This window comes from Pseudochaenichthys georgianus, chromosome 5 (genome assembly GCF_902827115.2).
Source record: "Pseudochaenichthys georgianus chromosome 5, fPseGeo1.2, whole genome shotgun sequence".
Lineage (NCBI taxonomy): Eukaryota > Metazoa > Chordata > Actinopteri > Perciformes > Channichthyidae > Pseudochaenichthys > Pseudochaenichthys georgianus.
The window spans coordinates 15999360-16130443 of NC_047507.1; the positions used below are offsets into that span (position 1 = coordinate 15999360).

The following is a 131084-nucleotide window of genomic DNA, read 5'->3' on the forward strand; positions in this document are numbered from 1 at the left end:
ACAAATGGTTGTTTGGTGGGTTCCTAGATAACACTATGCGAATGTTCAAAAGAAAATATTTTTGCTGTAATAATTTTTTTTAAACATTGCTCTATTTTAGGAAAAGGAGCAACTCCTATAACAGAAGACTCTCAGCTTTTGAAGAAGACTTCTTTGACTTCTCTGATACAGGTGTGTTATCAGTAATCCGGTTTTTTTTTTTTTAAAGAGCTTACAATTTCTCAGAAAGGACACTTACATTTGCAATTTAAAATATTATCCTGTTTCTTTACTCCAGGAAATCACAACTTGGGACTTGCAGGTACTTACACACCAGAGGAATTTAGGCCACAACTAAAAAGTGATCACAACTGATTACAGGTGTTCTTGTTTACTATTTTGTTTTTACATACAGTACCTATTGAAGAACTGATAAATGTAAGATTGTAGTTTAATTGTTGATATTAATGTCATAATTTGTGTGTCTATCCAGGTCAGAACAAAACGTCCAGAGGTTTTTGAACATCAACCCCAGATTATGGCTACAGAACGCAACATTTTGTGTCAACAACAATGGTTTTCCATGGTAGTAGTGAGGAACATTACAAATTGTATGAGCTACCAACTTTACATTGCACATAATGTATTTGAATTGTAATTTGTTATGATATTAATGACTTTGTTTATAATATTTGTAATTTAATGTAGCCTCTTGTGCCCTATCTTAAAATAAACATGTCAAATCATACATCAGTGAATTCAAATTACACTAACAATTTGTCTTTTCAATGACACTGTTGCTCTGCTCTTATATGCAAGGTAATATACAGCTCTGGAAGAAATAATAATTAAGAGACCACTGCACCATTATCACTTTCTCTGGTTTTACTTTTTACATGCAGTAAGATTAACCTTTTTTATATTTTATCATATAAACTACGGACAAAATGTCTCTGTTTGGAATTCAACAGACACTGGAATGGCTGCCATACATGTAGAGATTGAGATTTAAGATACATTTTGAGTGGTCCCTTAATTTTTTCAAAGCTGTATGTAACATGTGAAAATATTGGATTCTGTCCCTTCTTGAACTCTTGTCCGGAGGGAATGTTGGCTTCAGCTTAGAAGTCAGTGTCTAGGGTTTCTGAATGTGTATTAAATCATCTAAGAAAGTACATTGTATTGATGACGTTCCCTAAATTCAGTACAATGTCCTGTCACTAGATGGCATACACACACACACACACACACATTTTAATGGTGTGCCTTTTCAATATGGGAATAATTAAGCGCAGAGAGAAAGCGAGTTTTAAACAAATATTATTGTTCCTATCTATCTTAATCGTTTGTGGTATTTTTATTTTATTTGCAACTATACCTCAAAATACTAGTGCAAATACCTGCTGCTGGTCCTCAACAGCACTACATTTCTGTTTTTCTATCCGACCACATTGTTGGCTATTTGAGTCCACCTAGTGGTAGACTCACCTGATCATTACTTTATCTTTGCTTGATGTACCACACTGTCTTTACAAGAACTCTTACCTAAGTAACATTTGACCAGCAACACTTAATTCTAAGTTAAATATTTACAACTCTGTCCCCTTTACTAACCAAGACCAGTTACAAGACCAGAGGATGTCAATGTGCACAACAGTATTGATTAGAAATTGGCCATATTCATTTTGTCTCTTATGACAGATTGCAGATATGCATTTTCTTGCTATATTCACAAGTGTAAATAGTATTATCTATTTATTTATATATATATAACATACAAGCAAGCATACCAAGCAATCATTCTCCACATTTTGTGTATAAATCTTATTATTATTCCCAATGTCATTTTTCCCACTTTATTTTTGATTATACATTTTGAGGTGTATCTTTACAATGTTGATCTCTACAACCATGTTAAGATCCAGTCACAGAAACCAGAAATTGCTCTATTGCTTTTAGACAACTGCAGACTAACCAGCAGAGGCTGTATAGCAATTATTTCATTTCATTTCATTTCAAACCTTTATTTATACAGATAAAATCCCATTGAGATCATTGATCTCTTTTCCAAGGGAGACCTGTTCAAGTAGTTCCACATGAAACATAAAAGCATAAACAGAAGTAGTTATCATAATTGCTGTAATAATTATTATCATTAAAATATATCGATCAGCAGTGTTAGCTAGAACTCCTATATTCTTTACTTAGTCCAAAGATATGTTTGATGTCATTGAGCTGCTTCAACTTAAGTCTGACATACTCAATTTAAGAATTACACCCACGTAAGAGGTCAAACTCTAATTGCATGAGTAGAAATGTATTAGCGTTGCCAAAATAAAGCTCCCTCAGAAAACAATGTTTAGTAAGATAGTATCAGCTTAAGAAACTATTTTGGCTAAATAGGATTAAAAATAATAATTAAAAAGTAAAAATCTATAAGAAAGTGTCATGTCTGAGTTTGGGCATAGAGCACATCCAAAGTGCCACAGCAGTGCAATGTGTTTAACTCAGAAAGTGATCACAAACCAAACACTTTGTAATTTCATCTGGCACCTGATCTTTAATTAAAACGAGCAGCCTGTTTTCAGTTGCCATAGTCAACATCCATGCTGTCGCCTAGCAGCTCACAGGTAAAAGGTTATGCTCCATTAAAACATTAATGCTAAATCGATTGCAATTTAACAACAAAAACGTAAAGCTACAGAAATGTTCAGCTGAGGTGTTTAATGTAAATGCAGCTTAACTGAAGATAGTTTGGTAATTATTTAACCAGTTATACACTGTGTGGCTTATTGTGGTTGTGACTCCATGCCTAACCACATGGAGTAAGTCAAGAGTACAACACTTGCAACATTGTTAAGCACTTGAAACAAAAAAAACGTGGGCGCAGAGCTGGCTGCCACAGAGTATCTAAGCTGTCATGCAGGAGGAGACCGTGCTCTAACCAGGAAGAGGAAGGCAGTACACTGTACACCTGTCAGTCGACCATTGTAAGTCACTCTACTTTCTCTGGAAAGAGGCCAGTCACAACAAGGCACAGCATGAGGGTGTGTGGGTGATAAAACAGGCCAAACAGCTGAGTTGAGAGTTCAGGCTTGACAGATTGAAGAAACAAAATGAAGCAGTTTCATAAATAAGTCATTTTATTTAAACTTTCTTTTCAAAGACTATATGCTTTTCAACTATTCATAAAAACAAATGGAATTGTTAAATACTGTACACAGCATACTGTACTCTCCCAGTGCATGTCTTCACCACAGCAGAGAAGGTATGTCTTAATAAACTAGTCTTCATTCAGTTTTATTATTTCTAATAAGACATATGAATACCTTAAGATTAAATAGTATCAGTGTATGTAAACATTTTCTTCAGAAATTTAACTCAAATGCAACATTGTGTTGGCAATGTTTTGTGAGCAGGAGGGAGAAAAAAAAAAAAGTATATTTTAATGACCGTTTGACCTTAGCAGTTATCCGTTTCCCAAACTGACCACCATGTTCGATACCAAGGGTTACTTCAATACATTTAGCTACATTTATTATATCATCCTGATGCTTCTTGAGCAATCTACAACAATACAATTCATATATGTTCTAGGCTGCCAGCAGCCAAAGTCTCTCAGACCACACCCACTGCAATCATGTAAGGCAGGAATGCATGAGCAGAACAGGAAAGTCTGTGTCAGGTAGGTAAACCCTGCACTGTCTTTGTAATGCGTCTGTATTAACAGGTTAGCCAAACATCTGTGATCTAAGCTCTGCGTGATCTAAAATCAATTTTTAAAGATATCCGGTTAGAATTGACTTTATGTTACTCTTAACTGAAGTGTAACTGAATTAAAACTGTGTCAGGTCCCACAATGAGTTGGTTACCTCATCTATATAAATTATAATTTCTGATTTTACCTTTGTAGAAAGGGGATTATGTGAAATATAGGAATAATATTAAAAATGGAGGTAGTATATGAGGAAAATTAGTTCAAAGCAATGACTCACAGCTTGACCAACAATAAGCTCCTCCAAGTGTTTGGTGGAATTTCAGTAAGTATAGCATACATTCACTTAATGTTCAACAAGCCCATTTCTGTGCAACAAAACAGACCTGGACACTGAAAGCAAGCAATCTCTTTTAGAGGGCTGTACTAAAAAGCAGGCACTGCAAAAAAGCAGTGCACTGTAACAAGTATTGTTGATAGTTTTCTACCAAAATTCTCGCCAGAACACTTTTTCAACTGCTGTTCGCATGCCCGTATGTACAAACACATACAAGCACTAACAAACACATTCATCAACTACACCATATAAGCTGCACTAGACTTTCCAATGGAAACATGCGTAGCTACCAGTAATGTACCCACCTCTTAGTACAAAATGTACCATGTGGAAAACATCAATTTACACAGATATAGAGGCCTGATTAAGACTGCAACTTCATCAAGGCAGGGAAATCATATCAGTGTTGATATATAATAGCAAACAAAATAGAGATTTGTGTGCTAGCATCCTTCATTTTGTTAAAAATAATAATAATTAATAGGCCTTGTAGTTCGACTTCATATATTGATGATACACGTTTACATTACTGACCTTTTGTCCCTTGTAAGATACAAAAGCAGTGTCAATGCACCTCACAAAACATCCTCAACCTTCCAGACACTGAAAATACTGAACACACGAGGTTCAAGGCCCGCTTGTACCACATCATGAAATAAAAAAAAAAAATCATATAAAAAAAAAATAAGCTCTACATTGTTGAATTTTGCCCACCATCTATAGTCAGAGATACAGTTCGTACATAAAGCATCTCAGTTGTGATAGCTATTTCAACAGTAACAGTAACTGAATACAGTGCACACATACCCTGTGTGTTGAGAATACATAGGGGTAAAAAAATATATAAAATAAGTAAAAGCAGCAGTTTGAGGGTTGTTAGCGTCCAGTTTCACAATTTTTTCAAGTGGTTTTTGCTCATGTACAGTAGAGTCCTCTGCTACTTCTAAAACTTTTCAAACTAAATCCACCTGTGCTTTCCTTCTGGTGTGACAGTCCCAGTTTGAGTCTGATACATCTGTATTGCGAGCTGCAGGGCTATCCTTGACCCGGAGAAATCTATCTACACAAGGCGAGTCCACCAAAGCAGTCCGCTGAGGCATGAGATAGTAATGTGTGGTGCTGGCCTTCTTGCCGTTCTCCATAACAGGGAAGATGCAGGGGGAGCCTTCACTGTTCTGTCTCTGTAAACCCCGATAGCTCACGTAACGAGGGTTGGGTGCAAAGCTTTGGGTTGGGGGCATCACCCCATTAAAGTATGTTGGGAGGCTCTTGGGGCTGGGTGTGCGGGAGCTGCTTCTGGACAAAGGTTCCCTTGGAGGCACCTTTGGTGGTTTGTCCTCATCGCTATAAGCCCCAGACGAGACATCTGCTGACCAGCGGCGGTTGTCTCCTGTCTTGATTGTTCGTGGAGGGATAGGAGGTGGCACCCCGGGCTTATCCATACTTTGAGTTTGGCGCTTGTGGCACGTGAGGCGCAGCGAAGGCTTGTTGAAGGATCCAGCTGGGCCAGAGTGCGAGCGTCGGAGCCTCCTCTGAGCCTTGTCCTGCTGTCTCTGACAGACCACAGGCTCAGGTGGTTCCTGAGGTCGCTGCTGCTCAAACTGTTCTCGCACTTCCTGAGGAGGATATGCCTGATGCTGCTGTGGGGGTTGCCTCGGGCTTTGCGGCCCTAATGGACCATCGTAGTAAGCGTAGTTAATCTGGCCACAGCTCCTTCGACTGGGGACTCCATAACGAAAAGGAGACGATTTGGAACACTGATCAGATACCAGGCAGCGGCTTTCGTCGGGGCTAGTGAAAAACTCTACTTCATTGTCCATCGCCTGCTCCTGGGAGATATCTGTGTGCGGGGGGATGGGGGGCAGAGGTTTGGAGCATCTGCCTGGCGTCTGAGGAGGACTGCTGCACACCGAGAGCCTCTGGAACGAGGGGACCACCTGGTCGTCATCTGCAGGACTTGGGGTGGAGGGTTCAACGCTGCAAGACAGGGAGAGATGGGAGGGCCGGGACTGTTTTGGAGGTAATCTCTGTGAGCCTGGACTGTGTTTATGTCCTGTCAGAGCAGACAAATGGAGGGGAAAAAATGACATTAATTTTATGGCACAGTATTAATTTATCTGAATGACATTCATCATTTCCTTCTACAACTTTAGTAAACGCTATAAAAAGATGGACTACTAGCTTTCTCTGTAATTCTGGATAACCACTTACTACTTGCAGTATGGGGCAGATGATTTTTACAAACAATTATGTATTTCAGAAGAGCTGCACTATGCAGATGAGAGATTATGCACTTACGTTCATAACTTAAAGACGGTGGAGGTGGCACTTTATGCTGGGTGCGATAGCTGTGATCTGAGTGTGCAGTGTCCATACTGAAGTAGAAGCTGTTAAAGAAAATGAATAGATTAGTACTGGTTTAGATTAATCATATACCATTCCATCATAACTAATAAGACTGACCTGAATAATAAAAGTGCGGCATGTCATGCAGATTTTAAAAAACTTCCCCTAATAAACTCCTAGTCGTGGCATTTGAACACTTACTTGTCCAGCTCATTGGGATGGGTCCAGGAGGGTTGGGATCCAGCCATGCTGTGACAGTAGCTGCCCCTCAGGAAGGGGTTTTCTATGGGAAAAGAGATCTCCTGGGCAGTCAGGCCCACTGTGGACATGCTCCAGGCACACTCGGGTCGCATCAAAGTCAGGAAACACTCAGATCACCCGGCTGGCTACCCCTGCTTCTGGTGCACCTGTAACACAGCCAAGACACAAGCCGTGAATGACGGTGAAAGGAGGCTGACGGAAAACGCAGATGAGATGAAACAGAACATGTGGTAGCACATTGAAAAATACTCTCTAACGCAAGGCACACATACTCCATGGGAAGAAAGAAGTAAAGCAAGTCCAGATATTAGAATCAGTCTTGTGCTTGTGACTCCTTTTCTGTTAAGTACTAGACAGACAAGAAAACAATCTCCTATGACAGAGGAATGACAAGTAGTGTAGGTCCTCATGAGGACAGAGCGCACTGTCAGTCAGAACGTTCTAGTCAGAGTATTTGAATATAAAGAAAGCAGAAAAGCAGTGTTTATGAGAAAATGTAGCCATAATGAGCAGATTATTTTGTGCCCGTTTTTGCAGTCTATTTTATTCAACAGTTGGCCTTAAGTAGATACAAGTTATGTAAAGTTGAAACAGCAATAGCAAGTTGTGCTTCAATTTATTTATTTGACAGTACATCTAAAACAATTCAGTTGTTAATTTTACCAGATCGATTTCTAAATTGTCTTTACATTTCAACTATAGCAAGAATTTAGGCTTATTAAAAATAAGACTAAATTCAACATTTTAGGTGTGAAATCATTAACAATCGGTCTGGTCTCATTCCAACGGACTGTTCCTACACTACAGTTTATTTTAAACTTGACTGTGCTGTGCTTCAATGCTGCAATCTTGCTTGTCCTGAACAGCAGAGGAAGGGGCTCCTCCAGTTACGACAGATATACCTGATGTTGCAAGAACTCCTCCAGTCAAATGACCTGAATGTCCATGTCATGTCAAGTATGTGTCAGGGCTGAGTAAACAATGTGTACACTATTCAGAGAAAAAAAAAAAAAAAATTAAAAAATATAAATCCAGCAGCAAGTTTATATTTATGAAGACGAGAAGCAAAATCTGATCAGATGTTTAGGCCCCACACTGGATTAACCTGTTCAATATGTCAGATCTCTTGAGATTTAAAAAGTGTTAAATTAAAATATGCAAAGCCTTTATGTTTTAAAGCACAGTGTATCATATTTGTGTATTGTTCTACGCCTTGTCTCAGGTAACTGACATCAGCTTTGGATTGTTGCATAACATTTTCGAATGACTTCCGCGCCCTATCAGAAGTCCTATTTTTGAGAATGCAGCATAACAGGTGCATCCATCAGCCTGGTGGTCATCTCTTCTGCAGACCACATGAGACATGCTGTCCTTCTTATAATGTTGGAGTGATGACTGAGAGGAACACGGCCCCCTCGTTCCTGATCTCCTATGAGCCATATTTATGTGCTGCCCTGACAGCTGGTGAGAAACAAAGCTCTAAAACAACAGGAAGCTTGTGGCATCAGCATGAGCCAAACTGCCCAACAAGGCATGCACCCCCCTTGCCCAGGGCCGTCAATTCGGTTCGGCGGGGATGGGACGCAACATGATCCTCGATAATGAACCCCGGGGCTTGTGCTTCCTCTTGCAACAGGTGCAAAGACAGTTCATCCTGGCAGTTAACCATAGGAGCATGTACAGGCAACATGATTAAACAAATGATGTGTAGTCATGCAGAGTATTAACCCTCTTAATGGGGAATTCGAGTCACTTAATTCAGATAATATGGTCAAAGAATGTGAGTCTTTATAAGGTCAAGTCTGGCCTTTCTGTGCATACAATAGGCTACGTGAGTGAGGGCCCATGTATGCCGGTGTTGTGTCAAATTATGCACCCCGTCGTGAAATGCACCCCCTAGCCTGCCGTAAAAAGCACCCCCCCCAAAAAAGATGCTTCTATTAATCCCACCCTCAAGCACTTTGGAGGGTATAGTTGTAGGACTATTACCAATAAATGAAGCAAGTTTCATGTATGTGACACGTTTATTGTCAGAGATAGCAAGGGGTGCATATCGTGGCAACCAGGCTGTTCATAAAAAGCACCACCCAAATGAAATATATATATATATATATATATATATATTAATCCCACCCTCAAGCACTTGATGTAGAAATAAACAATACATTGTAAAGCACAAGTATACAGACAGGACGTCACAATTAAATAAAAACATATATTAAATAAAAAATTAACTGAAAAATAAGTGACGAATGAATGTAAAAATCCAGGATTTGACAACCCAACCGTCAAAAAGACAACATAGATTAGCGGACTATACATTCAAATGCGCGTTCCCGTGTCAAGGGGTGCATTTCACGACGGGGGTGCATAATTTGACACAACACCGGGAAGGAGGAGGTCTGATGGGGTTAGCAGTGATGCAAAACATAGCAGATAGCTTGCCTTTTATTTCAGCATTGTAGTAGTCACACACAGACCTTGAAAGAAGGAGTTCACACCCCGCTCATGACACCCCTGCAGCGGTTTCCGAGCAACCATACTCGCTCTACCTGTGCGGCAAGCAAACAGCGCGCACACCCCCTCACTTTACCGGATCGACATAATAATGGTTAAAAGCCCTCTAGCAGGCAAGTGACTCACGCCACAACACACAAGTCAGCTATTTGGCAAGGACAGCTAGTGGTGATACAGAATGGATTATTTCCTTTGAGCTTAAACGGAAATGACACACATCTAATTGTCGACTAATTAAATAAATGATGACATACAAATAAAACAAGGTTATAGATTTGCAATCTGCCAAAAGTTTAGAAAGAGATCAAACATTTTATATTTACCATGACAAAAAGACGTGTCGTTTTAGTAAAGGTTTACAAATGTGTTGCCAATTTCTAGTTTACTTTAAAGAGGACTTTTCAAATCATCGTAATGTCAGCGAAAAGACAGGGTAGGCTACTCCTCTGAATGCCTTCAAGAATAACACACACAAACATACAAATATTCTCAATAGCTGAAGTTGCACATCAATCAGTAGTGTCTGTCGTGCTGGCACCAACATACAAAACAATGGACACGATATGGGCTTGAACAGCAATCCCTTTCTGAACTCACCTAAATAACTTCACAGATCTCCTCTGTTGACTCCCTCCTACAGACTCCTCTTTGGTGAATTATAACTCCTTGTTTTCTTTGGTTTGATTTGAGTCTTTAGTGTTCTGATTGCATCAGAGACAAGACGCCAGCGTATTGGCAGCGCTCCGGTTAAACTGTGACACTTTTTAAGATAAGTCTAGTATTGTACTGAGCTGTTTTATAAGCTTCCACCACACGAGAGACGCACTGGCTCCCCCTTGCACACTTGCCCTTAAAGGCGCAGTCTCCTTTTGCACCATGTCTCTGTACAGTGTACGTGCAGCAGGACCATGGATGTATCGAGCAGGACAGGCTGAGTGAGTACATTAGGGATTGCAGAATCACCCTTGAGCATACACGGGGCAGATTTAAACATTAAGTTAACTTGATGTGATCAAAGTCTGCTGTTAAACTTAAAGGAAGGAGCAGGTGTAGACATAAGGATACAGTCAGCTGATAAACTGTGTCCCTGTAGGATACAGTAAACACCTGAACACATGCTGCTCTGTTATCAAAATACAGCTAAATGGGGATTGGTTGATGCAGTGAGGTGATGTTTATTCATAATTGTATTATTATTTGCAGCAGTAAAGTTATTCTGATAAGGTGAAAAGTCCTCCTGTGAGTTTTGCATTTAAACAGTTTCCGTCACATATCATGTACCTCTTCTGTGTTGTTTCATAAACAGCATGCATTCAAGCTGCAGTCAAAAGTAAATTGCACAGATCTGCAGGACGTCAGAGGCAGTAATGGGGATGGCTCCAGGGCAGATAACAAAGACAACAGCTAAAGAAACACAGGCAGAGACACTCTTATCTGCACAGCTGCTAGCTGAATGCAGCTCAGATTGTTTCACTGCTTGCTAATCAGATCACCCTCTGCATTGTCTTTTAGCTGGACCTGTTCTGTGTTGACCTGAGATATTTTTCACTAAAACACAGAGCAACATGGATGATACAAATATTTGTCTTTGTTTAAGTTTAGGGTAAATGCTATTCTTAACATCATCTATTTCCAGTAACTAAGCCTACTTAGATCGTAAGTGGTGTTGTATTAGCTATGTCACCTTACCTAACTGGGCTATACAAACCCAACACTGACATGCACACTGACCAAACACAGTGATACAATGGCTACAAACAACTCGTGTGTTGAATCAATAGTGGCATAAAGCTGAGGTGTGTGCGGGAGAGCGAGAAAGAGAGAACAGAGTGTTCTTGTGTCTATGTTCATAAATCCTTTACAGCTTGTGCACGGGGCCCCCCCCCCCCAAACCCAACAGGCTTATCATTACATATTTGGTCACTTCATGGAAAAGCTATTGCTAATCCCCCTTTATAATTTCAGGCACATTTTTGGGATTCCCTGGGCCAGTTGTGACCAGCAGAGGAAAGGGGCTTACTTGGTGTGATTTACAATTGATGTATGTGAATGAAATGAGCATCAGAGTTTGGATTACTAATAATGTGAGGGATGGTACTGGAAATGCTCACCTATGACAATAAAGGTACAGTTTCAAAAGTGAGAACAAATAAATGTATTTCCCTTTAATAAAACATGTGTTTGTGTTAACGGAAACCTTTATCCATGAACATTCATTGGAATAAATATGCTTTAAGTTGATACTGTCTCTCCTCCCACTTCAGCCCACCTCCCCTCCTTGCTTGTGTGCCACATCGTGATGCCATCACTCACAGGAAGTTCCTTATAAAGTTAGTCAGTCAGAGGGAAAAAAAGTCAGGGAAGGAGATAAGCAGCCGCAGCCAGAGGCAGCTCTGATGACAGTTTAAGATGGCACATGAAAGACATTTCAAAATAAGTAATCATTCTCAGGAAAAATTTCCAATTCTCTGGTTGTGCTTCATGACTCACGCTGAGATTTATCCACCACATCAAAAAAGTGAAACCTTCAGTTAATTTTCCTTTCAGCGTCATTTGGAGCAGAGAGGAATTTCCCTTTGTGGTTCACACTACAACACAATGGTATATTTATGAATTGACGCTTCAGTCTCTTAGCCTATTAAGAATCCCTCACCAACAGGAAGGGTGGAGTTCTGTTGGAAATATAAAAAAAAAACCTGATGTAAATGATTTATTCACTATGGAGGTCAAAGCAGTGATTGCTGCCTGCCTGCTGAGGTAATTAAATTACGTGCATATTAAGCCTGCGTCCAAAGTTCATACTGATATAAACACAGCAGCAGAAGTCTCAGTACTTTACAAAGGTGACGTCAAGCTTTATTTCATCGAATAGGTGTTCTGTGCTCTTCCAAAAAAAAAAATCTCAATACAGGACTTATTTAGACCCTGGTTTTCTGGCGATCCCTCTTTGATATTGTAAGGCTTTTTTAAGTATTTGTGGCCAGCAAAGTCTGCAACTTTCTCCCTTGAGAAATATAAAAAATGTGTCTACTATAGTTTTTAATATGATCAAAATATTTCCCAAAATGTTCAAACACATTTGTATCAAGTAGACGGTCCTTTCAATATGCACGTTTATGTCACATTTTCACATGACATGTTTTAGATCTTCCTAATTTTTTACTTTGTATTACAACTGGATGGAGGATTTCAGTAATGAGATGAATATTAGGTTATCAGAGAAACACACTTCCCAAACGTTAGCCTTCAGCTACTAGCCCACCTGCCACAGAGATGCCAACATGTCATCCTTTTTTTTGTATTTTTTGTTTTAACATCATACTTTGAAGAAATTAACTTCCATAGGATTGTGGGATACATGATATCTCAAAACCATGACACATGAAGTAAAAACAATTGTGCATGGCTAAGCAAGTTAAAAAATATGGATTTGTGATATTTGGTCGAACTTACCTTGTCCTGACTTTTTTAATGTGTTAACTGTGATGTTATTGGTGACTCTGAAAACATTATGTGTTTAATTTATTGGGCAGCAATGCTATTCTCCTGGATTAATAAAGATGAAATAAAAAACACAGAAATAATTTACATTTCAAAAAGACTGTATGCTGCCTACATGGTTCACACTGCAGATGAGCTGTGGGTCCAGCCTTTGCAGCTGTGAGCTCCATAGCCGAGCCTCAGGCTGACACATCGCCGTGTATTATTGCTGGATCGTGGTTTTGTCTGGCAGACCCACACACACTTGGCTCGCGCCGTGGAAACAAAACACAAATCCCCAGGCAACGGGCTGTCATCTCTCACTACAATGTAAATACGACCATATTAAAGCACTTCTTCTTGTTAACCAAACTCCTGAGAATCCTCCAGATGCTTCACTTATTAATCACTTCCTATATTGATACAAATACTTCTCGGAAATGAAGGGGTTTTAGAGTAAATTACCTCACACACAGTTATTTTCTGTTTTAGAGTTCAATATAATCAAAAGCAGCAATAACGAGTCATCGTTGTATCATTCTTCTACATTGTTATGTTGAGTAGTTCAAGTGTAGCCACAGCCTGCTGTTAGTTGTGGGTGGAGCGAGCCACACCGCCTGCTTGATGATGACAGGGTGTGTTTAGTCTTCACGACCCAAATATCACCTTAGACATAGACTGGGGGAGTTATTGGCGAGCTCATCCAATGACTGAGACTGAACTCATGTTAGTTATTAAGATGGATGATTATTCCTGAAGCTATACCAAACTGTAATAATTCTTCCTTTTAAGGTTTTGGGAAGTTGTAAAAAGAATGGGAACATCCACTGTCACACATAATCACCCACATAAATGCTTTCATGTGTGTCTGGTGTTTTGGGAGAAGCTGTGAAAACGACAGCTGTGGTGTGATGGAGAACGTCACGCTGGTTCAACTTTCTCCAGCCGCTGGTTCAGAGCCAACTCTGCTCACAGGCTGCACCACTGGAATTCCACGGGATTGACTGACACAGATGAAAACCTGTTCCTAATATGACTTGTTTCCGGCCTTGCAACTAATATTCAGTTTACAGAACATCAGTTTTCTTTTGCCTACACTTTTCTGTTCTGGCTGCATTACAGAATCCTATAGGGCCTCATGAAGAGCTACATCGCCTGTTTCTGCAATGTAATGCCTGTATCTTTATTTCAAACGTCCAAAACAGGAGTTTCTGCCCTTTGGCCGATGAGTATTGCAGGTTTCCGGTGTTTTTAACGTCAGTCTATACATGAGAAGGTTTAGGTTTTGCGTAATGTAGCAATCTATTCATCTTTACTGATTGTTGGGGGAATTTGCTCTTCCCCTGTTTTCCTGGTTCACTCTCACTCATTGATGGGGGAAATAAGAAACCAAGCTCACAGCAAACATCCGGACCCAAGGCCCCTAGCTCTGCTGATAAAGATTTCAGATGTTGTGCAGCAAAAAGATCAGCAGGCTTGCATTCAAAGGAGGCAGTCCTAATAGAGTGAGGTATAAATCAGTTGCTTCAGAGTTAAAAGAAGAATTGCACTTTAGGTGCACTAAGAAGACACATGTGTAATGAAGGATGCAGTCCACGGATGAGCTACAGGCAGTGAGCTGAACAAGTCCTGTTTTTCTGTGTGTTGATGAAGTGCATGTGGCAGGGTCTGGTGATCGACAGAGACTGAGTGTGTGCTTTGTCAGAGGGCCTTTTGTTCCATTCACACATGCATTTAGGGGCCCTAATGAAGTCAGCCAGACTACCTGACCTGGCGCTGGGCAGCAGCCACATTAATTCTTCACAACAGAAATGCTCTGGATCACCGCTCACACAAGCCTTTTAATGACAGGCCTGCGAGTTCAGGAGAATGCAGATGAGAGGTCCAGCTCTCATTTTCCACCCCCAACAAGCAGGTTGGCTGTGCAAACGCATATGTTTAAGGCAAAATGTGTTGCTCCAGGCAGAGAACCCTGTGTGGGTGTAAATACAGTCATGGTACAGGGACTATAACGGCCTTGGTCCTACACGTTGAAAGCTAAACTAGATGAATAATTAAACTGCCATTTAATCTGCACCACAACAACATTCGTGCTTTTTCTCAAGAGCGTATGCAAAGTCACACTAAGCCATGGTGTTATATTGGAGTTATATAGTACACAGTTAACAAAGGCAATGCTTATAGTTACAGCAGGTGGGTGGGCTGTACAATTATTGTCTGAAAGTTGTGTGCTTTGAAAGTTGTTTGTTTTCTCAAAAATCAGTCATCAGTCAAAATCAGTCATACACATTAGGCCTATAATCTCAAGCAATCAGATGTGCACATATCAACCAAGGATTCGCAACATTTGTGGTAAATGTATTTCATCCATTCGTAGGATGAGAAATACACATAAGTGTATAATATGACAAAGATAATTGAAGCTGCTGTGGATGCTCACATAGGCCCTACACTTCACTCTAGATATTTTTATTTTGTTATTCTTTTAAATATAAACATCTTCACATTTTAAAATATACAGCATATATAGAATGTGACATGTGTTACACTGTGATACTGCCAGGGCAAAACAGAAGACAAAATAGAGGATTCATAGGAGGCACCTTCACCACTTTGTAAATGTAGCTCTGGGTGGAAAGAACATTCAAAGTCAAGTTTAAATAAGGACTATAATTATCTTAGAGCCAGCAGATTATTCTCAGCTCTGCAAAAAATAATGAGTTACCACTGCTGTACACGGCTATTTTTAAAACAAGGGCAGGTGATCTCTCTGAACGTATGAAAACTTGGGGAAAACAGTGCCAGCTTAAAAATAGTCTACTAATAGGTCTACTGTACTGAACTAAGAGTAGGGTCACTAAGGCGCACAGCTTCTGTTTGAAGTGGTGACGAAAAGAAGAATTAACAGCCTTGTAAATCAACCATAAATCTCAGTTTATCCTGGCCTCCTTTTTGCCTTCTGGCAAACCCTGCAGATACTCTCCTCCCCACACCACTGTGGTCCCTGGCAGGAAGTAAATCAGCCGGGGAGCCACCCCAGACCAAACACTGCAAGGGCCTCTGGAGCCTGAAGGTGTGTGGGAGGTGTGCACCGAGCTCACAGGGCACAATGTGCTTGTACTTCCTCGAATCGTCAAGTAAAAAAAAAGACTCTGCTGTATACACAGACATGCACATAAACTCTTGTTGACTCATGAAAAAGTTGTGCACACATAGACGCCTGCACATACTTCCGTTTACACATAGGACAGACAGTACAGACACTTAAGTCCAACATCTTTATTTTCAGATTGTTTTCCACACTCCAAACAACCCTTTGAGTGCAGTAGTCTATACTTATCACCATCTACCCACAAATCTCCCTCTAAAACTATAGTTACTGTAAAGCTCCTGACATAATTACTCCATCATTTGGAGCCTTCCTTGAATCCCCCCTCCTGAAAAGCGTTGTGGGATATCTTCACACTACACAGGAAAAGAGTGTCCTTTTACACTTCCCTAAGAGATATCACACTCACATACGTGTTTCTCTGACCTTAGACTGCCTTTGTTGAAGGACTGGCTTTAAATAGGGGCTCATTTTGAAGTGGTTAAGACACTGTGACACTCGTGGCGTTAAAGAGCCTTGCATGTTATCTCTTGTGACCCGAACTGGACCCTGAACGTGTCTGTCTTTGGAGTACATTATCAAAAGAATAAATATACAAGCACTTTTTAAACATTGAATTGAATTACCTTGTGCTTTTAACCAAAGTGACAATACCCACGTTCAAGCACAGTGTTGTGCAAGTACATCAGCTTCATAAAAAATGCTGATTCACAGTGTTAGAGACATAAGAGATAGAGAAACATTTATATTGCATGTAAAGCATTGTAAAGCATGTTTAATTTCTTTCCTAGAAAGAGATTATTGTTGTGAAAATATCCTAGTGCATGTAAAATAACCTCAAATGGCCCTAAGCAATTTCTCTCTCTAATTTTCTCTGGCCTGATAATTAGCCTTGCTTAATTCAAATGCTGCCTTTAGACCATCGGATTACTAAGCACAGAATACACTTGAGCACAAAGCTTCTGTTTAAAGTGTGGGTAATTTTCCATGTGCATGTGCATACGTGTGTCCTTCGTTTGTAGGCGACAATAGCCAGCCATTCAATTACCAATCTTGTTTTTTGACAAGGATAAGCTCGGCTTTCCTGACTACCGATGATAGCCTTGAATTATCTACACATCCCTTCATTATGTAATGATATCCGTATCCGGAACTCTAATCTGCAGACAGGATGAGGAGCCTAATGTTTACAATAGTTCAAACACAAACACTCGTGATTTCATTTTCCCAAAGATTGAGCACCACAGGCCACCATTGTGTCACAAACCATAGAGAGGACACACAAAGCGACAGACAGAGCAGACAGACAGACAGGGAGGTGGCCTGTCTTTGAATGTTTACTCAGATTACAGTATAAACTGAAGCATCTTGAGATGTAGCAGAAGTCGCCAGGAGAACAAGATGTCATGTTGAAATGCTTTACAGAAATAATAAAGTTATGTGTCAAAAGTAATCACACCTACTTTTCTATTAAGAGAGAAAGAGTTTAGAGTTAACATTTCTCAAAAAAACAGTTTTAAACAGATGGCACATCCACATGAGGGACTTCTGTTTATATAAAATAGCATAATGCTGCACAATAAGTGCTTTGAGCTTATTCCGCATTGCTGCTATGTTCTTTTGAAGTAAGCTTGCAAAAGCGTTTCCACCAGGACCCTCGAATTAAAGTGAATGCTTATTAAAGCGCTACTTTGTAATGATGTCTCTGGAATGCTGCAAACTCCAAACAAATCCCTAGGATAGATGATAGAAGTCTTCTTAGATAATAAAGAAACATTCAAAGGCAGAAATGATTGTCTATTATCAGTATGGTGAGAAAGCATGATTAAAGGCAGCTATTAACTCTCTTCAGCTCTTCAAATTGTTTACTATTTCTAACTGAGAAGGGGAGAAGGAAGGCTGGAATACATTCTCTCAAACTGTGCCCAGCTCTAACTAGTGGATGCATACCAAACCCCGGCCAGATAAGATTGTAAGTCATTGAAAGGGGTCCAAAACACCCCTCCCCTGTTCCAACAGCTCCTTTCAGGGATATCTCTACGTGCCCCTCTATCAGGACAGGAAGCACCCAGTTGAGAGAGACAACAACAGCTCTGCTTCCTCTGGCTTTTCCCTTGTGCTGGGAAACTGTGCTAATAGGAAGTAGATAACGTAACCTGGAAAATGTAATGTGTTGAGTTTATGTTTATGAGCGTTCACATGCAGGTACGGTATGTCCACTTGCTCTTGTGTCATTTGCAAGCGTAAGTGTGGGACAGCGTCAGCACGGGATGAGCAGCAGAGCCCAGAGCACAGGGAGCACTTCATGGGAGTATGTCAGCATGTTGTTGGCACACTGTATGAGTAGAAGCAGACGCAACCCTGGAAATGTTTTCTTAGTACGCAGTTGCCTGTTCAGAACAACACCAGACACACAGGAGGAAAACGTAATCTATAATGGGACTGACTTAAGGTTAATGGACATGCTGGCCTGCGGAAAACACCTTACTTGTACAAGAGCACAAACACCACTCCCTGCTGTCTTCTGGTCTTTTGTGTTTGCATAGGCTCGTGTCCATGTGACGTAATGCAGATCTCTCATGTGACACGACTATAACTCACTCGGCAAACATAGCTGTGTCATGTTGTTCCAAAGCCAGTGTAGTATTATTAATATTTACAACTACAGTCAAATTATGGTCAGGATATGAAGTGATATTTCTTGGTATAAACATTCTTCACCTTGAGCCGGCTTGATGATTCACACGGAAAAATGGGAATTAGAGAGGAAGAGTGTGAGGGAGTTTGAGCAAGATGGGTCAGGGAGTAGTCACAGGAGAGAAGCCACCCACACTTACCGCGAGGGGTTGACTCATGCGGTTTGGTTGGCACAGGGCTGTGGGACGGGGACATAACACTGGGTCTCTTCTCCAGGATGTGCTGCCTTCCCCCAAAGCAGAGCAGAACTTCCAAATCATTGACAGCAGCTTAAATGACTGGAGCCACAGTGACTGTGGACTGATTAGAGTAGACACACAATTATCTAAATCATGACATACGACCCTGCAGAGAACACATAATGTCAGAGCTTGAATTATGCATATTATCATAAGTGTCACTCCTTCTTTAGTGAGAGTGTGTAGCGTGCTTCAGCTGTGAATAACTGAACTCTGCAACACTTTGTTATTCTGCTGGTCAGATCGTTTCATTTCCCACATTTAAAGGATTTACTTAACTTTGGCCTTTACACACTAGGGGCCTGACAATAAATAACGCAGACATATAAATACTGTGCATATAATATGGCTAGAGTTTTAATGATGAAAAGTAAGAACGGAAGCCTGAAACCTTTATTGTTTGTTTATAATGGTCAAAAATACATAGAGGAAAGTACTTATGACAAAAACAACAGTTTAAAAAATGTATTGAAGTACAAATGAATGTGTAACGGCCTTTAATGTGAATGGATGTATGACTGTATGTTAAATTTAGGAACATTACCTTTGGAGCAATCTCCATTCTAAGAGTATCTATTGTTCCTGTCCCAAGCTGGCTGAGTGGTTATGAACGTATGCAACACCTGATGTTTTGTTTCTTTTGGCACCTGGTTTCTCTTTCCTGTTTTCATGTCACTGTGTCCCTGGTCGCGTTGTGCACACTATGTTTCTCTCTGGCTTGTATAGCCATACTGATAAAACCCTCCCTCCTATGGACATTAAGATAAGAGCCTGTGATTACGACATCATGAATAGTTAGCGTGCACTGTTCCCAGGACATGACACACATGTGGTGTGTATAAATCTGTTCTTACCAACTCTCCCAGGCCTTGAGGGTGTTTCCTGATTGGCTATTTTGAAATCTCCTCTGCCTACTGAAGCCACACAGTAAGACAATGCTAAAACCTTTCTAGAGTGCACGCTGTGTTTAACCTGATTACTCAACATCCCAGGGGCCAGGTTGAGTTTATCACCTCTATACTGAATTAGGAGCCGGTACTTGCTATAGTCATTAATCATCTAGGCCAGATGCAAAAATCTTTAGTCAGATGGACAAGAACTTACAGTATTGGAGGTATTACGTGTTTAGATTTTAATCACCTGTGCAGAAAGTTTCCAAGACTAGCCATTTTAGACGGATTACAGAATTGGCGTCTCAAAGTTATTGTAACCCGTCATTTTTCCAAGCCACAATGTTACCAAAAGCCTGGGAAAAGTTAAACAGTTGGGAGCCAGCTCATCCAGGAGTCAGATCAGATCCGAGAATGGCGGCTATAGTCGGAATAACGTTGTGGCAAACCCTTGTGTTTACATTGCTCCCATCATGGTAAACATGGATTAAATAAAACTGTCTGATCCACCACCCACACTGTCTCATAAAGGCAGGAAGTTAAGCTTGAACAGGGCGCAGACCTCCTTCTGTTCCCACTTGCTGCATTCTGTGCAGCTGACTGATTTGAGTCTAGTGTTTCATACACATACAAAACCTACGCATTGTTTGTTTGTCTTGTTGCCGTAGTGATAGTGGCATCTCTCAATAGTTGACCTGAATAGATGTCGTGCGGGTAGCGCAGGGCACAACTTGATTCACTTTGCTTTAGCTGAACTTATGAGAATAGAAATGGATCAGACACACTGTAATATATTATAGTTGGATTCAATGCCTGCAAACAAATTATACTGGGCTTGTTTGCTCTTGGTAGCATTAAGTTAACAATGTCTTCTTTGTTAAGATTCAGTATAAACTGACATATACTAACAGTGCAACAAAAAAGATTTGTCATATATGACATTTTTCCACTAGGTTCAAATTTAGATTGTCACTTGCTGAGTGTACGATTGGTAGCTGTACCCAGAAGGCCGGGGTGTCTGAATGTGGCATTGGGAGTGACAATGACAAAGTGACTCTAAAGCAGATCATCCAGGGCCTGATTGGGAGGGATGGGGGCTGTATGCTGTTTGTTTCAGTCTGTCCGTTCCTGCTCTGTTAGCTATTTGATAGGCAGAGGGGTATATTACCGCCGCCTGATTGCTTTACAACCCGTTGGCACCAGAACGTCTGCCTCAGGTATAGAATCTGCACCTGTATGCTCAGCAAGACTGATAAAACACAAACTACACACACCTCTGGATACAGCCTCCTTAGGCTTTTAAAACTGACTGTCTTCTGAGTCAGAGAAGTCAGCTAGTTTATGAGGAAGTGTTAAGGAGGGAATCAGAAGAACCTTTACAATACTGTTACACACTGGAGCAGTGCATTTGATGCCAGTGTGCTGACTATATGAACATAATAATGCGTAGTTACAGTCCTTACTTATAAGTTTCCAATTGTTAAGTTGTGTGCAGGAAGCAGGACCCAAATGCAGATTAAAGTGTCAAAAATATCTCCTTTATTTCAAGGCTATACTATAACAAAGACAGAACATAACACTCACCGAAGACCAGGTCATGACACAAGACGAACCGACAAAGACAGACAGAAAAACCAGAACTTAAATACACACAAGACTAATTATACAAACAAGACACAGGTGAGGAGGGAGGAGAAAACACAGGGACACACAATCGGGTAATAAGACACACCAGGGAAACTAACGACAGGGAACCACAGACAGATCTAAAGACAAAACACAACGCAGACAGAAAACCAAAGACAGATCTAGACAAGACAAAACACAATACAGACAGAAACAGGCAAGACAGGAGGTGAAGACCATTCAAAATAAAACATGAAACAAAAGACAGAAAAAGACAAGACAAAATACAACACAGACAGATCTTGACAGTACCCCCCCTCAAGGGACGGATCCCAGACGGGCAAGACAGGAGATGGCGGAGCCTCCAACTGGACTGGACATAGAGCTGGCAGGATCCCCAGCGGAACCTCCAAAGGCACGGGACATAGAGTTGGCAGGACCCCCGATAGAAGAGTAGTCGGCGGGACCTCCAACGGAACAGGACAAGGGATTGTCAGGACCCCCGGCAGAAGAGTAGTCGGCGGGGCCTCCAACGGGACAGGACACAGGGTTGGCAGGACCCCCGGCAGGAAAGTAGTCGGCGGGGCCTCCAACGGCACAGGACTTAGGGTTGGCAGGACCCCCGGCAGAAGAGTAGTCGGCGGGACCCCCAACGGGACAGGACATAGGGTTGGCAGGACCCCCGGCACGAGATTAGTCGGCGGGACCTCCAACGGGACAAGACACAGGGTTGGCAGGACCCCCGGCAGGAGAGTAGTCGGCGGGGCCTCCAACGGCACAGGACTTAGGGTTGGCAGGACCCCCGGCAGAAGAGTAGTCGGCGGGGCCTCCAACGGGACAGGACAAAGGGTTGGCAGGACCCCCAGCGGAACCGCCAATGGTACAGGAAATAGGGTTGGCAGGACCCCTGGCAGAAGAGCAGTCTGCGGGACCTCCAACGGGACAGGACATAGGGTTGGCAGAACCCCCGGCAGGAGAGTAGTCGGCGGGACCCCCAACGGGACAGGACATAGGGTTGGCAGGACCCCCAGCGGAACCTGCAACGGTACAGGACATAGGGTTGGCAGGACCCCCGGCAGAAGAGCAGTCTGCAGGACCTCCAACGGCTCAGGACATGGGGTTAGCAGGACCCCCGGCAGAAGAGTAGTCTGCAGGACCTCCAACGGCACATGAGTAGGGACTTGAGTGGGAACTTGAGAGTTGACTTGAGAGGTGACTTGAAAGGAATCTCGAGAGGGAACTTGAACGGAGACTCAAGAGGTGACTTGAGAGGGGATTCGAGAGGAAACTTGAGAGTTGACTTGAGAAATTTCGAGAGGGAACTCAAGAGGAGACTCGAGAGGGAACTTGAGAGGGGACTCGAGAGGGGGGACTCGAGAGGGGACTTGAGAAGGAACTGGAGAGGAGACTTGTGAGGGAACTCGAGAGCGGACTCGAGAGATGACCCGAGAGGGAACCCGAGAGGGAACTCGAGAGGGGCCTCGGGTAGGAACTTGAGAGGGGACTAGAGAGGGAACTTGTGTCGGTCGGTACGCCGACAGGACACGGGGAGCTGGCGTTGGCTGGAGAGCCAACAAGAGACGAGGTACTGGAGTCGGCCGGTACACCGACAGGACACGGGGAGCTGGCGTCGGCTGGAGAGCCAGCAGGAGACGAGATGCTGGAGTCGGCCGGTATGCCGACAGGACTCGGGGATCTGGCGCAGTCCGATGAGTCAACATGTGACGAGGAGCTGGAGTCCATGGCTACTGGGGCCAGAACAGGGGCCGGAACCATGGCTGCTGGGGCTAGAACTGGGTCTGGAACCATGGCTGCTGGGGCCAGAAGAGGGGCTGGAACCATAGCTGCTGGGGCCAGAACTGGGGCTGAAACCATGGCTGCTGGAGCCAGAACTGGGGCCGGAACCATGGCTGCCGGGGCCAGAACTGGGGCAGGAACCATGGCTGCCGGGGCCAGAACTGGGGCCGGAACCATGGCTGCTGGGGCCAGAACTGGGGCCCGAACCATGGCTGCTGGGGCCAGAACTGGGGCCGGAACCATGGCTTCTGGGGCCAGAACTGGGGCCGGAACCATGGCTGCTGGGGCCAGAACTGGGGCTGGAACCATGGCACTTTGGGCTCGTGCTGCTAACCTGGCCTCGCGACTCCTTCTTTTAGGAGCCGTTTGGAGGCTCCGTGGACCTCCAAAAGCCAGACGAGTACCAGCGAATGGCTCCTGGACAGGAGTAGGAACTGGGGAAGAAGCAGAGGCCGACTCCAGACGGAACACACCGAGGCGTACGGCGCCAGGTTGGGAGTTGGGAGGCAAGGTGCTAGCATGCCCGGGGCTAGCAGGCCGGGCATGGGCGGCGCCAGGATTTTTTTGCTGCAGTAGCTTAGCAGTTGCTATATGACAGCACGGCATTGCTAGTTAATTTTCAAAATAAACAAACAATACCAGTGGGCCAAGCACGAGCCTGTTCATATTGTAGCGTTCACCGCTATTCAAGATCACTCAAGCCTTCAATGTCGAAAACGTTCTCTTTATTTACAGAACCAATCAATAGTGTAACACTCATGACTTTCACGTAACACACACCGGAAAACGCACACACATACACACCTGGAAGGGGCGGTCTCTCCCTAACTCCCACCAACAACATTGCCTAAATAACGAACTTTTCCACCTCTCTGGCCTCATTCTGTGACTCACCTCCTCCTCCTCCTCCATCTACTGAGAATTAGCCAAGTAACAGTTCACGCAGTAAATTACAACGACCCACCCCTGATAGATCCCGCGAAAATGTATCATATTTATACACATTCTCGCGGGCTGCGAGAATGTGTATAAATATGATACATATTCATATCAAAACAATGGGGTTGCTAAGCCGTTGCTAGGCCAATTGTTGGAGTTGCTATAGCAACTCCTAGATACCCCCTGACGCCGCCCCTGAGGCCGGGAATCACACACCGAGAGGAAGTCCAAAATCCAGCCAGGTAAGAACTTCACTACCCCTGGCTTCTCCATAGCCATCTGGTGTGCCTCAGCCATAGCAGCTTCTCGCTGCTGAACCCTGACCGCTCCTATCTATCGATGAGCGCAGACAGACAAAGAAAAGGTAAAATCCAATAGTTCCTGCTCAAACGGATCTGCTGGGCCCATATCTGAGGTCGGTTCGTAATGTTACGGTGTGTGCAGGAAGCAGGACCCAAATGCAGATTAAAGTGTCAAAAAGATCTCCTTTATTTCAAGGCTATACTATAACAAAGACAGAACAGAACACTCACCGAAGACCAGGTCATAACACAAGACAAACCGACAAAGACAGACAGAAAAACCAGAACTTAAATACACACAAGACTAATTATACAAACAAGACACAGGTGAGGAGGGAGGAGAAAACACAGGGACACCAGGTGCACACAATCGGGTAATAAGACACACCAGGGCTGAAGTCGAATAGTCCATTTAGCTTAGGAACCTTCCTAAAGGAGTGAAATGACCCGGAGGTCCCTCAGTGGCAGCCATGATAAGTGCCGTTCGAATTCTCTAGAATGATGAGAATGATAGGAAAGGAGGTTTCAAACTTCCTTTATAACCTCCTTTAGCTTAGGAACCACTGGACCTCCCTAACCGACAGGAGAAGCGGACATGCTGCCCCACAATGCCTTGCAGCCGCAGCATTAGCCGTCACTCAACAGTCGGCCGTTTACGGAAACAACCGATTAGGACCGAGAAATTATATCATGAAAGTTACGGTGCTTATTAAGCATTTTAAAACATAGGTGGTAAGTTGCCAAAGTGCTTTGTTTTGAACGTTCATCAGTATTATAATCAAAAAGAGAAATATGAACGTTAGTTTTTACTGAAATTATCAAATAAAGTCAACATTTCACAGTCTTTACTGAGCTGTGTGGGGTTTGTTCAACTTTTAAAAGATGTTTGAATGGTGATATACACAGTGATAGATGTTAAGGACTAACGTTTATAATAAATACATTTGTATTGATTTTAAGATCTTTAGTTCATACAATCATACGTATTGGGATCATTGGTATTAATGTGGACCGGAGGGAGAGGGTGACGAGCATAAATTTCACTTTCCTTTTTTATTTCAATTCCAACTTTGGTCATGAAGAATATGTTTCTCTGTTGTCCCCGTTCATAAAGCAAAGCAACAGCATCAGAGCACGGTGCAGAGTCTCTAGATGAGTTTACAGTAGTCCCTCGTTCTTATTAAACATCCATGTTGTAGTCCGCTGTATAGAAAACTGTAGTTTCCATAGTTCCCCCACAGCAGCAGACGCACATTCATGACGTCCGCTGGCGCATCATAAACACGTCGGATAGTGAAAGTGCATTCGGATTCTCTAAAGTACCGCAGTCTCTTCTCCTAAGTCCTTTTGAATTCTCCTATCCACTATCCCTTAACCCCGTGACGTTTCACTCAGAGGTCAAGGAATAGACGATAGGGTTAGAATTTAGGAGCTGATCTTTGGATTATTTGACTGCAGCCCAGGGAAACTAACGACAGGGAACCACAGACAGATCTAAAGACAAAACACAACGCAGACAGAAAACCAAAGACAGATCTAGACAAGACACAACGCAGACAGAAACCCAAAAACAGATCTAGACAAGGCAAAACACAACACAGACAGAGACAGGCAAGACAGGAGGTGAAGACCTTTCAAAATAAAACATGAAACAAAAGACAGAAAAAGACAAGACAAAATACAACACAGACAGATCTTGACACCAATGCCTTTACCAATGAATTAAATCTAACTAATTTGAAAGAAAATTATGCAGGACACTCAAGCAAGTTTATTGTGTTAACAATGTGTGTTGTAAAACCAAAAATGAATTGGAAAGTGGTGAATTGTTGTGTATACTGTATTGCACAATTTGTCTGGTATTGCTGTTTTTTTATGCAATCTCTAATTAGCTATATTCAGGTTGTAAAACAGAGTCAATTATTTCAGTAACAGAGCCTCCCACTAGTTTAACATGACTTGTACAATAACATCTAATTACTCTTAATTGCAAAATAAGCAGGGAAATTAAAATGAATCTTCAAAGAAAGACTTTTGCAGAGGGCTCAAGTATTTGTCAGATAATCGTGAGGTAACACTGAAGGTTTGTCATCTGTGACTGGTTGAACCTGATTTGTCACTTGTATCTCTGTCCTCTCTCCAAATACAGAGGGTGGGGTTTACCCCTGGCCTGTCTGTGTACAAGATATAAAAAAAGATTTACAATGAATGTCTTCAGCCATATAGTTCAGCATTTGACCTGTTTTGAAGAGCATAGCATATTTTACTTTAAGTAAAAGAGTAAACAAATAAAGCTTTTTTTAATTAAATATGTTAGATCTAGTTGAATTGTGGAACCTGTAAAGTAATATTCTTAACACTATGACTTACTTTCAACAGGCTTCTGAGAAAGCAAAGCTGTCTGTAGCTCTGACAATATATTGGTAGTTTATAAAAAGTGTCACATATGTTTCCAGCAGCTGTGGTACACTTCTATCTGCACCATCTTTGAAGCATGACTTGGATCCACACTACATGCACTCTCTGACGGAAGAAAAAAAACAGGTCAGCATATTGTGCAACTACTTGGCACTGAGAACATCAGGCCATGGAAGTCATGTGTGCAGAAAGATGTGCAACAATTGCATATTGCATTCTAAACATGCATACATGTGCATTGCTGAGTCATTGTCCACTCACAGGATTATTTTCTTTTACTGGAAAACTTGTTTTGTAGCATCACATTTTGCAGGTTAAAGTAGCACTGAGTAAGTCAAACTTGGCCTCTCTCCCTACTAACATGTATTTAAATAAAAAGAAAAAACTTGAAATGTCAAACAGGAAAGTCAGGATTTATGAAAGAAGAAAAATGTGTTGCTGCAAGGTTAACCCAGTGCTGTACATGAGAGATGTTCGTAATGATCTCAAAGCTAGCACCCTCCTTTAATGTTACCCATCCTAGCTTGCCTCCTCACCTCTGTACATAAGTAAACATGTGTTTCCATCACCTGTGGGTCTGTGAATATACATGTGCACTTCAGGCTCTGAGTGTGTCCTATGGCTACAGTTTACAAACAGAGTCTGTCTCCCGTTACCGGACACCGGAGCTATTCTGGCCTCCTCTTCCGATGCACACCATCCTAGTGTCCGGTCTCCATGTGGAAGTCTGCAAGCCAAGGTCAGAAGGTCACATTCCTCCAGCGCTTTGGCATTCTGCCCCAGGGTTCAAGTAGTGTGTGTGTGTGTGTGTGTGTGTGTGTGTGTGTGTGTGTGTGTGTGTGTGTGTGTGTGTGTGTGTGTGTGTGTGTGTGTGTGTGTGTGTGTGTGTGTGTGTGTGTGTGTGTGTGTGTGTGTGTGTGTGTGTGTGTGTGTGTGTGTGTGTGTGTGTGTGTGTGTGTGTGTGTGTGTGTGTGTGTGTGTGTGTGTGTGTGTGTGTGTGTGTGGTTGGTTTGTCTTTCATGCCACAAACTTCATTCTGTTAGGAAGGAGAGACATTGCAAGAAAGTTCTGCTCTGGTGACAATTAGAGGTGCACACACATACACACACAAAGCTTGTATTTGAAATATAGAGCTTTAAAAGGACATGTTATACAGAAGTGTGATTAATGTGGCTGTCTCTGCACATACTTTCAACGGTCCTGGTTGGCTGGGAGGTAAGTGCTATGAGAAACTGCTGTTTGCTCGGGGGTGGACACTGATCCTTCAGGATCAATTGCAGATAGACATAGTTTAAGTTCTATCTGGTTGATTTAGACTCTGTGCGCTTGACACTTGAGCACACCAGCGGAAGTGAAGGGAATCAGTGCAGTTAGTGTGAGAAATTCAACACAGTTTAGCAGCAAAGAAATCCAGTCAGAGGATCCACCAGAGTCACAGACTAAAGAAACATGTTTTAAAATGAGTATAATCATATTATGTACAATTATTGTAATTATTATATATTTGTATTAATACAAAAATAAATCAGAAGGAAAGGTATAATAATAATAAATGTTATTTAAGGGCACCTTTCATGACATCCAAGGGCACCGTACAATTGATGTATGTAACAGCTGTTGTTAAATTCATACTGAATTAAAATACAAAAAAGCAGACAATGAAAATACTCCCTTAAAAGTGTACTTCAATACAATAATTGCGTACAAGTTTAAATCTTTGTATTCATGTCCAGAAACCATTCGTTCTAAATGACATGCAAATTGCAGCAACACTTTGACGAGATACACAAACAATACCAACAATGAGTCTCCTCTGAACTGACATGTTTGTTTTGATACAAACCAGTGAGGGAGGGGAGGCCCAGGTAATACATACCCAAATGACAGACACCCTGTTCGGGTCTTGTTTTCTTCCCTGGCCAGCATCTGGAAAGGGAGGAGCCATATGATGAGCTCAAAGAGGACAACACACACACACATATGCACACACACAGACACACAGACACACACACACACACACACACACACACACACACACACACACACAGGCACAGAGATCTCTGTCTGTCTGGAGAGGGTGGGACAAGACGAAGCCTTTCTTCCCGCAACAACTGTGATTACATGACAACACCAGTCAATCGCTAACATGAGACAGCCGGATTGTTACAGACAGAACAAAAACAAACAGTGCCGTGGGAGGTTTTTGCTGAATGACCAACTGATTTTAGTAGAAACATATGCAATGTATTAGGATATTGGTCATTGTGAAGCTGTGGCTTGGTTGGTTTATACTTTTATTATTCTACATGTTTAATACGACCAATGTATGAAATTGCTATTGAATGGATCAGAATATGTTCAAACCTAGCATGCTAGCATTTTGGCTTGTGTAATAAATATTGTTACACATTTGGCATTTAAACAGTTAGCAGGTCAACATTTTGCGTGTAATTGTATCATGTTACTAACTTTCCCATAGTTACCATTCATTTTAAAGTAAAGATGAGGCTTGGAGCAATTTAGTCATTAGGCTCAACATCTTGTAATAAACTAAAGAGTAACGGCTTTTTCCAATAGAGTTGTGGACAGGCTGCTGATCACAATGGTATTATAAAATCATAGGGCAAGTTCTAGTACTACTACTATAATACAGTGAAGCCTGAACCCAAACATGGCCATATCCCACAACTTCCTGGAAGTCTATTCCCTGAAATTCCAATAGTCCTGCCGGAAATCCAACATGAGGCAACAGGCTGCCCCCCTGAAAGGGTCGCAGAGTGTGAATAAGTCCACAGAGCGAACATGGTCGGGGCTGACAGACAGACTGAGTCAGCGCCGCATTCCAGTGGAGTCAACCATCCACTTTACCCTCAGCACACGCACCCCTCTGCACGCACACACACACACACACTCAGACACACACACACACACACACACACACACACACACACACACACACACACACACACACACACACCACCTCGCTCTATACACTGTTATTCTCTTGCACACACACACACAAACATACTGTACACTCTACAGGTGGACCAGGTTCATACCATCCACTTTACCCTGACAAAACCTTTCTCTTTTGTACTAATCCAAACCATACATCACTCAGCCTGTCTCATATGCCCAATGCACACCATTCTTTTTTCAACATAGCTGCTGCCAACCAAATGTAAACACATGAACATTGAGACCTTTTAGATTTAGCGCCTCCCTTCTTCTGGATGTCCCACTCAGCTTGAACTCTCTCTTTGTATCTCTCTCTCTCCCTCTCTCTCTCACACACAAACAAACACACACACACACACACACACGCACACACACACACACACACACACACACACACAAACACACACACACACAGCATTCACTTTTTATGTTAGAGCCTAGCTGTGGTAGTTTGTTATAGTTCAGCCACAGGGGATTTAGGGACATCAGGTACACATCTTGATGGAAAAGGCCTGGTATGTATTTATATGTGTGCTCTTATTCATCTCAAAGTTGTTGGATGGAGTTTAACAACAGGCCTCTGAGAAGGGCATTCAATGTATACGTTATAATACATTAGAGACTTATAAACTTATACAGCATCATAATATCATAACTTTATAATACAGTTATGAGCTCTCAATGATATTCATTATGCATTATAACAAAAATCACATTATATTATGAAGTATTTTATGATGAATTTTAGGGCTAAGTACTACAACGCTACTTTACTCGTCACAAAAAAGGACATTTTTAGGACAAGTTGTAAGGATCATAGTTTGTTATAATAACTAAAACATGTATAATATTAATGCATTATACACATATTAAATCACTATGGGACACAATATTCTTGAATAAATAAGTCAGTGAGGCACCAGCAATTATGAAGTATTGTATGTTAGTAGTATGCGTGTGAATGTTAATCTCCTGATGAGCAGGTGGCTTCCTCTGCCACACTGTAGAGTAGAGTGTGTGTGTTTGTTGTAAGAGCACTTGGGTTGATTGCAAAGACAAGGTGCTATTTAAATGCAGCTACCATAAAATACTTCTTAATTTATTATCGTTATTGCTAAAAAGCATTATGAATATCTGAGTGCTTTCATTTATAATAGCAGTGCTGATTAGCAAATTATCGTAAATTATACGTTTGTTTTTAATGTACACATGAGTTTCCTATTGAGAGTAACTTACATTTCTGACTTTAATTTTACAGTAAGCAGGTGAGAATTGCCTAACTGGAACTAAAAAGGGCTTTACCCATGTCATGGACAGGGGTGCCCATATCATTTTGGGCAGAAAATTACTTTATTGATCACTATCTGATACAGTAAATAAGACGAAATGCTGTATAAATATTGGCATGTGTAAATGAAAAACACAAAGAAAAGTGAATAAGATCTTAACTGCAATAGTTATTTTTAAAATTGTTAAGAAATGCTCTGGTAAAACTTAATTGGAAAAAACTGTGGAAAAAAAGAAAAACTAATATAATAATAATAATAATAATAATAATAATAATAATATTTATGTATGAATGATCAAATAAATGATGTCTTTAAAATACAGGCCTTATATCAAACAGATCAGTTGGAGTTTCATTATTTCCCTCTCTTATACTCTGGTGTAAGAGAGGGAGTGTTTTGCAGTGTTTTGCAATTTGAGGAAGGCCTGTAACACCTCCCCCTTCCCCAGGTTTTTTAGGTTTGTAGTTGTGAGGCAGCCTGCATCTTCACACGCAAGCCTGCTGTCAGTCCGGAGGAGCAGAGGTTATCATTCATCTCACTGGAGACAGTCGAAGGGTCTGCAGCTGGGGTGTCTGTGCGTATGTTGACAGATTTAGACAATGCTTAGATAAAACTGAACTTTCTCTTGGGAGGCAAGTGATAGCAGACAATTCATACCTAAACAAATGCACACTTACTATGGTTTAGGATGATGAGCACTAATACAAGTTAGATATAACTTTATGATATATAACAATAGAGGTGTATAGAGTTACATCTGGATGTTCAGATTTTGTAAACGCCAGGATCTAAAAAGATAAAGGGACTTTCTTCCTAATTTAGGTTAAAAGCTTTTGAACAGAATGAGGTCTTCAGCCCAATGTAGAGCCCTGTCCTATATCACAAGGTTAGCCTGTCATCATGAGGGCTATTACCAATGTATAATAATGGTGATGACTGGTATTGTCACTTGCCTGGAGTAATGCAATGTGGATTTTCCTGTAAGGTCACCAGAGTGACGCAAATCCGTGTCTCAAGAGCACAAACTGAGTCATCTTCCCAAATTAAATGCAATAGGCTGGTGAGAGCACATCACTTTTATACGTCTATCACGTTGTTTTTGAAACACTTTGTGCAAAATCTTGTATAAAGTGAGCATAAAAACAGCAGCCATTTCTCCAGGTTATACACTTTTGTAGATGACCTGAAATCATTGTGACTGAGGGGTTAGCAACTTGCCCAGGTTAGACTGTATCTCTGTGTAGATTGACCTGATTTCTCAATATGGGTTTCCCCTTTCCAACTAAGATGAACTAATGCTGATCTGTTTCATTCTCATAAGAAAGTGTAATGTATGAAGTTAATAATCAACCCTAGACTCTTTGCCAATTAACCTGTCATGACCCTGCTTATACCATGGTCACTTGCCAAAGAAGCAACATTAATAGCATTTAATTCATATTTGCATCCATTTTGCAATCAACATTTTAAAGGGGCCCTTTCAACATTTAATGTTCACAAAGTGCTTTATTTTTCTCATACTGCCTGTGCTGCAGCACCTCTTTTCACCCTCTGTCTGAAACCAGAGCCAAGACTGCTTAGCTGGCCAGCTCTGTTGTGATTGGACAACCGCTTAGAGATATTCCGCCCCTTAGCCTACTAGTACAATGTGTTGGCGTGAGTGAGTGTTACATAGTGATGTCGCTATGCTACATAAGTTAACATAGGGGTTCAATGGAGGTGTGTGTGTGTGTGTGTGTGTGCGTGCGTGCGTGCGTGTGTGTGTGTGTGTGTGTGTGTGTGTGTGTGTGTGTGTGTGTGTGTGTGTGTGTGTGTGTGTGTGTGTGTGTGTGTGTGTGTGTGTGTGTGTGTGTGTGTGTGTGTGTGTGTGTGTGTGTGTGTGTGTGTGTGTGTGTGTGTGTGTGTGTGTGTGTGTGTGTGTGTGTGTGTGTGTGTGTGTGTGTGTGTGTGAGAGAAACTCCCTCTGACATGTACTTGGGGTTTTAGCCTTTGCAGACCATTAACATGCACATAAACCTATAACACACTACAGGAAAGGAAGAAAAAAACAAAAGCATGATAGGGCCTCTTTAAGTTTCACAAGCCACATGTATCTTTCAATGTAACACCAGAGGGGTTGACTTGTAAAGAAAAACAATCATTTCAATCCCACAAAGTTCATATGCAATGGAAATGTGTATCCCTACTCCAGTAAGTAGTACCAACCTTATTTACGACTTTGCAACTTGACAAATATCTAGCCCGCTCAGCTAATAGATCTGTTTGGCTCAGATAGAAACACAACTCCATATGAAGCTTATATGTCTCTGTATTTGATTGATGTTGAATAGGCGACTGTTTGCTTACAACTTGAGGTGACAATGTGTCAGTTTCTTGTTCACACTTTCCAGCGTATCTACTGTTAAATTGTGAGAGAATAATTTAGAGTATACATTACTGTAAACACACCTTCTGAACACCTTCTGTTTTCCTGAAACAATTCTTCATCCCAATCTCTGTCTCTCGTCTCTCCCTCCTTCTACCCACCCACACGGCTGGCCTTGGGCTGACGGCACTAAAAATAATTGAAATAGTGATACACTATCAAGAGGCCTTAATGAGCAGCTGTAAACTGCAGAGGTACTAACTCCATCTGCTACTCATCAGTGATCCCTGGAAAAGTGGGCTGTGATGGAGGGTCAACAATAATGTGAAGTCTCCTCTGGTAAAATAATGTTCAGGGTGATAGTCTTGTTGGATAATGAGGCTGAAAGTAACAGCCAAACTCTTCATTTGGATAAAAACATTCAATATTAAAAACTTACATTTTCTTCCAATTGTTAAGCATTAAAAGGCAATATATAAACATATAATACATAATTGAAAAAAACAATATGACATGTTTTTTTTTTGTCCTAGCTTTTTTCCTTATATAAAATATCAGCCTATAAAACACATTTTCTATTTTGTTTTATAGTCCTTATAAATGACACATACAACTGGAATGGAGTCATTTACAGAGAAAACACAACTGGAAGTACACTTACTCACTGAGCAGTGATCAAACATTTGTGTGTGAAGCATGAAAAGGACTATGACTGGAGACAGAGTCAGGCTCTCTGACTGGGCTTGTGGCTGTGGGCAGCTCCTAACCTGTGCCGAGGACGACAGACACCCCTCGGGGCGGACCGCGGCAGCTGGTATGTTTCTAAAAACAGGCAACCTACCCTCCCTCATATCCTCCTCCTCCTCTATTCTTCACAGCAGATGCTGATCTCTGTCTGTCTTCAGAAGGAAGCAATTATTGAGTCAGAGGGAAAGACGCGCCTCCTTTTAATAAACCCACATCAAATCATCTGATGACTGACAACTTCGGATCATGACTCACGTGTTGGACGGAAGTGGAAAGGGTTCAACAATGACAAGAGAGAAAACTGAATTAGAGGTCTTAAAAGAGGCAAAGTGCTGCCTTCAGGACTGTGCTTCAGGCATCAGACATCCCACCCTTTCATCCCCTCATTTCTCTCCTCATAAACAGCTCCTCCCGTCTGTCTGAATATGACTCTTATCCTCTGTCTTATGTCAGCTCAGTATCTTACATAAGGTCTTACTGGTAAAATTCCACTGTGGCTGTCTCCTCGAACTAGCGACAATCATGTCTTACTCTTTGGATTTAGTCGCCCACTCATGTTTTTCCAGCTGCTCACAAACAGGCTACCTAACTTTAAATGAGGCCTGAATGGAGGGGTGGCTTCACCTTGTGATAGTTTCTGACAACACCAAGTGTAGTTGTGAGTGGTCTTGCCCCCCACTATGTTTCTGGAGATACTCATGTGAACTTGGGTTGCTTCGGTCTCCACTAATCTGAAGCACATACAAATTAAATGTTTTAGGGAATCCAAATAGCAAGCATCTGATGCTGTATTTGATGTGGCAGTAATGCTATTTTCACATGTGTTCCTTCTTTAAGATAAAGTTTGGGTTGTACAAACCTTTTTTTATGTGTGCAGCTGTTGTTTGAATACAAATAAAACCCGCAACACAGTGGGAAAAGGCTGTGAATGCAAGACATTGACAAATCATTTAGCATCTGTATGTTCATTCAATCATTTGGAGTCGTGTTTGTGGGCCAACATTTTCTCTCTTTAGTTCTATTTTTGGTCTCCACCAACTCCTGAGAAGAATATCTGGATCCGTAGCTGCTAAATGCTCTACTGTGTTCACAAGCTTGTTGCTAACTCAGTCTGTTGGTGCAAAGCACGTAGCCTACAACAGGTTTTTAGAGCTTTTACACTTAAAAACAACACCAAGCAAAAAGCTGAAACTTGAAGGGATCTGCAGATTGTGCAGGCCTGATGGGTAAAAGACCGGAGGATGACAGATGAGTCCTATCAGTTCACCTTGGGTTGTAACGCGACTCCAACACAGTCGAGCACACACACACACAAAACAACCCCCCCCCCCCCCCACACACACACACACACACACACACACACACACACACACACACACACACACACACACACACTTGAGAGACATGTTAGAGCTTTCTGCTGCATTACTCAGATCCATTTAAAAACCATGAGTGCACAGACTAAAACATCAATAAACTGGTTCAGTTACACATTTCCTGGCTGATGCAATTCATAAACAATAAACAAATGTCATCTCTTTCTAAGCAATGATATCTGAAAAAAATACATCTAATTATGTTGCATAACTTGATCACAGTAATGTTACGTTTGTTATGGCCACGATCAAAACTGAGCTTATCTTACTTTTCTATTTATCACATACATTGTGCAGTGAGTGGATATATTCAACTTTGTTCAGGTCTTGCATTGGTTATACAAGACAAAGTGTACTTTTCCCAAGTTCATTGGCCCATAATGTCACCAGACTTTACACAGCTGTGACAACCTGAATCTGTAAACACTGAACATTTGCACAAACTAAAAGATAACCAAATCAATCGTTACATTGATGTCAAAAACTCAAGGCCCAGTCATTATTTTTCGTTCGCTTCTCCTCCCACATCCAACTTTTTGCCCTCACAGTCTGAATTAATCTTGCAACATTTCCAACATTTCAAAAATGAACTGGAGTTTTCGCATGACGAATGTGCAAGTCAGCTGTTTGCCAATCCCTTTTTGTGTCATTTCATAACACAGTTTGAGCCTCCAGAACAAGGCAAAACACTTTTCTCTTCCTCACTCCTATTATAAAACCAGCTTATAACCATCGTACTGCTTAAAGCCCATGATCTGCTGTTATTCACTGCTGTGGAAGACTAACGGAATGAAGCCAAACACTATTGCCCCTGCTATGAACTGTAAATGGTTTTCAGAGCCGAACACCAAAGAGTTGTTTTAACCTCCAGGTTAGTCAACCCAGAGTGCAAACATCATTGTTCCAGTCCTTGGGCAGTGCGAACACAGTTCTCAGAAATGGGTTAATTTGTGTGCACTTGTTGAAGTTTAGTTGAGTGTTTGTCACTGCTGTGTGCAGTAACACGTTGTAGCCAAGGATAAACCTCACAGAGAAGTAAGAGAAGTTTAATTATTGGTAAGAGAAGTTTAATTATTGGTTGATGTAAAACAAAGCAAAGATCTGAACTGCATAGACTGTAAGTACGATAAAACAAATGCACAACAATGTATCCTATTGTTTATAAACCCCTGCACATGTGAATGTATGTGCAAACACAAGTTGCAACACACACACACACACACACACACACACACACACACACACACACACACAGGCTGAAGACGAAGAAGAACAAGTTTTACTGCTAGAAGGGGGGAGGAAGAATCCTTAATATTAACCCCTTCACGTTGTGGTTGAAACACCTCCATAATACACATGTTCAGGATGTCATAACATGCTTAGGCTTCTCCTCATGATGTTGTAAACTGTTGCCCCACCACAGCTGGTTCAACCTGGACCAGCCACCCCCACCGGACCAGGCACCCCCGCCGCCATGCAACAGGATCTCGTCATTCCCACATTTTCTCCAGCATCATTGCCACAGAGCTGATCAAGACAGATGTCCAGCAGCACATTTTAGTATGCTAGTGCCTGGCTGCACAGTCACGCTGGCTGGCTGTCCTCACTCTGCACAGAGAGGCTGGCTAATAATTTGTCAGCCCCTGTGGGGTACGAGGCCAGCATGTCAACAACGGGCCCAGTGTTTCTCTGTCCAGCGATGGAGATTAGAGAGCAAGGCTGATTCGGTCACTGTGCAGGCAGAGGGGGGAGTAGTGGGACGGAAGGAGGGTAAAAGGAAGCAAGGGAGCGAGGGTGGTATTCCTTGGTCTCTCGGGAGGGAATGTAGCTCAGATAGTGTTTTGCAAAAGTTACCGACTTCTTGGACTAAAACACGGGCAACTGGTGGCACATTATGTTAGCCATCCATGGTACAATAACACTCTCACAAAAGCACTAAGCACCCGAATGTGCAAGAGTATGTCTTCAGATCACATATGGACGTCTTCTCTTGATGCAAAGAACGTCTATGATTTCTCAATCTGACAAGTGTTGTGCAACAATGTTCCAATGTCCAGAAGAAGACCATTTCAGTATGCATGCAGGGTCACTCCCCTCTGTTATCAGTTGTTCAAACAGCGCTGTGCTACACAATGTACCTGCAGCAGCCCACACAGCTGCAATAGGCTTCACCTTCACCTCCATCACCAGCAACACAATACTTCTGGTTCACTTTGAGTTTTCTCACCTGGGGCCTACAGCTCCTCATTACATAAATATTCCCCATCTGTAAGTACAATGCCAGATTTCAATAGCCCTCCAGGCAAGGCAGACTGTGTGAGTTCAATAGGTGGAGATATACAATACGCACATCTGACATCTAGTGGTTAAGCAATGTAAATGTCCACACTGAGGATTGTTTAATTTATGTTAAATGTACACTGTACAGCCAGCTGGAGTAGAGGACTAAATGTTTACAAATTAATCTCTTTTAAGAGGGTCATTTCACACAGTTATGGAAAAATGCATTTTCTCATTTACCTCAGCTGCTTAATTTATTCAACTCATTTACAAATACCGTTGTGACTGACTTATTATTTTCATCATTATTCAAGCAAAAATGCCACACATTTCATGGCTACATGTTCCTATAATGTGAGACTTTGCTGCTTATTCAGACCGATTTATAATAAATAAAATAAGACTTAACTATAACACCTTGCCCTTCTCTACTGTTTCCAGATGTTTTATGGGTCAAATTATTAACAGGCTTTTAGATTTTGGAGAGTATTAATGTATACATGGAAATAGTGCTATGTCAGACTCTTATGGCTCCAGATAGAGCTGATAACATGGTAACTTGAGTCAGCATCAGTGGAGGGCTGAAAAAAACGACAAGTTTGAAAAGAAAAAAGTTCAAATTAAACAAAAGTGAGCAAGCCTGTTTATTCAATTTCCTCATCTCAGGCAAGCTGTTTGTGGTCGAGTTGCATTGTAGACAAAGTAGGTGCTATGTTTTGACAAGGTAGAGAAATGTGTGGAATAAAATGTTATTTTTGTTGTGTGCTCTTTTAACTATGTAGGTTCAGAAGACACCAGAGGTAGGTGACTTTAATGAGCCTCAAGTAGGAACAATTATGCTATTTTCTGTTAAATGTGTGTCAGGCCACTGAGTTAGTATCAAATTGCTGAAAACAAAACAGACAGAAGTGATTGCATGTGCAGATCCTCAATGGAATTCTTCCATAGCTACAAAACACGGCCAAAGGTGAATTCATGCTTGAGAAAAAAAGCTGCTGAAATATAAACAAGATTTTAATCTGATTACACTATCTGCAAACAAGAACACAGATGGAAAACTGAGCCAACACAAGATCCAGTCAGAGATGTGTAAGCAATTTTAAATCTTTGTGCAAACAAGAAGGGATTCTAATTATCCTAATATAATGAAACAATGAATGCAGGCTTGTTGTACAAGAACGATCTGTAAGTGGAACAAGAAGAAAAGCTGTAATAAAAAAAACATTGAGTGTCATCACCTCTCTTCTAACGTCAAGATGACTAACAAGATAGGCAACAGGATACCTCCTTTATGTCCCGAAACAAACCCTTCCTGTAACTGAGAAATCAATCTTGTTCACCTCAGAAGATAAATAATGTACATTAGGAAAATTATAATGCATTCATTTAAAAGTTGCTATCTACTATAATTACAAACCTGAAGCAGTGCAAACGAAAAGTTTGTGAAGATGAATGCGTATTGTTAAATTATCAGGGAGACACTGACATTCTGTTTACTAATATACCAACTATAATTACTAAAACTGTGTGTGTTGGAATATTTAAGTGAAACTGTAAGGTGTGCATGGCAATTGCTTTGCATCGTGGCTTTCTCTGCCCGGTTTAGCAACTTATTCTAGACCTATTAATAAAAGGAGAATCCCTTGTTCAGTGATTCAGACTAATACTTTTGCCCATGTGAGGGAAATGAAAACCACTTCCTCCATTAACAGTTTGAGACTTTGTATGAAAGTGAGAATGCAGAGATGAAAGGGAAATGCCCAAAATCTCCCCTGACATTACATTACATTGCATTTAGCGACTTACAGTAAGTACATTCGACCAGGAAGATACAACCTTGAAGAAAACAGAATCATAGAAGTACATCAGGATTCATAGAGCCAAACATTTCAAGTGCTACTCAACTGGCTATAGATAAGCCAGTCCTTTATTAGTATATAAGTGCTTTGTTAGCAGTTCTTTGTTAGTAATTCTATCGCTCGAGGTGGAGTCGAAAGAGATGAGTTTTCAGTCTGCGCCGGAAGATGTGCAAGCTATCTGCTGTCCTGATTTCAATGGGGAGCTCATTCCACCATTTTGGAGCCCACGTGTTTTTGCTGACAAAACCAATCTCTTCCTTGTAGGATATAACTATGAAGCCATCTTTCTTTTGTTTGTTTCTATTTGCCTCATCTAGTTCCGTGTTGCAATAAGTTATGTAACATGTCTAGTTTATATCCTCAAGCCTGTGACACGTCATTACCCTCATTTTTCTTCCTTATTGAAGTCTAATTTAGTGATGTGACTATTACTATTACTGGTTACTATTTCGCTAAACTGTTACTGGTACAGGATGTGTATTTTGTAAATTGGGTAATTTCTAGTTTTATCTTTCATATTTGTATGCATGCTTCTTGATTGATATTAAGCTCTCTTTGGCTCTTTACTTGCTGTAACAAATGTCGGTTCCCCTCTGTGGGACCAATAAAGGTATTCTGATTCTGATTTTGATAGCAGGCAAGATACGTTTCAGATGTAGCCTGTCATCGTGCAGATCTAAAACATTCTTAGAAGAGGACTTAATAATCTTATTTCATATTTGTCCTTATGATATATATTTGTTTAAATACACAACAACATTACATTACATTTAATTTAGCTGACGCTTTTATCCAAAGCGACTTACAATAAGTGCATTCCACCAAGAAGATAACAGGAATCAACCAATTAATTTAGTGACAGACAGAGAAGTGTTAAGTTAATGTTGAATGTGGCGCAAATAAAGATGTAGCTTCTAATATAAAATAGCAATAAGGGCTTACAGTGCAAACATTTTAGATGTGTTGTGTACCCGCCTATGGGCAAGACATGTTATAATTTAACATGTCACCTATTATGCAAAATCGCTCTCTTTCTGTCCTGATCCATTTATATAAAAACCTGTCTGAAAATGATTTGGCCTCTTTATGATGTCATAACGATTTTTTGGCTCGTGTAACCATTTGCCAAAAAACCAACCAAGGTAACTGCCGCCCACCTCATCACCTGCATCTCCTCCTAGAGCACCATTGTGTTCTTTTTAACCAAATATCTTGCAGAGGGGCGTGGGGAGTGGCTCCTTATTTTCATCTACAGTAACAGACAGAGAATCAGCACTTTTGAAACAGGGCTGAAACAGAGGGGATTATGGGATGCTGCAATGGGTGATCTGTTTGGTATTTGGAGCCAAACACTTCAGAGACATGTTTTGTATATATCTGAGACCTATATTATATTGATGAAAAACTGTATAATAGGGGACCTGTAAATGACTAAAACAGATACAAGCTGGGTGGGTTTTAATGATGATAGTTAAACTTGGTATTCATTCAGATACATTTTTTTAAACAATTTACACACTCATCTTTCCAGTTCCAATTAAATGTTCAGCACTGTTAAATATGAATAGTTGTTTTGCAGGATAATAAAGCATTTAAATAAAGTAGCTATATGGTTTCAAAGCATCCTTGACATATAACAATAAGATAACAATGAAAGTTATAAAATAACATATTCTATGTAACATAATGAAACAATTTAAAAAGAGAATATACATTACATTGCATTTAGCTGACGGTTTTATCCAAAGCGACTTACAATAAGTACATTCGACCAGGAAGACACAACCTTGAAGAAAACAGAATCATAGAAGTAGATCAGGTTTCATAGAGCCAAACATTTCAAGTGCTACTCAACTGGCTATAGATAAGCCAGTCCTTTATTAGTATATAAGTGCTCTGTTAGCAGTTATTTGTTAGTAATTCTATCGCTTGAAGTAGAGTCGAAAGAGTTCAGTTTTCAGTCTGCGCCGGAAGATGTGCAGGCTTTCTGCTGTCCTGATGTCAATGGGGAGCTCATTCCACCATTTTGGAGCCAGGATAGCAAACCCACGTGTTTTTGCTGATGGGAACTTGGGTCCCCCTCGCAGTGCGGGTGCAGCGAGCTGTTTGGCTGATGCAGAGCGGAGTGCACGTGCTGGGGTGTACAGTTTAACCATGTCCTGGATGTAGGTAGGGGCAGATCCATTCGCAGCATGGTACGCAAGTACCAGTGTCTTGAAGTGGATTCTAGCAGTTACTGGAAGCCAGTGGAGGGAGCGGAGGAGCGGAGTGGTGTGGGAACATTTAGGAAAGTTGAAGACCAGACGAGCCGCTGCATTCTGGATGAGCTGCAGAGGTCGGATGGCACATGCAGGTAGACCAGCCAGGAGGGAGTTGCAGTAGTCTAGGCGTGAGGTGACGAAAGCCTGGACCAGAACCTGCGTGGCTTTCTGGGTCAGCTGGGGACGTATCTTCCTGATGTTGTAAAGCGTGTATCTGCAGCAGCGGGTTGTAGCAGCGATGTTTGCAGTGAAGGACAGGTTGTTATCTAGGGTCACACCCAGATTCCTTGCAGTCTGAGTCGGGGAAACAACAGAGGTGCCGATGTTGATTGTCTGGTCAAGAGTGGGACAATCTTTTCCCGGAAGGAAAAGCAGTTCAGTCTTGTCAAGGTTGAGCTTGAGGTGATGAGCAGACATCCACTGAGAGATGTCAGCTAGACAAGCAGAGATGCGTGCGACGACCTGGGTCTCTGAGCGGGGAAAGGACAGAATTAATTGGGTGTCGTCAGCGTAGCAGTGGTATGAAAAACCATGCGGGCTAATGACTGATCCGAGCGAGTTTGTGTACAGGGAGAAGAGGAGGGGACCAAGAACAGAGCCCTAAGGGACCCCTGTAGTTAATTGACAAGGGTCGGACTCGGACCCTCTCCAAGTTACCCTGTAGGTACGGTCTTTGAGGTATGAGGTGAGGAGGGAAAGTGCAGAGCCTGAAACTCCAAGTTCTTGGAGAGTGTGAAGGAGGATCTGACGATTCACCGTGTCGAATGCAGCAGACAGGTCCAACAGGATGATGACAGAGGAGAGGGAGGCTGCTTTGGCAGTCTGCAGTTCCTCAGTGACAGCAATGAGAGCAGTTTCTGTGGAGTAACCTGCCTTGAAACCAGACTGGTGCGGATCCAGAAGGTTGTTCTGATGGAGATAACAGGAGAGTTGTTTAAAGACAGCGCGTTCAAGCGTTTTCGACAGGAACGGGAGGAGAGAGACAGGCCTGTAGTTCATAACATCAGACGGGTTGAGAGTGGGTTTCTTTAGGAGAGGGTTTACTCTTGCCTCCTTGAGACTGTTTGGAAAGTGACCAGAAGTTAGAGAAGTGTTGATGAAATGGGTGAGAAACGGTAGAATATCAGGAGCGATAGTCTGAAGGAGGTTTGAAGGGATAGGGTCCAGAGGACAGGTGGTAGGGCGGGCAGAGGTAATGAGGGTAAGAACCTCACGTGGAGAGAGAGGTTAGTGTGTGGGTGAAAGGAGGGTCTGGTGACCCAGCGGTGGGTAAAGGTGAGTCAGAAAAAGAAGAGCGAATATCATCAACCTTTTTTTCAAAGTGGTTAACAAAGTCGCTTGACAGAAGGGAGGAGGGGGGAGGGGATTTGGGAGGGTCCAAGAGGGTGGAGAAGATGGAAAATAGTTTTTTGGGATTGGAATAGGAAGATTGGATCTTATCTTGAAAGAAGGTGCTTTTTGCCTGAGAGATCGAAGCAGAGAAAGAGGAGAGGAGAGCCTGATAGGTTAGGAGGTCGTCATGGTGTTTGGATTTCCACCGTTTCCGCTCTGCTGCCCGAAGGATGGTTCTATTAGCACGCAGTGCGTCATTTAGCCAGGGAGCAGGAGGGGACTGACGAGCCTGCCGAGATGTGAGAGGACAGAGAGAGTCCAGAGAGGATGAGAGAGTAGAGAGGAGAGTTTCTGCAGCAGAGTTTGGAGGCAGGAGTTGGAACGAGTCAGAGGAAGGGAGGGCTGAGAGCACCGATGAGGCAAAGGTAGAGGGGGAGAGGGAACGGAGGTTACGGCGGACAGGTGCAGGATGAGAAGAGATTAGTTTGTTATGTTTGGAAAGGGGTAGAGAGAATGAAATGAAGAAGTGATCGGATGTGTGGAGTGGGTTTACAGAGAGGTTAGAAGTAGTGCAGTTCCTTGAGAATATGAGATCAAGGACATTGCCAGCTTTATGGGTTGGTGGGGACGGAGACAGTGAGAAAGAAAAGGTGGTTAACAGAGATGTTAGTTCGTCTATCTTCCCTGTCTGGAGGTTGAAGTCTCTCCGAGAAGTACAGCGGGAGGACCAGTTTCAGGGATGTGTGAGAGGAGATTATCTAATTCCTCCAAGAAGTCTCCCACGGCGCCTGGTGGACGGTAGAGAACAACAATGGTTAATTGTATAGGATGGGTTACTGTGACGGCATGGAATTCAAAGGTGGAAGGAGTGAAGTTAGGTAGCTTGAAGAGGGAAAAGCTCCATTTGGGAGAGAGCAGGAGACCAGTGCCACCTCCTCTGCCAGTGGGTCTGGGTGTATGGGAGTAAGAATGTGCTGTGGAGAGAGCTGCTGGGGTGGATGTGTTGAATGGAGTAATCCAGGTCTCAGTGAGAGCAAGGAAATCCAGGGTCTGCAGGGAGGCGTAGCCAGAGATGAAGTCAGCCTTAGGAACAGCTGACTGGCAGTTCCACAGGCCGCCTGAAACTAGATGTCGGATCTCAGTGGAGCATGTGGGATAGACGAGAGCAGGCCGGTTATAGCGATTAGGAGATACACGGGGCCAGTGATAATTGCGAGAAGACACATGAACAGGAATGGAGAACATACACATGATTATAGCATGAGGGGCTAGAAAACTAAATAAAATCAAATAAAACACCAGCGGTAATTAGCTTAATCAGAAGAGGATTTGCCTCCTCTTTGCCACCCTCGTGACTCCCGCAGGACTCTAATGTCTTTGTCAGTCTTTGTCTGTCTGACGCTCCAGGAAAGAGCTACCTAAAATGGAAGCCTGATTGCTGAGTTCTCACAGCTGTGGGGCGACGCCCCTCTAATTAGTTAACTCTCTACAGGCTTGAGTGCCCCACTGAGACCTGTGTAACAGGTTCACTTGAGCAGATCTGAGATTTAAAATCTCTCAAAAGCGCCGTTTTAGCTACAATAACTACAGAATCAATCAATCAATCAATGTTTATTTATATAGCCCAATATCACAAATGTTACATTTGTCTCAGTGGTCTTCACAGTGTGTACAGAATATCAGTATGACAATACGACACCCTCTGTCCTTAGACCCTCACATCGTACAAGGAAAAACTTCTGAAGAAAACCCAGTTTAAAGGGGGAAATGGGAGAAACCTCAGGGAGAGCAACGGAGGAGGGATCCCTCTCCCAGGACGGACAGACGTGCAATAGATGCCGTGTGTAAATTGAAAAGATAATACATTTGCAACATAGGTAGTCCAAATGTTTGGAAATGCATGTGTGTATAATAGGAAGATGAATCCACGAGGATATCCATCCAGGACCGATGATCCAGGACCACAGCCACGACTCAAGATCCAGCGCTCGCGATCCAGGACACAGGACCGCAGGATCATCCATGACTCCGGATCCCAGCGTATATAGACACCAAAAAGAAAGACATTTGGGGAAGCTGAGTTAATCGGAACATGAGAGTACACAGGTATAGACAGAGAGAAGGAAGAAGTAAGATGTCCCCCGACAAACTAAGCCTATATCAGCAAAACTAGGGGCTGAATCTAATCAGCCCTAGCTATAAGCTTTATCAAAAAGGAAGGTCTTAAGCGCACTCTTAAAAACGGATAGGGTGTCTGCCGCCCGAACACAAACTGGAAGCTGATTCCACAAATGTGGAGCTTGATAAGAAAAGGCTCTGGCTCCCATTGTACTTTTAGAGATTCTAGGAACAACCAACAACCCTGCATTCTTGGAACACAATGCCCTAGTAGGACAGTAGGGTATAATGAGTTATTTAAGGTAAGATGGCGCCTGCCCATTAAGGGCTTTGTAGGCGAGAAGAAGAATTTTAAATTCTATCCTGTGTTCTATAGGGAGCCAGTGTAAGGCAGCCAGAACAGGAGTAATGTGGTCCCTTTTCCTAACTCTGGTTAGTACACGAGCCGCAGCATTTTGAATCAGCTGAAGCGACTTGACTGACTTCTTGGTACTCCCTGATAATAAAGAGTTACAATAATCCAGCCTAGAAGTAACAAATGCATGGACTAGTTTCTCTGCATCGTTTTGAGGCAAGATATGCCTGATTTTTGCAATGTTACGTAGATGGAAGTAGGCGGTCCTTGAAATTAATTTTATGTGGGCGTTAAAGGATAAATCCTGATCAAATATAACACCAAGATTCCTTACAGTCTCACTGGAGGCCAAATTAATGCCATCCATAGTTAGTATATCTTTAGATAATTTGTTTCGTAGATTCTTCGGGCCAAGTAAAATAACTTCAGTTTTGGTCGTGTTTAACATCAAAAAGTTTAAGGTCATCTACGTTTTTAAGTCCTTAAGGCAGTCTTGAATTTTATTTAGATGATTAATTTCATCAGGCTTGATTGATAAATATAGTTGAGTATCATCCGCATAACAATGAAAGTTTACAGAATGATTCCTTATAATATTGCCTAACGGAAGCATATATAATGTGAACAAAATAGGTCCGAGCACTGAGCCCTGTGGCACTCCATGGCTAACTTTGGTTTGCGTGGAAGATTCATCATTAACACGTACAAACTGAGAGCGTTCAGATAGATAGGACCTAAACCAGCCTAAAGCAGTTCCCTGTATGCCAACTAAGTGCTCTAGTCTTTGCAATAGGATATCATGGTCGATAGTATCAAATGCAGCACTGAGATCGAGCAAAACAAGAATAGAGACAAGTCCCTTGTCTGAGGCTATTAGAATGTCATTTGTGTCTTTAACCAGAGCTGTCTCTGTGCTATGATGTGTTCTAAAGCCAGACTGAAAATCTTCAAATAAATCATTGTTTTTTAAGTAATCACACAACTGTTTTGCGACCGCTTTCTCAAGAATATTTGAGAGGAACGGAAGATTAGAAATAGGTCTATAGTTGGTTTCCGGGAGCTGTTGATAACACTATACTGGTCAAAGGCAAGAGGTCATTAATTTTGTTTCTAAGAGTAACAATTTTATCGTTAAAAAAGCACATAAAATCATTACTACTGAGTGCTATGGGAATAGAAGGCTCAATGGAGCTGTGGCTCTCTGTCAGCCTGGCTACAGTGCTGAAAAGAAATCTTGCATTATTCTTATTCTCATCTATTAATGAAGAGTAGTAGGCTGCTCTCGCTTTACGCAGTGCTTTCTTATATTCATTGAGAGTAATATGCCAAATTAAACGAGATTCTTCAAGTTTAGTGGAACGCCATATCCTTTCAAGTTGTCTAGACTTTTGCTTTATTTTGCGGGTTTCGGCATTATGCCATGGAGCTAATCTATGTTGTTTTATTTTCTTCTTTTTCAAAGGCGCAACAGAGTCTAATTTTATTCGCAGCGCATCTATAGCACTATCAACAACATGATCAATTTGGGGTGGTGTACATTTTATATAAGTTTCCTCCCCTACATGCAGACATGCTATCGAGTTAAGTATTGGTGGAATCTCTTCCTTAAATGTGGCTATAGCACTAACAGATAGGTTTCTGCTGCAAGAGCTTTTGACTAATGCTTTGTAGTCTCGTAATAGTACTAAAAAAGTTACTAAGAAATGGTCGGATAAAGCAGGATTATGCGGTTCGACTAATAGTTGCTCAATTTCAATACCATAAGTCAGAACAAGGTCGAGAGTGTGATTATAGCAGTGGGTTGGTTTATTTACACTCTGACAGAAACCAACAGAATCTAATATAGAGTTAAATGCAACAGTAAGGCTATTTTTATCATCGTCAACATGAATATTAAAGTCACCTACGATAATTACTTTGTCTGTTTTAAGAACCAAAGTTGATAAAAACTCAGAGAATTCTGATAAGAATTCTGAATAAGGACCTGGTGCACGATACACTGTAACAAATAAGATTGGCTACAATTATACAGAATAGAATAAATGAAACAAGAATATAACTTACAGTGGTTGCTGCGTCAATAGGTAGTGTCGTCACCCGGTCTAGATGCACACTGTAGGTAGGTTTATTCAAATATCTTGGAAGGATGTATATCAATCTCCTTATTTGGATGACCAACTTCCAGTGTTGCATGCAAATGTATGCATGCAAAAGCAAAACTGAGGTGAATGCAAAACATGAAAACAACGAAACTAATTTTCAACTTGTGGTTGTAGGCCTTCTTCAACCAGTGAAGTGGCAGTTTACGTCCATGCCTGCCTAGACTCAGATTATATATAGTAGAGATTATGAAGGAATTTGACAAAATGTATTATGCTGTTGAATTGAAATTAGAGTTATCCCTATTGTAATGTTTGGCTCCTGTAAAAACAATTTCAGTCATGACTATGTTGACTTCACTTAGAGATTATTTTTACACAAGGACTACAAAGGATTGATAGAGGGCTCTGTAAAAAGGTGCCACGATATTCACCTGCAGCTCAATATTAGCAGAACAAATGAGCTATCAGAGAAACAGGTAGTCCTAGTTTTGAACCGAGAGGAAGAGATAGGGTGGACTCATACAACCCATATAACTACCAAATCAATACAAAAAAACAGACCTAGACTCACTGAATCTGGCCAAATGTAAGATATGGTGTCCATCTCTCCCTTCTTTTCCGTTGTTGTGGGCAATATTTTGTTCCAAAACCTTTTATTTCACATTGGATTTTTACCTTGGACTTGGATATAAACTATTATTACTTCATAATTTTATCCTTTAAGACATTTGTGTTCAATTGTGTAATAATGAGCCTATTAATTATTGAGGAATGGCCCAATGCGTGTTTTGTGAAGTCACAGTGACTTTGATCTTTGACCTCTGATGTCATCTGTTCACCGAGTACAACTGGACTTAAAGGAGTTCCTGAGATATTTTCTTCAAGAGCATGAAGAGGGCAACCCAAAAACATAAGCTCTCAAAACCATTAAAACAATAATAATGAATTACAATCAATCTTATATATAATTGTATATATTGCTATTGTATATCAAGTGTTCCCATCAAGCAGGTTGGTACTTATTAGTGGTTTTCATAATGGCACATGTTGTATACCTTTTCCTTAATGACATTATAAGCCACCCACAACAAGTAACATTTGCAAAGTGATCCAATGTGAGGTGTGCTGTAATAACAACTCAGGATGCAAAAGGTGTGCTCCCCTCCTGCCAGATGAGCTAGACCAAAGAGAGTCAAATAGCAAACCACATACAAATATCAGTCAAATACCCCGGAACACACCTTGCATGACATGCATAAGCATAAACACATGGGGCAAAGTGAGTTTTCACATGCCGTGCTTTACAAATGAGACAACCAAAATGCAAAATAAATTAATGACTGTGTGTTACATTTTTATTTTATGTCCACTTGTCCACTGATGGAAATAAAGGTCAATATTGTAAGGACCATTTAAAATAATTAGCAGTTACTTGGTATTACACCAGGTGGCCAAGGTGGGGCGGGGCCAATTGTACCTATTTTGCTTTGGGTGTTTCAGGTGAGTTTGCACACAACAACTGATGATCAGTCTCTTTTCAGGCTCTGGCTTAACTGCATCATGACAGCACATTGGACCTTTCTGGTTTTGTGCTGTGCGATCAGACTGAGCTACAGTGAGGATCCACCCGAATGGTTTCAGAACATTTCAACCAGTCTCTTCAACTTGCCAGGGGACATCATGCTCGGAGGGCTCTTTCAGATTAACCTGCTCTCAAGCGACCTCAGCCAGAGGACGGAGCCTGACAATATCAGCTGTGAAAAGTAAGACAATTCAATTTTAGGAAATTAATAAGCCAGTTATTTTGTGATATTGCACCAATATGTATCATTAACTTGAATAATAAAGCTTATTTTTGTTTTTTCTGCCTGTGGTCCCACAGTTTAAATGAGGCTGGCCTGGGACTTGCTCTAGTAATGAAATATGCAGTGGACGAAATCAACGCAAACCAAATTCTTCTCCCAGGAATGAAGTTGGGTTATGAAATCTATGATACGTGCAGGGAATCTGCCGTCATCGTGAAAGCCACCATCTCATTCCTCACTGCAAAATTCAACAAAGCGCTATCTGTGGAGTGTAATTACACGGACTATGAGACCAGCATCTCAGCTGTGATTGGTCCTATAAGCTCGGAAATGGTGTCGGTCATAGGAAAGCTCCTGGGATTCTTTATGATGCCACAGGTTTGGTTACAAATATGTCTTGTCATTTGTCCACAGACATCAACGCCACAGGCCATATTTGCTGTTCTTCAAACAAGCAGTGTCACAGAAAAAACGATTATTTGTTCATTGGCAAATATCAATTGTTACAAAATGCATCAACATTGGAGCATTGCTGGGTAACTTCAGTGTGGTACAAATAAGTGGTATAATATGACTTTTCTCCCTCCAGGTTAGCTTTGGTGCCACCAGTGACAAATTCAGTGACAAACTTCTCTACCCGTCATTCTTCCGCACCGTGCCCAGTGACAAATGGCAAGTGAAGGTCATGGCGCTTCTGCTGAAAGAGTTTGGGTGGAACTGGGTGGCGGTGGTGGGCAGCGACGAGGAGTATGGACAGCGAGGTGTGCAAGAATTCTCCAAAATAACAGAGAATATGTCGGTCTGTGTGGCCTATCAGGGGCTGATTCCAGTGTACACCGACCCTGGACCAGCAATCACTACCATCATCGACAACATCAATGCAACTAAGGTCGGAGTGGTCGTGGTGTTTGCTCTCGCAGAGCCAGCTGCTATATTTTTTAAAGAGGTTGGTGAATAACTTTTGAAAAGTATTGCATGTTAGTGGTTGATAGTTTATATGTATTTCAGTACAAATGATCCATTCCAATTTACCCCAGGTCATCAGGAGAAATGTACGGGCTGTATGGATTGCAAGCACAAGTTGGTCCATCAATAATCAACTGACTTCCCTGCCCAATATCCAAAAAATTGGCACCATCATTGGATTCATTGACCAGACACAGACTCTGGATGAGCTCACTGCCTACACACAGGTGCTCTTAACCAAACTGAGTGATGAGAGGGCAAATATGTCACCTCCAGCACCAAAGTCTAAAGTCAACTCTAAAAATCCCTGCCCACAATGTTGGAATTTGTCACCTGCTAACATTAGCTTGGTGACTGAACCTGTAGTGCAGCGCACAGCTTTCAGTGTGTATGCTGCCATCTACTTTGTGGCTGAGGCACTGCACAACCTGCTGGGATGCAATTCAACTGGCTGCTTGAAGGAAACCAAAGTCTATCCCTGGAAGGTGATTTCTTTTGAGTGATTTGTAAAATAGACACATTTTTAAGTTCGTGTGTGTTGGAGGAGGGGCTCTCTAAGGAAGTGGCAGATTTTCTCCGGTTGTGTATTTTCAAATTCTAGCGATCTCGAGCCGGTTTCTTAAACTTACCTACCCCACCTTTAACAACATTAAAATTAATTGAGGAACAATATCTTTCTTTTGCAGCTGTTGGAGGTTTTAAGGAATACATCTATAGACATAAATGGCACACATTTACAGTTTGACATTAACGGCAACCCAAACCGAGGGTACGATATTATTGAATGGGTTTGGAATGATTCGAATTTAGACTTCGTAGTTGTTGGAAGCTGTAAAGAAAAACTGTTCATCAACAAAACCCTCTTGAAATGGCACACTCCAAACTCTGAGGTAATACAACACATGTTTTAAATGTATGTTCATTCGGGAATATGCATACTTTTAATTTGTGGTTGAATCCAAGATGATAATAAACTGGTTCTGGTTTCTGTAACTATAATGCAACAACTTTTGCAGGTTCCTCAGTCCAAATGCTCAGCAGAATGTGGGCAAGGCCAGGTCCGCAGAGTCAAAGGCTTCCACTCCTGCTGTTTTGATTGTATTGACTGCTTGGAAGGCACTTACCGGGAGAATGAGGGTAATGTGTTACCTGTCAAATACCTGATCCTTGTATGAAGGAATAGGAAATAATTATTTGGATTAGCGTTATTGGCTTCGCTGAGAGCTAGAGCTTTTTATTTTAGCTCAGCATGACTGCAAACATGAAAAAAGAGATTGGCTTATGCGAACGTAAAAAAAATGCCCAAGAAGCTAATTTACATTTTCACACATGTTCACACATACAGATTTTATTACCTTGGGGTAGACCAGGTTAAAGGTTATCCCCTGTCTCCCCTGTTCACTGCTAAGCTTACCCAGTCAGCTGCTTAGTGTTATTTCTTTAATGATGACGAAATCAAAACATACATCAGAGACCATAAGGGTTTTATTTAATTTGTTGATGGAATTCTAATTAATCAAACCAATGTTCTTGTTGTGCTTTCTGACTTATAGAGGACACCCAGTGCACTCAGTGCCCTGATCGTCAATGGTCTTCAAACAACAGCACTTCCTGCATTGATCCCAGTTTTGAATATTTGTCCTGGAATACACCTGAGGCTCTGCAGTTGACGCTGGCTGGGGTGCTGCTCCTCATTTGTCAGGTGTCAGTTGGCGTGGTTTTCCTGAAACACCGGGGATCCTTTATAGTAGCTGCCTCAGGGGGAACCCTGAGTTTTGTAGCTCTGATAAGCCTGATGGGAGCTTGCCTTAGTCTGGTGCTCTTCCTGGGGCAGCCGAGGGACATGGTGTGTCATCTTCAGCTGCCCCTCACCTCCATTTTCAAGACAGTGGCCATCTCCATTATCACTTTCATCTCATTACAGGTGGGTAATAACGTGTGACGTACATTACTTTCCTGTAGAACAAATACATAGCACACTTGTAATGATGCTGCAAACCCTTCTTTTTGTACAGATACTCTACGTGACAGAGTTCCCAAAAATGGCCGCCTCTCACCTGCATATACTAAGAGGCCCTGGAATCTGGCTGTTTGTGCTTGTCTGCTTTGCTGTGCAGGGGGCTCTCTGTGGCTGGTTTTTGGTGGAAGGGAGCACACTGTCTGAATATGTGGCAAACCTGAAAATAGACTTTGTGAGATCGTTTCTGACATGTCCAATATCCCCCTTGATTGGATTTGCCCTAATACAGGGTTTCAATGGTGCCATGGCTCTTATATCATTCATGTCTACCTTCATGTCAGCAAAGCCTCTTCATCAGTACAACCTTGCCAGGGACATCACCTTTGCCTCCCTAATCTACTGTGTGATTTGGGTGAACTTTATTCCAATCTACATAGGGTTGAGTCACAAGGACAGATCTATTGTCCATGTTTCTTTCAACCTGGCAAGCAACTTCGGGTTAGTGGCAGGTTACTACTTTCCAAAATGCTACTTGCTGTTAAGAAAACCTGAGCTCAATACAGCAGAGCACTTCTGTACCTTCCTTGAGGGCGCCCCGCTAACTCAAGCTCAGGAGGAACCACAGCAAGAGCCAGGGAAATAAACTGAAGTTGTAATTACAAAATCTCAAAGACATGTAACACATATACTCAAATGTACACTTATTTGCTTTATATGTTAAAGAAGGAGTGAGTAACATATAATAGGGTGATTTGGGCTTAGATATAGGCTATGAAGCATGATGTACACTAGGCTATAATAATAACGTGATATGAATATTATTTACCCAATACAAATGTGTTTAAAAAAAGGTGTGTCTTATTTTTCCAAGAAAGAAATGCAGAATTTTTCCAATAATATTCATAAAAATGGAAGGTGTATTGTTGTCCTACTGATTAACTGTATTTATAAACTACTACGTCGATTTGGTGTTACTGTGTCCCATGACAAGGAAGCTATTGAAAAAAAGCTAAAATCATTGTTCAATAAAATATGTTTGATAAATCCACTCATGACACATTAGTCAGCCTCAGATTTATCATAATGTTATAGTAGTAGGCCATTTTCAATTATATGGCACAGAGGTATTGAGCATTAGTTTTGTGTCACTCAAACGGTAATTTATTGTTGGTCTCTAAGTAAAACCAATGTGGTTAAGATGGTCATTTCACTTTCCAAACTACTACATTTTAAAAGGTGTTGAGAAGAGACTTGTTCTCCAGCACTCAACTTGGCTGTAACCTCAGGGACTGCTGCTCCCAGGGCACCTATAGCAACAGTTGCTAACAACTCAGGCTGCTGTGAGCCTGTTTTGTGTCCTGGGACGTGACACTCTTACTTTAACTGGTAAGATTCCATTTAATTTTTCCATAACAGCAGAACGTTTTTGTATGCTTTTCATATATCAGTTCACTTTAAGATAGCTAAATATATAAAGTCTTGCAGCTTTTTTGTTGTTTAGTTTAGCTATCGGATCCCTATGTTCAAGGGCTATTTTCAAAGCAAGAAGAACCAAGGGGGGTGGATGTCTGAAATGCAGTTTCAATGGTTCTGTTGAGCCACTGTGGGAGACAAAAAATGTCGACAGTCAAGATATCTGCATTGCAAAATTGGCATTTGAGGTTATGTGATTTCAACAAATTAATCCAGGGAAACATAGATTGAACACTTGATTACACACATTGTGGAGGAATAGACCATTTGTTTCCTTGTGATATGAACTGGATGAGCTCAGAAACATTAAAGCCATACATATGTATTGTTCAATGTTATTGTTTGATGATGCAATACAATCAAAATATGCATCAACCAAGTACCAAAACAACATATTTCAAATGTATGTTACATGTAGATAATAAAGACAAATAAATAATTGTAGACATTTCTCACATAAACTACCTACTTAAAGCCAATGTGACAGACAAAGTTGATTTCATTTTTACCTACTATTAAGACTTACTCTAGAGATTTATTATGCAAACAATATCAATCAAATGCTACTTCCAGGCAATCCAGAAAACATTTCAAACGTATTTATTTAAACTCATATTTGAGGCGCTATATGAGACTAAGATTGATCAAAGTTAATGATCAGATGACAATGACAGTTCCAGTTTGCTGTAAATAGCCTCAATTCACTTTTTATTTGTATCCAAAAAGCCCAGTGTAACCATGCCTCGAGGAAGATTGGCAACAAGTGCCCGCTCAGATGGCAGTGATGTGGATATTGATGGTACAGGTAATGTTGGTTATATCGCTGTCATTTACTAGTAGATGCTTATACTCTCCAAGTAATGTTAGTATGTCAGTATGGTTGACACAGTTGTAACATGCATGATTTAATTTTTCTTTAAAGCAGAATCAGAGATAGCCAAACTACAGAGACAGTTCAGGATAATGGAAGGAGATCGGCAGGCCTACACCATTCAGGCCCGGGAGCAGATCCGCAAACAACAGTGAATAAGCACTACACATACATCACATTGTTAACAGTGAATGTCTGGTGTTTTTTCTTATATTTGTCTGATTGCTTGTTAATGTGATGTGGATGAAGGCAGGAGATGGAGAACCTGCTGAAGGAGCAGGAGGAGCTGAATCGAAACCTTGGTGCTTGTAAGAGCTTGTCCCGCCAACAGCAGGACAGCGAGGACACCCAGAGTCTTCGTGCTCTGCTGGGGCAGAGAGACATGCTAGAGGAGGAGCTGTTGAAAGAGAAGCAGTGTCAAAAAGAAGTAGAGAAAGAGGTGAATTAGGTGTAAGTCATATGATATTTTACATTTAAAGTTTGCTGTTATTTTTAGTCAAAGGTCACCTATTGTGCAAAATCCACTTTTTCATATATTTTATACATAAACATGTGTCCCCTCTGTGTAAATACATTCTGAAAGTTTCAGAAAAAAAGATTCGGTCACTTTTTGTCCTGATCCATTTCTATAAAAACCTGTCTTAAAATGAGCTGATCAGATTTTGCCCATTTTATGATGTCATAACGATTTTTTGGCTTGTGTAACCATTAGCCAATAACCAACCAAGGTAACACCCGCCCCACCTTATCCGCTGAATCTCCTCCTAGAGCACCAATAGGCGCTTTCACACCAAGTACTTTGCCGTAGTTCATGAGAACTTAGTTCATCAGAACTTAGTTAATCAGAACTCTTTAGTTCTCAGCAGATCAGATCGCAGATCATGTTCACACCGGAATAAGTCCCTGATATGAGGGAGGATTAGGCAAATGAAGCCGCTGACGGCTAATGCTAATAATGCTATTGCAAGCAAATAAAATGGCGGCTTCACAAAACTTTTTGGGAGTTTTACGGGGCGTGGTTTGCAATTCGCCCAGCCAATCAGAAATGGGAACCTTTTTCTCACATGAAAGTACCTGCTCTCTAGCAAGGACTGAAAAGGGGGTGGAAAGGTTCTCATGAACTAAGTTCTAGTTCCGAATTTTTTTGGTGTGAACTGTCAACGCAAATTATCGGAACTATACTGGGAAAAGTACTCCGGTGTGAAAGCGCCTATTGTGTTCTTTTTAACCAAATATCTCTCAGAGGGCCGTGGGGAGTGGAACCTTATTTGCATCTAAAGTAACAGACAGAGAATCAGCACTTTTGAAACAGGGCTGAAACAGAGGGGATTATGGGATGCTACAATGCATGATCTGTTTGGTATTTTGAGCCAAACACTTCAGAGATGTTTTGTATATAACTGAGAGCTATAATATATTGATAAAAAACAGTATAATAGGGGACCTTTAACAAACACAGTTTATATCGTGCATCTGTAATGTGGGCAGGTTGCAAACATGGAGTTAAAGCTGGCAGAGCTGAGAAAAAGTGATGTTAGTGGTGGTGATACACAAAGGTCTGAGCTACGGCGGACTCAGAAGGCCATACGCACTTTGGAATACAAACTGGACAGAGTGAGTAAAGAAAAATCATTAAATCCAAATACCTAGAAAACAGATAGATTCCTGCATAGTATAATTTAAAAGTTATGTTGTTTTTACCCATGTTCTACGTCCTGTCCAGTCTTTGACTAGCTTCAATGAGCAGCTGACCAAAAACTGCCACCTGAGAGAGGAGCTGCAGACTCTTCATATTGAGCGCATTCGTTTCCAGCAACTACACAACAGGCTAGACAAGGTGAGAGGTCACATAACAGATGATCCATAAACAAGTTTTCTTACAGTTTTTAAACACGTCTCTGCACTGATTCTTGTGTATTGTAGGAACTTTACGATGTCCGCAAGAAGATAGGGGAAACTGTCAACCTGTCCACTGCTGCCTACGATGCAAGGTCAGATTTGAGACTGTTGTTTGTGCATAAATCAGCAAGATATCACGTCATGATCTTGGTGGTTGAATGTCTCATTTGGAATCCTTTCCACTTTAGGGTTGAGGCTCAGTCCAAGATGACCATGATGAGGGAGAAGGCAGTGAAGGACCTGGCGCAGTACAACGCTGAGATGAAGGAACTGGAGAGGGTCATTGCACATGAGTGCATCTTGAAAGAGTTCATGTCCACCAAGTGCAGTGAGAGGAGCGGGCAGGACGAGGGCCATGAGCTGGGACACAGACAACGTGAGAAACAGACACTGTTTATGACAAAGATGTATAATTATGATAATGGGAAAGTGTAAATGATAATAAATGCTGGTGGAAGTGATACAATTATGTTTACTCAGTAGAGAATATCACCAATTATCATCTTCTGCCTGGAAGTGTTAATGTCTTAGTCCTTGTAGCTACTGGCTCTATAGCATTACTTAATTTCCGTTTATTCTCACAAAAACTGGGTTTGATACCTAATATTTGTCCTCATGTCTATCAGTAACATTTATTATATGTTTTGATGTTTATATGATTCTTTTTCAGTGAGAAAATATATAAACAAAACTTCTTTAGAGTACCACAACTGCCCTATAATGCAACATAATTGACACACTAGCAAACAATTATTTAGGATTTTACTGTCGAAGCAATTAGATGGATGCCAGAGTTAGTGTTGTATTACAACAGAAAAAGATTATAAAAAAATTTGAGAGAAAACTTCCTGTTGGCTTGGAAACCAACATGTTGTGAAACAGTACACAACGTAATTGTTACGATTATTGTGTTATGTCACGTTTTCGATGTCTTGGTTTGGGTGTTTTGCTGTTCTCCCTGTCATGTTTTCCTCTGGGTATATTGTCTGGTCCTTTTCCCTGTGTTTTTCCTCCCGTCGTTAGTTTCCCTGGTGTGTCTAGTTGTCTGATTGTTTTCACCTGTGGCCCTTGTGTTTCTCCTCCCCTGCCCGGCTGTGTCTCGTCTTGTGATTACCCCTCCCTGTATTTAGTCTTGTCTCTTCCTGTGTTCAGTGTCGGTTCGTCTTGTGTATTGACGTGGTCTGCGGTGAGTGTTCTGTGTTTGTTAATAGTTAGCCTTGTAATAAAGGAGCTATTTTTTGTCACCTTAATCTGCATTTGGGTCCTGCTTCCTGCACACACCGTAACAGTAATAGAAACAAAATGATCCTTTTCACAGCGATTGTGAACTTTCAGCCATTGGCAGTAAAGATACGAATAGAAAATCTACAAAAAATAATACGATACAAGACTTTGATGAACAGATGCATAAATAAGGACAGTCATAGTAGTAATAGAAGATAATAATGAAAGGTTTTATTTAGGATTTCAAGCTTCATTCATTACTCTGACAGTAAACTTGATTATACGTTCTCATCTAACAAAATATTCTTTTTTGATCCGTATATTTTTACAACACCTCCGCTTCTCCGTCCCGCGGGCCCGCCACCTACGGGAAACAGCGATGGGGTCGGGTGCGCTGCCAGAAGGGTGGCAGTGAAAGCGGAGGGTCTCGACGGACCAGACCCGGGCGACAGAAGCTGGCTTTGAGGACGTGGAACATCACCTCTCTGGGGGGGAAGGAGCCGGAGCTTGTGCGGGAGGTGGAGCGTTACCAGTTGGATCTGGTTGGGCTCACCTCTACGCACAGCGTCGGCTCTGGAACCTTACTTCTGGATAGGGGTTGGACTCTATTCTTCTCCGGAGTTGCTCAAGGTGTGAGGCGCCGAGCGGGTGTGGGGATACTCACAAGTCCACGGTTGGGTGCTTCGTTGTTGGAGTTTACCCCAGTGGACGAGAGGGTCGCCTCCCTACACCTGCGGGTTATGGGGGGGAACACTCTGACTGTTGTGTGTGCTTATGCACCCAACAGCTGTTCAGAGTATACAGCCTTCTTGGAGACCCTGGAAAGAGTCCTGTATGGGGCTCCTGAAGGGGACTCTTTAGTCTTGCTGGGAGACTTCAACGCACATGTGGGCAATGATGGAGACACTTGGAGGGGCGTGATTGGGAGGAACGGCCCCCCTGATCTGAACCGGAGTGGTGGTTTGTTACTGGACTTCTGTGCTAGTCATGGATTGGCCATAACAAACACCATGTTTGAACATAAGGATGCTCATAAGTGTACGTGGTACCAGAGCACCCTAGGCAGAAGGTCCATGATCGATTTCGTTATCGTATCATCGGACCTGAGGCTGTATGTTTTGGACACTCGGGTAAAGAGAGGGGCGGAGTTGTCAACTGATCACCATCTGGTGGTGAGTTGGGTCGAGTGGCGGGGGAAGCCTCTGGACAGACCTGGTAAGCCCAAACGTGTAGTTCGGGTGAACTGGGAACGTCTGGAGGAGGCCCAAGTTCAGGAGACCTTCAACTCACACCTCCGGCGGAGCTTTTCAGGCATTCCTGTGGAGGTTGGGGACATTGAACCAGAGTGGTCGGTGTTCAAAGCCTCTATTGCCGAAGCCGCGGCGGGGAGCTGTGGTCTCAAGGTCCTAGGTGCCTCAAGGGGCGGTAACCCTCGAACCTCCTGGTGGACACCGGTGGTCAGGGAAGCCGTCCGACTGAAGAAGGAGGACTTCAGGGATTTGTTATCCCGGGGGACTCCCGAAGCAGTTGCAAGGTACCGACAGGCCCAAAGGGCAGCAGCCTCATCCGTGGCCAAGGCAAAGCAGCGGGTGTGGGAGAAGTTCGGAGAATACATGGAGAAGGACTTTCGGGCGGCACCAAAGTTGTTCTGGAAAACTGTCCGACACCTCAGGAGGGGGAAGCAGGGGACCATCCAAGCTGTGTACAGTAAGGATGGGACATTGTTGACCTCAACTGATGGAGTGTTAGGGCGTTGGAAGGAAAACTTTGAGGAACTCCTGAACCCGACAGCTCCGCCCTCTATGGTAGAGGCAGAGCTGGAGTATGACGGGGGATCAACAACAATCTCCCGGGGGGAGGTCACTGAGGTCGTTAAACAACTCCACAGTGGCAAAGCCCCGGGGGTGGATGAGATCCGCCCAGAAATGCTGAAGGCTCTGGGTGTTGAGGGACTGTCATGGTTGACACGTCTTGTCAACATTGCGTGGAAGTCGGAAACAGTACGGAAGGAGTGGCAGACCAGGGTGGTGGTTCCCCTTTTTAAAAAGGGGGATCAGAGGGTGTGTGCCAATTACAGAGGCATCACACTACTCAGCCTCCCCGGGAAAGTTTACTCTAAGGTACTCGAAAGGAGGGTCAGGCCAATTGTCGAACCTCAGATTGAGGAGGAACAATGCGGATTCCGTCCTGGTCGTGGAACGACGGATCAGCTTTTTAATCTCGCAAGGATCCTGGAGAGGGCCTGGGAGTACGCTTATCCGGTCTACATGTGTTTTGTAGACTTGGAGAAGGCGTATGACCGGGTTCCCAGGGAGTTACTGTGGGAGGTGCTGCGGGAGTATGGGGTGAGGGGGTCTCTACTCAGGGCCATCCAATCTCTGTACTCCCAAAGCGAGAGCTGTGTCCGGGTCCTCGGCAGTAAGTCGGACCCATTTCCGGTGAGGGTTGGCCTCCGCCAGGGCTGCGCTTTGTCACCAATCCTGTTTGTAATATACATGGATCGGATTTCGAGGCGTAGTCGTGGGGGAGGGGGTCTGCAGTTCGGTGGACTAAGGATTGCACCACTGCTTTTTGCAGATGATGTGGTTCTGATGGCTTCATCGGTCTGCGACCTTCAGCACTCACTGGATCGGTTCGCAACCGAGTGTGAAGCGGCTGGGATGAGGATCAGCACCTCCAAATCTGAGGCCATGGTTCTCAGCAGGAAACCGATGGACTGTCCACTCCAAGTAGGGAATGAGTCCTTACCCCAAGTGAAGGAGTTCAAGTATCTCAGGGTCTTGTTCTCGAGTGAGGGAGCAATGGAGCGTGAGATGGGCCGGAGAATCGGAGCAGCGGGAGCGGTACTGCAGTCGCTTTACCGCACCGTTGTGACGAAAAGGGAGCTGAGCCAGAAGGCAAAGCTCTCTGTCTACCGGGCCATTTTCGTTCCTACCCTCACCTATGGTCATGAAGGATGGGTCATGACCGAAAGAACGAGATCGCGGATACAAGCGGCCGAGATGGGTTTTCTCCGCAGGGTGGCTGGTGTCTCCCTTAGGGATAAGTTGAGAAGTTCGGTCATCCGGGAGGGACTCGGAGTTGAGCCACTCCTCCTTGGCGTCGAAAGGAGCCAGTTGAGGTGGTTCGGGCACCTAGTTAGGATGCCACCTGGGCGCCTCCCTAGGGAGGTGTTCCAGGCACGTCCAGCTGGGAAGAGACCAAGGGATAGACCATAGGACCAGGTGGAGGGATTATATCTCTTCGCTGGCCTGGGAGCGCCTTGGGATCCCCCAGTCAGAGCTGGTTGATGTCACCAGGGAAAAGGAAGTTTGGGGCTCTCTGCTGGAACTGCTACCCCCGCGACCCGACCACGCATAAGCGGGAGAAGATGGATGGATGGATGGATGGATATTTATACATTAAAAACATTTGAAAAAATAATCTTCTTTTTTTTCCTTTGACCGATGTCATCATAGAATATGACAACAGATATTCAAAGCTTTTTTTTGGAACCCTTATTAAAAGATTCAGACATATAGAACCGCCTAATAATAATGATAGTATTGTTGACAGTGGTGTTTATACAGCACCCACGAAATTGTGCTAATGCTGATGTTTGTCCCAGTGTCAGAGCTGAAGGAGCAGAGAAGGGTGGACTCAGGGGAAGAGTCGCTGGATGCTTTAGATGAGGTGTTCCAGAGAATAGAAACAGTGACGGGGGAGGACAACCTGGACATGCTGGTTACCAGGTTCATCCAGGGTAAGTCTGACCAACACAACCTGAATACTTCACTCTGATGTATACACAAACACAGCAGTGGGCCCTGAAACCCATCATTATTACTCAAAAACCTATTGCTTATCTATAGACAATAAAACCATAATGATCATATTTGAATTTCATTACATTAAATAATTGCTCTGTCTGATAATTCTTCTAAAACAGTCTCAGTTTAGAAGTAAAAGTATCTAATTTTTTAATTGCTGTTTTGCTGTGTAGTTGAAGACCAGAACTTTGCACTCTTTAACTTTGTAAATGAGCAAAACAATGAGGCTGAGGCACTGAGGGATCGGATCAACCAGGTAGGTTGTCTCTATTTACTAATTTCTTACATTTTTACCTTAAAAACGGACTTCAAAGGAAAGTTTTCTCAATTATTAAAATGTAGGTAAAGGGGAAATAGTAACCTGTAGTATTCAGTGTGGATACATTGTGTAGGTTTATATCATTACTATATATTTAAATGTCTGTCTCTTACTGTGTGAATGTGCAGACACAAGAAGAGATAGAGAAGTTTGGAGTGGCAAGTTTGCAACAGGAGCAAGATCATCGCTCTCTGCTGAGAGACATTGATGAGCAACAAAAAGAAACGGAGTCTCAAGCTGAGGACTATGAGAACCAAGCCAGCATCATGAGCAAAATCCTGGAGCAGATAAAAACAGGTTTGACAATCATTTATTTGACAGGTCTGTATGATTCCAGTTACTTTCAATAAATAGGTAGGGTGCAGAATGTCAGCTGGATGCAAAAATGTGTCTGCAGGCAGGCAAACAGTTCAATGTGTTTTTTTTCATGGGTTTTATTTGTGCAGTCATTTTAAGCAAAACATATTTTCCCTAAATTCTGTATCAAGTTATATAATTTTTCCAGGCAAGGTCCCAGATTTTGATGATAAAATCAGTGTCATTTGAATAAACTGAACTTTCTTTTAAAATGAGTCATCTGTTTACATGCGTCACAGTTGTAAACATCAGTCTTTTTTCATGCTCACTCAGTAAACAACATTTGGTTAAAGCATGCAATATCATTTTCATGGATCGGAAGCATCTGTATCGTTTTGTTCTTAAACAGCTTGTAATGGGCAAGGATTAAAAAAATCACTTTGATCCTCAGAAGTTTCAAATGTCATCGTATCTAAACATCCTATAACGAGGCTGTGTTGGGGGGAATATGGCAGTTACTGCTGCAGAGAGCAACTTCCTCTATACAAAAGAGAACTTCAGAGTGGGGAACTTATTTTAAGAAAGATATTTTGACTTGCAGTGAAACAATTAACAAAGGGGATTTCTATATTTAGGTTTTAAAGGTCATACTCGTGCCATCGTACCTCTTTTAACCCCTTGCTGTAGGGATGATATAGATGTTATGAATAAAGTATTGGGTTTTTATTTACAGAAACAAAGATTTTAACAATGGCCAATGGTCCTTTGTCAGTATTGAAACCAAAAGTATACTGTGTTTCATTGGAGTCTTAGAAAAATAGTGTAATAGAGTAACTGGAAATTATGAGTAAATTACAGACTCGTAAAATTCAGTTTTTTCTGAACTACACAAAATGCGGCATGTTAAGCTGGATATTTATCACACAACTGGTTTCTCCCATCTCCCAGGGGTGAACGGCATCTTCTCTGAAATAGAGTGCGATCGCTCAGTGATAGAGGATATGCTGGGCTCCTCTACAGGGATCAGTGAGAACAACATCATGTCTTACCTGGGCCTTGTGGAACAGAAGACTAACGAGCTGCTCACCATACAAGCATACCTCACTTCTAAAGTAACGTGTCAGCCTGGGGTTCTGTTCTACCTCTTCTTACATGTTGTTTTTCTACCCTGGAGTATAATGTGCCTCTGTATTTGTGTCTCTTAAAGGATCTGGAAAAGGACTACAATCCAAAAGACTTAGCCAAATTTCTTCTGGGTCAAAATCCTGAACTTCTTCAGCAGAGTGTTAACATAAATCCTGCACTTAACAGGTCAGCCTTTGTGCTAATATTCATTGTGTTTATAATGAGTAATGAATTCAAACACTTTGAACATTCGGCTGATGATTGTCTGTGTTTGTTGGACTCAGTGTGGAGTATGATGCCGAAGAGTCTCCTGTAACTGATGAGGAAGAACGACCACTTTCACAGGGGGAACTACGCAGAAAAATAATAAAAGGGGTCGGTGCCAATCCTACACTTAAGTGATTATTTATTCTTTGGATTTAACTTTTTCAAAGGACCTCCTTCATTTGTCTTGATGTAACCCACAGGTCCTGCAGAAGGAGAGTTCGGCCCGCCAGGCAGTAACCAAAGCCTCAAAGATAAGTCAGCAGTTTGATGGCAGACGACGCTCGCTGGAAGACCCACTAATCTGACACAGTGAACTCATCAGTGTAGTTAATATTCACATTTAAAAAAATTAGATCCTTATAATCATTAAGGCCTGCTTTCATTGTTTAACGTAAGATAGATCAGTGGAGGCAATGACCGCTGATGGAACAAGCCTGATTGGCCATGTTGCAGCTTGCAGATGTAAACATTTAGAGCTTAATTATGTTATGTGTATGTCACCTTGTATGATGAATCATTGGCATGGCCTGTTCATGGCCTGTATCTTGTTGGGATTTGTTAAGTTGGTACTAATTAGGTTTGGAGCTATAAAGATGTCTCTTCAGATTCTGGTAACCAGCTGTCCTTTTGACGTGTGACTTGCCATCTGGCTTTCACTATACAATCTGGTCTCAGTAAAGCCCTCCTGCACTAGCAGCGCTTCATTACATGAAACTGCTGCGATGCTCAAACGAAAAGGTTGGGGGCAGCAGAACCTTTTGTAATTCTAATTGGCATGCTGAGACTGTTTCCAAAAGGAGGCGAGGAGCTTCTAGTGCTTCATTGAACAGTGAACACACTTATTTTGAACACATTGGGTGGAATACTGATAATAATGATTGTTTCTCTCTCATTTATGTTTGGAAGATTAAAATAATGTATTCAGATTTTGATGATAAAATCAGTGTCATTTGAATAAACTGAACTTTCTTTTAAAATGAGTCATCTGTTTACATGCGTCACAGTTGTAAACATCAGTCTTTTTTCATGCTCACTCAGTAAACAACATTTGGTTCAGGCATGCAATATCATTGTCATGGATCAGAAGCATCTGTATCGTTTTGTTCTTAAACAGCTTGTAATGGGCAAGGATTAAAAAAATCACTTTGATCCTCAGAAGTTTCAAATGTCATCGTATCTAAACATCCTATAACGAGGCTGTGTTGGGGGGAATATGGCAGTTACTGCTGCAGAGAGCAACTTCCTCTGTACAAAAGAAAACGTCAGAGTTCTTATTTTAAGAAAGATATTTTGACTTGCAGTGAAACAATTAACAAAGGAGATTTCTATATTTAGGTTTTAAAGGTCATACTCGTGCCATCGCACCTCTTTTAACCCCTTGCTGTAGGGATGATATAGATGTTATGAATAAAGTATTGGGTTTTTATTTACAGAAACAAAGATTTTAACAATGGCCAATGGTCCTTTGTCAGTATTGAAACCAAAAGTATACTATGTTTCATTGGAGTCTTAGAAACATCTAAAAGAAGAGAAAGTGATTTGACAGAAGTATACCTGTATAAACAAGAAAGAGATATGAGTCATCATTATGTTCACTATCTAGCTTGAGTCGTGTAGTTTTAATTAGCTATTCTGTTAATGGTGTTTTTTCCTGGGGGGGTGAGACGTCAGCAATTTTGGGAAGTAAGACTGCTACTCTGTAAACATTTATGACTGATCGACCGATGACTTGGTTTGCTCTGGATAATCCCCCTTGCAGTCTGAACTGTGTGGGTATGAAAACAGATTATCAGAGATAAAAGGGCGCTGTGGAAAAGCAGAGGGGCGGCGGTGGTGGGAGATGAGATGGAAGAGGCTGCCTCCTTTGAAATACTACTCTCACTTAGCCCCCTCCACTCCCAACAAATTCACTGTGCACACGGCTCTCTGCATTGCCATAGAAACCTTCCTTTTAATCACAACAGAAACCTCATTTCCTACTCCTGACAAAGAGTGCTCATTGCCTGTAGAGACCGCCTTCATCAGCCATTTCCAAGGCCCACCTCCTGCAGCAGCCTCATTTACCCTTCCCTCTCCATATAAGCACATTTTGAAAATGTTCACTTCCTTTAGTTTTCTCTTCCATTTTTTTTATTGCACCATTGGCTTTGCACTGTAATCCCATGTCATTTAAGTCTTCATTTGTTTGTATACGCTGCAGGCTGTTGACATATCTGCCTTTAATTCAACTCGTCCTTATTACAAAAAAGTAATAAGCCAAAACGTTCATGCAGACACTTCCACACCCAACTGTACAAACAAAAACGTGCATGTACAAGTAGCATTTCTCCACACTAACATGAGAACTGAGATTGTTTGTGGTCTGATCCTCATCAAACTGTTACACCTTATCAACTGCAACTCCTTGTCCTGTTACTCACAGCAATCTTCCAGTTACCCTCTCATCAAACTAAAGCTCTAACTTACTTATTTTTTCTCAAGATTTTTTTGTCAACTATCACACTATAGGCAAAGTTTCTAGTTGAACACTCTCCACTTCCTGTCCCCGGTCTGGTTCTGCTTTGGGACTAAGTGTGGTAGCACGTATTAAATGCATTGTTCCTTTTATCTCAGACAGGACTGTTATCTGGATGTAGAAAGTACCCTGTCCTCTGTCTCTCTCTGTTTGTTTATTTGGGACCTTTGCCAGGTATTTCCCCAGCCAGTCTGCCTGCACCCACAAGGCTCCCTCCCCTAGACGCACGCCCCACCCCCCCTCCTTCTCAACTCTCACACCCTCCCACCCTGCCATAAATGTTGCTTAGCAACATTAGAGCTGTACATTTTCCAGCCAATCAAATTAATGAACACATTTTCGAACAGAGGTTGACGAAGGAAGAGCACTTTTTTAATGTTTTTTCCTTCATTCATTTCTTCTTCAATTATGGGTTGCAGGTGGCGTCTTTCTGCACATACACGCTTTAGTGAGAGAAGTGAGCCTTTGATTATTTTCAGTGTCAGTTCATCCCCAGCATACTAGCAGTGCACCACTGGGTGGCAGCAGGATCAGTTTCTCTGTTTCAACACTGGCTGTAAGATTTTTCTTACTGCTGTTGCTAAGCAATCCGGACTCCCATACCTTACCTGTGAAACATTTGTGATTTTTCTAGATGTCCCTGACACCATTTTGTCTTTGTTTTCACCATTTTGAAATAGACTCTATTTGAAAAGAAAACACATTTTTGTTGCACTTCCAAAATATATCATTACAATTCAGATCACTGCAGAGACAAAGACTGTGCAGACAGAATGAATGAAATACCCACTACAGCTGACTACAGCTCATCAAGCAGGAGGCAGGAAATGTGCTCTTGAGTGATTAGGCCGACGGATCTTCTCTTCCACTTTACCAGCAGAGGAGAGATCCATTTACTCTCTGTGCTGATATGTTGTGCAGCTTCCTGTTTTCTCAGTGAACAAATCTATTGATACGCGCCGTCTGCTGTGATGTTTCAGACATAATCCAGCTGATCAAGTCACATTAAGATGTTTCTTTATGTCTGATTAGTTTTTCTTTTTTTACACTCTCCAGGTCCCTGTGTCCCTCCCCCTCCTTGATCCCCCTGTGTGTGAGTCCCTCATCTGAGCTTTGGTTGCTGTGCAGATGGCTCTTTGTTGGTGCTTGACAATGGGTCTAAGGTCAGTGTGCTTCATGCCATCAACACACTCAAACTTCTTCACTCAAGCTGTCTGGTCGCTTTATATTTTTGTTTATCTAAAATTATTCTCCAGAAAACAACAGGGTTCACGGTTATATTGTGGTCTAAAATTAAGAGGAAGTTATAAAACCGCAGATGTAGCATAGAGGTAGCCAGGACCTCTCAGGCTGTAAACCGGTTACCAGTGTCAGCATGTTTTCACTAATCTGCACTACATCTAGGTCCTTTCTTGTTAAAGTTTTTATATCCTAAACAGGCCTTTGTCAGTTGAAGACAAGCTTTGAAGCATTTCTGAACCAACCACACAACAGAATATCAGATCAGCCAGAGAAATAGAAATGCAAATCTACCATCTGTTCTATGATCCCAAACCAAACCTTGTTCATCATTCAAAAGCTAATGCAATACTAACACATAGCTTAACCCTTAATAGTAATTCACTGGAAGACTAAATACTATGTACATTCAAAATAGAAGACAATAAAACTGTTAGGAAAGCTCTCTCCAAAAGATAAGTGCAAATTACACATATAATAAAACATCTCTTTTTAATGGATAATGCAGCTGTCATTCAGAAAACATAGAGATTTAACACTCCAATCTTTACCATCCTCAAGGATCACATGTATTTGCCAATATACATACAATTATAAACCATGCCAGAAACATGATGTTATGTTTAATCTTTGTTAGAATATGTTTTCTCATAGCAGGCCTTCAAAGTAGAGGGCAGTGAGGTCTTCAAGCCAGTTTACAGCAGGAAGGAGCAGGTAGACTAAAAGGCGGGAAACAAGGAGAAGGAGGAGGAGCAGCAAAAGGAATTACTGGAAATTTCCACTTCTCGGGAAGAGGGGTGGAGCTGTAAAATGTGAAGTAAATAAGGTAGTACTGTTGAGGAGCGCAAAGGGAAGACCTGCTTCTCGTGAAAAAGAGTGCAAGCAAGGCATGCGAGATCTATGCAAATCATTGTAATTTAAGGTGATAAAAACAAGATAAAACTTTAAAAATCCCTGATGCCATGATAATTTAGCACCAGCAATAAAAAGTAGTTCAGTTTAAGGTCATATAACAGTATAAATAGATGCACATTGTTATAAAAGGATTTATTTTTCGTGTTTTTATTTTTGAAACTGAAATGTATTATGAATGTGTGGAATTGGTTTCAATGTATGATGTAATATTTCTCCATTAGGAAGGGCAAAGTGCGCACTGACAGATGATTTGTTATGAATGACATTAAATATAAACGCACACTCTATACATCTGCCTCATTTGATAAAATGTCAACAATCATCATGAACTTAAAGCAAGTCTACGATACATGCTTTGACATTTCAGCCTACATATTGCATATACAATTTACAGAACATGTGCAATATTGGCTTCTGTAATGTGAGTACATGATGCATTTACACTTCATATTTGTCATCTTTTTGTCCATCTGTTCATCCATTTTTTAGAAGCTCTTCTGAGTCAAGGTCGCTGTGGCAACACAGTCAGTATCAACCAGGTGACCTATTCCCATGAGTTTCTTCCAACACCTCCATCAAGCGCTCCGATGCCAGCTGGGAGATGTAGTCAGAATTATCCGAGTCTGTTCTGGGTCCTATTTTTCATTTAATTCCAAATATAGGTATGGGACAGTATTTAGGAAGTCACTTTAAAAGTAAGCTGGAAAAAGCTGAACTACAGCAAAGCTAGTTTGAAAAAAAGGAGAAACCGTGTTTTGTGAAACAAAGCTTAAACACAGCAGTTTAAAATACTTTGGTAAAAATATTATCGATCTGACAATATACATGTGATACACAATTATAATAAAACATATATCATAGGTACCATAACAGCAAGAAATGCCACTTCATTGAGTTCATTCAAAAAGGGCCCAGGTCACAGGTCATGCATTAAATGAAATACAATAAAATATACCCCTACAAATGTGTTCACTTGTAGGACATTGAGACTGACTTGATCACTAACAAACCCATTGAATAAAAAAGGGTAAGTGATTTGTCAAAGGGGGTATATTACAGTAGAGAAGCTTTCCTGTCAGGGCCAACAATGGATGTAGTGCCAGTGATTTAGCACAGAGAAATTGCAATTGTAACTACTCCAATACATATGCTAAAATTAATGTTAAACTAGTTAATTTCATGTACTTCACAACTTTCCAACACTGTGAGGGTCAGATTTTTAATGATAAACAGCCAAGAAGGATGCCTTCATTTTAATCTCTAGCTTCAGCACCATGGTCCAGCACTCGAAAATATTTCAGTATGAGAAGTGAAACACGAGGATTAACAGAGCTAAAAGTTTGGTTGAGATTGAGTTTGCAATAGGGCTGTATTCGAGCCACGAGCCACAAATTGAAAAGGCCCACTTGGCTCAATTGAAGCAAAAATGGAGCCAGACAAAGCAGAGTTCATAACCCAATGTTAATAGAAAAACATTCTTCAGACTTTACCTGCACCATAATATCCTGCCCATGATTATCTTAAGCCAGGAAGCAAGAAACGCACGTCCTTAAATAACACCCATTTGGAATGAATTTGAGGTTGTGACAAACAGTGCTTTAAATCTGAGTGTAAAGACCAAAAGTCTTTGTCAACGGTCAACAATAGATTTAGCATTTTTCTAATTCTTAAAGCACCTTCAGACTCATCCATGCAACATTGAAGGGGCATGTCAACCCCAAAAGCCCAACAATCCAGAGCCGCAGGATTTCAGGATGTCGTGGCAGCGTGCCTCTGCGGAGTTTTTTGTTTATTTTGTGATTCTACTCTAATACAGTTTTTCATATTTAATGCATCAAATAAATGTATTTTTTTAGTTTTCTTTACTTAACTTGTGTTCTAAATTTTGCCTTTTTTAATGATTTTTTTTTATACTGCTTTAAAAGGTTAAATTCACACCCATAGCGAGACTGTTTTTGTTGCCTACTTTTATACTCTTTATTGTCTTATTTCTATGAAATAAATTCCATTGACTGGTACATTAACATCCCAATAAAACAAATTATTTTAGAAATTGTATTGTTTTGTGATGTCAATGCGTGTATTTATGATATGCAACCAGGGAACCATCAAACATGAGACCTCGGTCTCATAGGTTCTCCTTGGCAAAGTAAAGGTTAAATGTGTTTGTTTATCCGACTTTTAAGTGGAAACTTTATTGAGCCATGTAAACGTATTTACTTTATTTTCATATATCCATCCATATTTGTGTTCATATTTATTTATTTGTGTATAGTTTTTATATTATTGCTGTGTTGTATTTCGTCTTCTTTTCCTCTTCTGTCTTTTTACTGGTATCATTGTTATACAGAATGAGCCTCGGGGGGTCTTGTAGCGGCACTTTCATTATTGTCAAAAATGACTCGGCCTAATTGTGTTAATTATAGATCCATGACTTTCTTCTTTACAGTGCATGCGACTGAACATTGCCACTGAGAAGCCAACTTTATGTTGTCCCTGTACTCTGCAGGGCTTGCCTGAAAACCAGAGAAAGCCAGCCAGACCGGGCAGGACACTGCTGTTCAAAACAAAAGAGCTAATTTTGCCCCCACCAATCCTCCCAATTATGGGGACCCTTCCCCCGCCTAATCCTGACCTCTGCTCTGGGATGGGCCCCACTTTGCTGCCCTAAGCAATGGCATTCCACAGGTCAGGTCAGTTCTTTGTCCTGAGGAAATTAAGGTGAAATTAAGGTGCTTTACTTCCTATCCTATATCCTCTGACCTGTTTAACATGCAATGTTTCCACAGGCTATGGGCCCTGATGCCAAACATTTAATTTACTTTCAAACTAGTGTCATTTATTTTGAAAACAAAGAAGCTTTACTTAATACAGTTTTACTTTCTGTGGTCCCATAACTTCGACTGGCCTTAAAAAGGTTTTCCAGTTCCTACTTGTGGAAAGTGTGGCAAACACATTACAGTTGTTGGCAAAAAAGAGGTTTGCAAAAATCAACACATAAATTGCAGCTCTTTTCCATCTTGTCCTTGACTACCCTACTTGCTGCAACAGTTTGGTTACCTCTTTACCTGCATACTGAAACAGGCTGCCCATAGATGGACTTTTTTTTCTTTGTAACAGATTGGTGGTGCATGGAAACATGTTGAGGTAGGCAAATAAGAAAAAAAAAAGACAGGAAATGATCTCACAAACACACCCCCTCACTCTCTCTCTGATTGCTCCCATTTTCCAGTCACACAGTGAGTAATTCCTTCTGGTGCTTTTTAGTTTGCTGTGTTCCTCTTGTGGATGTCCCGAAAACTATATGGATAACGGCTTGAATGCTGTGCAGTATCCACACTCTATTCATTTCTCAAATAAAATCAATGCTGATTCTCTATTGATCATTGTTCCTGATGACATTTTACTTGATACATCAGAAGCTTTGGCAATATTTTAATATATCCTTACTAGAACAATACCCAGCACAAGTGAGAAAACCTCCTCCAATCCGACAGAAGATAAATCTCAAAGTAACCAGCTGGCACACTAACCCATACCTCTTTGATCTCTGAATGTAATTAAAGACTTTATAATTATATTTTTGCTGAATGTGAGATGAATGACTATACAGGGCCTGGAGGCGTCTTTAAAACCAGTGGCTTGAGAACTGCCATGGCATGGTGAAGATAAGTGAGGTGGAGTAGGATAAGGAAGGCACTAACGTTGTAGAAAGAAAAACGCACTTGTGGTAGATATCCTTCTTGTGGGCATTGGGGCAAGTTAAGGACACAAACATTAGTGAGAATGACAATAATTGTAATCCATATTATTTGGAGAACACTCCAGGTGTTTTGTCGACCATTGTTAAGCGAGTGAAAAATACACTGTTGCCCTGACAACTATCTGATAACTGCAGGTAAATGTTTTATGAAATTCGATGATAGTTGTGTGTGGGCGGAAAACAAGGTAAGGCGTGGCAAATAAGGTTTTTCAGGGTCAAATCATTTTGTTGAAACTTGTAAAAATTCCATTGTGGTCCAGTGTGGCGCATACAAGATGTGTTGCCTTCTTTTAACTGTATGCTCAACCGTATAACTAATTACTGAGTTCCAAACGCAAAAGTTGTGTGTTGCCATTTCCTTTGGTTTAACAGTTGGATGAGCAAGTGCAGTGACAGCAAAGCCAGTTAATCTAGTTTCTGGAAGAGCAAAAGAAACAGCCAGGGATATCAGGCAACACTAAAAACAAGACATTATGTTTCTTTATAATCATGAAAAGGCACACATAACTGGGAATCTACGATATAGAAAGTTGAAATTGTGTTTTCATCAACAATACTTGAAATATTAATATCAAACAATAACATGATTCATGAAATACCCCCACACATAATACAGTATAATGCATGTTATACTTGTTTATTATTTGCATGTGCATGTGAAAGTGCTTTTAGCAAGCTCACTTTCTCAGATGAAAGAAAAACCCTTTTAGTAGTATTGCGGCAATAAACTATAATCTGATGTATGTTGCAGGCTTTCACACTTTATTATAAAATGACTGTACAGTGTACCACACACCACACCCCACTGTCTGGGAGACAAATCACAAAGCAATAAATGTATTGCTATCACCAGCCAGTGTGTGGCTTATTGATTTGTTACCTATTTTTCCTAACATATTTCGCCTCAAACTGTTGAATGTATGTTTCCAATGGCTTTACAAACACTTTAGAAGGAAATATAATAATCAAATTAAAGTACAATGTACATTTATCAATTGAGCTACACATTGCCAATTGTAATGTTTGAACAAAATGTTTCTTACGTCTTTAGCTTAAAGTGTTGTTAAAATAATAAATTGCTTGATTATTCTTATGTAATGCACAAATGTTTCTTTTGAATTCATTTGCTAGGTTTGCAAATAAGTAAAAGTGTAAGCACACTTAATAAGCAGGAACACATTTCGTTTCAAGTGTTAAATATAGAAAGAGGGAGTGGCCTCAAGGTTTTCAAATCCTCACATTATTTCTATTTGCTTGAAATTTGACACCCCATGCCATGTATCTGCTGAGAAAGAGCGGTAAGACAATAGATGGCGTTTGAGGGCACAGGATTAGAAACGTTTACACTGTCATTTTAATACAATGTCCAGTCGTCAATAGACCTTCGTTGGTGAGTTTTACTTAAAAAACGAACCAATTACATCCAATGATACAAGTTTTGTAACGAAAATCAAATCCAAACGGATGGATAGAACAAGTAAAAAGAAGTCTGGTACCTTAGTGCAGCGCTTTAAAAAAATAACGACCAATCAGCGATGAGACACAAACGTAGGCGGGACGGACTGTTTGATTGACTTGATATCCCTCCAATCAAACTCTCCAGTCAGTGACATTGTCCAATCATGTGCGGGATCGACCCGCTGTAGCCAACGAGAGAGGATTTTCAACAAGCTCAGAGAAAAGCGGAGACAGACAGACATCATTTCTCTCCCAGCTTCTTTGGACTATCACACGACGCCAAAGAATCAAGAAATAAAGCATCTTTCTCTGAACAGGATTATAACGGTCTAAATTAATACCCAAACATTTACCATGGCCGACACAGCTGTAGAGAAGACCATAACTGCAGAGGTTACTTCCAAGGTACGTTTAATTCAGTTTGTTTTCGGTTGAACTGTCGTGTTAAAAAGATTTTTGAACTTTTGTTTTAAGTTGTTTTATTAGCTGTACGTATATTAATAATGTGGTTTAGCTACTCCCGTTAAACAACCGTTGTCGGTGGAATTACACGTTCATTTTACTTCATGTTAAGTTTAAACAATAATTTGGGGGAAATAAATTACCTCAATGACTTATCTTAACATTTCACAAGGTGACTTATTTTCAATTTATCAGCGTGGACGGCTAAATATTGTGTGTGAAAATGCAAACGTATTTGATGTGGTTAGGTTAGCTAAAGTGTCTTGTTGAGCAGACAAAGCGGCAGATACGGTGCGTCTGGTTTTAGCTGCTGCTGTGGGCGGGAAGCCTCAGCAGCCTTACATTACTAGTTTGGAAAAAACGTTCACCATTGCAACTAATTATGTCAAACAATGTCTTCCTTTAATTATTATGTATCCCACATATGGCAAACGAGTTTTCTTTAATTAAAACCAGACGTAGTAGGAGCGTCTGCCCCCTTCAGAATAAACTCGTTGCTTTATTAATCAAGAGACGTGCTTTTATTTTGTAGGAGCTGAAAGAGAAGAAAGAAGTAGAAGCGAAGGAGGTGGAGAAGGAGAAGAAGACCGACACCGGGGACGCACCTGCCAATGGCACAGTGAGTAAAGGACCAGCCTCATGGCCTTTTGTCTTTGCACCCCTCATCATGCAGGTGTCGCTGCACCCGCCCCCCATCCTGTTCAGCTGCTCTCCCTCCACACAGTGCTTTGTTTGGGTTGTGAAATGGGACAGATGTTAGTTAGCAAGTCCTTAGACGTTTTCCATTGGTGTCTCTAGGGTAGCGTGGTAGCTTATGCCCAGGGGGGGTAATTGAGAGCTCCACACACATGCCTTTTTTAAGTGTCCCCAGAGGAGTGTGTACATGTAAGACTCTGGGGGGATAAGTGGAAATATATGTTAGGGATTAAATGTAAATACATGTATCTTATATTTAAAAATCCCAATCATGATGTGTTACTGAACTCACTTTTCCCTGTTTTCATTCAGAATGGTGCTGACCACAGTGACAAAGCAGAGGACAAAGCAGAAGACAAAGCTGAAAACAAAGCAGAAGACAAAGCAGAGGAAAAACACAAGAATGGAAATGGTATGTTCATAAAGCAGTGTTATGGTAAAATAATATTCTTTTAAGAAGAAACTATTTTAAAAGAGGCTTTACAACTCTAACTTTGTTGCTTCTGATTTGACTCATTAACACTGTCAACGTGTGTGGCCCTGAGTTCCACTTTGACAAGATTGTATTTATTTTCTTCCCATGAATCTTGTCTTAATTACTCATGTGAAGGATGTATTTTCTGATGTGACTAACTGCTTACAGGAGAAGCAAAGAAGGCGCCCCCTACTGAGGAGACTGATGCACCGCCCGTGAAGCGTGCAGCTGAAGAGGAGGAGGAGGAGGTGGGTTGTCACCTGACTGAATTATACCATTTTAATCCGGTTTGTTTAGTAATCTGGTGAAGTTCAGTCTTTGCTAATGCATCAAATATTTTCCTTATTTTTTAAATAGGAAAAGGTGGAGACAAAAAAGCAGAAGACAGAGGAAAATGGAGCTTCAAAAGAGGCAGAAGTGAAGGCTTAGGTCTCTGCCCTGCTACCTGTTTGCAGCACTGTCTTGGTCAACATCGTGTTGTAGAGCTTGTGCTTTCTGTACCTTTTTTGAGAAATATTTCTTTTTATTTGCTCCTCTGTTATCACATTGCACTGGAGTCCTGAAACCTAGTGGCCCTGCATCCTTTTTTATGAAATGTTATTTATTGGTCTTTAAAATGAGCTTTTTTTTACTTGTACAAATTGGGCCACACCATGAGATCAGTTTTTTCATTTCTTGAGGTTTTATATCAGTATGTTAGAAGCACAATCTCTCATGTCAGTGCTGACCAGATGATTCATACAATTCAGGCAGCTGCTCACTTCCTCCTAGTTCTCATGTTGACCTCTCAGATTCACTTAAAGGACCAAAGATAAGTTTTAAGCAGGGGCTAATGGACAGTTGTTCGCATTATTAGTTGAGGCATACTTTTTTTGTGTTGGGCTGCTATTTAATCCTTGGCTGCCCTGTTAACATAACAGATGGTGCAAATGAATAAAGGCGATCTGTCTTGCACCTCCATGATAAGATTGCTTGACCTTGTTTTATGGAGGTAAAACGTTACAATGTTAATTAACCCCTCTTAAATCTTAAAGCTTTGGTCATTTGTTCTGTATGCATTCCACGCAAGTTTTTACCATTTATACTTTGTTTTTCTTACAGTTTTATGTTATGGCTGGGTAGCCCAGTTTTGTATCGAAGTCTGCCTTTTCAGAACCAGAATGACATTCGGTTACTTCAGCCACTGCTTTGTATATTCTGATTAAAAAAATAAATTGTCTTTTTACTTAATTATATCTATTTTGTGTTTTTTACCTTATCCTTAGTGCTTATTAATAACATGGCTTTTTAAGTAGATGATGTCACTTGACCCAATTTCTCTAAACATGGAAAATGGCTGGCATAGATGCAGGAATCATCTTATCCACTTGGTAATGGAAACGGGTGCAAAGATTCAATATTGCAGTTTCTTGTCTCATGGCTCCCTCGTGTGGTGTATCCGCAGATTGCGGATAATTATTTCTAACAACTGGTACTGTATGGTCATCAGTGAATAACAATAATTGACACAGGAGTCCAAGATGCCAAAAATTATGATTTTTAGTTTGAACTGAAACCTGAATAAAAGTAGCTTTTACAGTAACACTGCTAATATTGAGCAATAGGTGGTTCCATATAACACGAAAACTCAGTATTTGTTTTTTCTCAAGCAAGCTGCAACAGCATGATCCAGAAATGTTAGCATGGCGGGAATCCAGTCAGTCCAGGAAACCAAAAAATAGGCAATTGACATTTTGCTTTGGCAGCCATTAAGACTTGCACCAGTCTTAAACTGTATATGTAACTGATGTCAATGAAACCATCAGTATGGTAGGCTTTAAAAGGTTTTATAGTCAAATTAACCTTTTGTTAAAGTCCTGAAGTCAGTCGTGGTGCCTGTGTTGAGGCTGAACAGACAAAAGCATACTGCCGTTTCTCATGGCACAGACGGATTTAAAACACAACTATTATGTACCATTTTGTTTATGCAGATGGCTTCTTAAGGATGGACAAAGGAATAAAGTTGGAGATTTCCTGTTAAGGAAGGGGCTAACAAGTAGGTAATACTGAGTTGATGGGCCGCCATGGTGGAGCAGAAGCCTACTACCTTAAGCATGCGCCCTAATGATGACAATAAGCACTTGATGCTGGCTCTATGAACCCCCATTGTCTTTTCCTTTTTTACGTTGTCCACCTTCAGGGTTACCCATATGAGTCTTCTCCCTGTTTGCTGATCTTCTGTTTTGTTCGGTTTCCGACTGAATGCTGATTCACACCCCAGTTTCAACTTCTCCTCTTCCTGATAATGACAAGAATCACTGCCATTATTACAATGACATGGCCCGGAGTAGGGTGACAGCTCACGGCTGTACCATGGCTTAGTGAGGGCCCAGACAGAATTTGCCACCAGCAGACATTTCTCTGTGTCTTTGAAAGTTTATGTGCGAGTGTGTGTATGTGTGTCATCCTATTAGCTATGGCTCTATGCTGACTAAGCATTAATTATCATTTTGCTAGTCGCCTAGCACCAAAGTGTGAAATGTAAGGATGGTGAGTTTCATTATGAATAGCTTGTGTAAAGAGTGGTGTTTTTATTTGCTGTAAAAATGTAAAGCCCTTCAAGACTGTAACTGTGATTAATTGTGTTCAGCTTCAAGTGAGTATGTGTTTGCTAAATTAAAAAAGCTCTTGATTCAATGAAGGAGCCTCAATTGGTGAATGTCAGTGGACACTGGCAACACAATCATTTAGTCAGAATGATCCTGCCTAAGGCGTGATGCTAATATGCTAACTCAGAGAAACAGGCAGGTAGACATTCCTTTGGCCGTAAAACAAAACATTAACACAGGCATTGAGAGATTACATTGCAGCTCATGCAGACGTTAGGCAACTGATAAAAGGAAGAAAAAGAGGGGGAAAGCTGTGGTTAGCCTGAACGTGGTGATCAACATTTATATACTAAACACCAACAAGCAAGAAAAGATGATGCAATATTGTACAGCAAAGAATCAGACAGAAGGGGCTAAGCTATCTTCAAAGAGTTCACTCACACTCTGTCACACACAGTCCCACACTTCATTCAAAAAGGTCACACATTCAGTAGCAACAGTAAGGAAAAGATGCATGGGCACACACACTGTATGAACATACTGGTCATGTTAACACAAATAAGAGCAGTGGCCAATGTCTGTCTGTCTGTCTGTCTGTCTGTCTGTCTGTCTGTCTGTGTCTGTCTGTCTGTCTGTCTGTCTGTCTGTCTGTCTAGCTCTGAGAAGAGCAGTGCTGAATACTGTGAAACTATGGAACTGTGCAACTACAGGATGTGCAATGTGTCAGTGCTGTGAAAGTCAACTCACTCAGACACCAAGTGTGTGTGTGTGTGTGTGTGTGTGTGTGTGTGTGTGTGTGTGTGTGTGTGTGTGTGTGTGTGTGTGTGTGTGTGTGTGTGTGTGTGTGTGTGTGTGTGTGTGTGTGTGTGTGTGTGTGTGTGTGTGTGTGTGAGTGTAAGGCTGTGTTTGAAGTAAAGTAAATCAAGTGCTAAATGTGCACCAATAGTGGCTGGGTCTCGCTATCGGGGGGCTCACCCTCAGGGGGGGGCAGCTGGTACACCATGCAGAGAGAGGAGTACAGGCAGCCCACGAATGACATCAGGCTTGCAAAGTACATCACTCCCTGGGCCCCACCCACCAGTGAGGTCAGAGGTCCCATGGCCACTGAGACCAGGATCTGAGCCAGGAAGTACTGGCAGCTGAGCAGAGAGATGTCCACCCCCATCCCGCGTTTGGTCCCCTCCTCTGATGAGCCACAGAACTGAGGGACAAAATGTTTAGATAAGATCAATCTATGAAGTGCATCACAAAACACTACTTGACTGAAGGAGCGTTTCAATCTTTTGGTAAATGTGCTTTGTCACTGTCTTGCTGAGAGTTAAATGAGAGGAATAGGCCTCCTTCACCAACCGTTCTTAAGAAATGAGAAAGAACATAAATATTCTGACAATCATCAATGTTTATCTTATTTTGGATTTGCTCACACTTACACCCATTTGAGTGCTTACATTATTGTGTTAAATAATTGGTTATTGTGTTTTCTTAAAATCAACTATACAACAAAACAGTTGCATAACATTACATTTAAGTTACAATACAAAAATATATATATTTATAATGTTATGTTATTCTTGTGCTCATTATTTTACAAAGCATTCTTGTATATTTTAAATAAATAAACACTCATAAACACCTAATGAGTAAAAGTATCCCATGTTTCTTTTTTGTGACATTTTACATGTACTACTCGTGCTAAATATGAAGCTTGCTTGGTGTTGCTGGAGTACCTTGACAATTATTGTTTTTTTCAGTCCCAAATCCTTTTATGGTGATTGGCTGGGCATAGATGCTAATTAGTATCAGCTGTGACACGCTTTCAATTGACCTTCATTATAAGAACAGAGGTGATAACATTAAGCTGTCTGTGGCTCTGCTGTAACTATGTGAATTTCCCCTTTGTGGGACTAATAAAGGTATTCTGATTATATTTGTTGAACAAAATGAGAGTAGTTTAAATCTTCTCATCTGATTTGATCATGGTAAAATATCACTAAGCATTTACAAGTTACATATTTAGACACTGACCTGAGGGTCCTGGTAGTATTCACACAGCAGAGAGTAAGGCAGCGTGCATAGAGAAGAGAAGAGCACCCCATAGGTGACGCAGAGAGAAAGTACCACGTAGAGGTTGTTGGACAGTGTGGCCAGGCCCGTGCCCAAACCAAACGCCAGATAGGCAAAAAAATAAAGAGTGCGAACAGAGAAACGCTCCTCCAGTTTCTCCAATATGGCTTTAACCCAAAGAGAACACAGAGGGAAACATGTTAGGCTTGCCAAGGAAAAGGAGACACATCATTTGTGAAATTATTCTTTCCTGCAAAGATGTGATAGCGAGCGGAGCTTACCTGAGTAGAAAGCAGCACTGAATGCATAGATGCACATGCCCCAGCAGCCCATGTTCACTCCGGCATTGTACCGTTGGTAAGCCTCAGAGTCGTGGGGTGCCTTGGGGTCTCCTTCAAACACAACCTCACCCATGAAGTCAGTGTAGAAGAGCAGCATGCCTTCAAAAGACAGCCAGCCTACAGAGAACGAACAAGAATCAGCTCAGGGGAAATTAAGTACAACTCAGATGTGTTTTTGCAGTGTTTTAAGTGCAACAACATTTAATAGTGATAATGCTCACCCAGGAAATGATTAGTGCATAAACTCCGCATCGAGGGAGGCATCCTGTAGATGGCTATACACAGCAGCTTAATTGACATCTGTGATTCTCCTGTCTCCGCATTCTCAGTCAGATCACTCTCATAGTGCACCCCATTCAGCAAAATGTTTGCAACCTTCATCAGAGACAAAAGACAGACACTGTGTTGAAAATGCTTTGATGGTAACTGACTAAACTGCTTTTGTAATTTTAAAATATGTGCCGACCTGCTGACTGAAGGTCACCGTTCTCCTGCGTCCGTTCTCCATCCCAACAATCTGTGTTGACATGGGCTCCTCAATTAGTGCAAGACTCTGGGGTCGCTTCAGGATACCAGCAGAAGAGCGCCGATGTGACCCAGCACCAGGCTGGGTCCCAGCTGTGACCTGAGTTTGTGCATCTCCCTCAGGCTGTGGCGCTTCCGCATCCTGATGAGACGCCACATCAGCCTGGGTCTGTCCTGTAGGACGGCTTCCTGCTCCCTGTGTGAAGTCCTCAGGGTGAGGGGGGTCCCCTGGAGGCAGGGCCTCCGAGGTGGAGTTGGGGGCCAGGGCCTGTGGAGTCTGCTGGCCTGTGTAGCAGTTTATGAGCACACTGTCTATATAGGAGTTTCCTAATGAAGAGGCAAAGTCATTTATGCCTGTGAGCGAGCTGTCCCTGCTGATAAAGCTGCCATATTTTGGAGTGAGGGGGCTCATGGGCGATATGGGGCTTGTGAGACCAGCACAGAGGCGTGCATTGGCACTGCAAGAATGTGCAAGGGGGTCCGAGTTATATGGGTGAGACTTTGAGTAATGGTAGCTGTAAAGAGCATCTTCGTCTTCCTCATCCAGTCCCAAAGCTGATCCTGGAGGGACAGGGGGAGAGGGAGGAAGAGGGAGGCTGGGGCTTTTTAGATGAGCTTTGCTGGAGTTTTTGTTCTTTGGTAGCGGGCGTTCAGGGATACTAAACAGAGTCATAGCTGTGGCACACACCAATGTGATACTTGTGAACATGTATATGACTCGTAGTTGACCTCCCATCGACCTTCCAAATTGTGTCTTGTCCCAGTTGATCCCGCCCACGATGTAGCCAAATCCACCTCCGAGTCCTGCAGAGCAAGTTTAAGAAACAAAAAATAACAATTGTGCATTCACTGGTTATGTCTTAAAACATTACTTTATAGGTCTATTTTCACCAAAACTACCTTGAAGAATATAAGCTATAGCTTCTAATGTAAAATGATCAGTGTTTTCCTACCTGCAAGTAGTGCATGAATGTTCAGCCCTCGATCCTGGTCCTCTGGGCTGCACACGTCCATCATGTAGGCATGGCTCGGGTTGTCGGCTGAATCAGCGCTGAAGTCCATCAGAACCACACCGCACACCGTCAGGATGATTCCCCACTTGTGATTTGATGCAGTGTCAGCCAGCGCACCTCCAATGTCCCGCCCGTTCAGTACCAGGGTTAGACCTAGCAGAGCACCTGCAAAGGAGAAAAGTACAGTTCAACCAAATCTTGACATTCAGTTTTAGTGTCAAGTATGGTAAAATATTAAGTAATTGATCACGATAAACGCTTTCCAGGTATGTAATGTGACATGGTCACGAGGTATCTTGGTAATTAGTAATTACAACGTCTGTGGATTTGGGCATCATCCACATTACAAAAGTGTAACAAAATATGTTTATTAATGTGAATTGGCATTATGGGATGTGGAGAATCCAGTATTTTTGCATCATAATGTACATGTATAATCTTTGTATAATATTTTTTAATGCTATTTCAGAAATATTTTGGATTGTTTATTTCTTTTGATTTATCTTGTGTACATTGCCTTGTCTTTTTATGCTGCTGCAACGCAAATATTTCCCAAATTGGCATCAATAAAGTACTTCTTATCTTATCTTATTTATCTTAAATCAGGATATCTCAGTCTCTGTCACATCAGTTTTAATGATTAAATGTGTCTCATAGGTTCCCCCAACTATACATAAGTAGACTTAAATGCACAAAAGTAAATAACTTACCTATAGCCAAGGCAAAAATAAAGGGTCTCCTCCGTCCAAACCGGGATTTACATCGATCACTCCATGCTCCGAGGAGAGGCTGAACGAGGAATCCTTCAAGCCAAACACAGAGGAGGGAGATAGAGCATTATGTTCTGCACAAAATGATTGTTATTGAAAATCACATGATGATGTATCACATATTCCAGCCCCCCATGGTTTCATCTTGCCTACTGTTTACTTACCCAGTATGGGGCTGATAAACCACACCAAGCTGTAGAATTGATCGGGCAAGCCCATCTGTAGCAGCACAGGAGTCACATAAGCCGTCTCCATGGCATAACTAAATTCAATACCAAACAGGACGCAGCCATTGAAGAGCAGATCTTGGAAGGTACGTCTTGGGGGAAGCTCACTGAGGTCCAGCTGGTCTAGGGGACAGGGTGTGTTGGGCGGTGGAGGCGGTGAAGGTCTTATCAGCTTCCGACGCTTTGGATGTCTTTGAAAGTTGTTGGCTCTGTGACTGAGGAGCCGAGTGGTGGATGTTGGAAAGCTGGCCGTTTTGGGGAGTGAGCTCCTCCAGAGGCCTTCCTGAGCTGCAGATAACCTCCCTCCTGGACTGGTGAGGAGGGGGTCACTGGGGGTGCCCATGCCTGGAGAGGACATCTCTCTCAAGCCAGCTTACACTGCAGCATGTAATAGGATGACACACATTGACAGGTTAAAACTTCTTTGGGGATGATTTTTCATATTAGAGGTCATTCAAGATCACCACAATGTAGCATGGTGTGAGTAACTTAGTGCTGATAATGGTTATGAAGTACTACTACGAGAGGACACGACAGTCATCGGAAGACAGCAGTGATGGGCACGACGCATGCACTGCAACCAATGCGCATGCTAGGGATGTGCGCAAAACCCATGTGCTCGGCGTGGCTGACTACGGCAGTGATGTATGCGGCACCGCTCTCATGGATCCTGTTTCCATTTTAATATTTCATGGAGGAAGCTCAAATCGGACACAATGGAGCCGGTTATAATGATGACAGTCATGAGGATGCATTATCGCTAACAACGTAATCTAAACATCTGATCAATCCTTTAGGTAGCCACGTAGCCGATCGATTGCTCTTTTGTGTAGTCTTTTCCTGTAGTGACCCTTGATTTTATCCTCGATTTACACTTTCTTCTTAAGGTGAACATCACGCAGTATCGCCTACTTGAATGTGTTAGAAGATGATGCAGGCGTGCAAAATGGGAACGTGAAAGATGATAATTACCTTAACGGCGAGCCTCGTCATTTATTGCAGCATACTGTGTAGGCTAGTAGACAAAGCATTATGATTTATAAAAGAAAAATCTAGGATGAATTAGAGGAGTCATGATTGTTGTTTTTTTGTTTTTTCCTTTTCGTGCAGTCATCCCCCCGCTCTCTCCTCCGTCCCTTCTCCTTCCCCCTCTTCTCCTCTCCACCTTCGCCTCCTCCTCCCGGTCCCTGTCGTGACGTCACGCCGCTCCCTGCTATCAGCACCAGGAACAGCCACAAAAAGCACATCTGTCCATCACCTGAGCCACATACACTTCAGAAATGCATTTCAATAATAGTGACTAATTTGTAAATGTAGCCTACTGACTATTAATGTTGTGCAAAGGACCATTGATGCTTTTCAGCACTATTGCACACTATTTTACATGTTATTTGTAACGTTAAAACACATTTTACAGATATTGTTGGAAATGCCTAGAGATAAGAATTCCCTCTTTGGGTTAGTCATAAATTCCTGCTGCATTGTTCAAACAACTTTATTTTAATATATAGTCGTAAGCCTTACATTTTCAAAGATCCAAATGTGCCATGCTGTATATACTTTGGGAAATGTATAATGTGAAGAAAAAATGTAAACCAGTATTTTCATCAAAACATATTTTGGGTGTATATTTCAGTGTCAAAACATCATAGAGCTCTGAACTCCATTAACTCAAAATATAGAATTCTGAAATTGCTTAAAATAAAAAGATTTTACAACCTAAGACCTACTTAAAAGGAAAAAGAGAAAACCAAGTTTAATAAATTATGCAAACGATGCATGCATTTCTCACTTAGGCTACTGTATGTCACTGGTCAGCACGTCAATTATTTATCATATTCTCCAATCTGTTAATTGACCTGCTATTTGCTCATCAGTGATAGTGAAAACAGGTGTGCATGATTAGGTTAGACAGAGTGTACATATGTTAAAGGAAGGATTCAATAGGCATTTTGACTTGTAAGAAAAAGCACAGGCTAAAACAAATTCCACTGACGAACTGTCAGTTTTATCAAGTGCTCCAGTAGGCTTGAGCCAAGACCTTGGTTGGTTTGTTATGCTAGTCCCACTATGACATGCAATAAATATACTAGACAGATAGATTAATAATTAACTCAAGTTGAAAGTAGTTTTCAATACCATTAAAACATAGCACTCTCCACATGTTTGCTACCAGCAAAATGACTTGTCACCCTTCACCACCACTGCAAAACAAAATGGCTGTGGTGGTCTGGGGTTATGCTAAAACGGACGGATGGGGACAAAGTAACAGCTATAGAAAGCAAACAAAGCCTGTAATAAATGCCATTACCTTTGAGCTCACCTGCACCACACCTTGTGCAACATGTATAATTTAAAACTGAACTTTTTCAAATATTCAGTCACCAATTTGAGTCCATGCTATAACTGGTTTCACTTGTTGTGCACACTTTAAGAAATCAGTAAACAAATTATGCTAAAAGCGTTTTAAACTGTTTTGTTGATTTTAGTGTGGAGATGACTTTACGAAGCCCCGCCCCCGCTCCTAGATCAGCTGCTGTAATTGGCTGACTGTTCAGCACCAACAGCATTGGATGTTAGTGCTCAGTGGGCGTATCAGGATGCAGATGTTTTGTAACAGCAGTACTATTAGAAATACAATATAGAAATTGCACATTTCTGTTAAGTTTCAAAAGCCGGTGCACTTTGTGTTACTCAATCGCAGAAAATGGCAACGGTTGACCTTGTTAAAGTTGGAAAGAACTTGTTGAAGAGCAGTGAAACTGGAAAGGTAAGAAATCTGCTTAGTTAGAAAGCTAATCGTACTCCCATGAGCTTTCCTCCTATTTCCTGTATACACGGTTTATTGGTTTGTGTTTGAAGGTGTTCTCTATATGAATATACAGCCGTTCTGTTAGATTGACTTCCCCGTAGAGACCTGTGTTTGTTCCCTGGTGATACCTGGCGTATTAAACCTGTCATTACCTCACAGCATGGCAGTGTAATTGGTGTCAAATTAAGCCTCCAGGTTGACACACGCTAATGATCATCTGAAGGGAACACATGAGGACGAGTCATTATGGAAGCCCATTTCCTGCTCTAAGAGGTTGTCAAAAATAATGACTTGGTAATATCTCAAAATAGGTGACTTAGTAATAGAGATTTGACTTGAGGCACATTTGATCGAGACTTGCAATCCTCTTGGATCTTTACAACCAGGACTTGTGACTTCACTTGGAATTGAGGATTATGACTTGAAAATAATATACCCTCCTCAAACCCAAAAAGTATACAGTAGTCTATGCTATTTATGATGGTGTGCCACAAATCAATGCATTTCCTGAAGCAAATAACATTAACAATATTCATTCCCAGCAGGCTGACAACACTTAATTCCCACACATTAAAACCAATCACGCAGCATCCAATAAAGTTGCACCAGAGAACCATGAAGAACTAACAAACATTACTGGTTGCCAGTTGGAAATAATGACACAAATAAGGTAATTGTGTTTGCGTATGAAACCTACGGGATGGTCAACAAAAAATGCAATCCTGGTTTGGGACAAGAGTTGGTCAAAAGCACATCCTGTAGTACTGGTTTAGGGCTTGATACTCAAAGATTATGGAGTGCAAAGACTTGAGACTTTCTTGTGACTTGCAAAACAAAGACTTGATCTAAATAATATATGCTTAGTATCTAAAAAAAAATGACATACTTTTATACTTATTCTGATTATTTGAGATATTATGTAATCATTTTTTAGAATATGTTCATCTTATTTTTTTCTTTAAATGGAGGAAATGGGCTTCCAAGGAATACAGATATTGCATTGTTGTTTGAGTCTATCATGTAAAATAAAAAACTAAAACGATCAAATTACTATGATTTCCCTTCACCACATCACTATTTCCCATATATGTGTGTCACATGTTCTGAGTGTTCCCCTCTCTGTGTGTTGCAGAGTGTGGAGCTCCTGTCTCTCTGGCAGGACCAGCCCGTGGTTTTGTTCTTCCTGCGCAGGTTTGGCTGCCAGGTGTGTCGCTGGATGGCAACAGAGATCAGTAAACTGGAGCTGGACTTGAGAGCCAACGGTGTAGCGCTGGTGGGGGTCGGACCAGAAGAGTTTGGACTGAAGGAGTTCAAGGAAGGAGGGTTTTTCAAAGGACGTAAGCATTGGCAATTCTCATTCATATATTACAAAACAATGGTATTTTATTTATTTATGTTGCACTGATCCATCAGTTCACTCCAAAACAAATATGGAATTTAAACACGGCTTTAATCTGCTCCACTTTAACTACCCTTACACTTCAGCCCTATTTGGTCAGTGGCTGTTTTGTCTATTCATTCACTGTGACCAAAGATGTAAAATATTACAACTGTATAAAGAAACAACAAAACACCTAACAGATTTACCCAATACTTACATTTTTGGAATAGACAAGGTTTCGAATAAGTAGAGTTTCTCAAGTACTTCATTAAAGTACATGTTCTAATTATATGTTATATTTAATTCTACTTACCATTACAAAAACGGGAAATGCATATAGGATATAACGCAGTCTTATTACTTTTCGGCCCAGTAGTATACAAAGTATTTAAAATGTACTCTACAGTCATTGACTAACTACAACAATTAAATGCTCTTACATGTATTTGTTAGTTGTAAAACAGTTTAATGTAAGATGTTATACAATTATAGCAATTTGAAAGGAGTCCTTCTGCACTTCTACTTTTGTACTGTACGTATTTTTATGTACAATGTATGAGACTTTGAAGCACTCCTTGGCTTCTGTACAGGGATAAAAAAAAAAAAAACATAACCCTCATTATAACTTCAAGAAGATGCATTGTCACCCTTGCACAACCTCATAACATCATATGTAACTCATGTTACACAATGTAATAATGTTATGTAACATAAAACATTGGGTGTGTCACAAGGATTTAGACATACTTTTAACAGCCAGTCCTTTTGTGGGATAGTAAATATATATCTTCTTCTTTTAGCCGTTTATGTTGATGAACATAAGAAAAGCTACAAAGATTTGGGCTTCAAAAGGTGAGTAAAAATCTTTTTTTTAAATCTTAAAGTAATAGAGAAACAGTTTGTTTTATATGAGCGTTTGCTTTGACCCTGATGTAAAATGCTTTTATTTGTTAAAGATTATTTTAACTCAATTTACATACTTAAGAACAATTAATCTGTGACTACTTTGATTATCAATGAACTGTTTAGAGCAGACTTTTCTGGTCTTATTTGATGGTAAACTGAATATCATTGGTTTTTGAAATGTTATATTAATTAAACATTTGATATATCTCCTTAGGATGTGTGAAATGATAAGATTATCAGGGCTCGCCACTAATCTTCTCTCCTTAGAAAAGATTAGATGACTTGTGATGATCTCTAATTTAAAAATGGTGTTTCCTCACACTTAGATACACAGCCTTAAGTTTGGTTCCTGCTGCTTTGGGGAAGAAAGTACGAGATGCAGCCTCAAAGGTATAAAGTAACTCCATATCAGATCATGACTTGGTAGGATGGTTCATATATCCTACAAAAACAGAAGCTGATTGACACACTGACATCTGACCGCCTGTTTTCTCTGCTGTTCTCAGGCCAGTGCTGAAGGCATCCAGGGAAACTTCTCAGGAGATCTGCTCCAGAGTGGAGGCATGCTCATTGTGGCCAAAGGTACGATCAGTTTACAGCAGAGGGGGTGCTTGTGAGGGTCTCTTTTGTGAGTAAATGGAAAAATACACCTATTGAACTGGGGAATGTAAACATGTATATTACCTTTTAGCATTGCATTGATAAGGCTGGAAACTGAAGATAAATAAAAGGTCAAAGACATGCAATTTCTCAAATCCTCCTTTAGAGGGCAATGCTGCATTACTGGAAGTCCATAGGAAGCTCTCTAAACGCCTGTGCTCTCCAGGGCTGCTGACTTTCCACACTTCTTTATTTCTTGTATCACAATTGGATTAATAATTCTCATTAATGAGTCTACATAATGAAGAGACATTTGTTTTTGAATGTTCCCGATCATACCAACTCTCTCTCTAAGTGTGCTCATACTGTTTGTATGGTGTGGTACGGGCAGCTTATTGTTATGGAGAAAAAGCAGCTAGGGAAAGTAGATCATTCTGTCTGACACCACAATTCAAAAATCATGACTTCAACAAAATTCCTGTTTGGTGACATTTCTCACGAGCATTACTCCTGTGTGAGTACTCGCTGCTTGAAGCAGGTTAGGCCTAAATGCAAATGTTTCAGAGACAATTTACTTAATTCTACTCAAAGGTATTGATTAAAAACGCTTTGAAGAGAAACTATGTTGTGCATATTTGCCAGTAACAAATCAATTTGAAATATGTTTAAATATTTTTAGTCCGTGCTGGGTTTTATAACTGCTTTTATGTGTCAGAGTTCACAGAAGCAAATCCATTTGACGAGCTGTTTATTTGATAATTTCTCCTAAATATAAGTTGTTCTCTTCCAAGGTGGAGAAAAGGTTCTAATGCACTTCATCCAGGACTCACCAGGAGACCACCTAGCTCTTGAGGATATTTGCAAGGCTCTGGGTATCTCAGCCAACGCAAAGGCAGGACAGATGCCAGTGGTAAGACATCTCATAACCATACAAGAAAAAACACATTATATTCTTTAGATACACACTATATTCATCCTCTTTTTTCTGTACTTCCCCACTTAAACTTCTAATGTTCTATTTGTACCATGATTACACTTACAGCTTACAACCACAGGGTTGAATACAATGGTACCATTGTGTTTACTAAACCGTACTGAACTGATGTCAGTCAGTTTCTTCCTCAGCAGACTCTGTTTTACGTCAGTAGCAACAACCACATCAGAGTAGCCTTTTCAAAGGCAATTTCACACTTATTACTCCATCTTCATGGTCTTTTAGTGTTCGTGTCATAAAACCCTTTCAACTTGAATGATGATCGCAGTCTGTATTGTACCTAAAAATACCTCTGCAAACACAAATCCACAGGTTATAACAATACCACAAAGTAGTCTTAACAAAATCCAACAGAGAAGGGTCAGCATTGCCATGCCAATGGTAAAAAATGATTACCAATTAGAGGGTGCAAAATAAACATACAATATTAAACCAACATGAATCTAAATGTATACACTTTTAGAAGAAGGTATGAGCCACATAGATTCTGGTTTGGTGGTATTGTAATATAATAAACAGAAAAGAAAAAGTAGGATTTAAAATGTAGTCCCTGCTCTATACTATAAAGCACATTTAGAAATAAATTGCTCTGAGGTCATGGACATACTATCTCGTGTCCTGAGCATCAGACGTTTTGTCCTGTGACCGTCGGGACTTTCAGCATGACCACTTTCAGCACATGCTTTTCAACGCCCATGTTGGTTTCCTTCCCCCAGAACACACCATGTCAGAGCTTTTGCGACACGTACAGTAGCCTTCCTCATGACCTGTCTGAAGACCAGAAACAGATGTCATTTTCTGAAGCCCGGGGGCCTCATTTGGCGTCATGGTTGTCTATTAGTCGTCACATAATAACCACAACATCATCAGATCATACCATCCTCTCATTTCCTTCCATGTTTACTGACTGCCTTACTCATGTGTGGAGGCAACATGCCTAACATTATCTTTAACATGAGCATTTTGCTTTCTGCTAACGAGCCAATTAAAACAATGTTTGATGTTATTTCATCAATTGGCCTTGTCTCTGGCTAGAAACATCAGTAAAAACACATTTTCAATATAATTTCTTCCACTTTAGTTTGTTTAGTGTGTTCAGCAGTGGAAATAATGCTTGATTCAGTGCAGCAGGCAGTGTATATAGCTAATAATCTGCAGTTACACAATAATCCATATTCTAACCCTAACCTCACCTACCTTTTTTGATATCCTCGCAGACCATTTTCTTTATATATGTTCATATTTGTATCTGTACTACCATTTTATAATGTTAGTTCTTCCATACACACACACAATATATTCCACATCTGTCCTTCCTGGGATAGGGATCATCTCACTTGCTCTTCCTGAGGTTTCTTTCCCCCCGTTTTTTTTTCAAATGTCTTATCAAGGTGTGTCATAACATGTACAGATGGTAGGCAATTTGTCAAATTGGGCTATATAAATGATATTGACATAACTCCTCTTCTCTTGCAGTGCAATGATGATGTTTGTACACGATGATGACAGAGATGCCTGTCATACCAGATGATAATCTACAAATCGAATGGAGATTCCTCAGAAAGTGAACACGTATTAATAATTCCTTGCAATTCATTTGTCACAGTTGCACAATATATTACTGTTTATCTACTGTAACAGTGACACTCATTTTATAATCATAACTTTGAATGTAATTCATGTTTTGAACTAAAATTAGAACTTTTATTCATTTACATTTATTACACTAATTTTGTAAAATAAATAATTATTTAAATGCTTATAATTATAATAAACTTTTAAAATTCACACTTGGCTTCAGTCTATAGAGGCTTCTCAATACTCAAATTTCCCCTCCTCGACTCCTCGACTCCTCGGTCCTCCGGTAGTGACCCGGAAATGAATTTCAGCGCGCCATTTTGAAGGACGTCTCATTTCTCTAAATGCACACCGAGGACCGAGGATCGAGCATCGAGGAGGCTCTCTGGAGGAGCTATAACCGAGGATACACTGATGGTTCCTCCACGGCTCCTCCGCGGATGCATTTCCGGGAACGGTGGAGGCGTGACGCACGGCCGGACTTATCTCAGCCAATGACAGCTCTGCATGCATCCCCTGGATATTATTTGAGAACCTGCTCTCATCGCAACGCGATGTTTACAGTGAGAACAGCTGTGAGGTCCTGCAGAAAGCAGAGCAGTGTGTAAAATATATATCACTCAGTATAACAGGCCTACTCTCTTTATTTGCTTTAGTTTAGTAGATATCTACAAAGAGTCCATATTTTTCTAAAACCATTTAGTGCTTCACATAATAAAATACACAACGGCTGTAGCCTGATTATGCTTTAGCAGCTGTAGGTGTGTGTGGTACAGTATGTAGGTGTGTGTTGTACAGTGTGTAGGTGTGTGTTGTACAGTGTGTAGGTGTGTGTTGTACAGTGTGTAGGTGCGTGTGTTGTACAGTGTGTTGTACAGTGTGTAGGTGCGTGTGTTGTACAGTGTGTAGGTGCGTGTGTTGTACAGTGTGTAGGTGCGTGTGTTGTACAGTGTGTAGGTGTGTGTGTTGTACAGTGTGTAGGTGTGTGTTGTACAGTGCGCAGATGCCGCGGACAGACGGGTCTCAGTTGGTTTGATGTCCTTACTTTTAATACTTGCAAATACAACTTTTGGCCCGTAATTTCAATTCCCCATTTCAGCGACCAGAGAGAGAGGGGGGGGGGGCGTATATCCAGTCTCTGACTGTGTTACGTTATTATGAGAGTGCTCTCATACTTTAAATTGTATATATTTATATAAATATATTTGTGTGTGTGTGTCCGCATCTGTAGCCTGTTATTGTCTCATTATACCGCACTCTCAATGAATTCAAATAAAATATGTGGGGGAACAATGTTCAGCTGATCTAACAGAGATTATAAAATATGACAAAACACTCGACAGCTGATGCAGCTGTTGCCACGTCATAATGAACGGACGTCGCTTTAATATGACCGCTCAGAGGAGAGGAGTTCTCATTTCTTTAAACGTCTGCTGCTTCCCCTCCTCTCTCCTCGGTTCCCCTCCTCGGTCCTCCGCTCGCATCTCCTGTGGGCGGGTCTAAGTCTCGAGGAGGGGAGTCGAGGAGGGGAAATTTGAGTATTGAGAAGCCTCTAATATGTCTTTGATGCAGACACGAGTAAAGTTCTAATACAAGTTGAGGCGTTATCTAACTTGTTGACATGACCAACTTTCACTACATCCATAATTTAAAACTCTAATGGCTCCATTACACGTTTTCACATTACCTTTATAGTGTTTACTTTTACTCACCTTCAACAACCCTTTCACACTTTATATCCACTGCAGTATTTACTCTCTATCAATGTGTTATTACATGTTACTTGTTAGACGCTTTTATCCAAAGGGACTTACATACTCAATACTGTGGACAATCCCCACAGGAGCAATTTGGGGTGAAGTGTCTTTCCCAGGGACACAACGACATGCTGACTGCAGTGGGGTTTGAACCTGTGACCTCCTGATCCGAATACCAACTCACAACCCACTGAACCACACGCCTCCCACGCCATGTGTTTACCAGATGCTTAAACAATTAGTTAAGATCAGATATTTAAAAAGTCACACAATTGCTCGCAATAAATAAAAAGTCCAAAGATATTTTAATCCATTTCAATTTTGTGTTACCTTTGCAAAGATGATAGTGAATCCTACATGTTTTCAACAACATTAAAGGTCCCCTATTATACTGTTTTTCATCAATATATTATAGGTCTCAGATATATACAAAACATGTCTCTGAAGTATTAGGCTCGAGTTACCAAACAGGTCATTGCAGCATCCCATAATCCCCTCTGTTTCAGCCCTGTTTCAAAAGTGCTTATTCTCTGTCTGTTACTTACTTTAGATGAAAATAAGGAGCCCCTCCCCACGCCCCTCTGAGAGAGATTTGGTTACAAATAACTCAATGGTGCTCTAGGAGGAGATGCAGGTGATAAGGTGGGGGGGCTCATTTTCAGACAGTTTTTTATAGAAATGGATCAGGACAAAAAGTGAGCAAATAATTTTTCCTGAAACTTTACGAATCTCTTTACACAGAGGGGACACATGTTCATGTATAAAAGACATGAAAATTGTCTTGGATTTTGCATAATAGGTGACCTTTAAATTAAAATAACACATTCGAAGTAGAGATTTGAGATCAGACCAGTTGAGACAGTCACTTTAATGGCAATCTAGATAATTACATACTGTAGCAGCAGGAACATTCAGAAAACATCTTTAACGTCTAAAATCTTGCAAAGCAACAATGGTGTTTCATAAATATTCATATAGATAAATAAACTCTTCTGATGGGTATACATATCTTCATATATAACAAAAATGTGTTTGTACTTTGCTGGTAATTTCAAAACGACACAATTTCACCATGTACGTAAATGTGAAGCTAAAACAATGGTAAGAGGTGTACGCTTCTTTTCTTACCTTATTAAAAACTGTAATATGTAAATACTGCAGTATAGAACATCAAGTATCTACAATAACACATTGTATATTTACCCTTTAGAGTTCAGCTTACTATTTTGAACAGTTTGACGCTTTTTGAGGAAACAGTCCAGTCCAAACTGTTGCCCTTCAAACAGCAGCCCGTGATAAATCCGTACCTCGTGATTTATCCTTCAGTATTTCTCCGAACCAGACAAGATACATGTGCCTTGTTTAAATAAGTAGTTTGACATTTTGGGAGATACGCTCTTTTGCTTTCTGGAGAAGAGTGAGATAAGAAGATTGATACTCATGTATTTTGTCTGTTAAATGTAAGGCTACAGCAGTCCATTAGCTTAGCCTAGCAGACAGACTGTTTAATCTGTATTTACATTTGTGAGAATAGTCTAGTTGAGATGATAATTCATAATTAATTTATCTTTTTACACTAGTTTTTCATTCATCTAAAACGATATCTTTTATACAGAGTAGGCTCTCTAATTTCACATAAAACGTTACGACCAATTGGCCGAAAATAGCAGCTTAAAAATGAAAGCTTTCAGCTGAACTGTAACAAATGTATCATATAACATCCAATAAATGTTTTGAAAAATCAATTTACTAGTAAATTGAAATATTTCTGCCCAGCTATTGCTTAAAAAATTATATTTTTGCACAACAAAGTTCTTTACCGTAAAAACACTTTGTTATGCTGCACATGAATTCATAAAAAGTTTGTTTGTTCTTATATTGGCTCTCTTTATGGCATTTGTTCGTAGACTTTTTCTGGGACCGTAGGGAGATGAGAACTACATACAATGCATATTGTTTTTCACTTAACTATTAGCTTGTCAATTTCAAAGGAACTGGAAGGTAGATTTTGTTACCATTGAATAGAGACAGAATGTTTTAGAGTCCGGACAGTGACTTTACATGTTGCCATTGAATTAAATGTTTTATTGTCCCAAATAAATTATAATAACAAAAATAAAACACAAGAATTAGAAAAAAACAAACCTCCAGGAAAGTATACCACACTTGTCCTTTTGACGCCATAACTACAATCTAATATCTTATTGTGTTCCTATTTTTTTGTTAATATGAGTATCTTCAGTGAATCAAACTGCGTGCTTGTGTGTCCGGGGCGGGATATTCATGTGATTGGTTGTTGGTCAAGCTTCAGACACGCCCACCGGCAAGCTTCAACGCACGCTGCCGTGTGGACGCTGCGTTAGACTAGCTGTTTCTCCCTTTTTTCTTTTTTTTACGCTAAGCTAACTGGGCCATCTGACTGTTGCTTATAATTAACAGACAATTTCTTATCTAGGTTAATCATCTCCCAAAATGACAAACTTGTTGCTTTGTGATGGCAGCACACTATCAGTGTAAACAGTCCTATTTTTTTTTTTTGTATCAGTGTCCTCTCCCTCTGCTTAACACAACAGTATTTGCCAATATATAAAGACAGACTAAAGCTTCAATAAGCACATTCAATTCTGTTGAGACCTAAAAGTCGTGTTCAGTTCACCAAGGCATCCTGAATGTGTCCAGTGACAAGCAAACCTTAAAAAAAACCGCCTGTTTGTTTGTGTTTGTGCTGTTTGAAAGCTCTCCTGCAGACAGTACCTCTCTTATGAGTTCTGCTCTGCTTTGATTCTCCTGTCATTACTTGATAATAAAGGTAGAAAATAACAGTCCTGGCCCTGGCCATCTCTTTAATGACAAGCCCCATTCTTCGGTGTGTGTCTGCCTGCTGGCGGGTTGTTCGGCTACAGCGGTCACCACGCTTCAGCACACTGCACTTCATCCTTTCATCTTACACAGCACTGATCAATGTGAGATCACAGGGCACACCACTTCATCTGCTGCCTGCCCGTGCGTGCGTGTGTGTGTGTGTGTGTGTGTGTGTGTGTGTGTGTGTGTGTGTGTGTGTGTGTGTGTGTGTGTGTGTGTGTGTGTGTGTGTGTGTGTGTGTGTGTGTGTGAGAGAGAGAGAGAGAGATGGGTTTGTCTTCTCCCTTTCCCTCAGCAAGTAATTGGGTATGCCCAGAGGTTCAAAGTTGTGTAATCACTGTGTGTTCTTCTCCTCTCAGGGGACCGCATCGCGAAGTAAATGACTGTTCTTCTACACATTCTTCTAAAATTACAGATAGCATACAAGCAGACAATATAACTTTGAATAAATGTCATACAACAAATGGCACCTGTTATGTGTTTACATAGCTTGATAGCCTCTCAAAATGACGTAACAGGGCGAATAGATCAGAGAGATAGAGGGAATGGGCTTCAAGCACACAACACAGCTGTGATTAGCAACCTACTGTATATCCAAACCTGTATCTAAACTGATATACATTGTTTTGTTTTTTTATCAATATCACAGGTGTTCTCTCACTATCTATAAAAGAAGCAGGCGACTAGTACTTTTCAAAACATCTGGAATATGGTTACTTACAGGAAAAGACACACAAACAAACATTCTGCAGTGAGCAACAATCTTTTGTAGGAAGTGATAAAGAAACTTATCCTTCACAAAGTTCTGTGCATTTTAAATGTTTATCCACTCTGTAAGTGTAAAAATGTTGAAAGCCGCAGCTCTTTCAGAATGTTAATTTAAGGTTAAAGCTGCATAGATTTAACAGTCTTAAAGTCTTTAGGTAATTTGTTTCATGTAACAATGAATGAACAAACTCTCAGAGTGTGACTAATTCTATTGTAGTTTACTTCGGCTAAGCCCTGAGCTTTCATTTATTTCACACTCTTCAGTCAGAGTTAGATTTGTTCACTATTGTTTCTTATGAAGTGGCACAATGTCTTAAAAACAAAACATTAGAGTAGAGATACCAAGGCAGCTTAGCGCCAAACGATAATGGATAAATCACAAGATCTGCACAAGAGATTTTTTAAAGATGTAGTTCAAGAAAGGCTGGCAAAGCATTTCAAACGGGCCATTTAAGCCTCAACCATTCTATACAGCTTTTATATTCATGTACCCACTCGTCATCTGCCGTGGGACAGAGCAAAGAAAGAACAAGTGACCTTTTCACCCGGAGACACCGCGTCAAACTTGAGAAGATACTCTCGCAAGTTTCTTTCTATACTGTACATGCTTCATGATTTGAAACTAGGGTGTAGTCCAGGATGTTATCCGTCTGCAGTATATGCAAAAATCTGTGTCGTTACTCTGCCCAAAATAAATTGGAAATAAGCAGGGATGTCTATTTGGGTTTAAGGTGGACAACTTGCTCTTATGATTTGAGTTGCCCAAGTCAAGAAATACATTTTTCTCAAGAGTAAAACTTTCTACCAGACACGACACTTCTGCTCGGGGTTCATCAGACTGCCCTTCTTGCACTGGAAAGCTTCTGAGAACGCTTCGAAATTCTGGAGAGATCCAAGCACCCTAAAGACAAAATAAATACAAGACATTATGAAAAGAGATGAAACATGTGATGAATGCTAGAGGAGCACTAAGGTGGAATCAAGCTTCCAAGTGTTTACATTTGGATCAGCGATTGGGCAAGCTGCCCTGAAACCTGAGCTCCTTAGTCCATCACACAGAACATCAGGTGAACATGACGTACAAATAAAAGTGTTGAATCTGGTTACATTTCAACCTAAAATATCTGATTTATTTTTGGCCACTTTGGGTTAAACCGCTGTGAACACAACACTAACATCCTGTCACATGTTATGGTAATACAACACATTTGTTAGCCAACAGTTGTCTATTTTCCCATCCAGACGGAGCACCATTAGCATTTGATTTGTTTATGGCTGACTAAAAAACTATTTTTTACGTGTATGTTTTATTTGTTAGTCTCTATCAACTCATGACAAATATATCTGGTTCTTTAGCTGCTAAATGCTTCACTGTGTTCACCAGATGGTCACTAATCTGTTTGAGCAGGTTGTATATCATGTTTTTTTGGAGCTTTGTTTTGCTTCAAACAGCTGCTTGCGGTGCACAAAAACAAGCAGAGAGGATCTGAAGAGTTGGCATCACTACGGTCACAATAGAGTGGTGTTTTAATTATGTCATTCAAACTAGCGATTAAGATATTAATGTTTATAAATCTGAGCATACTGAAGATCCTTACCTGTACTCTAAAGGACTGTGTGAGTCAGTCTTGATAGACTGGCTGGCATACTCGGGCCGATAAGCACCACACCATACCTAGAAAATAAAGGCAAAATTGACCTTAAAAAGCAACCATTGAAAGAAGCTTTCTGCTGTTAGTATTAAAACCACTTTTTACAAACTAGAGTTAGTGTTTCCCTAACTCATGTTTATATCATCATTTTACTTTGAATCTAATAATTATTCTACCTCTTATGGTGCAAGTTTAGCAAGTTATTTTGCTCATGGACCAACAGACCAATTGTGAAACTCACCATCCCAATGGGGACCTGTTTAATTATTGAAGACCGTTTTCTGCTTTTCTGCATAACATTTCCTGGCACCCAGATGCTCTTTACTTTGGCAGCTCCTCTCCATCCCCTATGTGAGTGTTTTGAGATTGCTTCACCAGCTGACCCTCTCCCTTTGTCCAAGTGTTTACTCGTCAGCACCAAAAAGCAGCTGAAAAACTCCCCCTCTGAGCTTTGGCTCTTGACTCCAGATTGAGAAATGATTGTCTTTCCCTTTGTCTGCAATATTAATACATCCAGAATCAACATGTCCTCGTTAGTCTTACGTACTTGGGCAAAGTTAAGAAAGAACAGTTGCTTGTGGTCCATGTCTAGACCAGGGAGACGAGAATCCTCACCGTTCATCTCCACCCACTTTAGGTAAGCCTGTAAATACACACATACACTTAGAGATTTAGGATATGTTAGTTCATAACTAACATGTTGGACTTTGTCATTGTTCCTTCAATTGTTGGGTATTTATGCAGCTAACATCCAACCTTAAATGCTTGACGAACACCTCCATTGTCTGCAATGTTCTCCCCCAAAGTACTGATTCCACTGACCTGCAGCCACACCGACAAAACCAAAAACACACTCAGGCATGAAAACACTCATTCTGGTTTTTACTTAATACATAGTTTACAATCTCTGGGATTAACGCCAAGACACAACATCTCATTTAATAAATGCCACTGGGTGCTTACGTTTTGTCCACCTGCCAGCTTCCAGTTGAAGTTGCCATATTGTTGCACCATGCACTGCGACTGATCTTTAAAATGCTCAGCAGAGAAATTACTCCACCAGTTCAGCATATTACCATCTTTGTCAAAATTACGCCCTGTGAGGAAACACAATGCATTATGTTAAATACTGTTTGCCAAACATGATGCATCTAACAGTAACCTGTGTAACCAGTCAACTTAAAATAAACAGTTATTTTAAAATGACAGGGAATTTTAAACTGTATTTATCAGTTTGGGGTTCCCAAAATATCCATGAGGAATAACTTGTGTCTGACCGTTGTCATCAAATCCGTGTGTGATTTCATGTCCGATAACCATTCCTATTCCACCGAAGTTAAGGGCCTGGTGCTGATGTTTACTGAAGAAAGGCGGCTGCAGGATTCCTGCTGGAAAGACTGGGAAAACACTAGGAATGAAACAATACAACTGAAATACACTAAGAAGTCACTGACTAACCATTAAAAAAAACACATCTCTTATTTTTCCATAGAGGCAAAGCTCCTACCTATCTGATTCCTGTTGGGTGAGTAGAATGCGTTCACCACAGCAGCACCAATGATCCACCTGAGGAATGATTGGTTTACAATTTAGAAAAGAGCATTAAACTGCATTTTCAGTGGTATATACCATGCTAGAAAAACCATGCACAGCGCATATTTTGCTTATGAAACAAAACATTAAAATCTTCACTACCAATGCTCTTTAATGATTACTTAATGATGTCACAGAGCAATCTTCACTTGTAGGACCTTTAGTTCTCCATTTTTGAAAAGTTTTTTGTTATGTTTTCAGAACAGCCACGTTAACTATCTATGAAACCGACATTTATCGACCTCATCTTACATGGCGTTTTGTTGTGATTATGTTTTATGTCTCATAGAGTCATACAAAAACACAAAGATTACAGGAGCTTTCGTTCATAAGGACAGTTTGCTCTTTCAGATTTATCAGCAGCTTACAAGTCTGGGTCGACTGGTTCTCTGAGCTTCTTCAGACTCTTCTGTGCTTCAGACTTGAGGTTTTCAAGGATGTTCTCAAAGTAGTTTTCTTCACTAAAATTCAGCTGAAACCGGACAATCAGAGATCAGTGACATGTCAGGTATTTCCAGAGTGGCTTAGGAACAGACCCAGTCCTTACTTACATGAGCGTACTCCTGGTCAAGCTTCTGGTTGCTTTTCTGCAGAATATGATCCGGATAGCCAATATGCTCCTTGATTGCCATGGCCTATGTGACATACAGAACGATTAGTGTGATTATATGGAACATCTAAAGAAGATAAACCCTTATATTTTTGGCTTGGCTTCCTCTGATACCTTCTCTCTTGCCTTCTCCTTCGAAGGAGTATCCATCCAGCTCAACTCCTCCAGTGTTTCCACATATGCTTGCTGGATCTTACCGATAAGATCACTGACCTGTGAACAAAGTAACACAATCTCATACAGAAGCAAGCTGTCATAGTTATGGGGCCCTGTTTAACACATTACATTTTGTCTATAACATACTGTACATTGTGTTCATTTAACATATATTTAATAAATTATGTTCAAAGAATGCAAGGGGCGATGACAATAACAACTACTCTAACAATTGTGTGTGAAAAGCAGAAAATGCATTAAAGTGCACTTTAAGTCCAAGAAAAATACTCAGTGATTGTACACATACCTATCAACCAACACATTTAAATGAAATAAGGTAACCCAGTCAGTTTTTGGCGCTGCAAAATAAACGCAAAAGTGCCAAAAGCGAGCCTTGAATGGCCATTTCAGGCTGGCGCTAAAAGCAAGTCAATCTCCGTAAACCCCCATGGTAAAATGCTCAACTTTACAGCGGAAATAAATAGGTTTTACTGCCTGATACAAAATAAACTTGTTTTTGATACAATTTCAGGCAGGCTTCAAAACTAATCGTTTCAGGTATAATGATGTATGAGAACAATAATGTGTGTTTTCAACATCAAACTGGGGGTTACAGAAGTGAAGCCCTTACCATTCGTTTGCTTTCTCCAGCAAAAGTCTCATGCACATACAGAGCTCCAACTGCGTTCTCCATGCTGTTCTGGACATAGCGGACACATTCCCGCCACCAAGCATCCTCCACAGTGGTCCCATAGAGAGTCTGACACAGACAGCAGACACATTGTAGGTCAGTTTTTGAATAAATGCTCATTTTTTTATGTGCTGCCTTATCATCGTCATCGCACCTTTCTGTAACGGGCTCTGGTGTCTTTGAAACGGCGGCTCAAGCTATTAACCCTGTCAACAATGAGCTGCCAGGTGAGGTAGTTCTGCATAGTCCTGCAATTATAAAGTATACAATATCTTGTTAAAATGTTACTGAATTGTAAATATTCTGTAATATGTTCATTTTCATGGACTCTGCGTAACCCTCTTGGCCTGACCTGACACTGTGTTTGGGGAGAACGTCATTCATCTTCTCGAGGTACGGAGAGCTGTACACCACCACCTCCTCCTCCAGCTGGATGTCAACAGACACGCTGGCCAGCACACCTTGGATAAAACGTGTCCAGTTAAAACCCTGCAAAACAAAGAGGTAGGAGATGTTTTCGCGTATTAAATACATTTTTAGAGATGTCCTTCAGTTCTCAGTTTTATGTTAATCGAATGTGTTTGGGTTAAGGACAAAATCAAGAGATTTAAAGACAACAACTTGGACACTTTTTTCTGACATTGTCTTGCCCCGCTTCCTGTTTTTGTGCTAGGCTAACGAGTAAGCTTCATAATATTTACAGAAATTAAAGCGGTGTCACTCTTTTTATCTTACTTGGCAATAAGGCAAATTCAAGGTGTATTTTAAAAATGTTGAGCCATTTATTTCATGTGTGAGATACAGATATTCTTACCCAGGTCTTAGTTCAACTATATAAACAATGTGCCTTATTTAAAGAATGGCCAGCTATGGTTCATCATTACCAAGTAAAAAAGCTGTCAACTTCTCTGCTCAAAGGCACCTCAAAGTAGTTGTTTATAAAGCGGTAACATAATTGTTTATGTGTTTGAATAGGTGACTTTCAGTACAAAAAACAAATGAAATAACACCTACATTAAAGTTGAAAGTGCTCTGTAGCTCTCCAAGTGTCATCTTGTTGTAGAGAACGGTGACATCTTGGCGCTCCTCTGCCGGTGATGTGGCCTGTCCAACGAACAGGAAGGAAGAAGCTTTCCATAAACTGATCTTGGTTATATATATGCACATTTTCTCTCCTGTCATCAGCAAAGTCTCATTCGTCCCGCGCTAGACAGACATTGACAAAAAGACCTGGTTAAAAGCTTGGCTGCTATCTTTCAACTGAAACAGAGAGGTTTTCATTTGTCATCTTGTCATTATTCCTTTTTCCTTTGCTGCACAATTTCATTTCCTGTTGTGGCTGGCACTCACATTGGCGATGTCTGTCTCCAGCTCCAGCACTTGCATCATTTCCTCCCACACTCGGTCGTCATCCTGAGTCAAGTTCCTGTCCTCTCGAGTTATCTTCGCAATAGAAACCATGAAGTGTAGATAGGCCTCTCGAACCTACGGTGCAATCACAAGCTATAAAATGCTGTTTTCCAAAACAAATCACAGTTGTGTCAGATTAATGAAGGTGAATTGTATTACAATATTTTGTAACACTCAAATAAGAAGAAAATTACACTTTTTTAAAAATATATATAATCCAGGGACTATGAGAACTTTGAATTGTGATTTAGGACGGGCTGTCACTGTTAACAACTTGACGACTTTCTTGCTAGATTTAAAGACTTTATGAGCTAGTACTGATTCTCATTAGAAAAGAGTTGACACTGGGTTTTTAACTTGGACTTTTTTATATTTAGCTCACTCTTGCTGGCTTCTCTTCAATGATACCGAACCGAGAATTAAGAACAGAGATAATATGGACCTGACAGTGGACTGTTTCTTTAGTAAAAATAGGTTTTATTGCAGCTGTAACAAGTATTAATTATCATTCTGTCAATGATGTTAACACCAAAAAAGGAAATCCCTTCATCCAATTGTATTTTAAATGATGGAGGAAGAAATCTGAGCGAAAGTTTTCTCCATATTTTACGAATAAAACAAACATGATCTCCATGATCGGTGATAGTGTACAGTAGTCAGAAAATATGTTTGAGAACTTACTTTTTTGTAGTTTCCATCGTTGAAGTAATAGTCTCTTGATGGCATTCCAAGTCCCGGCTGGTCAATCTAAACAGATTTACAAAAATAACATTATTTATGTTATTGTTGGACTTTGGTGAATTCTAACCAACAGTAATAGACTAGCAACTTACATGTTCCTCAAGGTTAAATTACAGTTTTTATCAATTGAGTATTGAGTAGAGGGCATAGATTACTGATTTGATTTGGTTGGCCTTTTAAGGTGGCTAAAATATGCGTTGCTGATGCTCCCATCCACAGCAGTACAATCACTCTGCTTTTATGGCTATGACTATGTACCTATGTAAGGATAAAGTACATACAATCCCCTTAAAATAATTAGAAACTACTCCTTTAAGAGACACACAAACACATAATGGCTCTATAAAGACATCATGACTGTTAAGTGTTGTTTTGTGGTCTTACATAAATGATATGGCGCCGAGAGTCCCGGTCGTCCGTCCACACATACATGTCCAGCAGAACCTTCTTGTGGAAATGAGCTGTAAGCTTGGCCAGAGTGTCCTCAAGGCTCCATGCTTCCTCTGCAATTACAGGGGGGGGGGGGGGGATTTAATTTAGACAAGGTAATCTTTTTGTAAATAACTATTTAATTTAGCATCATGCAAAAATGAGGCTCCCTATTCTTCCGCTGCACATTTAACTGGGCAATCTGTGTAAATCTGTGTGTGCAGATGTGTCTGTGTATGTTTGGTTAATGCTGTTTGAGCATCTGTCTATGATTACATTTAATTAACGAGGCAAGAGCCAGGAGCTTGGGGAAGAGCAGTGTAGACTATTTAAAGCCCACTTTACAATCCTCAGTGAGGACCTGCTTCTACCTACTCAACACACTCCCAAACTCCACACATGACCGCTCTGATGAAGAGCCTCGGTCGGACTCTTGACAATTGTGTAGAATTGCTTAGTCGTACACAGCAATTCTACATGTGTGAGCAAATGTATCTGAGTAGGACGTATTGCAGGTGCACTTGTGCATGTTTGTACAGAACAAGCTGTGGACATTAGGGTGTGTTTGTACCGGTAGTGATGTTCCAGTCATCTGTCGCCACAGGCCAGTCCCCGATACTCTCGATGAGCCTCAGGAGGGGCCTAGAGTCACGCTGCTCTATAAGGCCTGCACCAAAAATATATATAATATAATGATATATATATATATATATTATAAACATGCAACCACACTTTATTCCCTTCATTCTGTCGGAAAACCACATTATTAAAATTGAGACTTTTAGTTTTATCTTTGAAACATCAAGTGAAAAAACCAATTGCAACTCACAAATACCTTTTCTTTTTAACCACCATGGATGAGAAATCAATAAAAGGTTAATATATTCTGTAAGATATCCTGCTAGGCTGCATCTGGTTAGTATCTGCAGGTCCTAAAGATTCTTCAAGATTATTAAAATTCAACATTTTTAAAATTACATTTTTGAAGCTTTTAACTTGGTGATCCCCTGCAGAATCCTGGCTGTGTGATAGCCTGCTACATAAACAACTTCAGAAACTGTTATTTATATGTTTTCTCGGAATAAAACCCGCATTTTCAGACAGCAGAAATAGAGACTTACTCTCATTCATGCAGGAGTTGTAAAGGACTTTGGCCTTCTTGATGGCATTTCTGTCCTCTTCATTGTCCGTCTCGAGAACACCTGAAACGACAAAACACATGCATGCAGACATTGTATCTCTGAATGAAGCCCCCTCATGGCCCTGGATGCTGCAGTCCACTGAAACCCAGCTGACCTTTGAGTACAATCTCTAGCTTGTCCCGCAGAATGTCAAAGATGCTGTGGCGGGAGCTCGTCTCCGGGATCACGTGTCTCTCCAGCCAACCCCCGCAGGCGTACTGGTAGAAGTTATCACAAGGCTCCACAGACTTATCCATGTTCTGCAACAGCCGAGCAGCTTTGAGGCATCACAGAGACAAGAGAGGTGAGGGAGGCAGGACAGTGAACATCGTAATGTGGATATAACATACTTTGAAAGGAAAGGGGGCTGACTTTGTTTACAAAACGGAACAGCAAGAGAGCGAATAAGATAACAGTCCCTCTCACCTGCAGTAACACAGTCTGCAGTTGTACACACACTGTTGGAGCGAATCAGCTGGCCTGAAACAAATCAGTGTCAACATTCAGCATAAGCACCATTGGACAAACTACCCCCAGACTGAGACAAGGAGGATGTTGTTGTGTGAAAAAGCTCAGACTAAATAGATGTATGTGTGGTCTGTGTGTGACTGTCAGTGTCTGTGTCAGCAGTGACTTTGTTCTTTCACTTTTGTGTGGCAATGCTGATCAGGCAGTAAAAGGAATTACAGTGACTATCAGAGGTGCAGGCTTCAATATGACACATGCAAACCCACTTATCCCACGGTGCGACCTGTGTTGAGTTTATAAGCTTAAAGCGACCAACGCTCACCTTCACTTGTTGTGCTCCTCGACAAAGTTGTCCTGTTGGATTGCTCTGCATTGGTTGGAAGAAACATGAACAAACATTAGACACAGTCAGGGTATCTTATAATGATCAATTATCATTTAAGCATGGGGAAACATAATTATGTCCCAGGCAGAGTTGTATTTGTGTTTGCAAGTCAACAAAATCCTGAAATAAAGAGCCTGCAGTTAAAAAGTGTTATCATTAAACCTGTCTGTGTGTATAGTTGATATACATGTATGGTATTTTGAAGCTGGAGTAACACTAACCTTTAAAAATCTCTAAAAAGGTTAGCCAATGAAGTGTGCATCAATATTGCATCTGAAAGCACGTCTAGGGTCAGGATTATTTCCTGTGTCGATGCCAACTCGCAGTCACACATACAAAGCAGGAAGACCCTCCATCTGTAATATCTGGATCTTTCCTCAGTGATCCATTACCTTTCACAACCGATGTGTAGAGGACTGCCAACCCAGCCAAGGCACAGCTGACCAACAGCAGCAGCACGGACAGACCGATTTCTGCAACAGTCCAACGGCGCTTTCCAGGTTTACTTGATTTCTCCATGATATCCATTTGGCTTTCGGATTTGCCCATATTCCTCCTGACTGCCGGCTCTGTGGGAAAGACACTGTTAGAGTGTGGGATGATCCAGGCAGAGAGAGAGAGGTGTGTGTGTGTGGGCAGTGATCCATCAGTAAACTGTGCCAGCCGACCTGAAGTGAGTGAGCTTCAACTGCTTAACACCTACAACAACTTCACTGACAGGAGTTGTGAAACTGTTCTGGTCTCGTTGCAGAAACACAGTTTGACACTAGACAAGTTATTCTTGCTATTCTGGTTATTTCTGCAGCCTTTGCATAACTATTTTTTGAGCATGTTGAATACACAAAATATGGCCTTTAAAATAGTCTTAATAAAAACTAAGCGGGACGAAATTCTCCTTACATGTATCAATGCTATCTTAATGTGAGATCAACTCATAATGGAATGGGAGATTAAGTAGGAACTGACACAATGACTGCTTTGTCTATATTAGCTTATGTTTGCTGCAAGGGACATAATTGGTTTCCAACCTGGAAACAATGAGTTGACTTTGTCATGTGAAATAGCTGATACTATCTCAATATTTAAAAAAACCTCAGACGGAAACAGGAGCTGAGAAAAAAAGTCCACACTTCAACCAAAGACAGTGAAAAGTAGAAATACCTTTGTTTTAATTGCTCACAAGCCAAAGATATAAGAATCCTCAGAAATAAGGAACACAAACATAAGTGATGCATTTATGTGTTATGGGAGCTTGATAGGTCCAGTAGCGCTAATGTGTGAGCTATAAACACGAGTTTTATTTTAATGACTTGTGCCGCAGGCCAGTATGAGTAAATGCTATTATTGTCCAATTTGTAAAGGTAGTTTGGTAGCTGTCTTGATATGTACATTGTTGTTTGTCTTAACAATATTTGTGTTAAACCAATCATTCAACACCTTCTCTTTCCATTTTGAATTTGAAACAGAAATCATACTAAGTTCTCTCAGTAATATTATTATTTACTTTCCCCATATAGCCCAGCCCTTCTGCCACATAGTGTCTTGCCTGTTGAAATGATTATTTTACTTTAATAATGATAGTTCTCAAGGGACCAGTGCCCCTGTTTTAATAACTTGACCACATTTTGTTTAGTGCAAGAGGGACATTATTTTCCACTTAATCATTGAGCTCCATCTGTTGTTAATATAGGAGAGCCAGTCATTGTGTATAATTAATATGACATTAATTCTGGAAACAATTTGGGGAACAGAAACAGATGAAATATTTGCTCACACACACACACACACACACACACACACACACACACACACACACACACACACACACACACACACACACACACACACACACACACACACACACACACACACACACACACACACACACACACACACACACACACACACACACACACAAACACACACACACACACACACACACACACACACACACACACACGCACGCACGCACGCATGCATGCTATTAGACCTCTAGACATAGCCTAAGCCCATACTTCAAGAGAGCTAATTTCTCTGCACAATAATGATGTATGTGTGAACACAATATTGCAAATGAACATTTGTGCAGAGGACAAAACCACAATCACCCGTGGCTTTCAGCAGCATTGCTTTGTATCTATTCACTCTGCAGCACCTGTTTCTCCATAACCAGCACCATTGCCCTATCATTAGGCCTGACAGGGGACGGGCTGTAAATCAGAGGTCCACACTGCTGTGCCCCATTAGCCCTAACTGATGAATACTCATGGGCACATATCTGGCACTACAGTGATGAAGAGCAGGCAGGGGCTTGTTAGAGCTTCACTCACTGACACCCTCAGTATCACAGTGCACACAAACGACTCTGAGGCAAAATCCAGCCATACTGCATCAGGAAGCAAGACAGGCCTCACTTAGCAATAATGTGCAGTCCACAATGCAAGATCTACATCTTTGTATGTCCTCAGATGTTGAGCTGTGCTCCATTTCTGTTTAATTTCTCCCTGTTTTTGGGAGGAATTCAGGCATGTTATATTGTATTTATGAATAACCCAATGCATAATAAATCTGTGGCTTCTTCCCATTTCAATAAAGCAAAATTACAAAAAAGACATGTCAAAAAATTAAAATAATATCTATTTTAGGAATTGGCGAAATGGCTTTACAAAAAGATAATTCTCCCTGGAGCAATACATCTGACTCACAAGCCTTTGGTAAATCCAAAAGAACATTATGTCAGCCAACAATTTTAAATATGAAAAAATGTAATGTAGACATATTATAAATGTAGTGTTTTATCTGATGATTATATACTGTATTCTTTATTATTTTTGAAACATGCTGTTAAAATCAAGTATAATATGACACATTTTTACTTTCTTCCTTGCAAATATATAAATCATTATTTTATATATATAATTTTTTTTTTTTTATGGCTGGAATTGTACTTTTTATTGTGATTGCAGACTGTCCTAGTATTTGTTTAGCCTGAGAGACAAATCCCAGGGCCACAATTTTACGGCTGCCTTTTGCAATGAGTGCAAGGTAATAAGCGGTGCATTTGCAACAAAAAGAAAAACAGAAAGAAGCCAGGAACAAAATAAAAGTCTGCATTGACAGAGAAGATCTGCTTCTCTTCCTCCAGCTGCAGTGCTACACAACATCGTCCAGCTTCATGCTCGTGAACCACAGTGAGGCTTCTGCAGATTATGTGTCAAAGAGGGAATAGTTATAATAAAAAAAAAATGGGCTGACTAAGCGACAATATTAAGATTCATTACTGGTTTGCATTTCCAAAATGATCTAAAGTCAAGCAAAAACACACACATTTAAAGCAAACACATTGACCAATAGTAGGCTACCACCTTCCAGATCCTTTACATTTACTAAAATCTCTGACCGTTTCAAGTTCCCAGGACACCAACTTCTACATCATGAAAACAATAGATATAAAGCTTTTATTTTCTACACATGTATGCACACAGGTTAAGACAGATTTATATAAAGACACTGATGATTCAACCCTAATTGAGGACCGATTGGTAAACATGTGGTCATTCATTTACTGAGACTAACCTTAAAGAACAATTTTCTACCAACATGAAGTAGGTAGATGTGCATTTTATATGCATGAAATAAATGTTCACAAAGCAGTGGCATGGTGTAAGCCAACAGGTCAGAGATTTAAATTAAGCCTTTCTATGAAGGTGAGACCAATCAGTGCTGAATGTTTTCAGGTCTGCTTGTTTTAAGCACATTAATTAAGATTACGTTCAGTGACTGGTACAGTTCTTCTCTAAACGTACTGCAAAACAAGGATTAACTCGCAGGTCAGACTGCCAACACACGTTCTCTGGTTCAGTATAATTTGCTTTGCTACTTATCGTATAGTACACCTCAAAGTCTATAAATACAACTCAAAATCTTAAAACATTTCTCAAAAATCTGTCCTGGGACAGCCGAGGATCTGGCGGGAGTGATTCCTAAAGGCTGCCGTTTCAGGTGGCTAACTTGGCTTTGGTGCTTCTCAGCAAACAGGAATTTAATCAGGAGGATCCAGAGGCTTACCTTTGTATGTGGATGGTAGAAATCCCTGAGCCGTTTCCCCCCACAGCGTGCTAATATCTCAAACACCCCTGCTGAGCATCCACTCAGAGCTGGTGTGAGAAATGAGTCTGTGCTGCGGGTTGAAGGAGACGTTATCCAGCTCAGTGTGCTGCTCAGGGAATGAGTGAGGCAGCAAAGGGAGAGGGAGAGCAAGACACAGATGGAGGGAGGGAGAGCAAGACACAGATGGAGAGAGAGAGAGAGAGAGAGAGAGAGAGAGAGAGAGAGAGAGAGAGAGAGAGAGAGAGAGCAGATGGGAGGTGATAGAGCATTGTTTTCGGTCCTATGATAAGATGTTGGAGATCTGTTTGTTATGAGGGGATGAGGATGGTGACGATATGTGTGTACCTGAAGGGTCAACAGGATGTGTTACAGTGAGCATACATTTCCCCTTGTTCTCCCTGTGGTGTATCCCCAGCTGGAAAGGAAAGGGCAGGAAAATCTGGAAAGCTTGCAGGGAGATAACACAAACGTGTTTGTAAAGCTCTCTGCAGAAAAATAATCTTACAACTGAGTTTCTAAACCTCTTCAAGCTGTTCTTATATTCCCGTAGCCATAAAAAAATTGATTTATGCCCCCCTTGTCATCACTTTAAAAAGAGACATCACTGTTGTTCTTGTCATCCCTCGCTTATCTCATGTCCAGGAAGACTTGTCATCATGGAGATCTCAGATGCCCAACGTGTTTCTCGTTGGGATCTGAACCCTGGCCTGGTGACAGATTGAAATGGCATGGTGCCCAGCTCATTATCGGCCTGATTAGCCACACTAATTAGCTGATAATAAAAGGAGAGTGTGTAGCTCATGCACACAGCAGTTGCTCAGGTGGCTGAGAGTATACAAAATTGAGTGGATCGAACCCAAAAAAAGAACATGCATTCGATAAGTTAAAGATCCTTTTTTGATGTGCATTATTTAAATATGTTGAAGATTAATGTCACAGAAATGGCTATAAGTGAGGGACCTTGCAGTCATTCAACAACAACATGACTGATGGAGGGGAGGCGAGGTCTCGCAACTGAGATAATCATTTATTCATAGGATTTATTTAGCAGAGAGGAGGTTTTCTCTCATATAGACATTGTGTGAAGTGCAATATAATTGATTGATTTGATATCCTTAATATTGAAAATGATGTTTGGCCTCACAGACATTAAGAAATGTCATTGTTCTTCTTTAAGGTTTATCATTTGAGTAAATATGCTGTAAGGTATAATACTGAAATTAAAATGTGCAAAAATGTTTGCTTTTGGATTTCAGTCATATCTTACCTAGAACAAATTCAATAAAAAAAGAACACTTTTGACACATTGGCAAACCTTGGATGGCCCTTTGTTGTCTAAAAAGCATAAACAATTTAATATTTTATCTTCTAACAAAAGGCTTTTTAATACATGTAAATACTCATGACATGACATTCCTCATCCCCCATGAGATGGATTAAGTCATCATCTGATGTAAGGCAAGGCAAGTTTATTTATATAGCACTTTTCAACACAAGGCAATTCAAAGTGCTTTACAAAACATGAAAGACATTAAGAAAATGGCATTTAAAATCAGTCATTAAAAAGAAAAGCTAATAAAAGAAACATTAAAAGAAAAAATACATGGATAAAAGTTACAGTGCAGTCTAAGATATGAATAGTTCAATTAAAAGCAGCGACAAAAAGAAAAGTCTTCAGCCTGGATTTAAAAGTAGTAAGAGTTGCAGGTTTCTGGGAGTTGGTTCCAGATATTTGGAGCATAATAACTGAACGCTGCTTCTCCATGTTTAGTTCTGACTCTGGGGACAGAAAGCTGACCAGTCCCTGAAGACCTGAGAGATCTGGATGGTTCATCATTTAGCAGGAGGTCAGAAATGTATTTTGGGCCTAAACCATTCAGTGCTTTATAAACCAGCAGCAGTATTTTGAAATCTATTCTTTGACACACAGGAAGCCAGTGTAAAGACTTCAGAACAGGACTGATGTGATCCACTTTCTTAGTGTTAGTGAGGACTCGAGCAGCGGCGTTCTGAATCAGCTGCAGCTTTCTAATAGATTTTTTAGTGAGACCTGTGTGAAGACAACATTGCAGTAGTCGAGTCTGCTGAAGATAAAAGCATGGACAAGTTTTTCCAAATCCTGCTGTGACATTAGTCTTTTAATCCTAGATATATTCTTTAGGTGATATTAGGCTGATTTAGTAACTGTTTTAATGTGACTGTTGAAACTCAGGTCAGAGTCCATGACTACACCTAGATTTCTGGCTTTATCTGTTGTTTTGAACATTGCAGACTGAAGCTCAGCGCTAACTTTTATACGTTCTGCATTGGCTCCAAAAACCATTACCTCAGTTTTATCTTTGTTTAATTGGAGAAAGTTCTGACACATCCAGTCATTGATTTGTTCAATGCACTTACTCAGTGTTTGAATTGGAGCATTGTCTCCTGGTGAAATTGTTACTTACATTTGTGTGTCATCTGCATAGCTATGGTAACTTATTTAGTTGTTGCATGTAGACGTTAAAGAGAAGAGGCCCCAAGATGGAGCCTTGAGGAACCCCACATGTCATATTTGTCAACTCAGATGTGTATTTACCTATAGAAACAAAGTTGTTTCTGTCCTTTAAGTAGGATTCAAACCAATTTAGAACTGTTTCCGAAAGTCCCACCCAGTTTTCCAGTCGGTCTAGTAATATGCTGTGGTCAACAGTGTCAAACGCAGCACTGAGATCTAATAATACTAACACTGAAGTTCTGCCACTGTCTGTGTTTAAGTGGATGTCATTAAAGACCTTTACAAGAGCAGTCTCAGTGCTGTGGTTTGGACGAAAGCCTGACTGGAACACATCAAAACAGTTATTTAAATTACTCAACTGTTGAACAACAACTTTTTCAATGATTTTACCTAGAAATGGGAGGTTTGATATGGGCCTGTAATTGTTCATTACTGAAGCATCTAGATTATTATTTTTTAAGAGCAGTTTAATGACTGCAGTTTTCAGGGCCTGTGGAAAAATACCTGAGTGAAGAGATTTGTTTACTATATGAAGTAGATCTGAGGCCATGCAAGGCAAAACATCTTTGAAAAATCCTGTTGGAATAATATCAAGGCAGCAGGAGGAGGACTTCAGAAGTTGTATAATGTCCTCCAGGTTTTTATCATTAATCTGATGGAATTGTGTCATGGTGTTTGAATTGATGTTAAGTGGACACAGAGACAACACATTTGCTGTTGCTGATGCAGAGGCACTGACTGCTTGTCTGATTTTCTGAATTTTGTCAGTGAAGAAGGAGGCAAAATCATTGCACGCCCTGGTTGATAGAAATTCAGAGGCTACTGACACTGGGGGGTTAGTTAGTCTGTCGACGGTAGCAAACAAGGCACTTGCGTTGTTTTTGTTTTTGGTAATGATGTCAGAGAAGAACGATTGTCGTGCGTTTTTCAATTCCAAATTATAAAGGCCAAGTCTCTCTTTATAGATTTCAAAGTGAACCTGGAGATTTGTTTTTTTCAGCTTTTCGACATTCTCTTTTTTCTGTTTTCACGGTCATGGCCTTTCTCCATGGAGATATTTTCTTGCCAGACACTTCCTTTACCTTAGTCGGAGCAATGGCATCTATAACATTTTTAATTTTTTAATTAAAATGATCTACTAGCTCATTTACTGAGATGTTAGCAGGGGCAAGTGTGGAAGAAAAATTCTGAGTAAACATTTCCCTAGTATTTTCAGTTAAATATCGCTTTGTGGTTATCTCTTTTTGAACATTTTTGTGAACAGAAATAGAGCTCTCAAATAAAACACAGGAATGGTCAGAGAGTGCAACATCAGTCACCACAACCTTAGAGATATTCAGACCCTTTGAGATAATTAAGTCCAGAGTGTGCCCCTTATTGTGCGTGGGCTCCGTCACATGCTGAGTCAGTCCATAGCTATCAAGAACACAAAACAGTTATTTTGCCCCTCTGTCCTGGGGGTTGTCAACATGGATGTTAAAATCACCAACAATGACTAGACGGTCAAAGTCAATACACACTATAGACAGCAGTTCGGTAAAATCATCAAAAAAGCTTGCACAGTATTTGGGTGGTCTATAGATATTTAGGAACAGAGCTCGAGAGGAGCATTTCAGCTGAAGGGCCACATATTCAAAAGAAGCAAAGTTCCCATAAGATGTCTTCCTGCATTGAAGGGAATCATTGAACAGAATAGCAACTCCACCCCCTTTCTTATGCATTATTTCCTGACTCATAAAACTAAAGTTGGAAGGGGTTGATTCGATAAGAACAGCTGCACTGTTATTTTGTTCAATCCAATTTTCTGTTAAAAACATAAAATCGAGATTGTGCTCAGTGATAAAATCATTGATTAAAAATGTTTTTCCTGCCAGAGACCAGACATTTAATAAAGCTAGTTTAAGTTTGTTAAACACACTATCAGTCAGGTTTTTTGTAACAAGCTGTGGCTGACATGGAATCACTGCTAAATTAGATAAACTCACACAAACGTTTGAGCGCTTCCTGTATCTAAGATGATTCACCGCTCTTAATCTATTACCTATCAACACAGATATCGGCAAAGCTACAGGCAGGCAGGGCCCCGGCATGTCCTGGAAAGAGTTGAGAGTGCCATGCGCCCTTGAGCCTGGACCCAGCAGATATCAGTTTGCAGCGTTTTGTACACACACATCCCTATCAGGCTTTGAAGGGGAGGGAGGACCCACCACCCTGCTCCTTTCATCATAGGAGGGCAGGGTGAGGGCTACACTGTAGAAAGGGGGGTTTGGAAATCTGCTTCCATCTTCCTTGTATTGTTTTGGTTTGGATGATTGTGGTAGGCATGGTGATGAAGCCGGGGGAGATGGTGCGCATCTCTGCTTCGGTGATTTTGGTGGGCGTCGTTGAGGGGCGGGGGTAAAGGACATGCGTGTCGCCTTCATGCGGTCATCGAACTCCAGGCGGGTGGGCGAGGGTGAAAGGGTGAGCGGAGAGTAGAGAGAGCTGGGGGATGAATGAAGAGTATCCTCAAAGGCGTTGACAGGGAGGGTGACGGGCAGTGGAGACTCCTCCATTTGTGTCATAGGTCTCCCATAATCAGAACATTCCTCAGGCGGGTGCAGTGATACTTCTTCAGGGTTTTCTGTGCAATGTGTTGTGTCTTTCTCCTGTTTTGATTCCTCTTGCCGCTTGTCCTTGGTAGAGGGAACAGATTGATGACACAGGCAGTTGAATATGTTAGAGATAAACAATTTCACTCCTGACTTGTTAAGGCAAACTCCATTTGCCTTGAAAAGATGTCTGCGATCCCAGAAAAAGTTAAAATTATCAATAAAATGGACAGAATGGTCAGTACAGGCAGTTGAAAGCCAGGTGTTCAGTGCAAACAATCTGCTGAATCTCTCCACTCCTCTTCTGACTGGCGGTAGAGGGCCACTGATGAACACCTCTGCATTTAGAGAGCTGACAGTTTCCAACAAACATTTAAAGTCTTCTTTCAGCACTTCTGACTCTTGTTTCACAACATCATTTGTTCCAATATGTAGTACCACATTCTTCACAGTCGGATGTTCAGCCCCAATATGCAGGATCTTCTCAGCCAATTCAGAGACCACATCCTTGGGAAAACAGAGTACTTTGGTGTTGTTCTTACTACACAGACCTTTTACATCTCTTACAGCAGAGTCACCCACAATCAGAGTTTCAGGCCCAGTCGTTAGCTTTCCCTCTAGCCTTTTACTTTTGGAGTAGCTATTGGTCCTTACCCTGCTGTGTGAAGAGGACAGGTTATCCAGGTCATCAGAAAGAGATCTCCGGCTCTCGGTCAGCGAAGCGTATCTGTTCTGGATTGGCACACTTGGTGGTTTAGGATTGTTTGTAATTCTCCCTTTAGCAGCTGTCCACGGCTGTTTCCTAGTATGAATAGGGGTTGAAGAGGCGCTCTTCCTGGGTGATAACAATGCAGGCCAGCCAGTCGCATCCTCTGCCTGTTATCCGTCCTCCCAAATCCCATGGAAATGATTTACTCTTTGGCTTTGCACCCAGAGAGTTCCAGGGAGGACTACCACTTGTAGATGTATTACCCGGTACACAGCCCTCCTGTTCCTTGGAATCCTTGTAGCTGCTAACTAGCTGTGAGTTAGCATACCCTTTTCCATTATTTTGCAACACTGGTAAAGTGGTGTCATTCCCACGACATAGTCCATTCACTTCCACGTTAACTTCCAACCGTTGCATTTTCATTTCCAACACAGCCATCTTCTGTATACGTTTGTGGAAGTCATCTGTAGAGAACGGAGGCATTTTGCTACCAACTAGCTTAAGCTAAATAGCATGCAGTAGCCTACCAGGCTTTAGCTGTTGCTAGGCCACGCTACTGTAAGACTGAGGTCGTCGTAAAAAAATTGAAATATGGCTGAAACCCTCCGTCTATTTACGAAGATGAACTGTCCCAGTGATAAGTTAATGTCCAGGAGCCGATGCTCGAAGTTTTCAGAGAATAACAATAGGAAAATCAGCATAAAAAGTAAGCAGAGGCAAGAGCAAGCAGAAAAGCGTCTGCACTGTAAGAAAGATAAGAGCGTAATCTCTTAGTGCATATTGTTTCACATGTGAGCACGGCCCTATCTACATGTTAATCCTGCAGGGAAATACAGAGATGTACTCAGAGGAATTTGAAAAGGTCAGAAGAGAGCATGTAATCGAATATAACAGTGTCCACTTTTTGTCCCTCTGAACTATGAAGTCATCCACAATGCAGGTAAACAGGAGACTGGTACATCTGTCCATGTGACTGCTGTAAAGTGCCATTGAATTTAAAGTGAAAATGTAGAATTATACCTCTGAAAGAAAAGCAGCTTTTCTCCAGTTCCCAGGAAAGCATGTGTTCTGACTAATGCGTTTCCACTGATTTTATTCAAAGTAAATGACCATCAGTGCTTTTAAAGGGTTGGACGCTTTGGGGCTCTTTCTATCCCTCTTCCCTTTCAGGACGATGCTATGCTGGTAAGGTTTCCTCCCATTTCCAGGAGTAACAACCTTTCACTTTCTGCTGGCTGTGTTTGGGCTTTCTGCTCTGTGTTGCAGAATTTGTCAGCTAATGTGTTGCTTATTTCTCATTTTGTTCATGATCATTATCTTGCTTTAAGCAAGCTGCTGGCAAACATTAAAGTCTTTACTCGGCTGCAGTTTATAGTCTGTAAATTGCATGTTATATACTCAAGTGCAAACAGTTGGTTTTTGCAAGAATAAGTCTAATCCTATTTAAGTAGGAAACTTCAAACTTGATTATCTGAGATTTATTTGATGTAAGGCAGCGTATGTTTGTTCTCACACAGGCTGCAAACAAATACTGCTCTGTCTCAGTGATTAGTGGATCTGGAAAAAACAAGCTTGAAAGCTTTTTAATTAGGCTATTGTAGATGAATGCTACTGTATTTATTTGATGGAGAAGGCGACTCAACTTTGCTAAAAGCCTGTGGCAAAAATATTTAATGTCTGCTTGGAAACTGCAGGGAAGGATGTTATTGTTGGATAACAGATTATAAGTGTGCTACAAATGTAAATGTATTATTATTATTATTATTATTATTATTACTTTTCTTTCAAAAAAACATCTCGTAACTAAAAATGATATCAACTCATAAATCGCAACATGGACCAAATTGTTCTGTGGCTCACACAGAAGACCTAGATATGAAAACATCATGTTCTCATTTATAGCCAGATTAATAAATAAGCATTTTACATTTTTTAATTTCTACTGTTTTTGCCTGAAATTACAATTTGAAATGCTTGCGGCCAGACAATAGTAGTAATCACTGCTTTACATTCTCTTCTCCCTGTTAATAATGTCTCGTGTTAAATGCTGTCGGATTAGCAGTAAGCATGAGATTAACCAGCCCAGAATATTTGAGTTTTTAATTGCAATGCTTAAAGTCAATCGCGTTTTTCGAGGTAAAAGCTTATTTACTGTGACGAGGTGATTCTATCCTACATTTTTCCTATCTTAAAAACACTAACAATGCTTGAGTTGGTTATATAATGGTGTTTTTCTGGATGAAATAGAGGCATTGATTGTTGTTTGACCCAGGCTGCTGAGATGTCTGTCGGTCTGACATGACAGTGTGAGTCGTCCTAACACACTCTCTGGCAGCTCGGTTGCCTTCTGTTAGATTAATTGTCATCCCTCACCCATGAAAACAAAGTTGGTGATTAACTGGTTTGTTCCTCCTCTGTTGATTTACTGCATGTGTTTAATAGGCCTCAGAGAAACGCTCAGGTCATTAAGCACAACCGGGAAATAAAACCCCCCGATGCGAGGTCCCTCTGCTGACTAACTCAGAGGAACCGGACCTGAAGCAAACCTCATGGTCTCTGTCCTTGTCTCATAAATCAGCATCCATTAAATCACCGTTTCCAGGTGCTGTGTGTTCGAATACTGGCGACCAAAGCATGATGGCTGCAGTCAATGTGGTCTATATCACTCCTTACTCTCAATCACGCCAAATGTGAGCATGGACGAGCATATATCTTTATAACAAGAAGTAAAAACAGGGCATTTAAAATAAAGAGTAATCTACTTATGCATGTGCCAGCTTTAGGGAAAAATCTTAAAGGTGTTATCGTTGTAAAAAGGATGATTATGGGTTTTCTACTTAAACATTTGTTTATGCTTTAAAGTCTAAAAACGTACCATCATAGTCATACTGTTGGTCTGAATGTACCTGTATTAACCTTGTGTCTTACTCTTAACACTTTGTTTTAGCGCCTGTTCCTTTAAGGCCCAACACCAAAAACACTGCTCTGAATGGCTTGTGAGAAAAATATGGCACACCTTTGTATGGTAGTTTTCAAGCTGTTAGTGGAGATACTCTGATGGTGGGCAGTATTTGTTTATGAGCCTGCATGTGACATAAGAAGGAGAGCCAAATCTGAATGGCTTGTTGAATCCAATGTTTTCTCTCCAAGGAGGCCCACAGAAACCTGACTGGGTTGTGTTATTTAACAGATGCGGGTCATTAGGCACTCCATACACCCACATGTATGTGCTCATGCATTGCAAACGTGACTCTTTCATAACAGTTTAATGTCTCCTTAAGTGTGTCGGTTTTTCTTATTGTACATGTTTATTGTGTGCAGACATGTTCTTGAGCTTTACTGCTCTCCATTCACTGTGTGCTGTTGCAACGATAGAAGAAGCACATTGTAGTTGGGACATATAGCTTTTTTAAAGTCTGTTCTCCATTACATACATTATCTGTGGCTTCCCAGAGACACTAATGATAGCAAATAGCTTTATTCCTGAAATTATTTTGTCAAACAACACAGAAATAATCTGAAGATAATAACAAATGCTGGAGCCATGAGCGCAGCATAACATTTCTTTCAGTTGTTACATTGTGGTTCTGCGGCTTTCACTGAAGTGACCTGAATACTTCCTCCACCGCTGATACATTTTTGATGTGGTTGTCTGTTTTTAAAAGCTTGTGACAGAGTTTCTGTGATCAGAAACAAAGCTCTTAATCTAAACAATATCCTATTAACTCCACACAAATTGTTCTCTTTGGTCAGAAAGTGACAACAAACCCCCTGGGATGGGGTCTTATACTCTTCACCTGTCCCTCAGGTTTTGGCAGCTAGAACAGCGAGGTGGAAGATCTAATCCTCCTTATCTTAATGGCATCCAACTCTATCGCTAGAGTGGTGGGGAAAATCGACCCTGTTCCTTTCTTTATCAGCAAAAACCACTTACCTGCCCAATCTGGTTTGTCAACCCCCCCCCCTCCCCCCATTTCTGTCAGACCCCCCTCCCTCTCCATCAGACTCCTCTGCTGGTCTTTCACTCTCCGTTACACCTCGTTTTGTTCTGCTTTGTCTCAGTGTCTACTAACTAGAATTTATTTAGAGGTGCCTGCTACCAGGAAAATATGAAAACTTGTTGGGAGATGGGCTGCTGTTGAAAAGGACTAACTATATTTCTATAGAGAACCCCCCTACACACACACACATACACACACACACGCGCATACACACACCCTATTTGCCTTCTCATAATCGCACTGCAACGATGGCTGCTCTGCAACAAGGGAGTCACTATTGAGAGGAAAATCAGAGACGCAAGCAGCGGACCCTGTGGTGATACAAAGTTTTCTTTGCATAGCCCTCACACACTCTGGGGTCCCTGGGCAATTGTTCAATTCAAGATGATTGTGTTTGAACAGGCATACTGTACTTTTAAAGTCAACAAGCACAATGAAACTCTGTGTGCTTTACTCTAAAACAATATTTACTCAGGAGGATCTCAACAGTTTGGTTGACTGAATAAATACAACCAATAGCTCAACATAAATGCACTTTCCCTGCATTGTCTAAGGATTCTCAGCCTTTCTTTTTCTCTCTTTGTCCTTTACTGAAAATTAAGAGTCGATTTTATTTTCCAGCCGAAAAAGTCATGCAAAACTTATCGAGGATACACTACTAATTTTGAGCAGTGCTCGTTTTTTACAAGTTACCGATTCATTTCCGCTTTTTAAAAACTATATTGTGTAGTGCGGAGAGAAGGGAGTAAACGGTGCATCGAAGGTGCAAAGTTGGTTTTATTCAGCAGCAGAAAACCACATGTTGCCGACTTGAAGCCCGGGAAGCAAACAATAACCCCAACCTGTAGTTCCATGAGTGAATTATGTTAATTAGTTAATTAGTGATCACTACACAAGCCCCCCCAGAATTCAACCATGGACACAATCCTCGCGTCCGGGAGGAAGCACCACAGGGGCCGAGGAGGGTGATACCGCAGGCGGGCACGAAGTCCTCGGGAGGAATGAGCGGTATCCCCGGGAGGCAGGAGCAGTCTCCCCGGGAGGAAGGAGCCTTGGACAGGGGAGAGGCCAAACAGGGTCCAGAAATGCGCCACCCAGGCGCCGATGAAAACGTGGGCGACGTCCCAAACCGCCGTTGAGGCGGTGAAAAAGCAAGAGTGTCCACACGAGGTCGACCGTCCACACGAGGTCGACCGTCTGATCGAACCTCCTCTCAGACACCGGAAAAATCTCAAAAGGGTCGTCCTGTCCACGATCAATAAACCGGTGGGCGAAATTGTGAGAGGATCCACACGAGGTCAACCAGGCTTGGTCGAACCTCCTCTCCGGCACCACCAAAAAGGGTTAACAGTCAGATATTAACATATAGAAGCAGTCAGCCGTTAGCTGCTAGCCGTCAGTCGTCGTTAGCTGCTAGCCGTTAGCTGTCGTCGTTAGCCGTTAGCTGTTAGTCGTCGGTAGCTGTTAGTCGTCGGTAGCTGTTAGCTGTCGTTGTTAGCCGTTAGTCGTCGTTGTTAGCCATTAGCTGTTAGCCGTTGTTGACGGCCGTTAGCTGCAAGCCGGTAGCCGGCAGCCGTTATTCGATGTCGTCGGCCTTGGAGTCTCTGCTACGCGGTGTGCCTCTACCAGGGAAGTTGCCGCTGCGTGTCGGGGCCAGCACCTCAGGGGTAAAACGCCGGGCAGCCAGGAAGAACCGGTCAGCTCCTTCGGCTAAAGCGCGGGGCTCAACACTAGCCATGTTAGCAAGCGCTGTCTGGACATGCAGCCGCGTGTCCCGAAGAAACAGTCCCATGAACAAGAAGTCGGGTTCTTCCGTACCTAGCAGGTCGCGTATCATCTCCATGTGGTCGGAAGGCTTGCAGTCTCCCAGTGCCGAAACGATGTGGGAATGGCGAGCGATGTCCTCGGCCATTCCGCGGAGGGCGCACCGAGACTCAGTCCGTGTGCACGAGGCAGCCACGGACGTCTCCAAAAATCTCCGGCAATTTGAGAAAAACGTTTCTAGCCATGTTCGGTCCAGTCTCGGAAACTTCTGCGAGACTTATGTCAGGGTCACCAGTGTAGTGCAGAGAGAAGGGAGTCGGAGGCGGTGCATCGAAGGTGCAAAGTTGGTGTTATTCAGCAGCAGAAAACCACATGTTGCCGGCTTGAAGCCTGGGAAGCAAAGAGGAAGAAGCAAGGAGGGCACACAATAAGTACAGTCAACAACATATATGTCTGTGCGGAAACAATACCCCCAACCTGTAGTTCTATGAGTGAATTATGTTTAATAGTTCATTAGTGATCACTACAATTGACTATATACATTGATTTCCCTCACCAGTCAAACAGAAGACGTTGCAAAATCCTGCAGTCTGGCTAAACAATGTTTCATCTGACATCACAAACTATTTTCTAGAAAATCTCATTCAGCATCACATAACATAAATAAATCAGATTTTCAAAAATTACTAACATTTGGAAATGTGCCTGTAGTATGTTCTGATAAAGTAATTCAATATGGTCATATGAATACACAGAAGACCTGTGTTTTCAAACTATTTTCTTCATGCCCTATTGTGTTCTTCTTTTTGTCGGCTTTATCTTTATAGCCCTTTGTTTTTTTTCATGACCTTTAACTACACAGGGCAGCAAGAAGGTTAATTGAAACAGTTAAAACTATAAAAAATGTGGGTTTATTTCAGAACGAAGCAATTCAATGCAATACATTTATACTGAACAATGTTGGTCAAGGGACATAAGACACATGACAAATATCATAATATTGTGTGTATATGTGATTCTTTTTCCAATTATTGTTGGCAGCCTTCTTTCACGTGTTTTTGTTGTTGTTTATGTGTCCTTTATCTGTGCCTAATGAACGATGAAGCGTTCTGGCGGCAGGCAGTAATTGCTTGGAGCCCAACAGTGGGGGTGTAATTAGAGAGACAGGGAGGAGTATATGACTTCATGACTGCCACCGTTTAATGATAATGGGGTGAAACTCCACACTACTGTGGTCAACTAATCATACTGGACTAGCCTGGATGGCTCTCAATGCAAACGAGCCGTGACTGGAATACTGAGCAACAGCTCGCCCACACAGTTTCACACCATTCGCTCCACGGGGGATCAGGCATATGAATTATGGCTGTGACCCTGCACCACCTGCAACTCTGTCATTAGCACCACCACGGATGGACAGGTTTAATGTAAATAAACTAATGTCATCAAGCAGAGGCTGAATACACTCTATACTATTGACGCACAGATTGTCCTCTAAGAGTGATACAGTAGGGGAGAGAATCAACACGGTTGCTAATGGCCAACATGTATTTAACAAAGGAAATCAGCAAGAAGTTATTACTTTGATCTTTGATCTTCTATTATCTCTGATCAAATATGTTGAACTTCTGCAACATGTTAAATATATGCGGATTTGGCAAGCTGTATTAAAAGCACAATCTATCAAAAAAGATAAGCTGGAGATATCACAAGCAAAACTACTGCTGAAACAAATTGCAACACAGATGTAATGTCTCATGATAGATCATCTTTTCAGAGGCAGGGAACATACTGAGGGTGCAGAAGAGTGTCATGAAATATGTAAACATTTGAATAAACATATGGAAATAGAAGTAGAAAGGGTGCGAGTGATATGTGCAGTCGTTAGCTGGACCTCAAGTTGAGATGGTCGCCTATAGCAAGAAACAATTTAGTCTTATATATCTGAGGTTTAGACAGGTACTTATTAAAATATACAAAGATATAAATATAACAGTTTCTGTAAACTAAGATAAATCTATCCTCCACAATATTGTATGCCTGGCACCAATACTGAAACCCTCAGAACAGAGCTAAAAGAGAGAGAATATTCAACTTGAATGTGTTGCTTACGTTTCTCTGTAACTGCTGGACTTGTAAATAAGCAGTTGTGAAACTCAAAAAGTCCTTCTCTTATAAAAAGTTATCAAACTAATAAATCTACGAGAGAGGCAATTCATTTAACAGGTTCTTAATAAAGAGTGTACAATTCAATGATCTGCTGTCATTTAAAGGCATTGGTTATCCACTCACAGGGGCGGACTGGCCATCTGTAGAATCTGGAGAACCACAGAACGGCCGGTCCTCAAGGGCCGTTGACGGCCGGTCCTTTTAAAAAAATTGTTTAACGTCATCATTTAAGTTGCGCTGACAGCCTTTTTCTTATCATACATATAGTGTTACTGTTTTTGTTACCATTTAAATAACGAATTATATTTATTACTTTTATTTTAAATCAAATGCACCTGTTTTAGATAATATATTTATTTTTGATGTGTTGATTTGCAGGTTGGTTGTTATTTCTATTGTTACTGTATTATATTAACTAGCTATTTATTGCTATTTATTAAATAAAAAATACTGTTATGAACACTATACAATGTCTCTATTTTTGTAGATACCATAATACATGACACAATGAATCTTTGTAATATATTTATGTTCTCTAGTTTAAATAATCATACCAGTATTTAAACAATGTATGCTGGTCACCTGGAATCCTGGTAAGCTTCAAGCATGGTATATTTAATACTATTATTAAACATAAACTGGTGATAGATGGATGCTGTTTTTTTTTTAGCTGGCCAGCTGGTTTAGCTGGTTCAGCTGGTGCACCAGCTAAACCAGCTAAACCGGCCATCCTGGCCAGTTTAAGTGTCCAAAACCCCCTCTAAACCAGCCAGGCTGGTCAATTTAGCTGCCAGGATGGCTGGTTTAGCTGGTTTAGCTGGTGCACCAGCTAAAGTGTCCAAAACCCCCAGCCAGGCTGGTCAACTTAGTTGGTCACGCTGGTTGACCGACCAGCTAAGTTGGTCGAAGCTGTTTTTTTCAGCAGGGTAGACGCCGCGGCAGACAGGGAGAATGAAAAAACATGGATAAAAATCAAAGAAAATGAAAAGAACAAGGTGGGGCTGAGAAGGCAAGAGAAAAAAAGGTGAAGTCACTCGCAGGTGAAGCATATAAATGTCGCAAATTGACAGACCTTTTTGGCAGCAGCACATACAAGCACTATCATCAGCAGCATAGCAAGTGCAAGATGATGAAGAGAATGATGAGGGCGCGAGGTCAGATATACAGCCAGCCTCCTGCGTTCATGATGAGGGACAGAGAGTTGAGCTGGTGGAAGAACCCGTTGACATTTCATGTTTCCAGGGCTGAATTTTAGTCCCAGTCCGCCCCTGTGACCACTCATCTGATCTGACATTTCAAGATGTTTGTGTTTCTTCTCATGTAACATCTGTCCTCTCAGCGAGGAAGACGTCAGACTGTGAAGTGGATTTTAGCAGCTTTCTGGCAATGTGCACCAGCAATTTCCTCCTGATGGGTGCACAAGTGGATAAAAGAGTCTGTCTATGCATGCTGTAAATCTCCGAGCAAGTATGATACTTCTCAGAAGCCTCTAACGATTTTAACATAAACTGATCATAAAATGCATGATCTTGAAATGTGAATCTATGCTTTTATAAACCTTGTTGACTGGATGTACTTGTTCTTCCATGTTACTCTTGGGCTCATTACTTTGTTGTTGCACATCTGGTAGATGTCCTTTTTTGGAGTTTCCTCTTTAAACCACTCGGCCTGAAGTTTATTCCTCTTTTCTACCTAATATGGCTTTTTTGTCCCTCAGGGGCAGCTAAGGTATTACTGTTTAGGCTAGGGATCACCAACTAGGGGGGGGGGATTTGGTGCTAGTGGAGCACGCTCAGGTACTGCGGACCGCATAAAGCTTAGCAGACTCTTCACGCTAACGAAGGATCACTTCTAGGCAGGGTTGGGAGGGTTACTTTGTAAATCAGTTACTGAATACTGAATACATGCTCTGAAAGTAATCACAATACAGTTACAGTTACATATTCAGATTACTTTTAGAATACTTTATTTTTCCATAACAGATGGGTATGTTTTGGTGCACAGGAGACACTTATTTTACTGTTTTAATGGCTTATGAAGAACTCAAACACAACATCTTGGTGTCATTCTGGACAGCTCCCTCTCATGCACCCCACATAAAAAACATAACCCGGACTGCATTCTTTGTACTGTCTTAAAACCTTTCCTTGGAATATGTTATGAATTGTAAGGTGTCCTTGGGTGTTTTGAAAGGTGCCCCTAAATAGAATGAATTATCATTATTATTTATTATCTGAAACGATGTAATAACTTTTAAAACTATTTCCAGTCACTTGCCCCATGCATTCAGCAGCAGCAGGCCATTCACTGTGATTTGATCCCGTTATGAAATGTCATCATTTCGACAATAAAGAAATGCTACATAAATGTTATCTTGCACATTTTATCTAACCATCTCCGTTTCTAACTTTCAATATATTTTAAAAGAGATCTCTCTCTCTCTCATTTGCGTGCGGGGGCGGGGCCTCACAGACACGCTGCATCTCTCTCTCGCTCACAGACATGCTGCAGCGCTGTGCAGTGTGCGCACAGTTCTGCCGGTAATGAATATTACATTTTGTGAGGAAAATTGTCCACCAATAATTCCAATAAGTATTCCAAAAATGTATTCACTTCAGGTTTACGAAAGTAACTGTAATCAGATTACTCATGTTTCAAATGTAACGTCAGCTGAATACAGTAAGCCTACTTGATTTTTGTAATCTGATTACGTAATGCCGTTACATGTATTCCTTTACAACCCAACCCTGCTTCTGAGCTAGTGTCCCGCAGCTCCTGCCTCTCTTGGACTCTGTCGCAGCGGGGCTACTGCTGTGGTGCGGAGTGCACAAAGCAGACTCTATTCACAACCTTAAGCCTCATCCCAATACCCCTCCTCGACTCCTCCTTTCCCTCACTCGTGTCCCTTCCTTGCATCTTAGCTCCGCCTCCGTAAGATGCGAGCGAGAGACACGAGGAGGTGACGCGAGGACAGAGGAGTCCTCAGGTATTAATTGGGATGTCCTCGTTCACTCAAAAGTCACTCTTAAATAGGGTTGGGTACCGAGAACCGGTTCCGGTTCGGAACCGGTTCCAACATTTCGATTCCAACGGCATCATTTAGAAATGTGAATTTCGGTTCCACTTTTCGATGCCTGAGGAAATGTTTCTCGCCGCTCTCCGTAGCCTACTGTATGCCTGCGGCGAGGCGAGACATGTAGCGTTGTACCTACACTTTCTACAGTGTAACCTGAGACCAGGGCCGGCCATAGTCTAAGTTATCTGATGCGGCTTTCACACCAGCGCTTTTCAGTTTCTTGCTCCGAGCGGGAGCTTTTCTGGTTCAGCTCCGGTTTCCCTTTTCAGCTCCCGCTCTGTTCACACCGCCCACTGGCGCCCCAGAGCTGCCCCTGCTGCGTCATGACGTCACCGTTTACATCGCTGATTTGCTCCCCAACGGCAGCCATTACGGCGCTCACAACAACCACAACAACATCAACAACAACGGGGAACTGCGTTGGGTCGATGATCGTGTTGCTTTTAATCACACGAAGCCAGAATAAATTGAATAACGACTTCTCCAACCTTATACTTTGCTCCAAAGTGCCGTGGTTCATTGTTTATTAATGTGTTTCTGCAGCATTTACCGACCGCTGCAGTATTGGCTGCTCTTCCACGGGAGTTTATTCTCCCGTTAGCTCCCGGTTAGCTCACACTGCAGCGGCCGCTCTAAAGTATTCACTGTTCGACTCACACAAGCAGCTGATGCATATCCCCAGTTCCCCTTAGCCTAAGTGAATGTGTGTCAGTCTGAATTGACACTGTTTGGTATCACAACGCTGTTATGAAAGTTTCTCTGGTATAAAACGGGTGATGTTAGCATAGCAACCGAAGCTAAACTGACTACTTGCATCCGATAGCTGCAATAATACAAAACAACACGTCTGCCTCTCTCCACAATGATCGATAACAGTGAACGGATGGTCAAAGTAAGGTACAAATAAACAGAATCACACGAAGCCTGGTTAGTGTTGCCTGACTTTATTAAGTGTGTTTATAAGCACTACTGCTTGTAAGCAGGCATAACAGTCGACCCATGTTCAGGGGAGGTGTGTTTAGTTTCCTGCACGCCTCGACGTAAGAGAGACGTAAGCGACGCCACCTCTTAGCTCCAAAGCTCTTGCCTCTGGACCGACAATTTTTTGGAGCTGGAAGTGAACCCGATTCCGGAGCTAAGAGCCGGCGCCGCTGCGGTGTGAACAGGAAAAAATGGCGCTTTTCAGGCTCCAGCTCCGAGCCGGAGCTGAAAAAGCGCTGGTGTGAAAGGGGCATCAGTGGGTCTCAAACGTTTTGATCACAATTTATGTAAACACATATTTCCAAGGCACTCCTTTAATTATTGGGATAAAACAGGTTTGAAATCATTCCAATGTATACTATAGGACAGTAAACCAGACATATCGTTTTAAACTGGAGAGATAAAAAAATATGCATGAAAAAAATTGTAAAATAAGATATGAATGAACAACAAACATAAAATACGTTACATGTATTTGTTATTGGCTATGGTAGGTTATTGGTTATGCTCACATACTTATTTAATTATTCAAATGTAAACCGATCTTTTTCATATGGGTGTTTATGTACCTCTTAGATCTAGTCTCTAGTAATTCTGCTTAAAGTACACCAGATTGAAGCATTTTGCTTTAAAATGTTCAAACATTTCTTCCTGGTATGCATGAGAAGGCAGATATGCTTGTTTTTCTCAACAAGAACTTAATAATTTTTTTTACCCTGCCCCTCAAAGAATCGGAATTGAGAACCGTTAAGAACCGGAATCAAAAAGTAGAATCGGAATCGGAATCGTGGAAATTCAAACGATACCCAACCCTACTCTTAAACGACGTCTGTTAATGATGCCATGTGCACAGCTGTATCCCCTCTCATCGGGCTTAACTGAATAACCCTTTAGAACCGGCCCATTTGTTGTTAAATATTTATTTAAATGAATGAATCTTTCTCTTGTTAGTCAAGGAATTCAATGTATGATGGTTGGTCCTGCTTTTGTGTTCCGTTTTGGTGTAAAATGTAGCCTACATTTAAATAAAAATATAATTATAGTAATGTGAAAGCCTTTTAGAAATGAATTGCACATAATAATTCCCACGGAGCTGTGAGCACTTATACATTTATGGGACGCTTTTCCACTCATCTTCCAGTTGTCATTTTCCTCTGTTGAAATCGACCAGTTGTGAAGGTGGGGGCGGGGCTTTTATACGCGAGTAGTGAAAACACTTCCCTGTCGTCTGCTCGCGTGTATCCTCCCTTTCGTCTCCTTCCGCACCCCTCCTCCCTCACCCCTCCTCCCTCACCCCTCCTCGACTCCTCCGTGTGCATTTCAGCTATTGGGACGTCCTTCAAAATGGCGTGTCTTGATCGATTTCCGGATCAAGTCCCGGAGGAGGGGAAGAGAGGAGTCGAGGAGGGGTATTGGGATGAGGCTATAGTTCACAATGAATGATCACTTCTTCTTCAAGCAGGGAAGGTTTCGCAGTACGCAGTCTACTGTCCCGCAGCTGCTGCCTCTCTGTTGGACTTCGGTACTACCAAGTACAAGGTAAACCAAGCCCCCAGAGCCTATCTCTCTAGGGGCCCTTCTCACTTCTCTTATTTTTCATTTCCTCGCTCCTCGGTCTCAGTCTCACCGGAAGTTGATTTGTCTGCGCCATCTTGAGTAGCGTCCCAATGGCCTTATTTTTGCCGGAGGAGTGAGGAGCAAGGAGCAATAATGGAGGAGCTATAACCGAGGAACCACCAGACCATCCTTCGATGAAATCCTCAGACACTCGCCCCGCCCCCATACTGTGTATCGCTCACTGATTGGACGATGCAGTGCATGCACTGATCTGATGCTTCTTGACCAAGCGGCAAACTCTGGGGAAGAGCCGGGACGCCAATACGGAAGTGCCACACACTGCAGTTCATCTAGTGGCCAGTAGGAGCAGTCTGCAGAAGAGAGCAATTTCCATAGACCCCCATGTTAAAATGCCCAACTTTACAGCAGAAATAAACATGTTTACATTGTGGTTCAAAAAACCACATTTTCTGTATAGTTAGATTCCCCCTTCATGACTACTGTGTGGGGGGTGCATTTTTTCTCAACTCATCTGTTTAATTAATATTAAGCCTTAAAGTTATGCATATATTAGGGCGTGGTCACATGACAGTGACAGCTCTGTCAAGTGACTGCTGCTGCTAGCTTCTTGTCTCTCTGCTAGCTGCTCCGTGAAGCTAGCTACAGGGACTCTGCCTGCTCAGTTCATCCAGGGAACACAACTTGAAGCCGGCCGTGGTTGTTTGTTCTTCATGCTTATATATCGGACTATTGTGACTCGCTCTGCGGTTGAAACAGACAGTGCATGAATGCGGTTTTTGCGGTAAGTGAAATTCGAGTACTTATTGATGTGTTTATGATTTGAATCAGCTATGAATGCGGTTTTTGCGGTAAGTGAAATTCGAGTACTTATTGATGTGTTTATGATTTGAATCAGCTACGTAATGACTGTTAAGGCTTGGGTTTGCGTGTAAGTGAGTGGTAGCTACATTGGTGCTAACGATGCTAATCGTAGTCTCCAAGTTAAAACCATAGACTGTATATATAAAGGTTAAAACGAAATAGACAAGTGTTAAGCGTTAAGTGGGATAATACTGTAGAACAAACGGCTTCTGTTTGAGGTTAGAAAAAAAGGTCATCCTTGTAACTTAGAGAGATATTTTATTATGTAGGAACTGTATTCATCGCTAAGGTTAATTTAAATTGGCTATGCTTCAAGTATGTAGACAAGCTAACGTCGAAGTAGTGTATGTGAAATCAACCTCACAATAAGATGTGTGTATATTACAAATAATAATGTCATATTTAAAGATGATTAGGTTAGATATTACAATATGGTTGAGCTGGAGTTCATTATTGAGCTTACACGTTAACGTCACAGTCATCTGAAGAACGAACCCAAACCTTGTTGTTTGTATTACCAAATTGGTATCAAATAAACAGTAAGCTTTGGTAACACAACTTCCAAAGTTACAGTAAAATAAAAAGGACCCTGACAATACATTTATCCTTACATTTATTATAGCGCTTTAGCGCTTTTACATATACACACATTACACATATATCATACATGCAATGGTCAAATACTGTGGACAATACCCACAGGAGCAAGTTCAGGTGAAGTGTCTTGCCCAAGGACACACCGGCTTTACAGACGCAGCAGCGGTGGGTTTCACCCCTTGATCTGATGATCATTGCACAGCGCACTGCTGCGCCACACCGTCCATCTTCACGCCTCGAGGTGCTTTTATAAGTACACATTTGTATTATACTGTGGACAATACCCACAGGAGCAAATCCGGGTGAAGTGTCTTGCCCAAGGACACAACAGCCTGACGCAGTGGCGGAAGGAGCGGGTTTCGAACTGGAGTTCCCCAGCACTCCCCCTTGATCTGATGATCGGATGCACAGACCACTGCG

At 41.2% G+C, this 131084-nt stretch overlaps 7 protein-coding genes and 1 long non-coding RNA gene across 12 annotated transcripts; 5 read left to right on the forward strand and 3 right to left on the reverse strand.

Annotated features, from left to right (window-relative positions):
• The first annotated feature begins 96 nt into the window (after nucleotides 1-96).
• LOC117446240 (uncharacterized) lies at nucleotides 97-619 on the forward strand. The gene is made up of 3 exons (XR_004552121.2): nucleotides 97-171; nucleotides 278-360; nucleotides 473-619. It is a non-coding gene; the product is annotated as an uncharacterized lncRNA (long non-coding RNA).
• A 2485-nt stretch (nucleotides 620-3104) lies between these two features.
• errfi1a (ERBB receptor feedback inhibitor 1a) lies at nucleotides 3105-9918 on the reverse strand. Its single transcript, XM_034083496.1, has 4 exons — nucleotides 9753-9918; nucleotides 6579-6784; nucleotides 6330-6418; nucleotides 3105-6084 (listed from the first exon to the last, which is right to left on the reverse strand). Exons 2-4 carry the CDS (start codon nucleotides 6728-6730, stop codon nucleotides 4985-4987), a joined length of 1341 nt encoding a protein of 446 aa, XP_033939387.1. The 5' UTR covers nucleotides 6731-6784; nucleotides 9753-9918; the 3' UTR covers nucleotides 3105-4984.
• Nucleotides 9919-49254: 39336 nt separating this feature from the next.
• On the forward strand, nucleotides 49255-53068 carry tas1r3 (taste receptor, type 1, member 3). Its single transcript, XM_034082168.1, has 8 exons — nucleotides 49255-49457; nucleotides 49577-49877; nucleotides 50089-50445; nucleotides 50537-50950; nucleotides 51152-51355; nucleotides 51482-51602; nucleotides 52019-52389; nucleotides 52481-53068. The coding sequence occupies exons 1-8, from the start codon at nucleotides 49255-49257 to the stop codon at nucleotides 53066-53068; spliced, it is 2559 nt and encodes an 852-aa protein (XP_033938059.1).
• A 680-nt stretch (nucleotides 53069-53748) lies between these two features.
• Nucleotides 53749-64686, forward strand: odad1 (outer dynein arm docking complex subunit 1). 4 transcript variants are annotated; one of them, XM_034082841.1, is made up of 15 exons: nucleotides 53749-53811; nucleotides 54625-54703; nucleotides 54821-54920; nucleotides 55019-55208; nucleotides 56258-56383; nucleotides 56493-56606; nucleotides 56693-56760; nucleotides 56857-57044; nucleotides 61500-61634; nucleotides 61875-61957; nucleotides 62149-62317; nucleotides 63266-63429; nucleotides 63525-63628; nucleotides 63727-63817; nucleotides 63910-64686. In XM_034082841.1, the coding sequence occupies exons 2-15, from the start codon at nucleotides 54637-54639 to the stop codon at nucleotides 64012-64014; spliced, it is 1704 nt and encodes a 567-aa protein (XP_033938732.1). In that variant the 5' UTR covers nucleotides 53749-53811; nucleotides 54625-54636; the 3' UTR covers nucleotides 64015-64686. The 4 variants fall into 4 exon arrangements, with proteins under 4 accessions (XP_033938732.1, XP_033938733.1, XP_033938734.1 ...); XM_034082842.1 differs by having other exon boundaries at nucleotides 54824-54920; XM_034082843.1 differs by having other exon boundaries at nucleotides 54625-54697.
• A 9070-nt stretch (nucleotides 64687-73756) lies between these two features.
• LOC117446575 (prothymosin alpha) lies at nucleotides 73757-76462 on the forward strand. The gene is made up of 5 exons (XM_034082845.2): nucleotides 73757-74004; nucleotides 74594-74680; nucleotides 75070-75169; nucleotides 75401-75480; nucleotides 75590-76462. Exons 1-5 carry the CDS (start codon nucleotides 73954-73956, stop codon nucleotides 75659-75661), a joined length of 390 nt encoding a protein of 129 aa, XP_033938736.1. The 5' UTR covers nucleotides 73757-73953; the 3' UTR covers nucleotides 75662-76462.
• Nucleotides 76463-77400: 938 nt separating this feature from the next.
• On the reverse strand, nucleotides 77401-84674 carry slc45a1 (solute carrier family 45 member 1). 2 transcript variants are annotated; one of them, XM_034082840.2, is made up of 10 exons: nucleotides 83733-84673; nucleotides 82698-83138; nucleotides 82474-82566; nucleotides 81704-81928; nucleotides 80692-81554; nucleotides 80447-80600; nucleotides 80166-80342; nucleotides 79846-80051; nucleotides 78796-79021; nucleotides 77401-77510 (listed from the first exon to the last, which is right to left on the reverse strand). In XM_034082840.2, exons 2-10 carry the CDS (start codon nucleotides 83116-83118, stop codon nucleotides 77482-77484), a joined length of 2394 nt encoding a protein of 797 aa, XP_033938731.1. In that variant the 5' UTR covers nucleotides 83119-83138; nucleotides 83733-84673; the 3' UTR covers nucleotides 77401-77481. The 2 variants fall into 2 exon arrangements, with proteins under 2 accessions (XP_033938731.1, XP_033938730.1); XM_034082839.2 differs by lacking the exon at nucleotides 77401-77510 and having other exon boundaries at nucleotides 78634-79021; nucleotides 83733-84674.
• Nucleotides 84675-85334: 660 nt separating this feature from the next.
• Nucleotides 85335-91241, forward strand: prxl2b (peroxiredoxin like 2B). Its single transcript, XM_034083298.2, has 7 exons — nucleotides 85335-85530; nucleotides 86705-86909; nucleotides 87754-87805; nucleotides 88186-88249; nucleotides 88366-88441; nucleotides 89251-89369; nucleotides 90930-91241. Exons 1-7 carry the CDS (start codon nucleotides 85468-85470, stop codon nucleotides 90954-90956), a joined length of 606 nt encoding a protein of 201 aa, XP_033939189.1. The 5' UTR covers nucleotides 85335-85467; the 3' UTR covers nucleotides 90957-91241.
• Nucleotides 91242-93641: 2400 nt separating this feature from the next.
• mmel1 (membrane metallo-endopeptidase-like 1) lies at nucleotides 93642-109983 on the reverse strand. Its single transcript, XM_034083720.2, has 24 exons — nucleotides 109802-109983; nucleotides 106126-106302; nucleotides 105671-105715; nucleotides 105307-105360; nucleotides 104996-105157; nucleotides 104821-104901; nucleotides 104271-104366; nucleotides 103655-103773; nucleotides 103211-103276; nucleotides 102470-102604; nucleotides 102134-102223; nucleotides 101472-101608; nucleotides 101274-101367; nucleotides 101060-101188; nucleotides 100387-100485; nucleotides 100214-100297; nucleotides 100031-100134; nucleotides 99577-99635; nucleotides 99347-99466; nucleotides 99033-99166; nucleotides 98826-98891; nucleotides 98617-98712; nucleotides 98016-98092; nucleotides 93642-97318 (listed from the first exon to the last, which is right to left on the reverse strand). The coding sequence occupies exons 2-24, from the start codon at nucleotides 106280-106282 to the stop codon at nucleotides 97219-97221; spliced, it is 2304 nt and encodes a 767-aa protein (XP_033939611.1). The 5' UTR covers nucleotides 106283-106302; nucleotides 109802-109983; the 3' UTR covers nucleotides 93642-97218.
• Nucleotides 109984-131084: the final 21101 nt, after the last annotated feature.

Excerpts from the sequence above, each read along its gene's own strand:
- LOC117446575 (XM_034082845.2), top strand. The coding sequence starts at position 73,954 with ATGGCCGACACAGCTGTAGAGAAGACCATAACTGCAGAGGTTACTTCC. Across the intron at positions 74,681-75,069 it reads ACGCACCTGCCAATGGCACA|AATGGTGCTGACCACAGTGA; the intron begins GTGAGTAAAGGA and ends GTTTTCATTCAG. Across the intron at positions 75,170-75,400 it reads AAAACACAAGAATGGAAATG|GAGAAGCAAAGAAGGCGCCC; the intron begins GTATGTTCATAA and ends AACTGCTTACAG.
- odad1 (XM_034082841.1), top strand. The coding sequence starts at position 54,637 with ATGCCTCGAGGAAGATTGGCAACAAGTGCCCGCTCAGATGGCAGTGAT. Across the intron at positions 61,958-62,148 it reads TGAGGGATCGGATCAACCAG|ACACAAGAAGAGATAGAGAA; the intron begins GTAGGTTGTCTC and ends GTGAATGTGCAG. Across the intron at positions 63,818-63,909 it reads GCAGAAAAATAATAAAAGGG|GTCCTGCAGAAGGAGAGTTC; the intron begins GTCGGTGCCAAT and ends TGTAACCCACAG.
- errfi1a (XM_034083496.1), bottom strand. The coding sequence starts at position 6,730 with ATGCGACCCGAGTGTGCCTGGAGCATGTCCACAGTGGGCCTGACTGCC. Across the intron at positions 6,419-6,578 it reads CATCCCAATGAGCTGGACAA|CTTCTACTTCAGTATGGACA; the intron begins GTAAGTGTTCAA and ends TTTCTTTAACAG. Across the intron at positions 6,085-6,329 it reads ACCGTCTTTAAGTTATGAAC|GACATAAACACAGTCCAGGC; the intron begins GTAAGTGCATAA and ends CTGCTCTGACAG.
- tas1r3 (XM_034082168.1), top strand. The coding sequence starts at position 49,255 with ATGACAGCACATTGGACCTTTCTGGTTTTGTGCTGTGCGATCAGACTG. Across the intron at positions 49,458-49,576 it reads GACAATATCAGCTGTGAAAA|TTTAAATGAGGCTGGCCTGG; the intron begins GTAAGACAATTC and ends GTGGTCCCACAG. Across the intron at positions 51,603-52,018 it reads CACTTACCGGGAGAATGAGG|AGGACACCCAGTGCACTCAG; the intron begins GTAATGTGTTAC and ends TCTGACTTATAG.
- prxl2b (XM_034083298.2), top strand. The coding sequence starts at position 85,468 with ATGGCAACGGTTGACCTTGTTAAAGTTGGAAAGAACTTGTTGAAGAGC. Across the intron at positions 85,531-86,704 it reads AGAGCAGTGAAACTGGAAAG|AGTGTGGAGCTCCTGTCTCT; the intron begins GTAAGAAATCTG and ends TGTGTGTTGCAG. Across the intron at positions 88,442-89,250 it reads CATGCTCATTGTGGCCAAAG|GTGGAGAAAAGGTTCTAATG; the intron begins GTACGATCAGTT and ends TTCTCTTCCAAG.
- mmel1 (XM_034083720.2), bottom strand. The coding sequence starts at position 106,282 with ATGGGCAAATCCGAAAGCCAAATGGATATCATGGAGAAATCAAGTAAA. Across the intron at positions 103,277-103,654 it reads CTCGGCGCCATATCATTTAT|ATTGACCAGCCGGGACTTGG; the intron begins GTAAGACCACAA and ends AAATCTGTTTAG. Across the intron at positions 102,605-103,210 it reads ACGATGGAAACTACAAAAAA|GTTCGAGAGGCCTATCTACA; the intron begins GTAAGTTCTCAA and ends ATTGCACCGTAG.
- slc45a1 (XM_034082839.2), bottom strand. The coding sequence starts at position 83,118 with ATGTCCTCTCCAGGCATGGGCACCCCCAGTGACCCCCTCCTCACCAGT. Across the intron at positions 82,567-82,697 it reads GTTTATCAGCCCCATACTGG|GATTCCTCGTTCAGCCTCTC; the intron begins GTAAGTAAACAG and ends TTTGGCTTGAAG. Across the intron at positions 80,601-80,691 it reads CGGTGACCTTCAGTCAGCAG|GTTGCAAACATTTTGCTGAA; the intron begins GTCGGCACATAT and ends TCTCTGATGAAG.